General features: G+C 48.5%; 4 protein-coding genes across 7 annotated transcripts; 3 read left to right on the top strand and 1 right to left on the bottom strand.

Moving 5' to 3' along the window:
- The first annotated feature begins 4,831 nt into the window (after positions 1–4,831).
- Positions 4,832–42,386, top strand: MAPRE1 (microtubule associated protein RP/EB family member 1). 4 transcript variants are annotated; one of them, XM_081256973.1, is made up of 8 exons: positions 4,857–4,932; positions 9,563–9,686; positions 18,249–18,394; positions 20,098–20,305; positions 23,968–24,089; positions 28,593–28,745; positions 30,382–30,485; positions 42,368–42,386. In XM_081256973.1, exons 2-7 carry the CDS (start codon positions 9,566–9,568, stop codon positions 30,436–30,438), a joined length of 807 nt encoding a protein of 268 aa, XP_081113099.1. In that variant the 5' UTR covers positions 4,857–4,932; positions 9,563–9,565; the 3' UTR covers positions 30,439–30,485; positions 42,368–42,386. The 4 variants fall into 4 exon arrangements, with proteins under 4 accessions (XP_081113100.1, XP_081113099.1, XP_081113098.1 ...); XM_081256972.1 differs by lacking the exon at positions 42,368–42,386 and adding an exon at positions 36,811–37,408; XM_081256974.1 differs by lacking the exon at positions 42,368–42,386 and having other exon boundaries at positions 4,832–4,898; positions 30,382–32,244.
- Positions 42,387–44,193: 1,807 nt separating this feature from the next.
- On the top strand, positions 44,194–76,802 carry EFCAB8 (EF-hand calcium binding domain 8; the record flags this gene model as incomplete). The annotated part of the gene is given in 19 exon segments (XM_081255135.1): positions 44,194–44,274; positions 44,707–44,847; positions 44,851–44,890; positions 45,900–46,011; positions 51,055–51,262; positions 53,493–53,596; positions 56,043–56,178; positions 59,277–59,382; positions 59,620–59,703; positions 60,343–60,356; positions 64,325–64,566; positions 68,237–68,304; positions 68,608–68,759; positions 70,145–70,282; positions 71,665–71,778; positions 72,904–73,131; positions 73,897–73,967; positions 74,799–75,003; positions 75,869–76,802. Coding segments are annotated over 19 exon segments (2,817 nt in total). The 3' UTR covers positions 76,442–76,802.
- A 10,768-nt stretch (positions 76,803–87,570) lies between these two features.
- SUN5 (Sad1 and UNC84 domain containing 5) lies at positions 87,571–111,854 on the bottom strand (the record flags this gene model as incomplete). The annotated part of the gene is made up of 12 exons (XM_081255134.1): positions 87,571–87,702; positions 88,751–88,837; positions 89,359–89,526; positions 90,119–90,234; positions 91,122–91,200; positions 97,429–97,537; positions 98,129–98,163; positions 99,453–99,502; positions 103,633–103,694; positions 104,596–104,662; positions 105,659–105,727; positions 111,806–111,854. The coding sequence occupies 12 exons, from the start codon at positions 111,852–111,854 to the stop codon at positions 87,571–87,573; spliced, it is 1,023 nt and encodes a 340-aa protein (XP_081111260.1).
- On the top strand, positions 111,853–114,548 carry BPIFB2 (BPI fold containing family B member 2; the record flags this gene model as incomplete). The annotated part of the gene is made up of 3 exons (XM_081255133.1): positions 111,853–111,961; positions 114,214–114,307; positions 114,491–114,548. The coding sequence occupies 3 exons, from the start codon at positions 111,853–111,855 to the stop codon at positions 114,546–114,548; spliced, it is 261 nt and encodes an 86-aa protein (XP_081111259.1).
- Between the last annotated feature and the right edge of the window lie 714 nt (positions 114,549–115,262).

Genomic DNA, 115,262 nt, shown 5'->3' with positions numbered 1-115,262 from the left:
CCCTGGAAGGCTTGTTCAGTGGAGATTTCTGGGCCCCATCCCCAGAGTCTGATTCATTATGTCTGGAGTGGAGCCTGAGAATTCCATGCTTCTGGTCCAAGAACCAATCTCGGCTAGTGAATGGGTTTCTAAACCTTGGTTCCCCAAACAAATAACTGGAGTGCCTGAGTGCATTTAAAGCCTTGATGTCTGGAACAGCCATCTCCAGATTATTACAGCTCTTGTGTAGCTGGTCCAGATGACTCAAGAATCCCAGGGCTGATCCTCCAGTTCCTTGTCCCTCTGTAGGCTTTCCCTGCACCCTGTTCCACTGCTCCCAAGTTGTCATATCACAGTTCAGCCACAGTCAGTGAGGGGACTTGTGGGTAGTGGCCCATGGTCCGAGATTTTAACATAGCTGCCAGTGGCCCCAGCTCTTTGGGTTGAATGTGTATCTTGCTTAAGCTTAACATTGCAACTCCCTTCAGTAGTTCCATCTTAAAGTTTACCTGGGGCCACCCAGCCAGGTGTCCCAAGCCCAGAGCCCATGATGCCATCATCCTAATGTTTCACTATTTCTAACCATGGGTCAGGGCAAAGGAGCTGATTTCAGTAGCTCTCCAGAAGTTAATATCAGTCAGCTGGTGCGTGCAGAGGGAGAATTGTGTGTAAATGGGATGCACATAGTATCAATTGAGCCTCAGTTGGACTTGGCACCTCTGAACCTCAAGTTTCTTCACATAACATAAATTATAATCATGGCCACCTCCACGATAGAGTTGTGGGCCTTAATAAGGCCAAGTTCAGAAAGGGTCTGGTCCAGAGTTGGAGAATGAGAAACCAGCTATTTTTTTAGGCACTGCTGGGCTAGGACAGCCCAGGTGCAAGTTGCCATGGTGAGATGATTGTCAATTAGCAAGCCAAGCCAGGCTGGCGCTCTGCTCAGGTGTTCAGGCCCCAGGGGCCTTGGCTGCCCTGTTAAGCCATCTTGTATACAGTGCTGCACCAAATGCCAGGACAGGATGAAGCAAAATAAATAGCCTTGGCCTCAAAACCCCAAGAGAGGAGATGAACTGGCTCTTCAGGTGAGGGGCCCTTGGGTGTCCTGGCCTACCTGTGGGCAGGCAAGCGGGGAGGCCTTGTTGGGGCTGCCGGGGCAGTTCTCTGTGTTTTCTCAAGATGGGGGCCAGGTTTGGATATCAGTGATCTCAGGTCTGGGGCCAAATGGAGAATGTAATGAAAATTCTGATCTTGGGGAAGTAGTTGGTTTGCACCACAAGTAGGCCTTTTCTGAAAAAGTCTTCCAGTTGCCTTGGGCTGTATCTGGGGTCTGGCATGTTGTATCACTTGGGCAGGTGACCCTTGGGATTTCTCATCTCTAAAAGTGGGGATCATAAATCCTACCTACTTCCTAGGGCTGCTGTGAATGTCCAAGGCTGTGATCTGGGTAAGTTGCTTTGCCTGGTGCCTGGCACGTAGTAAGCACTCACATGTATTGAATGGCATTGTGATAACGAAACCCATTAATCAATGCAGTGTTAATGATGGTGCTGGTAGTGATGGTAACATCCAATATTAATGTACTAAAGTCTTAAAAAAGGAAGGACAGGTAGTATTCACCTAGGTGTTTCAAAGGAGCGGGGCTCAGATGCTAACTATAGCAACAGCAGCATCTGGCGTTGAAACTGTGTCCATCACCCCCCTCCCCTCCATCATGTTGGGGTCCCCGTGCTCCTTGTTAGGGAGAGTTGATGGGGTTGGCTTTGGCATCCGGCACCCCAGAGACCTGTGGAAGGGATCTTTCCTGGGGGTGCAGGGACTGACCTCTGGACAGTGGGGGATCAGCACTAGATAGGGAGGGTGCCCCACTCTACCTCAGTCCCTCTGGTTTTCCAGCCAAATGCTTCCTGAGTGATTCTCTGTTCCAGGCCTGTGTTTCATCCTTGATTCCTCTCTGCAGCCAGACTGGATGCCTCTCCTGGCTTCACCCCCTCCTTACTTGTGATCTTGGATGTGCTCCATAGCCACTCTGTGCCTCAGTTTATCCAGTGTAAAATGGAGATAATAACCTCATAAGGTTGACGTGTGGATCAAATGATTCAGTGTATGTGAAGCACATGCAGAGTGCTTGTGGGTAGTGAGTGCCAAGTAAACGGCAGCTGCTTTATTGTTTACTGTTAGAGAATCCTCCCAGCAACCCTGAAGTGAAGCAGTGATTACTGTGATCATAGGTAAGAGAACTGAGGCTCAGAAGTCTAACATACCCAAGGCCACACAGCCAGTGGCAAAGGAGGTGTAAGTTAGGATCTGTTCTGTGAATCCATTGGTCTCACCTGCATGTGTGTGTGTGTGTGTGTTTGGATCCTGAAATTACCTGCTGCCCTTTTCAGCCTATGGTACAATTTACCTTTCTTGCTTCCTTCCCTTCTTACTTTTTTCCAGCTTACCTTCCCTCCCTCCTTTCTGCCTTCTTTCCTTTCTTCCTTCTTTCTGTTTAACTTTATTATTGGAGTTGGGACTGCTTACTCTGAGTCTTTGCATGCGCTGTTCTCTGCCTGGAACAGCCTTCTCCACTTTGCCAGACTGGTCCTCCAGTTCTCACCTCTTCCAGGAAGACTCCTTTGCCTCCACTCTAGGCAGTATTAAGAGACATCCCCTAATCTGAGCCCTCCTTCCCTGTGGACAGATAGAAGAATCCATCTCAGCACAAAGCACTCTGTATTATCATTTCTTACTTTTGCAGTCCTCTCCTCCATGAGCTTGTGAGGTCCTCAAGGCAAATGAGACCTGGCACCATTTTTTAGTTCAATAATCTTGTCGTACATTTGGAAAACTCAGGTCTTGAAGTCATAGTTTTTTGGTTGTTTTGTTTTCAGAGAGGAGACTCACAATTTCTATCTCGGAAAATGAGATTACCTCATACTTTAAAACGGTAGCTTAAAGACGCATAGTAAAGCCTCCCAACTTTCACCTGCTGGATGGAAGTTCTTTTTTCTGTTTACCCTCTGGGCTTTCTCAGTCAAAGCTTAATCTGACCCAGACAACCTTGGCTAACCTCCTCAGGGAGGAGGGTGGAGCCTGAGGAGATCACATGGCCCTCGCTCTTTGGGGAGCTGTCTCCTGGGAGGGTAGATGAGTTTTATTTCAGAGGCCCTTGCTCAGAAACCTGTGATGTCCTGTGTCTCCAGAACCAGGTTCAAACTCTAGACTGGCACTTGAGGCTCTTCTTGACTTGGCTTTCATTCCCCACACCCATTCCTCCCCCACCCAAAATGGCTTTTAGGTACTGCTGACAACAATCAGTTGACAGTAACTGAACGTTGACATTAATCGAAAGGGACTTCGAAATCACTAACATTTATTGAACACATACTATGTGCTAGGAGTGGTCTAAGAACATTATACACATCATTTGATTCTAACTCCTAGCAGAGTCAGGATTTGAACCCAGGCCTGCTGGCTTTGCTACTTATGCAATTCATTGAAACTGTTGGAAACTTAATGTCCTTGTGTATAAGATGATAACATTATATTGCCCAAATCACTTATGAATATCTTTACTCAATTATCCAGACTTCGTATCAATTCACTACAGTGCTAATATTACTACTACTGCTGTAATCATGTGGTTACAGGGCTCTTTGCTGCATCCTCTTTTTTGTCTATTCCTACCCTTACTCTTGTGCTGGGTTAACTTCTCATATTTTAGGGCAACTATCAACTCTGGGAAGCCTTCCCATACTGCTCAGGTGAGGTCAGGTCTCATGCTGCACTCTTGGAGCGCTGCATACCAGAGAGACTACCCAGCAGTATACTGGTGGTTAAAATATTGAAGTGCCTCCAGGTCAGTTGATAAATAGCTCCTGCCTCAGCTCCCCAACCTATTCTTCCCTGAACATCTCTCCAGGCCTCAGGGGAGGGAGAGACCCAGCCCAGAAGAGGCCTCCAGGACCCTACCTCTTGCAATGCAGGTGCTATCACTCCTGCCACAGCCTCCTCCTGCCTAACACTAAGTCTGGTTTGTAATTAAATAGTGATGTGTAATTAGTTATGTGCTTTGCCTTCCCTGCTGGACTGGAAACTTTAAGAGCTCAGAGGCTATGTCTGGTTCTTGGTCATCACCAAAATCCTAGGGCCTGATTGATCAGGGAAAATAAATATTTGTTGAACACAAGAATAAATGATATTTGGACAAGGAAACCAGCTAGAAACCTGGATCAGTCTTTGTGATGCTGGGCAGTTGACCTCTCTGACCCTCAGTTTCCTCTTCTTTAAAATGGGTGTAATTCATTCTTTGAGCAAGTCTCTACTAAGAACCTATGTATCAGGCTCTGGGACACGGTGGGAACAGGACTGAGAAAAGCCTTGCTTCCGTGGAACTTATGGAAAGGCAGACAATAAAGGCATAAACAAACAAGATGACTATACTAAGAAAAAAACGGATGATGAGATTGTAGGGTCATTCTAGATAGAATAGTCACAGAATGTGTCTCTGAGGTGACTTTTAAGTCCTTCCTCAAAGCCCATATTGATTTATTTTTTATCCAATAACTCATTTTTGTAGAAGTTCATTGTAAAACCAATTTTTTTGGCTACTGGGGGTGTAGAATTTGTAACTGGATCCCGCCTTCTAGGCGGAGTCACACCGGCCCGAGGAGGGATCTCATTGGTTGCGGCAGACTACGCGGCTGCATTGCCCCGGCAGCCGGCGCCGCGCCCCTTGGGCACCCCAGCCGTCGATCAAGTGTCGGGCTCCGCCCCCAGTGCGCGGCTTAGTCCCTCTCTATAAAAGGAGCCGGCGGGCGATGACGAGCCTTTACGTCGGCGCGTAAAGGGGGGGGGGTGCGTGTGAGGTCATTGCGCGGGCGGGCGGGCGGGGTCAGGCGGTTTGAACGAGACGAAGACGGAACCGGAGCCGGGTACGGGCAGCGGACGCGGTCCAGCCGAGAGCCGGTGAGCCGGCTGGCGGGCATGGGGCGGCGGCCGGGGGCGGGCGGGCGGGCCTCGGGGCGGGTAGAGCGCCGGCGGGTCCTGCGAGCGGTGCTCGGGCCGCTTCCCTCAGCGGTGCGGTTCGGGCCGGGTGGGGGAAGGGCGGGGCCGTGACCCGGCGCGCGCGGGCCAGGCTGGGGGGCGCGCGCTCTCCGCTCTGCCGGGGGGCGGGGCCTCGGGCCGGAAGTGGGGGCTGCTTCTCGGCGGCTTGGGGGCTTATGGGCCGCGGCCGAGGCGTGGAACCCGGACGGCGGAGGCAGGAGGTTCCGGGGTGGCTGGGCCGGGTAGGGGGCGTGTGTGGTTGAAGTGGGTCCTGCTGGGAGCTCTGAGGACCCCCACTGTAGGAGACGGTGCTGCCTGATGATTAAGAGTTCGGGTTTTGGATTCATACCTGTATTGAATTCCCTGCTGTGCGATCTTGGGCAGGTGTTTTAATCTCTCTGGGCCTCAATTTTCTCATCCGTAAAACGGGGGACAAAGATACTACATGCAGAAAGCTCTCGTCGTGGTACATAGCAAAAAAGCAAAAAGCAGGCCAGCTCACTGGACTTCCTCCTTTCTTCATCGGTATTTGTTGAGCATCCCCTAGGTGCTAGGCACTGTGCTAAGCGCTGACTATACACCCAGGAGCGGGAGGGCAAAGACCTGCTTTCTAGGAGTCTACATTATGGTGGGAAGACAGGAAATGAGAAAATTAATACGTGGAAAAGATAATTTTATATGCTTACTGGGAAGATAATATAACAAGGTGACATGAACAGTGCTTTTTCAGTCCCTGCTTCACAGCTGACCTGGGGTGCTGCAGGGCAGAGCTTGGCCTCTCCTCCCTTTTGGGAATGAGACTCCTGAGGCCCACTGAAGGAAGGTACACCGGGCCTGCCATCCACCTCTGTAATGGTGTATCTCTAAGAGTAGTAATAATAGCTGTTTGCTAATTGGGCACTTGCTGTGTGCCAGGTGTTGTGTGGCATTATGTCATTTAATATTACACTGTCTCTAAGAGTTATTATCTTCAGTTTACAAATTAGGAGACTGAGGCTCTGAGAGATGATTTGCTTTATGGTGTCCAGCAAGTGGCTGAATCCACGTCTGTGACTCAAGTCCAAGGCCCTTAACCTCTGTATTATGCTGCCTCCCTGAGGACCAGATCTAGAGGGCATGATTCATCCAATGTGCCCTTTGCGGTGGTGTGTCAAAGTGTGTAGGGGTTTCTGGCACATAGGGAAGCTTAGAGCATGCTGTGCTTTCACTCAGATTCTCATTTAATCCTCACCACCACCTTGTGAAGATATTGTTCATCTTTTACAGGTAAGCTCTTTGTGATCCGGAAAGGTGAAGTATTTACTTAGGGTCACATTGCTTTTTTTCTGGTGGTACCTTGCTCCCCCTCTTTCCATAGGGCTCAGTATGGTGCCTTGAAAGTAATAGGTGCTCATCAGCCATCAGTGAATCAAAGTGGGTTTGGGGGCCTGTTAGGAGACCTGCTGAAGGAGAAGAGAGACCTGGAGAGGCAAGGGGGAGCTTTTTTCAGGGCACTTGAAACCCGGATCAAGGAGCCTTTTAAGAGGGTGAGGTTTGCGTGGTGGTCATGGGGTCTTCCATTGAGGCCAAGCAGTGGGATCCTTGTAGAGGAAAAGTGAGCTGTCACTAGCTGTAGCTGAGGCTCTGAGAATTGGGCTCTGTTTTGACTGCCTGGAAGAGCCAATTAAGTAGTTGAGTTAGTGGATGTTTACTGCACATCTACAGGGTGCCTAACCCCATGTATTTAGTGGCTGCGGAGTTTGCAGAGCACATGGGGCTAGGTATTAATGTACTGCTAATGAAAGAGTTTTGAATTATATGATGATGAAAGGCCATTAATGTTTTCTGAGCTGGGGTGTGGTCAGGAGACACACGTGGCTTAACCAGCTGCTTACACTTTATGGCAGCATGACACACACATTACCCGATGTATGTATGTATGAATGTCGCCAAAATAGATTACAAGTGCTCAGCCTGGGACCGTGGTGGTTTTTGTCTGGATGTGTCTCGCCTTGGTACCTGATAATAGCATTTTGCGCACAGTATGCATTTCATTTATTCATTCATTTGGGGATTTTAAACAGAGGAGACACTTGGTCTGATTTTTGATTCAGAAGATTCTCCCTGGCTGCTGTGTAAAAACAGTTTGAGTTAGAGACTAATTTGATGGCTGTTGTGGTGGATGGAGATGAGAGATGGTGGTGGCAAGTCTCAGGCACTGTTTTTGGCGCTGGAGATAGGAGGATGAGTGAGACAAGGTCCCTCCCCGCCCTGGCGCTTGTTTAATACCAAATAATTTTTTGTGCATTATCTAATTTAAACCTCACCTCACCCTTTTCAGATTGGTAGCATTAACTCACAAGATAACTGAGGTGTATTGAAGTTAAGTAACTTGCCCAAGGTTATACAACTGATGAGTGACAGCCTCACGTTCAAACCCAGGCTTCAAATACTCAGCTCTTGGTATGGAGCAAATTGCCTACTGGTCCAGATCTCATCCGGGAATGATTCAGAAATGAAGAGGTAATGACAGTTGCAGAGGTTTGAATGAAGTGCTGTGGGATTAATTTCCCAGTGGAGTCAGGAACTAAATTGTATTGGCTCCTTGTATAACATGGTTTTCTCATTTGAGTTTAAGTAATAGTGTTGATAGTTTGCTTTCTGAAAAGAGTTTACAGAGACACATTTTTCTTTCTCCTGCCAGGCTGAAAACAGGTAGCATTTACTGAGCCCGTCGTGTGCAAGTCAGTGTGCTGAGTGCTGCAGGGGATGGGGGAATGTGGGATGTGAGGGCACAGACCTGCCAAGTCATTTACCTCTAGACCGCAGTCACCTCTGTTCATAAAAAGGGGATTGGATGGGAGATCTTCATCTTCCGGCTCTCACATTCTGTAGCTGTGTGACTCGTGAGGCATGCAGGAGACACGTGGGAAGTCTAGCTAGTCGCTAGGTGAAGGAATGAAGTGCCACAAGAGAGCATGGCGACCCATGGTGGTTCCAAATTTGCTCTGAGTCTTTTTCCTCCTGTTGGTCATATTGATGTCACATGAAATGAGGAAAATTAAAAGTGTCAAGGTCATCTTGAAATTTAATATTTTATAGTCATGTGTCCTCATGGTAATTGCCCAGGGATTTCATTTAGATCTGGATACACCTCCCCTTGTCTCATATTGCTTGAGTCTTCCCTTGTGGGATCTTAGTTCCCCGACGAGGGATCGAACCCGTGCCCCTGGCAGTGGAAGCATGGCATCGTAACCACTGGTCTGCCAGGGAAGTCCCAGGGTGATTTTTTCAAACTTAAACGAGAGTGTGATTCTACCCCACTTAAATCCCCACAATGGATTCCTTAACAGTTAAAGAATAAAATCTAAACTCCTCACCACGGCCTGCAGAGTCCTAACAGGATCTGGCTTCTTCACTTCTTTTCCCACTTCTGTTCCTGCTATCCCTTCTGCTCACTGGGCTGTAGGCACCCTTCTTCCTCATCTTCGCGGGGCTGCCTCCTTCTGATTCTTAAGCTCAAACATCAACTCCGAGAGGCTTTCCCTGACCACATTCCCCTCCACCCTCATTACATAAATGGTCGCCTGAAATGACATTTGTTTGTGTATGTGGTCAGTGTCAGACTTCTACTAGAAAGTGAACTTCCTGTGGACAGGCAACTTGTCTTTCTTGCATATCTTTTTCCCTGTCCCTAGAACAGTGCTTGGTAAACATTTTCAGTTAATGTGTATCTGATTGTTGTTTTGAATTGGAAAGCCTGGCAGAAAGGTGAGGGGCAGATTTTCTAGGGGAGAGGAAAGAATGTGGGTGATGGGGCCGGGCAGACTTGGCTGCCAGTTCCTAGGGCTTCTGTGCTGCACCTTTTTCCTTATCTGTAAAATGAGGAGAATAAAGTGAGCCTTGCAGTGAGTTGTTGGGTTAAGTGACAAGTGTCTGCTAAGCTCCTGGTGCTTAGTAGGCCCTCAGATGCCCTGTCTTCAGGAGGCTCAGCAGAGAATTGGTACTAAGGTCTCTTCACTGTGAGGTCATTTGCCAACACCTTGTAGTACTTAGGTTATTGAAAAGGTTATTTACTTTTTTGATTATAAAAGTGGACATAGTCTTTAAAGAAAATTTGGAAAACTTTATAGTGGAAACTATAAAGAGAAATTAATACAAAGGCCCACCATCTGAAGAAAACTGGTGTAAACATATTGATATGTTAGTGGATAAACTTGGATTGACGTTTTCTAAGCAGAGAACATTTTTGCTTGTGCATCGGCCTCCCGTCATAAAACAATCATTCCTTTACTTAGTGTCTTTTGTAGCTTAAAATTTTATACCAATCACATTAAAATGGGGCCTGAATTTTAGGCTGGCTGATGTTGGGCAGTTCATTTCAGGTCATGTTTATTCATGGAAATCCAGGCTCGTGGCTGGAATCCTAGTGTCTCTGGTTTGGCCTGTTGGGGAAGAAGGTGAGGCTTATAAATTGAGTGTCCCCACAGGTCTGCTCTGGTGACTCCAGGAAATGCTTGCTCCTTCTTGCTGCCCAATAACACGAGTCCTTCTCTTTTCCTCACATGTGTAGAAGATGGCAGTGAATGTGTACTCAACGTCGGTCACCAGTGATAACCTCAGTCGACATGACATGCTGGCCTGGATCAATGAGTCTCTGCAGTTGAATCTGACAAAGATTGAACAGTTGTGCTCAGGTAAGAGAAATCAGTAGGCCCCTTTTCCAGGAAAGTCTGCGGGTCCTTCAGGGATGCACAGGCCCGTATCTGATTGCAAAAGGTACAGGTTCAGGTTCTGTGTTGGGGCTGCCCGGTTTCTTTCAGCTCTGCCCTGGTTCCACTTCCGAGAGGAACTGTGCTTAAAAAGAGCGTGCTCTGTTCTGGCCTGTGTGTCCCCCGTCTCCCGCTGTAGAGGCTCCATTCTGAGGCCTGCAGCTTAGTCCCAGCTTCTCCATCTGCACTGTTGTGCATCCAGTTTTGAAGTGACTTATTTAAGGACAGTAATTATAATTGTTCTAGTTCTATATTAGTTTATCAGTGGTGTTTCTTTTTTTTAAAATTAATTAATTAATTATTTATTATTTATTTTTGGTTGCATTGGGTCTGTGTTGCTGCATGTGGGCTTTTCTCTAGTTGTGGCGAGTGGGGGCTACTCTTCGTTGTGGTGCGCGGGCTTCTCATTGCAGTGGCTTCTCTTGGTGCGGAGCAGGGGGTCTAGGCGCGCAGGCTTCAGTAATTGTGGCACGTGGGCTCAGTAGTTGTGGCTCACGGGCTCTAGAGCACAGGTTCAGTAGTTGTGATGCATGGGCTTAGTTGCTCCACCGCATGTGGAATCTTCCCGGGCCAGGGCTCGAACCCATGTCCCCTGCATTGGCAGGCAGGTTCTTAACCACTGCGCCACCAGGGAATCCCTCAGTGGCGTTTCTTATTCCCAAGTAGCACAAGCCCAAACTCAGGCAAGTTTGCCGTTTCAGCCACAACTTTATTGACCTATTGTTTACTAAGAATCCGGCAGAGAGGTAATGATTTAAAACAAGAACAAAAACATGTTCTGTTTCTGTGTATACTAATTGTATAACCTTTAGAAAACTAGAGAGAAGAAAATAAAAAATGCCACTCGTTTCATTTTGAGAAAGCCACTGTTTGGGTGTTTTCTGTGCACATATATATTTGTATATATTCCAGCTTTTTTTCACTTAACATTAAATAGTGGATATTCTCTAGTGTCTTTCACTGTCTTGGAAATAATTACGTTTAATGGCTGTATACTATTTCTTTCTATAGATATGGTGGAGTTGTTTAATATCTTCCCAATTTTTGGACGTTTAGGTTATTTCCAACTTTTCTTTCTTTTTTTAAAAAATAAATCTATCTATTTATTTATTTATTTAGTTTTGGCTGAGTTGGGTCTTAGTGGTGGCACGCAGCATTTTTTTTTTATTAAGTTTTGTAAACTTTCAGATGATTGTAGAAGTGTACAGGCATACCTCGTTTTTTTGTTGTTTTTGTTTTGGTTTTTTCTTAAATTTATTTACATTTGTTTATTTAGCTGGGTCGGGTCTTAGTTGCAGCACGTGGGCTCTTTGTGGCACACAGGCTTCTTTAGTTGCGGTGCGGAATCAGTAGTTGCGGCGCGTGGGTTTAGTTGCCCTGCGGCAATGTGGCATCTTAGTTCCTTGACCAGGGATCGAACCCGTGTCCCCTGCATTGGAAGGTGGATTCTTTTTGGTTTTTTTTGGCTGTGTTGGGTCTTCATTGCTGCACGTGGGCTTTCACTAGTTGCGTTGAGCTGGTGCTACTCTTCGTTGCGGTGCGCGGGCTTCTCATTGTGGTGGCTTCTCTTGTTGCGGAGCACAGGCTCTAGGCGCACGGGCTTCAGTAGTTGTGGCATGCGGTCTCAGTAGTTGTGGCACACGGGCTTAGTTGCTCTGCAGCATGTGAGATCTTCCCGGACCAGGGGTCAAACTTGTGTCATTGGCAGGTGGATTCTTAACCACTACGCCACCAGAGAAGTCCCTGGAAGGTGGATTCTTAACCACTGGACCACCAGGGAAGTGCCCAGGGATCTTTAGTTGTGGCATGTGAACTCTTAGTTGTGGCATGTGGGATTTCGTTCCCTGACCAGGGCTCGAACCTGGGCCCCCTGCATTGGGAGCACGGAGTCTTAGCCACTGGACCAACAGGGAAATCCCTCCCCTGTGAGATTTAATCTCAGTTTTATAGATAGTCAGAGAGGCTAGATATAAAGTTGTACAGTGAGACAGGGTTGCCCAGGAGTCATGCTTATTAAACATCTGTTGCTTTGTTAGTCGTAGCCACTGGCTGTTAGTCTTAGATCTGTGCTGCTTTCCCCCTACTTTCTGTTAATTTCCTCAGTTTCACTGCCACATCCCCATTTGTTGGAGGCTTTTAAAAGCACTTGTTTGCCTCATGATTAATGGGGGAGATGAGGTCATCTTAGTTTTCATTGGAGCCAGCTTTTTCACCAGCAGTTTCTCCCTAAAAATTACCTCTTTCTATTATAAATATACTCCAGGATGTATTTCACTTAGTTAATTCAAAAATGAGATCTCATTTCACATGTAGATAAGTTGTATATGTGCTGATCTGGCTCCAGATTTGTCTCATTCAGACAGGGAGCTGTCATGAGTAGTCAGGACTGGGCATGAAGAGACTTCAGTCTGCACTGAGCCATGTGACTTTGGACGAGCCCCATAACTTTTTAAAGAAAATTATTTTATTCTTATTTATTTATTTTTATTTCTTGGCTGCTCCATGCAGCATGTGGGATCTTAGTTCCCCAACCAGGGATTGAACCCACACCCCCTGCATTGGAAGCACGGAGTCTTAACCACTGGACCACCAGGGAAGTCCCGAGTCCCATAATGTTCTGGTTCCGTAGTAGGATCTGGTTCACCTTTTGCGCTGTTGTGAGGCTCACCTGTAAAAATAGCTCTCAGATACTGATTCTGCACCAGACCCTTGAGGTGAACCTACATCTCTCAAGGGGCAGGACACAGTCTCGTTTTACACAGGAGGAGACTGCACGGGGCACAGCTTAGACGTTACAGAGCCTGATTTTGAACCCAGGATCTTTCTGACCACACAGCCTGTACTCTTTCTGCTGTATACATGCTCTGTCTTCTTAAAAGAAGCATTTGGGGCCTCCCTGGTGGCGCAGTGGTTGAGAGTCCGCCTGCCGATGCAGGGGATACGGGTTCGTGCCCCGGTCTGGGAGGATCCCATATGCCGCGGAGCGGCTGGGCCCGTGAGCCATGGCCGCTGGGCCTGCGCATCCGGAGCCTGTGCTCCGCAACGGGAGAGGCCACAACAGTGAGAGGCCCGCATACCGCAAAAAAAAAAAAAAAAAAGAAAAGAAGCATTTGGAGGAGAGTTGAACAAATGTAAATTACATATTATCAATTATAGTGATATTGTCTCATTAAAAATCTGTGAAGAGTTTCAACTTGGCCTGCTGCCTGCCATTTTTCTCATCCTAGATAAAGGGCTTTTCCCCAGTAGAACGTGCAGAATACTTCTTTTTTTTTTTCTTTAAAATTTTATTTATGTATTTATTTTTGGCTGCGTTGGGTCTTCGTTGCTGCGCGCAGCCTTTCTTGTTGCAGCGAGCGGGAACTACTCTTCATTGCGGTGAGTGGGCTTCTCATTGCAGTGGCTTCTCTTGTTGTGGAGCACGGGCTCTAGGTGTGCGGGCTTCAGTAGTTGTGGCACGTGGGCTCAGTAGTTGTGGCTCATGGGCTCTAGAGCACAGGCTCAGTAGTTGTGGTGCACGGGCTTAGTTGCTCTGTGGCATGCGGGTTCTTCCCAGACCAGGGCTCGAACCCGTGTCCCCTGCATTGGCAGGTGGATTCTTAACCACCAGGGAGGTCCCAGTGCAGAATACTTACGCACGTGATTTATAAACAAACTTCTGTTTACAGTTAGTTCACCTCTTGAGAGCTGTGTGGGACTTTTCTCAGAGTATGTGGAAGGTTGTGTTGTGTTTCACACTGACGCTTAGGAAATGGGGTCTCAGCTTCCAGTATGATGAGACCAAACAGGATGAGCCGCAGACACCGTGTCCCTGAAAAAGGTCTGCTGCCTGGGGACTGGAGTCAGAGAGAAAGTGAGGCTCCTCAGATTCTCGTGTTTACTGAGGCCCGAGGAGAATCCGAGTGACGTTTAACACTGGAGCCTGGTCCCTCCTGATGTTACCTCTGATGAGCAGGGGGTCATGCAGATCAGAATTCTCTATCAAGCCCAAGCTTTGAAAGGTAGGAATAGGTTTTTCCCTGAGAGGGCAAAGCTCTGAGGTCGTACACTATTCATGTGCTGGCTGCCTGTGAAATGGCTGAGTTTTATCAGCATTGTGGGCTCCCTGCCTCCAACAGTGAAGTGAGCCATTGCTTGGTTCTTGTAGTGAGATAAGGTGAGGATGACTTTCAGTGACAGAGTGGCCGCTTGTTTCAAGATTCATTACATTCCGTAGTCTCTCTGTTTTGGAGAGTTAGTCAAGTATTTTGAAAAGATAGTCGTCAAGGAAAAAACCCTGATCGCAGAGAAAGATTCTGATGGGATCGCTGTGTCAGAAGGGGGGTGCTGAAAAAAAAGGGAGTTCCCTGGTGGCCCAGTGGTTAGGATTCTAGGCTTTCACTGCCATGGCCTGGGTTCAATCCCTGGTTGGGGAGCTGAGATCCTGCAAGCCAGGTGGTGTGGCCCAAAAGAAGGGGTGGGGGTAGGGGTGCCATTTGCTTTCCATTCCTCTCTTCCTTCGATTCCAGTCCATGATCAGGCCCCTCTGCGCTTTTCCAAGGGCGCAGCATGGTGCTCTGAACATGTCAGGTGCCTCTCACTGAATGTTCTCGGATCCCCCTTCCTTGCCTTCTCCCCTCCATCCTGGCCTCCTTCACAGCTCTGTGCTGTACAGAGTAGGAGAGGTGTTTGGATGCTTCCAGGCAAAAGCTAGGTTTCCTTTTTTCTTAGCTCACTGTGGGGCCCTGCCAGCCTTCGAGTTGATATAACATAGCTTGTCAGTCTTGCTCTCAGAGCTGCTCTGAGAGTGAGACCAAGAGCCTGACCAGCCCTCACCCACTTTGTTTTCGCCTCAAGTTGGCTCCCTTTTCCAGACACTCCATTTTGGGCCATAATTCCACCATTCTTCTAGTGTCGCAGGCCTGAGAATCATCTTTTTAGGCTAACTCACAAAATTCTCTGTGTCTTCTGCAGGGTCTTTGGCTGTAACCCCTTCTCAGTTTGCAGGCTGCTGCCATAGTGGCCTCCTAACAGGGCCCTACGTTCCCTGCAGGCTCCCCTCCCCCACTCTTCTTTTATTGTATCAGATAGTCTGCAGCCTTTCAAAGAGATCATTTTTTATTGTCACTTCTCTGCTCAAGGAAGTATCTCTTTAAAGTATTTTGCCTAATTCTTCAAGTACCTCTTGGTGTTAATTAAAGCAAGAGACAAGAAACTTATTTTCTTCTGATTATAAGTAATTAGATCTTCTTCACAGAAACATTAAGAAGAAAACCATAATCTGCTGTATTGTCACAAGTGATATTGTTATCGTTTAGCTGTATTTTTTCCCCTAATTACGGTTTTATTTATTGAACTCTTACTATAGGCCAAGCACTTTCTAAAGTGCTTTACCTATATAACCTCGGTGCGGGGGGGTGGGGGGGAGGTAAGGACTGTCATCACCATTTTATAGATAGAGACACTGAGACAGAGAAGTTAAACAGCTTGCCCAAGGTTACTCATTTTAGCTGTCTGTACATTCAGTATTTTCTATAATTTTAAAACATAATTGACATACTTTTTGAATAACTGAAAGTCTCAAATGGTTTAAAATTCAAAAGGAACAAAAAGATAAACAACAAAAAGTCTCCCTGTGAAAAGTAAGCCCATCTACTAGCCACCCAGTTCCCCAACCCAGAAGTAACCAGTGTTGTCAGCTGGGTGGCCTCCAGAGAGAGTGTATACAAGCAGAAACATCCATCTGTCTGTATTTTGTGTGTGTGTTCTCTTTCCCCCCTTTTACACAAGTGGTAGTGTTTAATTGCACTGGACACTCTGGAGAGTGTTCCATATCCATGTAGCAGGTGCCACTTTCTTTTCTTTTATGGCTGTGTAGTACCATAATTTCCTTGGATCAGTCCCCTATTAATAGACATTTAGTATGTTTCCAGTCTATTGCTATTACAGACTGTTGCAGTAAGTAACAAATACAAGCACACAATGTTGTACGTCGGTTTTGTTTCTTGCTTTTACAATTAAAATAGGATTATGTTTCACTTGTTAAAATGTCTCGAGGCTGACTTTTTTTTTTTTTTTTTTTTGTGGTATGTGGGCCTCTCACTGTTGTGGCCTCTCCCGTTGCGGAGCACAGGCTCCGGACGCACAGGCTCAGTGGCCATGGCTCACGGGCCCAGCCGCTCCGTGGCATGTGGGATCCTCCCAGACCGGGGCACGAACCCGTGTCCCCTGCAATGGCAGGCGGACTCCCAACCACTGCGCCACCAGGGAAGCCCTGCTGTATTTTTTAAATTGGTATTACTTTATTAAATTCACTTTTTTTTTTTTTTTGCTGCACTGGTGGCTTGTGGGATCTTAGTTCCCTGACCAGGGATTGAACCCAGGCCCTCGGCAGTGGAAGTGCAGAGTCCTAACCACTGGACTGCCAGGCTATATTTTTTTAAAAAATCATTTCCTTAGGTTGGCTCCCCATGTGTTTATCAGCTGTTTACATTTTTTTTGTGTGAATTGTCCAGTTGATTTGTCTATTTTTAGTGGGGTCTCAGTGTTTTTCTTTGTTAACTCTGTTTCAGTCAGACTGTAGCAGCATGGTTAGCCTCTTTCTTCCCTGATTCAGGAAATGCTTCTTTATTCCAGGGTAGGGTGTTCTAATATGGTGTATAATGACATGGAAAAGAGCAATGGACAGGGAGTCAGGATACCTGGGGTCTGGTTCTAAGCTTGGTCTCTTGCTTCTGTAGTCTTTGGCCACAGTTTCTCGTCCTCAGTTTTTACATTTATAATGGCTATAAGGATTCTTCTATCACTAAAATAAAAACAACATTCTTCAAGCAGGTTTTTTTCTGAGAAGCAGATGACTGCTATTTTGAATGGAAAGTCCCACGAATGGCCTGAGAATTTAGTAAATGCACATTATTTTGCTGGTTCAGAAAGAATATCTTTCATGTGTAAAGCAGTGCTGTGGGTGTAGATGCTTAATAGATTATCTTCTGTGTGTGTGTGTTTTAAGTTGATTTGTATGCATCAGGATCCAAACCAGATCTGTACATTGCAATTGGTAAATTATGACTTTTAAATCTCCTTTATTTTATTTTTTTAAAATAAATTTATTTATTTTACTTATTCATTTTTGGCTGCGTAGAGTCTTCGTTGCTCTGAGCAGACTTCGCTAGTTGCGGCGAGCGGGGGCTACTCTTCGTTGCGGTGCGCGGGCTTCTCATTGCGGTGGCTTCTCTTGTTGCGGAGCATGGGCTCTAGGTGCACGGGTTTCAGTAGTTGTGGCACCTGGGCTTCAGTAATTGTGGCTCGTGGGCTCTAGAGCGCAGGCTCAGTAGTTGTGGCTCATGGGCTTAGTTGCTCTTGCAGCATGTGGGATCTTTCCGGACCAGGGATCGAACCCGTCCGTGTCCCCTGCATTGGCAGGCGGACTCCCAACCGCTGCGCCACCAGGGAAGCCCAGTGCTTCCATTTTAAGAAGCATAAATATTGCTAATTTATTGCCTGGTACATAATTCCCATAGTATATTTCTGTTAGATGAGTAAATAACCACCTCAAGAATCAGGCTTTCACTTTCTGGTGCTCCTTTCTACTAAGCATGTCACTCTGGTCAGTGAAATGCTTCTGCTTTCTTTGTATCTTTCCAAAAATAATGATAATGGCGCTGTTTATGCCAGATCTGGCAGGGAGCCAATTTGGCCTGATGTAAAATAAGTTGAATATGCGTATTAAGGCGGCCTCGTTCTGCAGAACACCTATTGCTTAGTCGCTGGATTTCTTGCCTCCTTTCCTGAAAGGACAGTAAGTGCACATGAAGCCTGCCCTGTATTAGGAGAGTGTATTTTGGTAGGCATTAGAGAAGTAACATTCCTGGAAATATTAAGTGCCAGGAAAACACTTTTGGGGGTGGTGATGGATAAAAATGGGCAAGTGGAGGAAGGAGTGAAATTGGGGAGCAAATGGGATGAAATATATGCAATAATTTCTTATAGTGGCCTTTAAAATTGAAAAAATTTAAATGGAGGAACACAAAAATGTCTTCTCTTCAACTTTGTTTATAAAATGATAGGTAAGTTTATTTAGAGATGTAAAAAGCTCAGGGAGGCAAACATCTTAGAAAAAACTTTTTTTTTAAACCTTTGTCAGAGGATGGATCTTTGAAATACAGGGGAAATCCCTCCTCCCGCTGACATTCATTTTTCTTTGTAGTTGTCATTTTATTGTCATGCTGGTTTTCTTATAAAGAATAGTTTTAAAATTTCATGGGAACATTCTTCTTTTTGTCATGGGGTTCCAGGTTGCAAGTGTGTTGTAGAACTTACCAGCTAAAACCACAGTCCTATTATCAATTTCAAAGTCAAGTGGTAATGAAGCTTTGGGGTTTTGTAGATCCACTTCACAACTTTTAAAATTTAGTGGGTTAAGCAGGTTTGGGTAAATTTTCACCCTGCTGCTTTAATAGCTACTGCATTTAATGACCTAGTGTGTATTTTCTTCTGTTACTCATTCAGGGGCTGCCTATTGTCAGTTTATGGACATGCTGTTCCCTGGCTCCATTGCCTTGAAGAAAGTGAAATTCCAAGCTAAGCTAGAACACGAGTACATCCAGAACTTCAAAATACTACAAGCAGGTTTTAAGAGGATGGGTGTTGACAAAGTAAGTAAACTTCATTCTTTCATTTAGGGTTTCTTAACTAGTGGTAATTACTAAGGATACAGATTGTGGGCCATGACTTTGGACATTTTGTTTTTCTTTTCCCAATTTATATGGTTATCTTGTCTCCAGCTAACAGAATTTACTGGGAGCAAAGTTTCCCTCTGCTCTCCTACCACCGGTTCCCTTACGGTCTTCTTTCTTCATCATGAAGTTGGTAACTGTCTGAAAGATCAATCTGTAAATCTGTACCCCTGATTTTTTTTTAAATTTTATTACTGTTTAAATCTCTATTAGTCTGAGGTCTAACTCGTTTAATCTCTGAATTTACTTCTGTAAAGCATACCATATGGTAGAATAAGTAGCTCTAATAGAGAAGATTCTAGAACTACTTGATTTTTATAGCAAAGTACAAAGAAGATGGCTGGCAGGTGCTGGAATGTTCCCTTTTGCCCCCAAGGTTATTTGAAGCTACCAGAAACACAGACCACCAAGCTTCATTAGGGTAAATAGCTTTGTTTTAGTAGATAACAGATTATTGCAAAATTAAGTAGTTTCCCCCCCCATTAGAAGGGCTTATCCTTTAAGCCATTTTGGAGTGGGGCATTTTTTTTTAGTAAAGCTTGTGATCGTCCCCTGATTATTTTGCTGCTGTATCTGGTTTTTATTTACTTTGAAATCAGTCTTATTTTTATTTTAGTTTTGTCTCTGTACAATATATAAAATACACATTTGTGTTGGAAGAATATCATTTAGTTATCAGGCATAGTTTAAACTAGGTGTAGCTTATTATACGCAGTAATTTTTCTTTTTCTTTTTATGGAATTTATTTTTTTGAATAAGGAAAAATTTTGAAGTATATAAGTTAGAATAGTGCAGTGATTTCCCATGTACCTCAGTGATTATCAACTCAGGGCCAGTTTTGTTTCATGTATACCTCTACCCCACCCCCTGTACTCGTGGATTGTGAGTTACGGACATAACATTTTTTTGTAAATGTTTCAGTATCACACAGAGAAATTTTTTAAAAATTATTTGCTCAGATGGGTGGATATAGTTCAGATTGTAACTGGAATCCTTGAAGAATTAAAAGATAGTTAAGCTCTGGCCAGCAGTCCCACCATTGGAAGTAATACCTGATAACACAGTCTTCTTGTACAATAAAAAACTTATAGGTCCTTTAAAGTATGTTTTAATAGGATTGGAATTACTTGAAAAACATACCATTTTGTAGACGTTTATCCCAGGACTGATTCCGTACGTTGACCTATTTTTAAGACAGAATTTTTTTTTAGCACAGTTCATCATGGATGCCTGTGGTTAGTTTGTGCTCTGGATTTCATACCTTGTGACAGGCACCGTGGCCGTGCAAGTTCCATGGGAGCTTTACTCTTTACAGTGGAATGACATATCTTAGGATGTGTTTGGATGTGTATATGTGACTTATTTATGATACTTGTTTCTTTTGCATTTCTGATTTCTTTTGATGGACTTGGAGGGACTGGCTGTTGTTAAGTTCTCTGTGGAAGGCAAATTGAATGAAACTTGCTCTACAAACTTCCAGGGGCTTACTTAGCACTTAGTTCTTGCCTCTAAATTATTTTTTTCTCCTTTGGCAGAGCTTTATACTGATTTGATGGACGTGTTTGATGCTTGCCAGAAGCTTCTTCTTGCTTTGGGCTAAATAGTCTTGTGTTTCTCTGCAGATAATTCCTGTGGACAAATTAGTAAAAGGAAAGTTTCAGGACAATTTTGAATTCGTTCAGTGGTTCAAGAAGTTTTTTGATGCAAACTATGATGGGAAAGACTATGACCCTGTAGCTGCCAGACAAGGTCAAGAAACTGCGGTGGCCCCCTCCCTTGTTGCTCCAGCTCTGAACAAACCGAAGAAACCTCTCAGCTCTAGCAGTGCAGGTAAAACAAACGAACAAACAAACCAAAAAACCCCCCAAAACCCACACACAAAAAATACCATTTCCAAATAGATTCATTCTTAGAGTATTCAGTCAGAAGGAATTGGGTAGCTGCAGGCTTAGGGAGCTTAAAGAGCATAAGCCCAGCCACATGGCCCAGGCATGGATTGTGGCATCAGGGCCCTGTGTGTGTTCTTAGATCTCTGGAGCCCTGTGTAATCACTTCACCTCTACCCTGCTGTTTCCTCCTCTGTAAAAGGGGAATTTCAGTACTTGCCCCTAGAGGGCTGTTCTTGAGGCCTGAATGAGTTACTGTATCGATTTGGCCAACACACTTTAGTTGGAATAGAAGTCCCTCAGGTTAGCTCACATAAAAGAGAGTTAGTTTGAACACAAGGGCATTTCATCTTAGAGCCCTCGGATGGGAAGTTGCAACCATACCTGAACTCCCGGGAACTGAAGGAGCTTTCTAGGTCTCTTGGGGACTGCTCTTGGCTCTGCGTCATTGTTCTGTCTGCAGACCAGCTTCCTGCACTTACTCACGGCTTCCCTGCCCTCCCTAGAGTGCTAAGTTCTCTGCTGCCAGCAGAATCTAGGAGTCCGGGGGAGGCTGTTTTTAGACACTTTCTTTAAAAGTCTTGTCCTGGTAGGTTTCCCCAAATTGTTTGCAGCAGTACACTCACAGAACATATACTTTGGGGCAGGGTGGATGTTCTGCAGGTGCTAACTCCTCCTCAGAAGGTGGCAAGAACGTTAGTTAAGGTCGCGTAGTACCTTGAGGGAGAGGCTGATCCATCTGGTAGGTAGCGAGGGACATTGAGTACTTTGTAATTTTGATAGCTTTATTGAGCTCTGATTCACTTACCATACAATTCACCCGCTTAAAGTATACAATTGAATGGTTTTTAGTACATTCATAGGTGTGTTCTACTATTGCCATAATCAGTTTTAGAACATTTTCATTACCCCCCAGAAGAAACCTCATGTGTGCTTAATAGCAGTCACTTCCCATTTTCCCCCAACCCTCCTCCCTCCCTGCCAATCCTAGGCAACTACTAATCCACTCTCTGTCTGTGGATTTACTTATTCTGAACATTTCTGAATGGGATTATAGAATACATAGTCTTTTGTGTCTGGCTTCTTTCATTTAGCATAATGTTTTCAAGGTTCATCCATATTATATCATATATCAGTACTCCATTCCTTTTTATAGCCAAATAACATTCTATTGTATGGTTGTAGCACATTTTATTTATTCATCAGTTGATGGTGATTTGAGTTCTTTTCATTTTTTAGCTTTTACGAACAATGCTGCTATGACCATTCATATACAAGTTTCTGTGTGGGCATATGTTTTCTCTTGGGGTATATATCCAAGAGTATATACTCTTTTTTCTTAAAAAAATTTTTTTTAACATCTTTATTGGAGTATAATTGCTTTACAATGGTGTGTTTCTGCTTTATAACAAAGTGAATCAGCTATAAATATAGATATATCCCCATATCTCCTCCCTCTTGCGTCTCCCTCCCACCCTTCCTATCCCACCCCTCTAGGTGGTCACAGAGCACCGAGCTGATCTCCCTGTGCTATGCAGTTGCATCCCACTAGCTATTTTACATTTGGTAGTGTATATAAGTCCATGCCACTCTCCCACTTCGTCCCAGCTTATCCTTCCCCCTCCCTGTGTCCTCAAGTCCATTCTCTACGTCTTTGTGTTTTTTCCTGTCCTGCCCCTAGGTTCTTCAGAACCATTTTTTTTTTCTTTAGATTCCATATATATGTGTTAGCATACAGTATTTGTTTTTCTCTTTCTGACTTACTTCACTCTGTAGGACAGACTCTAGGTCCATCCACCTCACTACAAATAACTCAATATCGTTTCTTTTTATGGCTGAGTAAGATTCCATTGTATATATGTGCCACATCTTCTTTATCCATTCATCTGTCAGTGGACACTTAGGTTGCTTCCATGTCCTGGCTATTGTAAATAGAGCTGCAGTGAACATTTTGGTACATGACTCTTTTTGAATTATGGTTTTCTCAGGGTATATGCCCAGTAGTGGGATTGCTGGGTCCTATGGTAGTTCTGTTTTTAGTTTTTTAAGGAACCTCCATACTGTTCTCCATAGTGGCTGTATCAGTTTACACTCCCAGCAACTGTGCAAGATTCCCTTTTCTCCACACCCTCTCCAGCATTTATTGTTTGTAGATATTCTGATGATGGCCATTCTGACTGGTGTGAGGTGATGTCTCATTGTAGTTTTGATTTGCATTTCTCTAATGATTAATGATGTTGAGCATTCTTTCATTTGTTTGTTGTCAATCTGTATATCTCTTTGGAGAAATGTCTATTTAGGTCTTCTGCCCATTTTTGGATTGGGTTGTTTTTTTGATACTGAGCTGCATGAGCTGCTTGTAAATTTTGGAGATTAATCCTTTGTCAGTTGCTTCATTTACAAATATTTTCTCCCATTCTGAGGGTTGTCTCCAAGAGTATATACTCTTGGAGCAGAATTCTTGGGTCATATGGTAACTCTGTGTTTAACCTTTGACAGAACTACCTGATGGTTTTCCAGAGTGACTGAATCATTCTGTTTTCCCATCAGCAGAGTGTATGAGGGTTCAGATTTCTCCAAATATTGAGTACTTTTATTCTTTAGCTTCTTAGAATGGGGAACTGCATAGATAACCCTGTGCATTTCATGTTTCAGATGCTGCTAACAGGCATGTGGAGACTTGCATTAAGTATTTAATCTTCAGGTTAAACATATGCTAGAGATCCTCCAGCAGAAATGCCTGTTACTGTGGGTGAAAGGCCTGATGGTTATTGAACAGTTTGGGATGTCAGGAGAATGAGATATTTCTAAGCCTGGCATAATGTACAAGCTTTACAAAATACTTGCTGAATGAATAAAATCATGAATGATAAATTTACCTTGAGGTAGCCCATTCTTGATTATTCTTAATTATTTTAACTTGTAGATAGATTGGCCCCTTGTAGCTTTTTCCTCATCTTTGTCTGCTTTGGCCATTCATACTGAGAGAAATCTTTAAGTACTGGTCAGTGTGCTGCTTTTTTCTCCTAACCCTTCTAAACACCTTTTAAAAGGGAAGCGGGATGGGGTTTTGAAGTCATTAGTGGTGAAAGCAGGCTCTACCCCCTCATCTTCCCAGTCCAAGGAGCCTGAGGTTCTGAGTTAGGAGGCACCTTACTTTCCAGATGGGGAATTGTGGGCACCCCACAACAGCTGGGACTGTGAGTTCCTGGCCTGAAGTTTTCCTTTGCTCCATAAAGCTGCCCTGTCTGTGGATGTGGTTGGAGCTGGGTTAAGGTAGATCATCTGTATGTACCAGGATGACTTTGCCTCTTTCAGATGATAGTCCTGTCCACCCCAGCGGAAAAAAGGCCACGCCAAAAGACTTATTCACAGCACGAAATATCGTGGCTAAAATTGGTACTTAAATGTGCTGCCAGGATGAAAAACCACTTTGGGCAAACATGGGGTGCAGTCTTGCATGCTGGGCTCTCTCTCTTGGGTCTCCTCACTGCATAGCTGTGGAGGGCAGTTGGTCACAGCCTCCTTTTGTTGTCTGGTGGGTTCTTTTTTGTCTTGAAATTTCTCCAATTAAAAAAAAAAACCCAACAACTCTGCTCCTCTCAGCTCCACAGAGGCCCATTGCAACACACAGAACTACTGCAACCCCTAAGGCTGGCCCGGGCGTGGTGCGGAAGAATCCTGGTGTGGGGAACGGGGATGACGAAGCAGCCGAATTGATGCAGCAGGTAGGCACCTCGTGTGTCCAAGACAGGAGCCGCCTTGGGGGAAAGGTGCTTGCTGCCCTGACCAGGGAGGCTTGTCCGTGTTCTTGTGGGAAGACCTGCCTTGTCTGCATACCAAAGCAGTCCTTGTGACACATGTGAGTGCTTTGGAGCTGGTGGGCACTGCGAGCCTGGAGGTGACGATGGAAGAGAGAGGGGCCAGGCATTTCTGAGCGCTGTTAGATCTGTTTCTGTTAGAAACCCATGTCTGTTTGGAAACCTGCCCATACGATGGAACCCTGTTGAAAGTCTTTGGAACGCTGTCAGGGTTCTGTGGGATTTGGAGAACGTCTCCTGAATTTTGGCTTTGACAAAAGATAGATTTCCCTTCTAAATGATAATTTAAAAAAAGATTCCGCAGTCTCTCTGCTGAAATCCTGGGCCACTAGAGTATCAAGTTGAGAGTGAAACTGGTATGCAAAGCCTATTGCTTTTCTGTTCTTAATAGGTCGATGATTTGAAACATCTTCAGGATTAAATATCCTGAAGGTACTTGGGAGAGGTCTCTAGATCAGAACAAATTTTAGACTTTTAGACATTTTCTCACTAATTCTTATAGTTGTTTTACTTGTTTGCTTTTGGGTGATTCTCTTGATTAATTCCAGATTTAAAATTAAGGATGCTCTGTGATTCCTGTGACTTTGGGATTGAACCCTTTTACTTTCCTTTTAAAAGCCAAGTCCTAAAGCCTGGAAGACATGGCCTCACTTTAATCCAGAACTTCTTGTGACCCAGATCATACTTCTAGGAAATCAGGACACAAAAGCCTGCTCAAAGATCACTTTTGGTTTTTTCATTCTTTGATTTGTGTGTGCCCCATGGTCATAGGTGCCTTGGGAGCGTGGAAGTGACTGGGTCACCACCCCCATTGTTGTGGCAGCCTCAAGCACCCTGTGGGCACTGTCACTGTGAGTGCGTAAGTCCTGGAGAATAAGGAGCCTTCCCTGTAACTGTTCGTGTCCAGGCACAGGTGTACACAGGGAGCAGTCTCAGTGAGAAACGGGGTAAAGAGGTGTTATTGCCGAGGCCTGGCAGCCAGCACTGGGTTGGCCTTGTGCTCTCCAGGAGAAGATGCAGTGGGTTCCATGGGACTGCTGTTCAGCTGGTGTCCGGTGTGAGGGAGCACTGGCTTTGGGTTGAGTAGATTTGGGGTGCATCCTGGCTCTGCCACTTAACTTCTACTTGGGGCAAGTCAGTTAACCTCTCCGAATTCACTGCCTCGTATGCAGTGGGGCTAATACTTTGGTCACGGTAGTTGAGCGGATTTCATGAGCTGTTGTTTTGCCAAGTACCTGGAAGGGTGTTTGGGATAAATGGGGTAAATAGCAGTGGATGAAAGACAGTTGTGATTGTTATGGTTCTTGTCTGTGGGCTTGATAGAGTGAAATAGGTTCTGAAGTATGTTTGAAAAGTTCATAGGAGTTAGATTTTTTTTGGTGAAATACGCAACTGTTAATAGCAAAAACAAAACTACCATTTTTAGAGTGTGAGCGCCAGTGCTCTACTAAGCATTTTCTTTCATTTTTGCAGCAGCCGTGTGAAGTGTTACAGAGGACAGTGCGGCTTGGAGAGGTTAAATAGCCTGAGTTGGGGTTTGGATGGACCTAGCTCACAGCCAGCTGGTCCAGCCCTGCCTCAGAACTGATTTGTTTGGCCTGAACAGGGTTTTGATTTTTATTATTATTTTTTTTTAATATGAAGGATTTTAGATTCTTTCCAGGTTGCCAAAGTCCTGAGCACACCCTGTTACTGACTCCCATGGCTCATTTACATGATGTCTCTAACCCTGAAAGTATTTGAAGTGGTGACCCTTGATAAAGGTGTGGAGGTCTGGGGGACACGACTGATGTGGGGAAAGTAGAGCCACATGGGCTTGGTGGACTAAGAGGAGAACAGTGTATTCTACATAAATTACCTTGTGGTGTTCATAGACTTTGAGAGATCTGCAATGATTCCACACTATTAAGTCATCCTGGAGAAATGTTCTTTTAGTTGATTTTAGTCCAAAGCAGTGCTGTTCAGTAGAAATAGAATGTAAACCAGAAATGTGAGGCACATATCGAACTTAAAGTTTTCTGGTAGCCACATTGAAAAGAGTAACAAGAAACAGGTTAGATTAATTCAAATAACACATTACCCAATATATCTAAAATATTAGCGTTCTGACATGTGATCATTACAAATAATTATCAGTGAGATGTTTTACATTTGAACATTGTACTAGGTCTTTGTAATCCAGTGTGTGTTTGATCTTTACAGCCTGTCTCAATTGCACTGGCCACATTTCAAGGGCTCAAAACACCACATGTGGCTTATAGCTACCGTATTGGCCAGTGCAGGCCCAAAGCGTTCTCCTTGGGCTTCTTAGGTTACAGCTATTACTTAACTATAAGAGAGTGTTCTAAGAGTGATGCTGATTACTAGCCACAGATTTTTAATAACCTTATAAATAAGCAGTTAGAGGAGTGCTAAATGAAAGCTGATGACTTAGTGTATGCGTGTTGTTTCTTGTGGATTCATAGTTATCGAGTGATGTCAAGGAGGGCTGCTGCTTTGGCCTTGTGGGTTCTGGTGCCCTTGTTGATTTGTAGGCCAGAGAAGGGTTCAGTGGGTTTGTGAGGGAGGCACTAGTGTAACGTGTGTGTACAGATGGACTCCAAGCCACCGTGCCTCGTGAAGCTGTTTTGACTTCTCATGTGACTAGAAGGCCTCTTCCCTGGCTCGTGGACCTTGGGCTGAAGATCCAAGGCAGCTTCCACTACTGGGGATAGTCTACTCTTGCCCTTTTGTCCCCTTCTTGTACTCACTCCACTTTGAGAGTGACTGATAGTTTAAGGAAAGGCAACAAATAGCAGTTAAAGCAGGGGTGGGGAGGGTGGGGGCAGGTGGATGATTTCATTTTGCTGGTGACTAGGTGGTGTTAGTACTTGATTGAAACTTTCAATTATTTTTATTTTTACTTATTAAAAAGTTTTTTTTTTTTTGATTATTTTTTGGCCGTGTGGAATGTGGGATCTTAGTTCCCCCACCAGGGATCGAACCCATGCCCCCTGCATTGGAAGCGCAGAGTCTTAACTACTGGACCGCCAGGGAAATCCTTTCAGCTATTTTTAAAAGTGATTTCTGTGGTTGCTAAAGGAACAGTGAGAGGGTGTCTAGAACCTTGATTCTAGTTTGGTCTTTTCAGGCCTTTGATGTTGAACATTGAAATTAAGTCTTTGACAGAATGGTCCTGGTGGTTCAAGTCACCTGCTCCTGGATCATCTCTGGATGCTTCTCAACTGCAGGTTACAAAGGGACAGGATTTGATCCCTTCGGTTGGGTCTGGCTTCTCCATCAGGGAAGCAGGATAAGCTGTGTGCTTGTTTTTGCAGCTAGAAGTTCAGAAGGTAGACTAGATTTCTCTGGTGCTTCTGGCTCTCAGAATTCCCTGCTACTTCCATGGGGCGCTAGCCTGTAAGGCCTGTGAGGATTTTATGCTGCATCCTATGCCATGTAATTTGCATTCAGTGAGAGTTAAATTGAATTCACTTCATAGATCTGAGTATACTGAGTATACGAAGACATACTGTGCTTAAAATACACAAAGGGCTGTGAGAGTTGTTACCACTTCTATTACTTGTGGCTGGATAGAGTCCTGGCGCAAGCACTGAGATTTATTTGTTCATTGCCCCTTTGTGGAAATTAGAGTCCCTCGGTGGGGCTCCTGGAGGATCCTGCAGTACAAGTGGTGTGAGCTGACAAGATGCTCAGGGGAGCTAGTGGTGGAATGTGGTGGGGTCTGCTCCCTGCCTCTGCTGTCTTCTCTCCCTTTTGAAACTCTCTTGGGAGAGAGAGTGATGCAGGGATCCTCTCATCAGAGGTTGCTTTTCTTTTGAGTCATGGATCACCCTCTAGCCCCAACATATTGGGGGGAGAAAGAACCGTTGAGTTTCCATGCCCAGGCCTGCCTCAGTGCTAGCTGTCTTTGGCTAGTATTAGTCACCTTTAGATAGTTTTCCCCTCCTGGCTCATCATTTTTACCCTGCTCCCTTGGACCAGACCCTCTCTTATTACCATTGACTTCAATTTGCAGAAAGACCTGAACTTGATTGACCAACTGCCCTGGTAAGGACTCAGTATATGATGGGCAGCCACTCTGCTGGGCCAGGTTGTGGATTCTGCTTCTGTATTTGTCTCAGGCTCCCATGGGTTTTTCTCTTTGATCTTGTCTTAGTCCCTGAGAAGTTCCTGCATGTTCCGTGATATAGCCTGTCCTTTCCTGGGAATTGTTATAGTCAGGGTGCCATGAACAAGCCCATGTTATTTATCTGGGGCTGAAGAAAATTGACATTAAACTAAAGTGGGGTTTTGTCCTTGTTAGAGAGTTTGATGAAAGCCCACATCTCCTTTTGGGTTAGAAGTTTATCTGATATGCTGTTGCTGCATGAATGCCAGGTGTCTAACCCTTTCTAATGTTTTGTGCAGGTCAACGTATTGAAACTTACCGTCGAAGACTTGGAGAAAGAGAGAGATTTCTACTTTGGAAAGCTAAGGAACATTGAATTGATTTGCCAGGAGAACGAGGGGGAAAACAACCCTGTATTGCAGAGGATTGTGGACATTCTCTATGCCACAGATGTACGTGTTGACATGAGGATATTTTCTTGCCATTTTGCCACCTAAGAGAAGATAGAAAAATTTTATCTGGTTGGTTTCGGCAAACTCAGTACTGATGCTTGCTGTGTTTCAGCATAACATTCATCAAAAGACTTCATCTTTGACCCTTAAAGTCAGCCAGAGAGGGCACCTCTGCGTAGCTTCAGCCTCTGCCTTGAGATCTGTGAGCCTTTGAGGCAGGCATAGGACACTCAGGTGGCTGGCTGCCCTGCTTCTGTAGTTTGTGACCACTGATAGGTCATGAGTGCCACAAGGTGCTCTTAACCCTGCTATCCCCACTCCACCCCTTTCAGCTTGGACCCCTCAGCCTGAGGTGCTGCCTTCTTTTTAATAGGGCCCTAGGTGTGCCCTGGAGAACCAGGCACATGGCCCCTGTTTGATGTCTGCTGCCCACAGCTGTCAGAGTGTACCTTTTTCCTCCCAACCTGGAGTGTATCTGGTTGCTATTTCCCCAAAGTGCCTTGTGGTCAAGTTTCTTGGGATCCATGTGTATTACACAGCCAAATCTGCTGATATTAATCATGCTGTGTTAGCTGAACAAGGAAAACTGATTTTCCCTAGATTTAGGTTTTGACATCTTGCTGTGTCCACTGTTTAATGGCTGCAATTATAATTCTTCTACATGCCTAGCAAGGTCTTTAGGATCAAACTACAGTATATGTCTATGTGTTTCGTAGTATGTGGCAGTATACAAATATAAGGCAGCATTAATGCTGTTACTAACAGTGTGCTCTAAACATATCCAGTGAATTTGGGGGGATTAAGACAGATGACTGAAAAGTTGATAATTGTTCAATAAATCCTTATTTCGGACTTGCTCTGTGCCAGATAATACAAACAAAGGGGTTGAAGATATAGGTGTCCTTGATCTAGTCTGAGTATTATTTTAGTAGAGTCATAGCTTAAGTAAATTTAGCCATAGATATTTAGTTGAAAAAAAGATGGGGGTTGAAGGGGAAGTCTAAATTCTTATGGTAGTGTGGCCATTAGCACATGCCAGATGCCCTGGAGTGAGTGTGAGGTGGGAGCCGTGGGTGTGATGTTTTCCCTTGCTTCTGATGTTGGCTCAGCCTTGCAGCTATTATGTGTGTTGTGGGTGTTTTGGGTAAACAGAACACCCACAACACCTGCAGTAGCATGTGTGCATGGTTCCTAAGTGCAGGCAAAAGAATGAATGAAGGAAAAGCTGGCTGTGTGGACAGTTTATTGAGAGGAGATGGTATGGCACCCTTATGGTGACTTCAGGGATTTTTGAGGGTAAACAACTTTATTGACATAATGAACGGCACATATTTAAGTACAGCTTGATGTGTGAGGTCATCACCATAATCAAGACAGTGTACACATCCATCACCTCTGAAAGATTGAGAGTAAATTTGTGCTCAGTTTTTGCCTTTTGTGGGATGTGATTCCACTGCCTAACTAATAAAATAGTGGTCACTTGGCCTTGTGCCATTAAATGCCAAGTGTGTGGTAAAGACAGGAAGAACCGTTGACTTTGAGAGGCTTTAAATATGAGGAAAGTGAACCCACAGTAGAAACTGATCTTTCATTCAGCGTTGAGTAATAGCTTTTCCCTCTCATTTTCCCATTTCAGGAAGGCTTCGTGATACCTGATGAAGGGGGCCCGCAGGAGGAACAAGAAGAGTATTAACAGCCTGGACCAGCTGAGCATCATCCGAATTCTTCACTCCAAATCATGTGCTTAACTGTAAAATATTCCCTTTTATTATTCTTAGAGGACTCACTGGTTTCTTTTCATAAGCAAAAAGTACCTCTTCTTAAAGTGCACTTTGCAGAAGTTTCACTCCTTTTCCAATAAGTTTGAGTTAGGAACTTTTACCTTGTAGCAGAGCAGTATTAACATCTAGTTGGTTCACCCAGGGAACAAAGAGGCTGACCATGGGGCTCACTGTGTGGATGCTGGTAGCACTGATGGCTGGAGAAGGGGGAGACCTCAGTAGAGAAGTGTAAAGACTGGTTTGAATTTTAAGCTAATGTGAAATCTTGACAGAGAACATTTTAATAAATAAATGCCTTAAGAGTATTTAAAAGATGCTTCCATATTTCAAAATGTAAAATGTAACATGACAGGAGCTTCTGTGTGTTTGACATTGCGTCTGGGAAGGAAGGCCAGAACCTGGAACCTTTGGGACCTGCTGTTCCCAGCCCTCACGGGGCTGCCTGATCCTCATAGGCCCAGACCTTGGCCCAAAAGGAAAGTTTGAAAAGTTGCTTTGTAAAGCCATTTAGTGTCCTTGACCAGTTGCATCCCAATAAGAAGCAAGAGGCATTGTTGCCTGGATGAGTAGAGGGTGTGTTTCAGCCCTGAGATGTGTTGAGTCGAAGAGCTTGATTTTCATAGAACATTTTTCTGGTGATTTTTCCAGTTATCCCTGATATTTCTATGTACTGTGTTTTGTTGTTGTTGTCGTTGTTTTTTTTAGAAGTGAGGTGTGTCCAGTTTTTAAATCTAACAACTACTTTTGGGGACTTGCCCGCATCTCTGGGATTTGAATGGGGGTTGTGTCCCATTTTACTGTCTTTTAAGTTTACATTTAACATGTTGCTCTTCTCTGCTCCCCTTGCCCACTGGGGACCCCTCTTTGGCTCCTTAAAGTTTGCTGCTTAGAGTGGAAGTTCAGCAGGCAGGTGATCATGCTGCAAGTTCTTTCTGGACCTCTGGCAAAGGGAGTGATCAGTGAAGGAAGGCCACTGCTACCTTGGGATCTGCAAGGCTGGGTGTTTTCGGTACCTGCTGTCCACAGCCCTCCACTGTTATCGGAATACTTTGCCAGTGCACTAATCTCTTTGGAGATAAAAATGTTAGCGTGTTACTAAATGTTAATTTTCTTTTGCAGAAAATACAGTACCATGTCTGAGTTAATTATTAATATTTAAAATATTTCATTCCTTAACTCCCTCATTTGCTTTGCCCACAGCCTATTCAGTTCCTTTGTTCGGCAGAATTCTGCAAAATGTGTTACCCACTACTGAGATTGTTCTGCCCCTGATGTATTTGTATTGATTTGTTTCTGGTGGTAGCTTGTCCTAAAATGTGTGTAGCAAGCAGGTATTTTATGATAAAATTGTTGTGTAGTGCATGCTCTGTGTGGAATTCAGAGGAAAACCCAGATTCAGTGATTAACAATGCCAAAAAATGCAAGTAACTAGCCATTGTTCAAATAACAGTGGTGCTATTTCTCTTTTGTGGCCTTTTAGACTTTTGTTGCCCTAAAATTCCATTTTATTGGGAACCCATTTTCCACCTGGTCTGTCTTGACAGGGTTTTTTGCTACTTTAAACAGTTTCTAAATAAAATTCTGTATTTCAAGAGTGTCATGTCTTCTGAAATTTGTCTTGCCCTGGGTATATTATTTTAGGTTCAAATGATAAGGTACCCATGCTTCTTTCTTAAATTAGGACTGATCTTTTGAAATCCTTCACTGTTTTTTTTTTTTTTTTTTTCCAAATGTGCTTATTTGTAAGGCTGTTTCTTTTTTCTCCATTCTTCACAGTACATTTCTCAGCCTCCTGCTGTTTCACACTCTCATTTTACTGTGAGAGGTCTTTCAGAAGTCCAGGGCTTGGCCTGGCTACCGTGAGACCTTTTCATTTTTCAGGCTGTTTCCTCCAGAGGTATACAGGACAGAGCTTGGTGGATACCATGGGGCAATACTTTTTTTTCCTGAAAGTATGTTTCAAAGGCAGTGAACACAGTCAATCTATAGCCTGAAATCATCACCATTTTTCTTCCCTTTTAAAATTCTGTGCTGTAAGAAACGAGTTCAGGAGGCGACGTGCTGCCATTTTCAGTATAAAAGAAAGTTAAATGGTCAGAAGGTAGTTTTCTATATGATCTTTAGGGTACCCACCACAATTATGGATGCTCGGTAAACCCAGCTTGATGATGATTTTGACTAGGGTTACACCCACGTTACTTCCTGTAGAAGTTAACGGTATGAAACCTTCCTTAAAATGTACCTTCAAGAAGGAATTGGATACCACAGGTGTTTGTAATTTACAAGAGGATACCTCTAGGAGTGCATGGAGTTTGCGGAGATAATTTTGGGTAATGTCAGCTGAGAGGTTACCTTGGGAAGAGTGAAGCTGTTAATAACTGTGTGTATCTCTGACCTAGTAAGTCCAGTGGCCTGACTCTTTAGGCTGAGGCACAGTCTTCTAATGTGACTAATTCAGGTTAGGTCACTGGTGCGGTGAACTTGAATAAGCTGCTTGGTTTGCTTGGCAAGTTCTGCATTGCATGCAGTATAGGTAAACACATGGCTGGATTTAGATTTAGGATTCACTCATGCTGGTGGTCCTCAAACTGATGGGCTTCAGAATCACCTGTAGAACTTGATTGACATTGATTTCTAAAGTCCAATCCCAGAAATTCTGAGTCAGGAGATTAGAAATCTGCATTTTACTGTATACCGCAGGTGACCTGGGCTTAATGTAGTCCTCAGACCTGTGCTTTTTGGCCTAACATTTATGCCTGCAAGTTCAAGTCTAATTCTGGCAGGGGGGATGTCAGATTGGAGTCCTTGTAGGTCCCTCCTAGCTTTATGACTTTTGAGCTAATTGATCCCTTTTCTTGTTCTGACCTGCTAAACAGGGATGATGATGTTGGCTGCAGTGCCTCCCTCACTGGGTGCTTGTTGAGATCAGAATGAGCTGAGAAACAAAAGGTGACCACAGCGTTAGGAAGCCCTGCATGGGTTCTTGATCCAGTCTGACATTGTTTATAGATTAGAAAAGCTTAGGGCACAATTTAGGAGGGTGATCCTTAAGAAAGACTGAGTATTTTGTAAAGTAAGTAACAAGTTCTTCTGATGTTTCTTTTTCAGCTTGTGGGGATTGATGAGTCCAGCTCCTTGTAGTTTTCAGACTATGATTTTCATCCTGTTTTTCTCCCAGGTGAAATCGTGTTCTAAACACACCTTTTTCCCCTTTTTCTTTTAAATGAAGATTCAGTGATTCAGTAATTGATTCATTGGTTTAAAAATAGGTATTTCTTCAGGGTTTACTCTCTAGAATATAATATGGTGTTGGAAAGGAAGCAGTTTTCTTTTGCTATAACCAAAATGAGTCTAGGGAAGTTTTTCCTTAAGGATTGTTTTATGAGATTTGGTATGAGGAACTCCTTTTGTGATGTTTACCATAGTTCACCATAGTCTACAAACACAACCTAGGCTTTAAGCCTGATCAGCCTAATCACATTAATCTGCTAGTATGTGGGTGACCCAAATCTGACTGCTGTCAACAGAGTGGAAGTAATTGCTTTGAACCAAGCTGAACCTGAGCCTTCGGTTAGTGTTCATGAATCACCAGTCATTTTGCTGGTCTGGCACTGTTGCTGTTGTTTTAAAATTAGGAGTATGTTGTACTTCTGAATTCATACATTCCAGTTATAAAATTTAAAAACCCGATGAGTTCATGTTTATTTCTAACACTTGCAGCTTTTTTCTCAGTTTTCACATGTGACAGTATAACAATATGCAGAGTCCTTGTCCGGAAAGAAAGCCCACAGAGGAATTCTGTGCTTTTACATTGAACTTGACTGTGCTTAGAACCATTATCCCAGATGCCTTCAGCCAGATTGTTATGCAGATATAATTTGTGAAGGTCTGTTTCCCTTTTGGCTCAATCTGAGTTGGAAAGCAGTGTTACCTTAGCCTGGAGCACAGAGCTTTCTGTTGAGGTTGTGGTCAGGCTGCCTCATTAATTTCATTATCTAGGTAAGCATGTCCAGCCCTAGAGTCAGAGTTCTAGGCCCCTTATTCCAGGACTATATATATATATATATATATATATATATATATACGTGTGTGTGTGTGTGTGTATGTATATATATGTGTGTGTGTGTATGTATATATATATATGTATACACACACACACACATTTTAAAAATTAAAGTAACATATTTCTTTTGTGTTGGATGCTCTGATGTTCTGAATTGTAAAATGAAAGTAGCCTTCACAGACATGTTTCTGCAGGTAGGGAGAGGCAAATCTCTGTCTTGTGATCATTTGAAAAGCAAAGCAAGTTAGCCATCAGAGCCTAGAACTTTGTGAATGGTATCAAGAGATAGATTTAGAATTACAGAGTGACCTGTTAGCAGTTTGCAGTTCTGTAAGATGTCTTTTTACCTTAAAAGTTACACATTTTTTTCCTCAACTTTTTCCTGGTTTATTTTGAATATTTTTCGCAGTTTGCAGGAATTGGTGAGGATAGGCTTGATGTAGGTATGAGGAAAAGAGAAAGAGCAGCTTATTCCATTTGCTGATGTCTTTAATTTTCACTTTTGGTGGGAGAATGAGATTTGGGAAGCTGTAGTGAGATTCAGTCCATCGGGGTAGGTCTTAACAAAGCTGGCTTTGTGGCTCTTACTAGTTTCCAGCAGGGACAAAGATGAGTTCCTAAGATTCAGCTTTCACGGATGATTCACAAATTGCAGTTTAGATTGTTAATGTTAAGCTGAGGTCAAGCATGCAAGTGGCTAGACTGAATATATAAAGGGAGTGTGTGGCTGGAGCCCTTCTTCAAAATGAATGAGGGAGAAGTGCCGTGATCAGGAGGCCAAGGATCAGGACCAGGGTCCTTCCCCAGGCCCTGCATCCTTGGTCTGCAGAGCATGGCTTTTCATTGGCTCAGTGAAGAGATGAGCGAGGATGTTTTCCCCAGGAACCTTTCTGAGCCAGGAAAAGTTACTTAGGTCTGTAAAAGCCAGTAGGATACCAGAGCCAGAAAGAGTGGGAGAGTGCCCAGTTCCAGCAGGTGTTGCCTCTGGAGGCCAGTTTTCAACAGTTGAGAAAGTTTTGGTTCAGAGAAGAGCACAATGTTTTTCAGCATCAACTACATACATTTTGCATGTGAAATTTTGAAAAACTTTGCACTGACAATGAAATGGTTTGTAAAGTGTACATCCTTTTGTATTTTAATAAAAGTTTTGACTCAGAGATTTTGACAGATGAAGTAAAAAGTGGCTCAACACATGTGTTCGGCTTTTTTTCCCACAGGCTGCAAGCTGCAGGGAGAGCTTTGCTAATACATCCATCCCTGAACCACCATTTAGTGCAAGAACTAAATATATTGCACCCAGGATCTGTCACCGTTTATCCTAGTCTAAGCTTGAGTGACCTTCAGATTTCTTTCCTGTCTTGCTTGCTTCACAGTTGTTTCATCACGTTCATATTTATATTTCTCCGATTGGGCCCATTTATATATTTTGGAGTAGTTCTAGTGATTTTAAGATCCAGCATACCTCAGGGTCATCTGGATTTTAGCATTCTAAAGGTTTCTAACCTGATACTGCCTTTTTTTTTTTTTGTATTTTTTATGTTTTTCTACAAAATAATGTGAGTTAAACGTGTAAATTATATATGACTGCTGTTTTTACTTTGAAATTTTAAACCCTACTAGGAAGAATGGAATAACCTGTTTTTTACAGGTAGCTGTAGGCTAATCGCAGCTTGCCCCTGTGTGTGCGCCTCCCTCCCTAGTAATTTTAAAGGCTGAGAGAAGAAACAATAATTCAACGTTGAATGAAATAAAAATTATTTTTAAAAATTTCCTAAGAATTTGTAACTCTCTGACTTAATTTTTTTTCTTTCTTTTTTGGGGAGGAGATGGGTAATTAGGTACTGAACCACCCCAAGAATCTGCTGTTTTTCTTCAGTCATGGTATTTTGAAATCTTTGGTATGTGAATCCGGAGTTCTCTTTGGCAGTGTGGTAGGAAGAGCATTGTTTTAAATGTCATGTGAGTTGAGTTAGTCTCAACTAAAGGTGTGATCTTGACATTAATCCTCAGGGTCCCCTCTAGTTCCAGTGGTCATTGGCTTCTGTCTTGTTTATTCGATTTTGAAAAGGAAAAAGCCTGTCTTCTTAGCTATCAAGTTGCACCTTAAAAATTTCAATAAATTTTATAAAGCTGAGAAGAATCATTGCAGCTTTACTGAAGAGTAATTCACACATATAAATTGTATGTTAGGTTACAATTTTTGACGTTTTAAATCCCGCAGTGGCAAAGCTGGCGAGGACAGAGTTGGCGCTGCTGCTGAGTGGAGTGGAGCTGCCTTCCCTGGAGCAGTGACTGTGTCTTGAAGCCTTCCGGCAGCATTCCATCTCCGCTTTTAGGGAGCAGGGTAGAATCTCCTTAGGATTGGCAAGCGATGCCTGACTGAACCAGTGTCAAGTAGGACTTTGAACTTTTTTCCAGAATTATTTTGTGCAGAGGTTTATCTACGAGATTTTTTTCTTCTTAAACACCTTCTCTCCTGCTTCTTGAGTTAATAAACTTGAATTATTGATGATCACGATTTTATTCGTTTTAGATGTGGGTTTTCTGAACTTTTCCTTACCTAAGAAGTAGAATGAATGCATCTTACTACTTCCCCTTTGTTCTCGTGTTTCTCCTTTGGGAAGGAAAGTTACATTTATTGTGATAGAATTTAGCATATTTTGGCCCATGTAAAAATGTTGATAAACGCAGGGACTGCTATAAGTAGAAATGATAACATTGGATTGGAAAATGAAAGCCCCAGACCAAAAGACAGTGGGGAATAGTCAAATCGGCCTTGACTCTGTTTTTTGTTGTTGTTGTTGTTTTTTAATAAACCCTTCTAGTTTATTAATACCTAGTTTAATAAAACTCTGATTTAAAAGACCTTCTGCATCTTTTATGACATTTCATTGAACCACTCTACTTTTCATGCTTTACAGTGTGACAAAGTCTTTTGTCTCCACTGTTGATGAAATGGGAGCAGAAATTTTTTCTCTATGTGGGTGTTCTCTTTGTGGTGAAGATATGGGGAGGGGTCTTGGCTTGGTGATCAGTTAACATTTTGGTAACATTTAGGTCATCATGAAATGTGATTCAGCTGGGTATCTTTAAGTCTGGAATCCATGTCCCTGGTTGAATTCTGCCCAAGAGATTTGCCTTTGGCCAGCTCATGCTGCTGAATTGTGCCAGGGGCAAGATTGAACAGTGCTGTATCAAGTCCAGGCCTGCCATGAAGTCTGGGTTTATAGGACTCCCATCTTACACACAGTGCTCTTGTAGTCTTCCTCTTTTCAAAGAGTTGGAGCTCATGCATCTTATGTTGAGAGGGCTGCTGTGCCTTCCACTGTCCTCCAACTGTGGGGGCTAGTTGGCCTTTTGGTTTTGGTGAATGCTGCTTTATCATTAAGCTCCTGGGCATTTTCCACAGTTTCCATGAGTTGTGGGCGCTCTGTGCTGTATTTGTCCTATGGGTCGTTCTCCACTCATACTTGTCCTGGCTTTGTGTGCTGTAGCTCTTCCTGTCACTGTCTGCTGTAAGTTCAACTTCATCCATAAAAAGAATGTCTCAGATTAGATGAAACATGGCTGTGTGGTTATGGTTTGTGGGATGGATTCTGCTGTTCCGTTTTGTGTTCTGCATATGGAATTCTATCTCATTTTCCTGGTTCTAAGTGTGGCCAGCTGACCCTGCAGTCAGGTTGAGGCCCTCGGAGTTCGACAGCAACTTCATAGAGGAGCTACTTTGGACTTGGGGACAGCTGTCAAGATGTCTCTGTCGAGAAGGAAGTTGAAAACCAATAAGCCTCTGTCAAACATAGCCAGCAGTGTTAACGGGAGAGCAAATTGGGTCGGGGTGAGTGAGGGTTTGGGATTAAAGTCATCTCCAAAAGATTGGACACCTGGGCCCTAAAATCCATTTGCCTGAGATTAAAGGCCGAACAGGAGAGCTGAGCCTGTCTGAGCTAGATTTCCAGGACAGCTTTAACTGCATTTGGCCTTAAGTCATCTGCCCCTGTAAATTCTAACAAACAAATTACTCAGCAAACCAGTTATTCTTCCATCCTCGGCCTACTTCCCTAGAGGCAGTTCTAAGCTCTCACCCCTGTTTCCAGGTTTGTACGGAACCCCACACCCTGGCCCCTTCCCCTCAGAGGAGGCTTCCTCTGATCTTACCTGCTCTCATTCCAGATAGATATTTAACTCTACAGCTGAATCTTCTCTTCCTTCCAGTATCAGAGGACTAGTACTTCTCTTTGCTTCTTAACGCTTGTGCTTTGCTCTTGGGTGTCTCTGTTGCCCTCAACCAATATTTTTTCCCCTTTGTGGCCTCAGTCCACAAACATACAGAGCTCCTCCCTTTCTCATAAAACTTGTAGTTTTAAAATAATTATTGTAGTTTTAAATAATTATTGTAGTTTTAAATAAATTATTGTAGTTTTAAATAAAATAATTATTGTAGTTTTAAAATAATTATTTATAAAATAATAAAAAGATTTAAATAGTTGTGAGAATAGTATAAAGAACTCCCCTTTGCCCAGACTGACTAATATGGTGAACATTTTGCCGCATTTGCTTTACCATCCTATGCGTTTGTTGAACCATCTGGGAATAAATTACAGATATTGTGTCCCTTTACCTTTAAATACCCAAGTGTGTATTTCCTAAGACCAAGGATGTTCTCTTGTATAACCACAGAACAGTTGTCAAAAGCAGGAAACAACATTAATTCAATATTATCTAAGAACGTAGTCATGTTTAAATTTTGCCGATGGTCCTAATAAAGGCCTTTAGACCTTTTCCCCACCCAGTCTAGGATCCAGTTCAGAATCACGCATTGCCTTTAGTTGTTAGCTCTCTCAGTCACCTTTAATGTGGAACAGTTCCTTAGTCTTTGTTCTTCATGACACAGATTTTAAGAGTAAAACCCAGTTACTTTGTAGAATGTCCTGCAGTTTGGGGTTGTCAGGTTACGTACGTTTGTGGAGGGTACCGCGGAAGTGGTGATCTTGAGACCAGCGCGGCAGGAGGCAGGGCCTTTGGCTCCCTCATCGGTGATGTTAACTTTAATCACGTGTTAACTAGGACTTTACAGCGAAACAAAGTATACTTGATTTCTGTATACATACCAGTGCTTTGCTGCTTAATATAATTTTGGTGATAATACGTGCCTTGTGTTAGTGCAGACTTTTTTGTATTCCTTTCTTCTTGGCCTACGTTTTTTGCCGCATTGGCCCCCAACTCCGCATAATCCATATGTACTCATAATTTTGTATGTACTGACAGTACAGTACCCCCTTAGACCCAGGCAAGAAGGGGCCCTGCCCCGGGCTGAGCTTTAGGGCATCCCACTCTGTCCCTCCTCTGGCCATGTCCCTCTCCACCAGATGAGGTAGGTTCAAGGGGCTAAGCGGATGGCCACTCAGGCCCCACCGGTGTGCTGACTGCTCCCCCTCCCCCCCTGCCCCCCCATCCCCTGCTCTAAGTACTGGAATTCCCCACCCAAATCACTTTGAAGCTGATTCCAGAGTCTTTGTAGGCCTGTTCCTCAGGGCGTCATTTTTGAGGGCAGCCTTGGCAAGGCTTGCAGTGACCATGGAGCAGTGGAGGCATGGGGGAGATGCAGCCTGGGTGTATGGGCTGGGGTGTCCGTCCACATGCCACCATCCACAAGCCCCCTCAGCAGCATGGAGAGGACATGGGGTTGGGCAGAGGGCTTGGAGGCCACACTGCCAAATTCTGTCAGTGAGCTGAGGAATTCAAGAGTTCTAAATTTGAACCTGGCCTTCCAGCTTGTTATGAAAGTGTATTTGTGAAGGTAGGAGAATAGAATGTATTTTATTTAGCAGTGTAATAATTTATAAACATTTAAAATAACTAGACTTGCTATGTGGACCAATATTTGTTCTTTTGCTCTTGGCCCCATAATTATTAAGGGTAGTCCCATTTACAGATGTGTGTATGTGTACACACGTACTTACATGTATAAGCACGTACCCGTTTGTCATTCTTTTATAAATATTGGCATCATTCTGTGCACTCTTCTTGTATCTCATGGAAATCCCTCCTGGTCGTCTGCCGAAGGTCAGATTCATCCTTTTGATTCCTTGGGTAACGTCCTGAGTGCAGGTGTACTGATTTACTCAGCCATTCCTCTACTGATAGTCATTCACTTTATTTTTTGCTGCTCTGAACGATGTTGCAGCAACCACTTTTTTTTTTTTTTTTGGTTGCACTGCATGGCTTGCAGGATCTTAGTTCCCCGACTAGGGATCGAGCCCGGGCCCCAGCAATAAAAGTGCCAAGTCCTAACCACTGGACCGCCAGGGAATTCCCAGCTACCACTCTTGTACAACGGTCTTTCACAGATGAATAAATTGCTACCCACCATTCACTCCCTTGAAATAAATCTTAAAGATTGGTATGAACCTTTTTTGAATTAAAAAAATAGAGAAATGCATGATTTTAGACTATAGAAATTCTCTGTAATCTCACCTGCAAGAAATAACTGACATTACATTTGGAGTTTACTTTTCCAGGCTCTCTTTCCATGCAGGTGGCAACATATACAGGTATATATTCTGAACAGAAATGGACTTATGAATACACCTCTGCAGCTTTCTCACTGGTGACCTTTCATCGCTGTGTTCAGTGGCCTTCATTTCTTATCATCTTGGCTCACTCTGGAGCATCCCAATCTTCCTGGTTGATTCATCCTGTCTTTTGTGTGTTTCTCCTCCTCTCTCTATCCCCTAAATGTAGCCACTCAAGTTTCAGTCCCCATATGTCTAGGTATTTGTTTTTTGTTTCTAATTGGACAGCCCAGCATCACATGCATTAAGCCACTTTCCCTCATTGCTCCCTTTTCTGGAAATGTTTCTGGCATTTCCCTCAGTTACCCTGGTTCCTGGCTTCCAAGTCTCCTTTCCTTCGGCTCTTCTCTCTCCTTTGGTTCTTATAGCTGAGCTGTCGCCAAGACACGGTTAGGTTAGGACACCATGGGCCAGTCTTCCTCCTCCTCTCTCCCTCCATCTTATGCTGATGAGTTCATAGTTGCCTTCATGAAAGTATTCATGCCATCCTAGAGTGCCCTCTTGATTCCTGCTGGTGACACTTGCTGATGAGGTGGATTGACGCTCCAGTAATCCTAACACAATGCTGTCTTCCATCCTCTGTGGAGGTGCCATTGACCCAGTGGAAATGTGCCCTTTGTATTCTCAGAGCAGAGCTCCACGGAATGGACCCCTCCTCCACACTCACACCTGACCCCGTGCTGCGTGAGGAGAAGTCCTGCCTCCAGGGGCACTGAGGGCGGGTGGGTGCACACAGTGGAGAGTCAGGGGCCCATCTTGCCCCACCTTTGGTGCATGTGTTTGACCCTTTGGAAATGTGCTTGCCCCGGACCTTATTTCCCTAATCTGTGAATTATGGTTGGACCCCCGCATGGCCTCCTAAGCCTTTTCTAATTCTGAAGAAAGGGTGACTCCCTTCAGGAAGCCTCTGGCATTAAGCCAGGGTTATAGTAACTTGAGAAGCCTCAGGTCCTCAGTAGGACAACTCTTACCCGTCAGAGGAAAGAAGGTTCACAGGTATAAGCTCTAGAAAAACTCCCTGTTGGAGGATCCCCTATGAGAAGAGGGGTGCTCATCAAATACGGGCTGGGGGTCCATGGGCACGGGGCAGCCATCCTCTCCCTTGACCTTGACTTTTTTTCCACCTTCCTGTGACTCAGCTAGGTCAGCCTCCCACATGGTCCTTACAAAGACTGGAGTTAAAGCAACTATGATTCCCTATTCTAGGTCAAGACCAATGTCTTCTGAGGACTTCAGAGAGAGCTCTCTATCTCAAAAGGTAAGAAAGCCATCAGAATTGATAACGGGAGGGGGTGTTCCAGAGCCACCAGACATCCGCTCATGGGCATCTAAGTCTGTCGGTTATCAGGTTATCAACCTCTGCACGGGGAGTTGCAAGCTTAGATATTTACAAAGTAGCAAGTCTACTGCAGTAGGCTGGTTTTCCCTTTTAAAGCATTGTGTGGGCCGAACGCAATAAAACTGAGGCCACCAATTTGCAGTCTCTATATGGACTGTACTTAATTTTGTCCAGCTAAGTTGTGATAAAATGGTGGGGTGGGCTGTACAAAGTATTATGAAGCCAGATGAGTATTTAGTGTCCATTATGTGCTTGGGGCTGGGGAAAATAGAATTAGTATAGATTAAACCAAGATAATTTTTAAATGCCCTGGCCTTCAAAGAGCTCACTATGAGATGGGGAGTAATAACAGGAGTTCTCATTGATTGTGTAATACAATTTGTTGGGGCTTCACATGTGTTCAGGTGTCATTTTACCTCACCACAACCCTTCAAGGTGGATACTGGGGGAGAGATTTTGCAGATACGGAAACTCGTGGCTCAGAGAAGTGATGTGATATGCCCACGATAAATTAGCTTGGGAGCAGGGAGCCAGGCAGAATTCTAGCCCAGAGAGCTCTGGGACTCTACAGCTGTGTGTTTCCCATCACACCTTGCTGTCACACATATGGACAGACATGCACAGGTATCAAGCATGCATGGGAGATAGGAGCAAAGAGTTTGGAAGCACAGAGGTGGCAATGATGACTCTCACCTGAAAGTTATTGAAAAGCTCCTTGGAGGAGGTGTCACTTGAGCCAGAGTTTGAAGCATGGGTAGGAGTTCATCTCGGGGGATGATGGTCTGTGTTGCATAGAGGGAAAGACGTGAGGAGAAGTGGAATGCTGTCTGTGTGTGGGGGGTGGTGGAGAGCAGCTGGCGTGCCTGGACCATGGTGTGTGCATTACAACTAGAAAGACAGGTCAGGGCTACATTGCAACGGGCTTTGAGTGCCACACTCAGGAGTTGGGGATGATGGGAGTACCCTGGAAAGTGTCAGCTGGGGTCGAGTCATGATCAGATTTGCCTTCCAGAAAGATAATTGGTGCGAATGTTTTGGGAGGTGGATTTGAAGGGAAGACCAAACTCTGGTCCCAGTTGAGGAAGGTCATTGTACTTGTCCCAGCAAAAGGCTAGGGTTTAGGGTGGGGCAGGGATGTGGGAGAGGAAGGTTTAGATATAGGGGACGGATCATAGTAAGAATCAATAGGAAGGACAGTAAGAGTGCAAGGGAGGCAGAGGGAAGAACCAAAGATGGTGGTGGGATTTCTAACCTCGGGGCCTGCGTGGCTGGTGAGAGCATTAACTAGCTCATCTGTTGGGCTCCATGAAGGCAGGTCTCCACTCTGTTCGATGGTGTGTCCACAGTGCCTGGCACTCAACGAATGTGCATAGACCCTGAGGGAATGAGGGAAAGATCACAGTTGGAGGAGCACTGCGTTGAGAGTGAGTAGTCCAAACTCCACCTTGTCTTTTGACTTTCTGAACCGAAGTCTTCTAGACTGCCCAAGGCCCAAAGCAGTGCATTTCAGTGGGCAACACCCAATGGTTATCACATAGTCCACACCTGGAGTCTTTGGGGGGAGGTGGCCTTTGATGACCTGAGTCTTCAGGAACCTGCAACACTGTGCTGAGGGTCAAAATGAGTCACGTGTAGGGGTGACAGAGGGGAAGCTTTGTTGAGGGCTGGGGGGATGGGGAAGGCTGGGTAGAGAATGCGGGAAGGTGAGCAGGAGGTGGCAGAAGCCGAGAGCCCCCGATGGAGGGGACTGCGTGAGCTTGGCTGTCGAGCACAGGTGATCTGACCTGATCCGGGGTGTCTGGGCTGGTCAGCACAAAATCACACTGGCTGGAGAAGATGGAGCTGGATTCCTTGGGGTCTTGACTTCTGAGCACTGAAGATTTGAAACTATATAGTTACTCAGCTGAAGCACCTTGTAGAGTCCTGTGATGTGTGAGGTGGGACCTTGGCTGTGTCTGCTAACCTCGCTGAGCCTCAGTAGTGGCACCTGTAAAAGGGGAACAGTAGTTAACTCCCCAGAGTCAGGAGAAGCAGTCTAGATCTTCCTTGGGCTTCCTAGGCCTAAAAGTGGTTAAACACTTACTTGGTTTGCATCAGTAAGTAACACACCACAACACTACCTACCCCAAAGGTGTGCTCTTTCAATAAGATGTGCTTAAACTGTTCAGCTCAGGAAATCACCCCTCTCAGTGCCTGGTTCTTGTAGTCAGCTGTGTTCCAGGTGTCCTCTGCAGGTGGGTCCCAGAAGAGCAAGGAGGTTCTCAGCTCCCCGACACCATCCGTCTCCCTTAGCCAGACATCCGACTTCCAACACGAGTCTCAGCTGTTCACTGAGCCACACCTGGCCTAGATGGAGAAAATGTTTCAAGATAAGGTCGACTCGACTGGAGGTGAGGCTACGTCATGGGCTCAGCCTCTGGCTTCTGCACAGGGAGGGACCCAGGACCTGGCATGGGTGAAGGGTGCAGACTTGACAAGCGTTTTTATATCCAGTATCTCCTTTAAAACTTTTCGTCGTCATACTGTGGGTATTGTAAGCCTACTAGAAACTATTTGGGACCGAGGAAACAAATACCCCTAATCCAAACACTTGGGTAACCTCTATCAGCATTTCAGTATGTTTTCTTCCAAACAGTTTCATATGTATGGTTCATTATCTATTGCTGTGTAGCAATATTCCCACAGAATTAGTGGCTTAAACCAACACATGTTTATTATCTCACCATTTCAGTGGGTCAGGAGTCTGGGCACAGCTTAGCTGGCTTCCCTGCTCAGGGTCTCACTAAGCTGCAGCCAAGGTGTCAGCTGGGGTTGCAGTATCATCTGGGGCTTGACTGGGAAGGGTCCACTTTTTTTTTTTTTTTTTTTTTTTTTGCTGCGTCGGGTCTTAGTTGCAGCAGGCAGGCCCTTCGTTGTGGTGCACGGGCTCCAGAGCGCATGGGCTCTGTAGTTTGCAGCACGTGGGCTCTCTAGCTGAGGCACAAGGGCTCAGTAGTTGCAGTGCATGGGCTTAGTTGCCCCTCGGCATGTGGGATCTTAGTTCCCCGACCAGGAATTGAACCCGCGTCCCCTGCATTGGGAGGCGGATTCTTAACCACTGGACCACCAGGGAAGTCCCGGAAGGGTCCACTTCTAAGTTCACCAGGTTGTTGACAGAATTCATCTCCTTGAAGCTGCAGGACTGAGGGCTCTTGTTTCTTCCTGGCTATTGAAGGGCTACTGTTTTCAGCTCCTAGAGCTGCCCAGTTCCTGGCCCTGTGGGACTCACCAACACGGCTGATTTCAAGACTCAAGTCAGGCAGGAAGATGGCAACTCCAGCACGACGTGTGCTACAATCTCATAATCATGCACACACAGTCCCGTATATCCTGTCACCTTTGCCGTATTCTGTTGGTCAGGAGCAAGTCACAGGTTCTGCCACACTCAAAGGGAAGGGATCACGGGAGGGCATAAACGCCAGGAGGTGGCCATCGTGGGGCCACCTTCAGCCTCTCTGCCCCAGATGGCTATGTGTGTTTTCACATGTCTGTAATTGTACTTTATGTAATTTCAGACCCTTCTTTTTCTCTTAATGTTAATTCCTTAAGGGTTTTTTCACACTTTCTGTGGTCTTCTGAATCATCACTAGCAGTGAATGCAAGTGCTCTACTGGTTGACTAAGCCATTTCCCTAAATGAAACATTTCGGTTTTATTGAGTTTAAATAACACTGTGAAGAACATCCTTTGTGCATCACACTTTTTTCTCTTTAGAGCTTGATTTATCCCCTTGGGAAGATACACATAAAGTTAAATTATTATTCCTACTGGAATACTTAAAGTCGTCTTTGTTTCTATCCACTAAACTCTGAGCACCAATGCTGGGGCCATGGCTACTTGCCCCATCAATTTGAGTTTTACAGCCACACCGTGTTTTGGCAGGAAAGGGTAACAAATGGTCAGTTTACAAAGAGCAAAGTGAGGTGGGGGAGGGACAATTTGTGTCTGACCTGAAGCTGAGATTGTCCCTCATCAGAGTTCTTCGGGTGTTGGTATTTGGCGGCCAGGAGGTGCCACCACTGTGTCTTAGAGGACCTGACAGCCCCAGCTTTAGCCACAGTTTTTATTCTGTTTGTCTTTTGTTTTGAACAGGTAATATAGGCACACAGTTCAAAATTCACAAGGTGCCATATCTCTCCCTCTTTTCGAAGCAGACCACCATGCAGTATTTTTACAATGCTGCATTACAAACATTTTCCAAAAAGAAAAATTCAAAAGGCACTTATCTCATGATACCTTTTCTTGGTATACAGAGAAAATGTCTCCCTGGGCCAGACTGTGCTGCTCCGTCCAGCATGCAGTCCCTGCAGGCGTTACGGCTTCCTGGTTCCTGTGACCTTCAGAAGCACAGAGTGCCTGTAGTTGCTTCCCCCTGCTTTTCATGTGCACTACTGTCTACACTGCTCTACTCCTTGCTTTTTTGTCCTCCAACTTTATTGAGGTATAATTGACAAATCAAATTGTAATGTATTTAAAGTGTGCAAAGTGATGATCTGATATCTGTATGCATCGTGAAGGATCTGCACAATTGTCTACTCCTTGCTTTTTTTAAAAATAATTTTTATCTAGTTTCCCTTCTTGAATATGTATTGACCTAATATGTCTTGAAATCTTTTCCTATCAGTGTAAAAAGAGCTTCCTCATTTTAAAAAACAAAACAAAACTGGCCGTGGTTTTAAATGGAGGAAAGGAAAATTCACTCTTAGTTGATGGAGGGTAAAGGAAAATAGGACCCTTTTTCTCTTTCAGAAGGCTTTAAAAGAGGTGAATTCTGAGCATGGGCTTGAAACCGTTTCTCGGGAACCCTGGCCATTTGTGCTTGCCTCGGAGGGAAGAGGGGAGATACATGGTTCTCTTCCCGTTCTGCAAGTTCCCTTTTTGGGCTGCAGTGGTTTTGCTGGTCTTGAAAGTGTCCACGTACCCCTGGCCCGCTGCCCGGGGGGGCCTGCCTGGGGGAGGCTGCAGGCTGCTCAGGGGCCGTGGGAGAACCACCGGGCTAGGGGGCCCTGCAGCTCGGCCTGCAGGCAGGGGGAGCTTACCTTCGGCTCAGGTGCTTCTGAGTGGATGTGGGTGGCACACAGGCTGAGTGCCACCCACCCTTTATGCCAACAGACATTTTACCAAGCTCTGCTAGGCCTTATGGTTTATATAGGCCTCTGCTGGATTTTATTCAGTTCTCCCAGAAGCCCTGCAGCAGGGGTCCTGACTGTCCACGGGAGGCACCTGGGACCTCTGCACAGACAGACGTCAACCACAGGCCCCGACAGAGTGGCCAGTCCTGTGGCACCAAAGCCTGTGCCTTCTCAGGCACCCCCACCGTGTGGAGCACCTCAGATGCTAAAGTAGATGAAAGAAGGCCCCTTCAGTGAGAGCAGGGCTGTGAGTCCAGTGCACAGCATCATCCTGTCCTCCATGATCTGTGTGCTGAGAAGGACAGGCATGCGCTCTGGACAAGCGTGGGGAACAGGTACTTATTTCCCCTGGAGGGCAGAGTGGAGGCTAGGAAACAACATTTTTCTTTTCTTTTTTTCAATTGAAGTATAGTTAATTTACAGTGTTGTGTTAGTTTCAGGTATACAGCAAAGTGATTCAGTTACACATACATACGTATTATTTTTCAGATTCCTTCCCATGTAAGTTATTATAAAACAACATTTTTCTTAAGTATTTTTAATATAGCATTTATTTTTTTAAATGCTGAATATAAAAAACAGAGATAAATAATCCATTATCCTACCTCTTGGCATTACAAAGAAAGGAAGAGAAAGGGGCAGGGAGCTGGGGGCACTTGGCACTGGAAGAGTACACGGGTAGAAAGTTCAGACAACACAGAGAGGTGTGGGTGCAGCGGGAGCCTCTCCCCCTTCCTCCACCCCTGACTCCTGCCCCACTGTGTTCAGAGGAGGTCATCCTTGACCTGCCTGGAAAGGTGAAGTGTGAGTTTCCCAGGAGATGGGGAACCGGGAGGGTCAAGGCAGGGCCTGGCATAAGAGAGGTGTTGCTGGGCTAGAGGGCAAGCGGGGCATCCTGGGGCCAGGCTGGGGGGCCAGGTGACCCTGGGGGTGCGGTGGGTGCCCTCGGGTCACAGGGCCCTGAACTCCGGCAGTGGGGCTGATGGGGAGGTGGCACATCTAGACCTGTCTGAGAAAGGTAAGTGTCATGGTGGCCAGGAGGTCGGGCTGGATGTGGAGCCTGGGGGGTTTGTTGAAAGAGCTCATCATGTGATGGCCGCACATTGGGGTCCTGGAGATTATAACAGAGAGGAGAAGGTCTTCTGGTTTCAAATCCCCGCTGCACCACTGTGTGTCCTTGGGCAAATCCCGCACCTCTTGTGCCTCTGTGTGCTCATCTGTAAGATGGGGAGAATGACAGTGCATCATTCTAGGACCACAGGACTCACCCCTCAGGTGTTCATCTTGGGTGACTGGGTGGAGGTGATGCCGTTAGCAGAGATGGTGAACACAGGAAATGGGAGCAAGTTTTGGGATAAAGATAAGAAATTGGATTTTAAACATGCTGAGTTGAAAGGGCCAGGGGGACACTTGGAAATATTCAGGGACATGGAGAGAAATTCTCTCCTGAGATGTAGAGATGGGTGAATAGATGAGGTCGTTCAAGGAGAGTGCCCAGCAGAAAAGAAAGGGACAGTGATGGGAAGAGCTGAGGCACATGACGAGCGACAGGACAGAGCAGGCGACGGAGCCTGGGGGAGACGCAGCAGCCCGGGGAGGCGAGAGTGGCTGGTGCTTGGCTGCCAGAAGGGAGGAGGCCCCGAGGACCAGGAACGGCATCCTCAGGTGGGGTTCGAGGTCACTGGGGCTCAGAGGAGTGAGCTGGCAGGAGTCAGGGAGCCGCCCAGAAAGTCCCTCCTGCCTGATCCTAGGGAATGTAGTGGCCCCCTGCCAGGGACATGATATTTTCACTTTTGTGCTTCGAGAGCTGTTAGTGAACCATTTGGTGTGAGGGGTGAGCGCTTCCTTTTAGCCGTGATGAGCAGGGGACCTGACTGGCTCCCACAGTGTACATTTCCTTTCCAGGACACCTTTGTGTCTATTCTCTTGTTATACTCAAATTTTTTTCAGTAAACTGTTCTTAAGAAGGATATTAAAATAATAGAGCAGTGAACAATATATACAAGTTCTTAAACACCAATGAAAGGGACTCTCCCTGTAGTGTTGTCAAGAGGAGTTTGTTCATTAAACCTGCACAAAGGCCCTTTGACTGCCAGCTCTTTCCCGAGGGGACAACTCTGTGCTCGGGGACTGTCCCCTGACATCCATCTGATACACAGAGGGACTGTTACATGTCACTCAAATGTGTAAGGCTCTTGGCTATCGCTTCAGATCAGCAGGATGGCTCCTTTAAGCAGGGCAGCTTTCGTTCAGGCTTTCATTTGTTCCTCAGTTTAGCAGTAAACGATAATTGTCGAGGTAGTGCCGTGCTGGGCGTTGTATGAGGAGCGTGGAATAGGGTGAGAGCGTGACCCCAGATTGCTGGGGATGGTCTGGGTGCCACCACTCACCAGCCGTGTGACCTTGGGCACATGACCCCATCTCTCTGTGCCACAGTTGGTGCCCCCCGCCACCATCAGGCGATCAGTAAGAATAAACACAGATGGTGGTGGTCCCCAGTCATTGTCATCACGTCCCAGTGCCAACAGAAACACTCAGGGAACAAACATTTGCTGCGCGCTGAGGACCCAGTCAGAGAGGGGACAGGCTCAGCCCTGCACTCCCCGAGCTCATGGCCAGGCTGGTAAGGAGGAAGGTTGGGGGGAAGTAGGAGCCAGGCATGGCGCTGGGCCGCCCGCTTCGAGAGTCCCTGGGAAAGGCTTCCCTGTGGAGGAACCAGACGGTGCAAAGGCCTTGAGGTGGCAGGATGAGAAACGGTGTGGGGACATGGTGGCTGGAGCAGAGAATGAAAGGGACTGTGGTGAGAGGTGAGGTCCGGGAGGAGCAGCCTTCAGGCCATGGCGAAAGTTCCAAATATTTGGAGGGGGTTCTAGAAGTTCTTTTTGAAGACTGTGATTCTTTTTTAAAAAATCTAGACAGGAGTAATGGATCCATTTGCAGACAGATGCCCCTGTAGCCACAAAACCCAGCAGGGGAAGAAATTTTCCCCCTGCCCCTCTGCCTCTCCCCTGCCCATCTTTCCCTCCAGCCCAAGTTTGTATTTTCATCGCCTCTAAAAGATGCGTTTCACTTCTTCCTTAATAGCTTTGAATTTATTTATGTCCCTTTGTTGCCATTGTTTACTTATGTTTTTCTTCTTTCTGTCTTTATTATTTATTTATTTTGGAGTTTTCATCAGTTTTCTTTGTCTCAATGCCTGGTCTGTCTGATTTGCTCAGAAATGGGATCTGATCTTTTTTAGTACCCTTCCCGTCACTGCCGTGGGACCAACATGGTGCTTTCATGCGGCAGGTGTGCAGCCAGTATTTTTGGGTGATCACATGTTGAACAGATGAGATGCAAAAGATGACCTGGCAATGTGATCCTCTGTGTGTTCCCCCTCAGCACCCAGACACCCAAGAACACTGTGGCTGGTGATAGGGCTGAGGGACTTTCGGTGAAGTGGACGGTGTTCTTCCTTCTCTCTTTGGAAGCCCTGGACGTGAAGACTTTCTTTGAGGGTGTGAAGAAGATTCTGAGCAATACGTCCAACGAGATGATAGAGGCGCTGTTTTTGAAGGTGGACGTGAACTGTGATGGCTCCATCACCTGGGTGAGGAGGGCACCCCCGCTGCTTCAGGTGGCTGGAGGGTGCGGTTCTTGGCTGGTCAGTGGGGCAAGTGGAGGGCTGAAGAGGGGGGTAGACTCTAGGGGGCTTGCTGGATTGAGGGAACACTTAGAGACTTTGAGGGGGCCCTCCCGAGACCCCTGTGAGCTGGGCTCACTGCAGCTTGTTCCCCTGCCGAGGTACAGGAGAGTATGTGACAAACGCTAGTGACCCCTGCCCGAGACTGGCTGATCACACAGCAGTGAGCAGCAAGGACCCCTGCCTGCCACATGGCTCTCCTGCACACCAGCCTCCCATTTGGCTAAGGGGATTCCAGCTGGTGCCACAACCATCTCTTAGCCTCTTATGGTCACTCAGTGGCTGTTAAATCAAAAAATGTCAGGGTTGGGCTTCCCTGGTGGCGCAGTGGTTGAGAGTCCGCCTGCCGATGCAGGGGACACAGGTTCTTGCCCCAGTCCGGGAGGAACCCATGTGCCACGGAGCAGCTGGGCCCGTGAGCCATGGCCGCTGAGCCTGCGCGTCCGGAGCCTGTGCTCCGCAACGGGAGAGGCCACAACAGTGAGAGGCCCGCGTACCGCAAAAAAAAAAAAAAAAAAAAAGTCAGGGTTTTAAAGCATATTAATAATAATGCTTTTTACCCCTGATTTTAAATGTTCTACAATGAGCATATACAGCATTTAAGAATGCAAAAGAACACAGTAAAGTACAAAGAAACAGTCTGATGTATTGATGTAGCAATGCTGACAACAGTAACTAGCATTTACACCAGACATTGTGCTAAGCAGTTTATATATTATTATACTTGAACCTCACAGGAATCCTATGGGGTAGGTGCTGGTAATGTACCTCCATTTGACAGACTGGGAAACTGAGGCAAGAGAGGAATAAATTGGCCCAGGGTTACAGAGCTAGTTAGCAGCTGGGCCAATCTTCAGACCCAGGGATTTTGCCTCAAGAGCCCATGTGTTAACAGCTCTGTCATACCTCCCCCTCAGCATAGATGTACATTCTGTTTCTTTTTTTTTTTTTTTGCAGTATGCGGGCCTCTCACTGTTGTGGCCTCTCCCATTGTGGAGCACAGGCTCTGGACGCGCAGGCTCAGCGGCCATGGCTCACAGGCCCAGCTGCTCCGCGGCATGTGGGATCTTCCCGGACCGGGGCACGAACCCGTGTCCCCTGCATTGGCAGGCGGACTCTCAACCACTGCGCCACCAGGGAAGCCCTACGTTCTGTTTCTTTATGTGTGTTTTTTGCTTTCATTTCTCTTAATACTCTATAATAAATATGTTTCCAGCACTCTGTCATCTACACAATGATCTTTCTTCATAACTCCCTGTTTTTTTAAAAAATTTATTTATTTATTTATTTATTTTTGGCTGCTTTGGGTCTTTGTTGCTGCGCGCGGGCTTTCTCTAGTTGTGGTGAGCGGGGGCTACCCTTCCTTGCAGTGCATGGGCCTCTCATTGCGGTGGCTTCTCTTGTTGGGGAGCACGGGGTCTAGGTGCACAGGCTTCAGTAGTTGTGGCATGTGGGCTCAGTAGTTGTGGCTCACGGGCTCTAGAGCACAGGCTCAGTAGTTGAAGCTCGCAGGCTCTAGAGCGCAGGCTCAGTGGTTGTGGCGCACAGGCTTAGTTGCTCCGTGGCATGTGGGATCTTCCCAGACCAGGGCTCGAACCCGTGTCCCCTGCATTGGCAGGCGGATTCTTAACCACTATGCCACCAGGGAAGTCCCCTGTCTCTTGTTATAGCTTCATATGGTGGCCCATTTCGGCCGTGGCCATATTTTCGTGAGGCTAGTCAGTAGAGTCTAGATTTGCCCTCGTGGCCTGGCTTATGGGTCCTCCCCAGCTATTGACTTCTTGATATATGAGCTGGGGCAACTCATCTATACTTATATGGGCCTTAGTCTTATTATCCATAAAGTGGGGTGAATAAAGAGACTCAGATGCAACTGCAAATGTGGAGTGATGTGAGGATTATCTAGGATTACAGAAACACATTAAGGAGGGAGGCGCTGCTGTGCTGTCTTCACCAATGCTCGCACAGAGGCCCTTTGCCGATCCAGATCCAAGAACAGCTCTGGTGCTTGGCTGCCTCCCTCGACCAGAGCCTTTGGGGCTCCCGGAGTCCCTTGGAAGGGGCTGGGAGAGACGGGCGAGGCACTGGAAGCCAGTTTGGCCGACGCCCTCCCTGCTGGCGTTTCTTCCCGAGGCAGCAGGAGTACCTGGACTACGTGATGCGTGAGTTCAAGGGGAAGGAGAAGATGATGAGGAGCCAGTGCCACCTGCGCTTCCACCTTCCTATGAGGATCATACCCCTGTAAGGAGCCTCTCCCTGGACTCCCTGGACTGAAGGGTGTGTCTGGACCAGGCTGGGGCCAGCCCTGCATCGCCCCTTCCTAAGTCCCCACGCCTGTCTGTGGGGCCACCGTGGGCCTGGCACCACGCCTGCAGCTCGGTATTCTTTAGCTCGTTTCAGCCTCACAACCCCATAGATGGGCTTGAGCAGCCCCTCATTGTGTCCCCATTTTTCAGACAAGGAAACTGAGGCTCAGGCCAAGTGACAGTGGTGGGGTCACTCTGTTGGACCCTCCCTATCCGCAGCATAGACGCTGCTCCCGCTTCCTGCTCTGGCTGGGGCTAAGCAGGTCTGTGGTTTCATCCACAGGGCACAGATGTCTCACATAGCGGGGATAGGGCTTTCCTTTGAGGTGACAGGAGTGAGAGCCATCACAGGAGACTGCTCCTCAAGCCCGCACCGGGCCTCGGGAGCAGCCCCTGCATCACTCCTGGTGCAAGTGGCTCCTGTCCCTGCCTTGATCTGTGCCTGACCCTGCGGGCTCTCTCCTCCATGTGGCTCCTTCTCTCTCTGTGCCCTGGCCCTGTTTGCCCCCACCCCTCCAAACTCCCTAAGAACGAGGAACATTCTAGTGGATCCAGCCCGTGGGCCCAGGCCTCCTGAGCTGGGCTGCTGCAGGCCCCTTGCTCTCCTCCCAGAGTCCGCCTTGGTTGGGGTACCAGATGCCCCGTGCAGGCGGCCGGGGCCCAGGAGCCGGGTCCTGTAGTAACAGGTGTGGTGGCCTCCATTTGTGGCCTGGTTATAACCAGAGGGGCTGTGGGTGAGTTTGTCTCCAGGGACCACACCCAGAGCAGGCCACGGAGAAGACCACAAACTAGAAGGGTGTCTCTGCCCTCAACCAACCTGAAGTTTAATAGAGAAGATGGTGTGATGAAAACCACAAAAGAGTAACTTTGAAAACAATTTGATCAAGATTTAATTGAGGAATAGCCAATAAATATGAGTGATGACACACTCTGCAACCATAAATTTCTACATGGAAACTTTGCTGGGTGTCGTCATACCTTTGCTGGTCTATTTCCTGGGATGTTTGATTCCCCAGGGTGATCCCCAGGGCCTGAAACAAGAAGCTTGTCCCTGTTTTCTCCTGTTTATTTGCTCAACCTACTAACCTGGAGGGCATGTCCAGCTTGGTGGAGAAAATAGCCAAATACTATTTCATCACCATCAGGAAAGGGTAACTTTGAAAACGCTCACCTGGACTGAGCCTGGGCCAAGCTCACCCAGCACGCCGTCTCCTTGATCCCGTGGAGGTGCTGTCACTGTGGAGATGAGGAAGCCGAGATTCAGGAGGGGACAGCTTCCTGGGGCACTCTTCAGAGCTCTCACCTCTTGAGTCTGTTCCCTACAGTCCCTTGGCCCTGACAGAGGAGGCAGAATTGGAAGGGACGGCTAGAGAGGTGACTGAGAAATTTGGTCAGGTTCTGAGCAGAGCCGTGGGCTGAGGGCAAGAGAGAGAGGAGAGCCGTGTCCAGATAACGAGTCCCCGTCTCTCGTGCAGAGTCTGTAACACAGTAGAATTTCCCAGTGGGTTATCCTTAAGTCATGGCTCAGCTCACGTCCATGGCAACGTGTGGAAAGGGCTCTGGCTGGAGTCGGAGTCGAGGTGCCTGGGTTCTAGTCCCAGCTCTGCTGGGAACCAGGACATAACTCCAGGCAAACGGTTAGCCCCTGGCTCCCAGTAAGGTGAGGCAACATCACCTGCCCTGCCGGGGCCCAGAGGTGTGGGCACATCAAGTGGGAGAGAGTGTGCTGTGCTGTGTCTGGCCCCTTAATAGCCAGTTGGCTTAGCCAGCTTGGGGACAGGAAAGAAGCCACTGGAAGGTGGCGTTGAAGTTCTCTGGGAAGGCCATTCAGTGGCTTCCTGCGAGGCCAGGCATGGCCCAGGAGCTATTAGCTATGCTCAGGGCATGATTTTGGAGATGAAGAGTTGGGTTCACTAGGCCCTGATTTCTCACTGTCCCTTTATCTACTTTTATCTCGTTCTTGGACCCTATTCCCCCCTCCATCTCTAAGCACTAGAGTAGTTGCTGGAAACACTGTTATTTTGCAGTTTTCCTCACAAGCCCCACTCCACTCGCCTCCTGTGGGCTGTTTTTCCTGTGAAAGAACATCTGTTCCCTGTCTCGTCTGGCCCATCCCATCATGAGGAAGCTGACTGGCTATTTCATGGGATAAACTTACTGCTCTGGGAGGCCCATGTCACCCCAGCATCCCATGTGGGTCTCCTTTCCTTCTGGCCACGGTTGTTAGTGGTGACAGTCCCTTTGAAGGAGGGGCAGAGCCCACGTGTCACAGAAACTCACCCGAGTTTCTCGTGGTGCCTGTGAGGGAAGCTTTGTCCTTCCTCCTCTGTGCTCTTTGCTCTGGTTTGGTTTGGGCTCCTCTCTCTTACCACCTTCTGCAGGAATCATGGGTGTGAGATTGTTAAAATGGAGTTCTTAGGCCAGCGGTTCAAGAAGATTGGGCATATCCTGACTGTCACCAAGGACGGGATCCTGCAGTTCTGGTCGGAGTCCTTCTCTCTGACCAGCTCCTTTAGGGTGAGTGGGGCCCACGTGGGTGGTTGGAAAGCCTCTGCCTTCATGCCCTAGACCCGAGTGGGCTCCTTTTCTGGACCCGTGGGCTAGACAGCCACACTTGCTCCTGGGAGTAGGTCCTGGCTTCCCCATGGGACCATGAGCCTCGCATTTCTCTTCTGAAAGCAAGATTCCACCTGGATGTCCATTGCACTTAGATGTCCAACAGACAACCTAAACCCACTTTGTTCAAATTGAATGTCACTGTAGCCCTCCCTGCCCACCAGGCTTCCTTCTCCTGTGCCTCCAGGTCAGTGAATGGCATCATCATCCACCAGGGTTCTCGTGCTGGAGATCAACCTCCTTTCCTTTCCCTGTCACCACCAATTCCTGCTGGTTCAAATCCTCTGCTTGGACCAGGGAGGAAGTCACAGTGACTGTGAACATAGGCTCCGGAGCCCAACTGCCAGACGTAGAGCTCTGACTGTACCACCCCCCAGCTCTGTGACCTTGGAAGTTACTGTATTGCTCTCTGTGCATCAGTTTCCTCATCTGTCAAGTGGGGTTAGTAATAGTATCCCCTACAGACAGGGTTATTGGGAGGATTTAATGACATAGTCCGTGCCTGGTGCTTGGAGCATGGCATGGCACGCAGCAGGCACCTGATAAACATAAGCTGACATCGTCATCGTCATGGTCGTTTGTGCCGTCAGCTCCTGGCCAAGCGCGGTAAATGATAAAATGCTCAGGAAAACCCCTGTGTACTTGCTGTTGCCAGGCCAGGCCAGAGTCCTCCAGCAGATGAGGAGGGCCCAGCTCTGCAGAGAAGGCTGAGTGAGCATGCTCTGTGCCTGCAGAGTGTTTCCTAATTGCATCAGGGGTCATCCTTTGGGGCAGGAGGATTCTGTATCATCCCCCTGACCCCAGTTGCCAAGGGAGAGAACCAAGGTATGTGGAGTTCTAGTGACTCTCTTGGGTGCACTTGGTAGCCTAGGATCAAGGGGGATTCTCACCTGTACGCCTGAGGCTGGCGTTTCTGGCACATTCCACCCTCTTTTTCTCTGTGTGCTTATCAGGGGGGCACATTATAGCCTGAGCTCCTGCTTGTGGCTACTACATGGTCACCTCAGCGCTCCTGAGGGCCAAAGCCTTGGAGGGCCGAAGAGGACACAGGGAGGCTCCCCCCGAAGGCCCACAGACCTGGGCATCCTTCCCTGAGGGGCTGCTTTGGCAAGTAGATGTTGGCAAGAGTGAGTCGCCAAGCACCATCCTCAAACACTGCATGGCCACGGTTGTGCAGCTGGAAGGCCCTGGAGTCTGGGCTTCACTTACCAGCTGTGCAACCTTGGGCAAGTCTCTGAGGCTCCCCAGGGCTCTCAGTTTCTGGTGTGAACGCAGGTCTGGGGGGGTGATGGGCATTACCATCACCTCCGTTGTGTGTGGGTTAGACCCCAGCCCTGGGCCAGAGAGGGGCCTTGGGGGCCCTGGTTCATTGTTTTCCCTGCCCCAGCCGTTAGCTCAGGCCCCTGCTCTTGGTGCTCTGAGTTCTGATGGGGCAGTTCGGAGCCCGCATGGTGCTACTCGGAGTAAAATACAGGTTCCACTGCTGGCCACACCTCACTCATGGCCCGTCCTCTCCAACCCAGACCTGTCGGGCTGGCCTCCTCTTCCCTGGGCGTGGCAGCTCATTTCTGCTGACTTGCCTTTGCTTGTGGTGTCCCCTGCCTGGAGTGCCGGCTCAATTTCTGTCTGTGTAAGGGTTGTGTGAGGCTGGCACCAGGGTGGGCGGCACCCATGCCGGCCCAGCTCCTCCCAATGCCGGCAGCACGTGGATGCTTTAGCTGTCACGGTTCCATTCGTTCCTCACAACCTGGCAGGATGGTTTCTCGTTAATAAGCCACTTTGACCAGGCAAGACCGGCAGGTGGTAAACAAGATTCGGACAAAACAAACAAAACAAATACCAATGTTACAATGTTATATGTCAATTACATCTCAATAAAAATCAGAGAAAAACGATTCAGGCAGAGAGGGGCAGGTCGTGGAAAAGTTGGTCTTCCTCTCCCAGACCCTAATTCCTCTCACTGGAGGCAACTGCTGTGACCACTTCGGGGGTGCTTTTCCATGGACAGCCTGTACATACACCGACCCCCTTCTCTTTAAATACACAAATGGTAGCACATTATAATGCTGCTGTTCACCTTGCTTTTTCACTTATAAGAGATCTTTTTTTTTTTTTTTTTTTTTTTTTTTTTTTTTTAATTTGCATTTCTTAATGTCTAGTGATGTTGAATCTCTTTTCCTATGCTTATTTGCCATTTGTATGTCTTTTTTGGTGAAAGGTCCAGATCTTTTACTCATTTTGAAAAATTGAGTTGTTTGCCTTGTTTCATTGAGTTTTGTTTTTGTTTTTTTTTCCTGTACGTGGGCCTCTCACTGTTGTGGCCTCTCCCGTTGCGGAGCACAGGCTCCGGATGCGCAGGCTCAGCTGTCATGGCTCACGGGCCCAGCCGCTGTGCGGCATGTGGGATCTTCCTGGACCGGGGCACGAACCCGTGTCCCCTGCATCATCGGCAGGCAGACTCTCAACCACTGCGCCACCAGGGAAGCCCTATAAGAGATCTTAACAACTATTCTGCATTGTATGTACACAGCTCCCTCGTTCTTAATGTCCGGGCAGTGATCGGTGGTGTGGGTTTGTAAGGCGTCATTTCCAGGCAGACTCTGGCCTGTTGCTGTTGTAGCTGGGCAGCAGTGCCCGTTCCTGCTTAAACTTCTCTGTGAGTACCTGCAAACACATCTGTAGATGCCTCTTGGAATGGATCCTGGGATCACAAACTATGCACATTTAAAACTTGATGAGCTTGTCAAACTCCCTAAAGGGTTGTGAGGATGAGTGTTCTTGAAGCCCATTTTACAGATATGGAAACTGAGACTCAGGTCAGGGAGTTTATCCAAGACCCCACCATTGGTAGTTGGTGGTAAGGCTGGGCTCCACACCAGGTCTGTGCCTGGCTCCAGGGCCTTGGGTGGCAGGAGAGGGTTTGCGGGGAGGCTGTGCTCCTGGCATGCTCTCCTGGGGAGCCTCCCCAGCCCAGGTCTCTTCTGCTGTCCCTCTGGCAGCTTTACCAGATCCATCCGCTCCACAACCAGCAGATGCGGGTCATCGACATGGTGTGTCTACACAACATGAACCTGGTTGCGATTGCGTCGACCGACCAGAAGATAGGTGAGTCCCCGAGGCTCCCCAGGCCGGCGCCTGGCCACTGGAAGCCATGCATTTGCGCTTGGAGAGGCCTGTCACCTAGCCAACTGTGAGCATGAATTAGAGTCCCCTGGGAGTATTGCTGGGTGGTGAGTAGTGAGGCTTCTCACTGTCAGAGGCTTCTCACTGTCACCAGAGACTCCTGAGGCCTGGGACATGGGTTTGGGTTCATGTGTGCCTCCCCTTCTGTCTCTTCCCCAGAGTTCTTTGATATCAGTAACCGTAAATGTGTCCGGGCCTTCACCTTCATTGATCTGGACAGCTGCTTCCTGACCTTGAACTACTGTTGAGTGTCCTGGAGACCGGTGCAGGGGCTTGGCAGCAGTGGGGCTGGGACCCCCAGAAAGCCTCTCTGGAAGCAGCACTGGAAAGATCCCCACCCTCTGTGCCTGTGTCCTCTTCCCCTCAAGCTGCTTCTCTCTTGGGTCCCCTTTCATGGTCACTCAGACCTCAGAGTTGTTGTCGGCCCCTCTTCCTTTCACCAAGTCAGCCATTAACCCGGCCTGTCCCGCTGTGTCTCTGGGAACATCATGGTCCATCAGTAGGGTGACTTGACAAAGAGCAGCTGAAGGACCAGGGATTCATTTATTCTGGTTAAAAAAAGTGCTGATTTCTCTTGGACCTGGTTCACCAACGGTCTGGATCTGGGCGGCTGGGCCCACGTTTGTCAGCTGTTGAGGTCAAGGCTGGAAAGTTGTGTGGGATCTGCCCTCGCTCCCAAGGTGGAGGAGGGCCTCGGAGACCGGGGAGGGGTGGAGGGTTGCACTGGACACACCCAGCCGGCTCTGTGGCCTCTTCTGTCTCCCTCTTTTCCCAGGTCTATCACAGGGCTGTGTTCTGCTATGGGGACACCAAAGGCAATGTCATCATCTTCACCTCCAATGATGTGACCAATGGACTGTTCAACCCCCTAATCCTCCCCAGGGCCTCCAGATGGGGTAGCGGAGATGTGGGGAGTGGGGGGAGATGGTCCTGCCATGGGAGCTCTTTCCCCTCCCTGCTTCCCGGCTTGAGAGCCCCTGGGAAGGTGGTGCACCCACATTCTCAGCTCAGAGCCACTTGTGGGAGATGGGGTGATGGCGTGACAGCGGGACACGGGACGGGGCTGGGGAGATGGGCAATCTCTCTGGAGGTGGGAAGTTGTGCACGTGAGGGCCGGGGCGGAGGTTGGGGGGCTTCAGGACCCTCCTCATCCCAGGAAGAAAGAACCTGTGGCAGCTATGTGACCTGCTCTGGGCCCTGGGGAAGTGGCGCTAGCTTCCTCCATGGCGTGAGGAGGGTTCTGCTCTCCTTGGCTGGGAGCTGCCTGTGGGTGGGTGGTGGGGTGGGGCGGAGAGGCTGCCCAGAGGTGGGCTTTGCAGCGCCTGGTCGAAGGCCCGACTCCGCACGAGCAGCATGAATCAGCACAGGGACAGTTGCGGAACCCTTGGGTGCTGAGCGCTTTGGGCAGTCACCTCCTGCAGTTCCCACCTGCTGCCAGGAGGGGCTGTTGTCGTCACAGCCTGTTAAGGGAGGAGGAGCAGGGGGTTTAGGGGGAGAAGCGCTTACACTGGCCCCACAGTGGCTAAGCGTGGCTGAGATCTGAGGCAGGCAGTCTGCTCCAGAGCCTGCACTTGAACCACTTGCTAGGCTGTATCCCAAACCGACTGAGTGCTGGAGGATGCTGTCTGGGGCTGCTCTGCCTAGGAGCACAAGATCCCGAGGCCTCGGGGCCTGGGGCTGTCTGGGACGTATCTGAACTGGACCCTGCCCGGGATCGAGCCTTCGACCCGCAGTGTCAGGCCTCCAGGCTGCTCCGCATCCATCTGGAGGGGGCCCCAGCCCTCAGGGACACTGACTCCTCGGACTCCAGAACGGCCACTTGGGCTTCTAGCCAGAATTTCTGAGCAGGGGCTCCTGGGGCCCCCAAGCCTCAGTGACACCTCCTGCCCAGCTTGTTGGGGCAGCATCCACCACTGGCCGGACAGAAGACGGATCCTGCCCCGGATGCAGCAGGGGGCTGGCACCTTGCTGTGTCCTGTCTCGTCAGCCTCTGCCCCTGGTGCCTGACCTGCCCTGACCCAACCCAGCATGGTCGCTCTGTGCCACCCTGGGAATTGGCACAGGAGGTGGTGGTCTTTGAGCCAAGTGGTGGACAGGAAATTGGAGGGGAGGCAGATGAGGTTAGAGTGTTGGATGGGAGTCCTTCCATGCCACATGCTGACTGAAGGCTGGGAACAAACAGGGAGGGGGGCCCAGCAGTGTGTTGACTTGGGAGGGGCTGGACAGACCAGCTCTGTATGACCTAGATCCAGTTGCTTAACCTCTCTGTGCCTCAGTTCCCTTATTCACATGGGGATGAGCACAGTCAGTTCATGAATTTGTTAGAAGGTGGAAGGAGAGAAAAGTGGGAGGGCAAGGCTGTGCTTACTGCGCTTGCTCCAGCCAGACACGCTTGCTTTACGACGCATGCATGCAACTTCTCCTTCTTGGAACTTGTATTTGCCAGACAAGGGGGACATGTATTCAGTAGCTTGAAGCATGATGGCAAACTCCCAAATGATTATTTTCAGAATGAATAAGAGCCCAGGATCTCAGTTCATTCTCCACTCCAGCAGAGTCGGAGCTCCCTAATGGAGACTCAACCAGTTGGGGAGAGTGAGGAGCCCCGAAATCTGGTTCCAGCTCTGCTAGGAGCTGGCAGGGGGACTCTGGGCAGCAGTGTTTATTGACCCTGGTCTGTTTTCTGGGTGCCGAGTTCACCCCACTGAACTTACCAGGACACAGGGAGGCTTGAGTGAACGTTTGGATGGGAAAGCCTATGGGGGTGCATGGGAGTTGCAAACCAACTCAAGGGGTCTTCTGAGGTCTTGCTTGTTCTACAGATGAGGAGAGCTGGTGACATGGGCCTTGATTTTCTCCCCTATCAGATCACTGGACCAACGTTTCCACACGGAAGCTCTTAAATGAGAAGTCCCCTATGTTATAGAAGTTACCGGCTGAGGGTAAGTGGGATCCTTCCTTGGCTGTAACCATGGTAATTAGCTGTACACAGGTAAAAAAACAAAAATGCAGCAGGTGGATCTGCCCTTCGGTCTCTGGCCTTGGGGCTTGGTCTCTGGGGATGGGGTGGAGGCAGCTGCTGGATCCCGTCCGCTCTTTCTGCAGAATCCAGACCATCCCAGGTGTGACTGGTCTCTCTCACTGCCTTCATTACTCAGGCACCAGCTCTCCTGGGTGGCTGCAGCGGCTTCTCGCCGTTTCCCCGCGTCCTTTCTCTATGCAGTGCCTTCTCCATTCAGCAGCCTCAGGAATCCTGAGCTAGAAATACAGTCATGTCACTCCTCTGCTCAAAATCCCCCAGTAGCTCTCTTGTCTTGCACAAAATCTCAAGTGCTCCCCACGACCATCAGGACACGAGCGGACCTGGCCCCTGGCTTGTTCCCAGTCTTGCTTTTTACCTTTCTCCTCCTTACTCTGACACAGAGACGCCAGCAACCTGGCTGTTCTCTGAACACGAAGCCCTTTCCCACCTCAGGGCCTTGACACACGCCGTTCCTTCAGGCTGCTGTGCTGTCCCCCCACATACTGTACGCCCCCCTCTACTTCCCTTGGGTCCCTAACCAGCCAGCCTAGAACAGCCCTGCTCCATCAGCCTCTGCCTTCATCCCTTCACTTGCAGTGCTTAGAGGATTCTGACACCCATTACAGCGTGTGTTTTTTTTCCCACATCTCCAAGCGTTTCTCTGACATGAGCTGGGTGTCCTACAATTCAACTCAATTCTGACACTGTCTACCCCAAGATAGCGTCAGATCCTGCAGTTTAAGGGTCCCACAAGACGGCCCTCCCCTTCAGATGCCAATCCCCAGTTCAGGTTGTTACCTGTGCTTCTGACCCACTGGCATTAATCAGAGGTTTCCACGACCCCCTCCTTAGGTTCGATTAATTTGCTAGAACAACTCAGAACTCAGAGAAACGTCTTACTTTACTAGATCACTGGTTTATTAGAAAAGAATATAACTTAGGAACAGCCAGATGGAAGAGATGAGGAGGGCACGGTATGTGGAAGAGGCACGGAGCTTCCATGCCCTGTCCGGTCTCCACTCTCCCTGCACCTCCACGTGTTCTCCAGCCCAGAAGCTCTCAGAGCCCCATCCTTTTGGGTTGTTATGGAGGCTTCATTACACAGGCATGATTGATTATGTCATTGGCCATTGTTGATCAAATCATCCTCCAGTCTTCACTATGACAGACACTTGGTGAAACAGCTCATGCAAAACCCAGCTCACCTCGCCTCGCCTCCATTCTTGTCTTGGAGAGGAAAATCTCCAGATTGGGAGGCCAAGCACTGGGCCAGAACACGGAGCCTGTCCAGCCAGGCCATGCCCTTGACCTGTGGGTTCCAGCCGTTATTTTTTTTTCACTGCACCATGCGACTTGCGGGATCTTAGTTCCCTGACCAGGGATTGAACCCGGGCCCTGGCAGTGGGAGCGCGGAGTCTTAACCACTGGACCACCAGGGAAGTCCCAGTCTCAGGGAAGTCCCAGTCCCGCCCAGGTTGCACCAGATAACATCCTCGCTCACTGCAGACCACTTCCCGACAAACACGAAGGCCAGCGGTGGGGCCGGGAAGCGCAGGCTCACCCATGGTGGGCGCCCAGTGGATGATAGCGACTGTGGACTAGGCGGACTTGGATCCATCCTTCCTCCCACCTTGGCATGGGGCCACAGACAATGGTATTAGTATGGGCCAGACCTTGCCTGTCCTCTAACTTATAGGCGAGAGTTCACCTGACAGCAGATTTCAGTGCTTTTAACCTGTTCCACTGATAAATGATGGCCACACACCCCTGATCACACGACCTGGGCTAGGACTGTGGGGCTGGAGCACTTTGTCAGAGCTGTGATAACTAGAGGGGCACTAGACTTGGGGATCTCCTGGCCCCTCCAGCCCCCAACACCTGCCACGCTCTGGCAGCTGGGCCTGGATGACCGTCCTTGGGTTGGGTCTCCCACCACCACCACTCTCTTCCCAGGCTCTCCACCCCAACTGGTGTCAACAGGTCAAGTTCATCCCCCAGCTGAACCTGGTGGCTTCCTGTTCAGCCATCGACAAGTCCTCTCTGGTGCTGACCATATTGCCGCCCAAAGTCCCAGAGAGCCTCAAGTAAGGAGCACCTGTCTCCAGGCAGAGGTGGTGGGGCTGGGAGGGGGTGAGTGGTGACACTGACTCCGGGACTTTGGCTTCACTTCAGCCACAGGTGGCCGTCCCTCCTGAGAGGTGACCTGCCTCCGGGACAGTGGCATCTCCTGTGGGCAGTAATACAGTGTCCTGTGGATCATGCTGGGTCCAAGGAAGCGCTGTGTGTCCTATGGGCCAACAGTGAAGTGTGGTGGTTAGAATATGGGCTCTGGAGTCTGTATTTTTTTAAATTGAGGTTGTCAGTTTTGAAAATTGACATATTAAGTTTATATTAAGACGTATAACATAACGATTCGATGTTTGTATATATTGTGAAATGATCACAAGTCTAGTTAACATCTATCACCACACACAGTTGCACGTTTTTTTCCCCTGTGATGAGGACTTTTATGGAATCTGGTTTTAATCATTCTGGCATTGCCACCAGCAGCAAAAATATGAGGCCTCTGTTATCCACCAATTTACACAGAACTCAGCACAGAAGCTGGCCCATAGTGTAAGGATACAGTCAGAAAAATGTTTTCTGAATGAAGGAATGAATGTGAGTTGCTTCACCTCTGTGAGCCTCAGTTTTCTTGTCTGTAAAAGGGGGTGATGATAGCCCTTCACTTACCTCAGGGCTTACATGAGTGAGTGTTGTACATGGCATGTGTTCACTAGTTGGCCACATTAATTCTTTGGAGATGGTTCTAATCTATTTCCTTCATTCTAGATTCCTCTACCCCAGGGGGCATCTTTTCCTCTTCTGTCTTTTTTATTTTTTAAAATCAAGTGTTGGGAATTCCCTGGTGGTCCAGTGGTTAGGACTCTGCACTTTCACTGCTGGGCTCGAGGGTTCAATCCCTGGTCAGGGAGCTAAGACCACGCATGATGAGCGATGCAGCCAAAAAAAAAAAAAAAAAAAAAAACTCAGCTGTTAGTCACACAGGTATATGTACATATGTAAAAAATTCAAGCACTATAAATAAAGCCAGAATCCTGTGGGCTTTCCTCCCTGTTCCCTTATCCAATTCCCAAGTCCTGGAACTAACTGCAGGTTGGAGGAGGGGAGTGTATGCCTGTGGCTGTGGGGAATCTTCTGTCTTGGGTTTTGTGCTTTGAGTGGGGCGGTGTGGTGGGATTTTGCTTGGAGCTGGTTTGCTGAGGTCCATCTCTCTGCTTTGGTGGGAGTATTACCTCATGTCTGTGTTATGTCTTTCATTCAGCTTCTTGTTTTATTGGGTCTCAAGGGCAAGAGGCTATGACAGGCTCCTTGGTCTGCCTGCCACCTTCCCACTCCAGCCACACGGGGCCCCCTTGTGGCTCACACATGTTCCTGCCCCCAAGCCTTTGCATTGTTCCTCTCTGCCTGTTTTTTTGTTTGTTTTGTTTTTTAAACATTTTTATTATGAAAGATTTTTAAACACACACAAAAGTAGAGAAATAGTATAATGCTTTAATATCACTAGTATTAGTCCAAGTTAATCTTTACCCAAGTGTCTCAAAAATATCTTTTTGTGATTATTTGAAATCAAATATAGACAAGGTTCTAGGATGGTAATGAGCTGAGGAATGGTGTGGTCTGGTGTGTGGGAGCATCCTTCTGGCCGCTCTGTTGCAAGTGGAATGTACGTATGTGGGCAGGAGGGGAGATGGGGACACCAGTGAGGATGCCATTGTAATAATCCAGACTACATGTGATGGTGGTCTGGAGTCTGCCTGGAGTGGAGACGGAGGGATTTGAGATATATTTTAGGGGTGGGTTGCAGAAATGTAGTTACACACATGAGCACACACCCCATTTCTTCTTGTCTGGATGCAGTACACACACTGGCCAGCAGGTGGCACCATTGACTGCTGGCTGGTTTCTTGTTCTGGTGATGCCCTCTTGGGGCGTAGCCTCTGCAGGTGGGGCCTGGCACTGCCAACCCAAATTCTGCCTCTCGAGTGGCCTTGTAGACTTCTTCCCTGCGTCCCCTCTGACCTTCCAGTCCCTTCTCTGCACAGCAGCCATCTGTGCAGAGACCTGGTCTCCTCCAGCCAGCCGTCCTGTCAAAGCCACCTGCTTATTTCCCTGCAGGACTTGCCATGATGTGCACATGTCCGTCTCCCTGTTCCTCTGTTCCTTTACTTGCTCAGGCTGTTTTCCTCTAGAAGAAAAGCTCCAGTGAAGGCAGGGGCATCCTGTCTGCGCCTCTGGTCATCCTGGAAGGGCATAGGAGCCAGGAAATCTTTGTTGAATAAATGGGTGAATCAGCCTGAAATGATTTCTAGTAATGTTTTGTGACTGTTCTTCCAAAATATTTCTCTGCACACATAAGCATGGAGAGAGACTTATCTGGTTTGACAATACAGGTATTTGATATGCTCTTCTTGAAGTTTTCTAATTTTCTTTTTTCTTTTGGCCGCACCGCGTGTCATGCGAGATCTTAGTTCCCTGACTAGGGTTTTTTGGTGAAGTTTTGACTTTTAGAGGAATCCTTCTGGCTGTGGAGTGGGGAGCATAGGGGAGTGGGAGCAAGGCAGGAGGTTAAGAGGCCCTCCTGGGAGGCTGATGCAGAAACGAAGGGGCCCTGGGCTGTGGTGGGACGTGAACAAAGAGGATTTGGGGCCCAGATGAATAATGGGAGCACAGGAGAGCGAGCCTCTAGGGTGATAACCAGGCTTAGTTTCCTGGGGAGTAGCAGAGGTGCAGTTCAGGGGCAAGTTCAGTGGAGAGCATGCTGCGTTAGAGGCCTTGGAGTTGAGTTTTGAAGGGAGAGTTTGAGTGGAAGGAGCTGGCGGGGCAAGGATGTGTGGATATGAGGGAATAGCACACGCAAGGCACAGAGCTCCCAGGGCTCTGGGGCCTGTGAGGGCTGCTGGGCCTGACCTTCCCAGAAGCCCTGCCTGGGTCCCCTGGCCCTCCTGAGCACCCCGACGGCCTCCTGGCTCCCCGACTCCCATCCCCTGGGCCTCTGGCCCTGCCACACGCTTCCTGTCCTGGAGCTCCGGTTCCTGAGCCTGCTGCCTCTCCCTGCCACGCCCACCCTGGGTCTGAACACTGACCCCCCCGCCTTGCCAGCCATGGGGCCTTGGGCAAGCTCCTTAATTCCCTTCTGTGTCCTCATCACGGCACAGGGCTGATGACAGTCTTCAGGGTTGTGTGAGGGGTGCAGGTGACTCACAAGACGGCACCCAGCACAGGGACCAGCACGTAGCTGGGACACTTTGTTCTCTTCCCCTAGCCTTTGGGGGACCCCCTTCCACCTTTTGGTCTGTGTCATGGGTGGGAGGACACCCGTCCCGGTATAGTGAAGGTGCAGACCGAGTTAAGTTTGCCTTTGGAGCGAGGCGAGCATGGTACAGCTGGAGGAGTTGCTCCTGCTTCGGGGCTGCTTTCACCTTCACGTGCAGGCGAGAGGTGGGCGTCTCCTCCAGGCACTGCTGGTTTGGGGCCGAGGGGGGGCTGCCGCTCTGTTGGCAGTGCTGGCCCTGCACTGGGGGCAGGGTGAGCCCAGGGCAGGGTTCTGGGGACCGCTCCTCTCCTTGGGTGGAGACGTGGTGACTTCTCCCTGGCCTCCCGGCGGCCCTGCCTCTAGCTCCTCCTCCACACCCCAGCCTCAGAGGCTCTCTGGAGGCCTCCGGTCCCAGCCTTCCCCCTGTGCTGTTGTAGGTTTTCAGTGCTGAATTTAAGAAAAGAGATTCTTTGCTTTGATTACTGCCCAGAAAAGAATGTCCTGGGTAAGTAACGTTTGTATCACGTGAGGCTGCTGGTCTGGCAGAACTAGGGTGAGGGCTGCTGGGGAGGTGGGGCCCATCAGAGCGGAGGCGGAGGCCCTGCAGCGTCTGCCGCCGGCCACTCTGGTCCCTGCTCCTGGGCACCTGGGGTGGAGTGGTGACATGGTGGCGGAGGGGGCGGGGCGGGAGGGGCAGAGGGATGGCTCATAGCAACGCCCCCCATCTGCCGAGCCTGGCTGGAGTCCTGGCGCAGGACGAGGTCCCAGCGCAGGCCCCCAGTGGCTGATACCCGGTTTTCAACTCCAGTGCCTGGTGGCCATGACCCCCTTATCCGCCTGTGGAACCCCTTCTTCTCGAAAAAGCCTGTGTGGCTGATGAAGGGGCATCAGACCTCGGTGACACACATTCTCGTGAACAGCAAGCACAGCAGCATCCTCCTCAGCATCTCCAAGGACAAGGTGTCCTCAGGGAGCTCGGCCCTGACGCCCGCCACTAGCTCCTGTTCCCCAGCAGAGATGCTGGCCCAGGGATAATGATCGAGTTCAGCCAGCCAGGGAGCTGGCTGGCAGTTGGCAGGAGCCTGAGGCCCAGGGCAATGGTGTGGCCTCCCTGTCCATGGTCCCACCCTGGCCTGAGGCCTAGAGGGAGGTACCCCAGGTGGCACCATGAGGGGGCCGTGGGTCTCTGACCACCCCCATAGGGACCTGAGCCCAGCTCTGACTAGCCCACCAGAGCTGGGCAGGGCCCTTCCCTTTACGGGGTCTCAGTCTCCTCATCCAGAGAATGGGTGTTGAGTGGTTTAGAGAAGAGCTGCTGGTAAAAGAGCAGAGGAATGTTTGGTGCATAGTAGGTGTACAACAGATGTGAGCTTTTCCCTCCCCACAGACCCGAACTTGCTTCTCTCAGCTCTCCCAGTGACCACTGCTTGGCTGCCCTGGCTGCAGGGCCTGACTAGACCTTTTTCAAATGCCCGGGGTTCCCCTGATCAGGCCCGTTATTCTGCTCCTCTGAGCTATGGGTTTAGGGTCTCTCCCCACCTGCTGGGGGATGCAGGCCAATGGTTCCAGGTGCCCTCCTTCAGGGGACAAGTTTGTGTCTTCTGGGACTCAGTAGATCAGGAGCTGGCAGGACCCTGGTTCACCAGGCCACGCTGCCCACCCATCCCCACACTCGCTACTGTCTGGAATTCTGGCAGCGCTGGGAGCTGGGCATCATCACCTCTGATGAAAGCTCTGAGGCTGGAGGGGTCGGGGACAGAAATAGACTTGCCCAAACCTTCATGGGCAGCGATGGGCAGAGCCACGGTGTGGACGGGAGTCTGTGGACTCCAAGCCCATGGCGTGTCCAGCTTGCTGCCGATGCCCCAAGTGAGGAGTGTCCGGGAGGGACGTCCACGGGGCCCCTCTGGGAACACTTCCTCAACCTGGGAGGAACTTGAGGGGGACAGGCAAGCCTTTTGGGCAACGATGTTGGCAGCTCTTTCTGTGCCCTGCCTGGCTTTACTCGAGGGAGGCTGGGGTGGGAGCTAGTGAGGGTCTGCAGGGGCAAGTGCTGCCTTGTGAGGTCTTCATCCTCAGCCGATGAGCAGCAGCTGCTCAAGCAGGGGGGAGGCCCTGGGGGAGGCTGGCGGGGGCGTGCCTTGGTTTCCTCATTTGAGCATAAGCACAGTGTCTCTGTCATAGGGTTGTGATCCATGGCAGTCACTTAGTGTGGTGGGTGTGTCTTGGAAGTGCTTTCACTGGGTGCCCTGGCCCCGCTCCCAGGAGAACCCCAAGGCCTCAGGTGCCAGCTGCATCCCCGAGAACCCACTCTTGGCCTCTTTGCCTGTTTCTCACCCCCGCAGAATATTCGCGTGTGGGACATGCAGGACTGTGAATGCCTCCAGTCCTTCCGCAGGAAGCATTTTGCCCTGGGACACTGCCCCATCACCAGCGCATACTTCCACAAGGATGACGACAGCCTCATCTGTAGCACCTATTCAGTGAGCGCTGCACGGGAGGGACGTGGGACCATGGCTGCACCCAGAGGAGAAGGGCTGCAGCCGCGGTCTGCAGTCCCATGGGACACCGAGGGGTGGTCACATCCTGTCCGTCCTGAGACTGCTTCGTGCCATGAGGACAAAGCTGCCAGACTCTGTGGCCTGGTCCTCAAAGCTCTCGTCTCCTGGGATTTCCTGGGGGACTGTTTCTAGGCCCTCAGTGGTCACCCTCTACTCTGCTGTCCTCCTGACCTGTGTATCTTCCAGACTCTCCTTCTCGAAGCCCACCTTGAGGCCCGGGCTGGCTTAGGAGACCCCCGCCCGCCCCTACTGCTCCAAGCTCCCTTGCCTCCCCTTGATCACGGCCCTTATAACTCTGTCCTGTCGTGGTTACACGCCTGTCCTTCCTGCCGAATCGTGAACCCCAGGAGGGCGGGGCCCACACCCGAGCAGCCCCTCTGAAGGAGAGAGCCTGGAGGGACCTGGCGTGAGCACCGTCTATGAGCCATGACTTAGCCGGTGCCCATGTGAGTTCTGTCCTGACTCTGGAGGACAGGACAGCCTGGGAGAAGCACAAGGGGCTGACCGTCCAGGGTGACAGGGGGACCTGTGACAAGATGGGAGCTGAGGGGACTGCAAGGACAATCAGCAGCCAGTAGAGGGGGAGGTTCTATCTAGAAAGGGCGGTGAGGGTGTCATCTGTGGCTGGGAGGAAGGGGAAGCCCCACTGAGACCTCCTTCCCTCTGTTGGCCAGGTGACACACACGTTGGCTGGCTCTCCCAGGTGGCAGGTTTTTCTTGAGAAGGGAGTTGGTGGGTTCCTTCGTCTCTGCTGAGTGTCAGACTGGCTGCCAGCATTTGTTGAATTAAATAGACCTTTGGAGTTCATTTCAAATCATCACACATTATCAGCCCTCTGCTCTTTGTCAGGAGCAGAGAATATATTAATTAGGCACTGTCCCATCCCTCAAGGAACTTACGGGGTAGTAGGAGAACACATAATTTTAGTAGAAAATGCTGTGTGTTATGATGGAGATGTGTACTAGGTGCTTCATCGAGCACAGAGAAAGGGTCCTTAGCCTAGCCTGAGGCAGAGGTAGTCAGGGAAGGCTTCCTGGACGAGGGGACACCAGATTGAGGCTTTATGCTTTTCAGAAATTGTAAAAGGGACCTTGGACTTGGATTTTGGTCTTGTGAGAACACGAGGCTTTGGGAGCCCTGATCTCAGGAAGTGGGGGCCATGGAGTAGGGGTGAGCTATCAGCAGGCCTGTGTGTAGTTGAGGATATCTTGATGTCTCAGTTTACTGGAAGTTTCTCCATGGGGCCAGTCACTGAGGGCGGGCCCCTTCTGACTGCCCAACTGTCTGCCCCTCCTCACCTGTAGATTGGCATCCTAAAAGGGTACTTGGAGACGCAGGGGCCTGGGAGAGCAGAGGAGAAGACCACGACTTACAGCACGCCCCTGTGCGCCATCCTCTACAGCAAGGTTTTCAAGCAGGTAAGTGGGCAGCAGCTCGTCTCTGAGGCCAGCAGGGGGTGTGGTGGGGCAGGGCAGTGGGAGGTGGGCGAGCAGCAGCCCTGCAGAGGGGTCACCCCGGGTAAGATGGGAGCTCCACCACGTGGTCAGCGGGTCACCAAATTCCTGTGACCCTGTGCACCCCTGGCTACCGCCCCAGGTCAGTTCTAGACAGGCAGCCTTCTTTATACAGTGTGAGATGGAACACAAGGTGTGAGCTGCTCTTTGAGGCTCCCCAGGTGGGTGTGGGTGCTGCTCCTGGGGGCCATTTCCAGGGAAGCCCTGGTTCAGCGTTGTCTATCGTGGGAGGGGAGGGAGGCCCAGGCTGTGGACAGCCCCCTGGTCCTGAGGAGAGATCTCTGCATTGGGCAGGGCAACTGGGAACGTCGATTCTGAAGTGTGGGGACAGAAAGGGCTCCTGGGCCCTCTGCCCACTGCCACTGGGACCCCTTTCCTGGCCCCGCTGAGTCTGCTGCAGCGTGACTTTGGCTACGCGAGGCCAGAGCTCACCTCTTTGGGTTTCCCTCTCATTCGGACCCCTGGCACCACCACTCCTCATACCTTAGGGCTCTTCAGTGCCTTCCAGCAGTTTCAAAGAAAATCCCCCTTCCCCAGCTTTTCTAGATGTTCTCATCAGGAAGGTTGGTCTGAAGTAGGCTCACCTGTTACTGTTTCATTGTAATAGTTGTAATGTCGCCTTAGGTGGAGTGACGAACCTTTACTCAACATTTACCTACTTAGGGGACAGTTAGTGTATTTCCTGTTGTTTTTTTCTATCCCCCATGATTAATGACTTTGCAGTAAATTTTTTTTCTGAATTAGAGATTATTTTCTCTGGATAGATTCTGATAAATGCCATTTCTGAGTTAAAGGGGATTTCACCAGACTGGTTCCTTCTGAAAAAACTGTGCCTGTTTGCACTGCCGTGGGCCTCAGGGCTGAGGAAAGCCTGTTTTCAAGAGTGGCTTATCCCGCAGCAGGAGGGCCCAGAACGCCTCGGTACACAGAGTGGCAGCTGAGCTACCCACAGTCACACCAGCTGGAGGCTGCCCTTGGGAGTGGGGGCCCTCTCTTCTCCAGGAGCCCTGGCTGTGTGCTCCCCCACAGGTGGTGAGCAGCTGCCTGAGCGGCGTGGTGAGCGTGTGGGAGGTCGTGACGGGCAAGAGGATGACGGAGTTCTCTGTGACCGGTGAGCAGCACGTGGAGCTGACCGCCATGTCCCTGGATGAGTCAGAGGCGTGCCTGCTCACGGGTCTGCGTGATGGCACCATGAAGATGTGGAACTGCAGCGTTGGTGAATGCCTGCTGACCTTCCCCGACCCGGACCAGATGGAGGTCAGTCTGGTCCATCAGCTGGGGCCTGGGGGCCCCTCACAGCTCCTGTGACCCTGGGACATGCTATTGTCCATGCCTCTCTGAAAGGCTGTGCACACAGACTGCCTGGCCTCCTGCCTGGCTGACCCTTTGTGTCCTTGTGCAAAAAATGAAGACAGGTAACAGGGCCTGTGCTTCATAGGTGTTCTACAAGCGTTAGCTACTCCTGCTCTTCTGCCGCGTTAGCACTTCTTACCCTACATCTTAGAGCTTTGGATGGCATTGCTAGCAGTGGGGTCACAGGATTCAGAGCCACCCGTACCCCTGTTTGGGAAATGACTGCCAGGGTTATAGGGATGGTCTGTGGGTGTGGCAAAGTGCAAAGCCAGCAGTCCCACTCTGGGACTTGAGCCCATTAGTAACCCCTGTGACACAGTCCTTTAACCAACCCAGAAGGAGCACTTGGCCGAGAAGCCGGGGGTTTAGAGGACTGGTCCAGATCCTGTCACTCAGTCGTTTGACCTTAGCCAAGTCACTTGCCTGTTTCCCTGCTATCCCCCATAAGATGGACATGGATACCTACCCAATGTGCCCCCTCCAAGTCCATCAAATGGATAATGGGGTGTGAGAGCACTCTGCAAAGAATACGGTGGTATCACCTCTAGGGGATTCTCATCATTATGGGGAGTTTTGATTTCTGGCTTGGTGTAATGAGGAAGACTTTTGGGGCCTGGAGCCACTTCCTCTGAGGTACCTTAGAGTTCTGTCTTCTTTCGTCTTCAACAGATTAGTGGGATTGTCCATATGAACAAAGTGTTCTACATGACTGGATGGAGTAAGAGAATCACTTATTTCACGTGAGCAGCCAGGGTGCACGTGGGAGGTGAGTGAGGGCAGCTAACTGTTCTCTCCTGACTTCAGGTGGGTTCCTCCATTCCTAGCTTTGCTGGTGGTTGGAACACCAAGCAGGAAATTAGTGCTGGGTGATGTCTATTGCTTCACCCGCTCATCTGTCCATTTATTCGTCACTCCATGCAGCCGATATGTTCTAGGCTTTGTACTAGGTGCTGGCGACGGGTATAAGCAAGAATATGGAGTCTTCATCCTCCTGGAGCTCCCAGGGGGAGGCAGGCACTAATCAAATAACTTCATTTGTGTTAGTCTGTTGAGTGCTATGAAAAAAAAAAAAAGTACAGATTTCTATGGGGAGGGGACAGAAATCTGATCTAGTCTCAGGGGCCGTCAGAAAAGGGTCAGCTGAGGATGTCATGGGTGGAGTGGGATCGGAAGAGTGAGCAGGAGGGGTCTCAGTGAAGCAGTGAGGGGCTAGGGACAGGAGGGACGTTCCAGGCAGAGGGAACAGCATGTGCAGGGTCCCTACCTCTTCAGAGGGCCTTTCTAGGGCCATGGTTTCCCCTTCTTTCAACCTGAATCCTTACTCAGGTGTCTGAATGGGGCAAATCTGTAAGATTAGTGTATATAAAGCCCCTAGGACCGGACCTTTATAGCAGGCACATAGTAGGTGCTTAGTAAATGCAGTCAGCAGGGCAGAGCTTCAGCCCTGATCTACACCTCCTCTGGAGTGTCCTCCTCTGGGTCAGCGCTCCAAATCCTAGAGGCCATGACGGTCTCCCAGGAGACCAGTAAGGCCGAGCTCTCAGCCCTTCTGCCTCTGGCCATGTGTGCAGGTTCCACAAGACGAAGCCGGTGCTCTTGTGCTACCACTGGCAGACCTTCCACACGGAGGATGTCCTAAGCATGGCCAGCTACCAGAACCAGTTCCTTGGGACCTCCTCCTACAATGGGGACATCCTCTTCTGGAACATCAGCATGTTCAGGCCCATCCTCCATTTCAACGCCTTTCAGAGCCCCTTGCCCTCACTGCCCAAGAGGGTAAGGTCAACAGCAACAAGCTGTCCTCTTCCTTCTCTCTCAGCTGTGGGCCAGAACCACGTAGGGCTTGGGGGTGGGTAGGGGACACCCTGGGAAGTGGAGGGAATGATGGTGACTTGTTCTGGAGGAGGTGGGGAGCTAGGGACGTAGGTGGTAGTTATTATAATTATCCTCATTTGACATATGAGGAAACTGAGGCACAGAGAGGTTAAGCATCTCGCCTAAGGTCACACAGCCAAGAAGTAATAGATCCAAATCCAGGCAGTCTGACTCCAGAGCCTGGTGGTGCTAGTCCTGTTCTCCCGAGATTACTGTCTCCTTGAAGGTGGCTCACTTCTGACCCATCGCTACTACAGCTTACTGCTCTGGTCTCACTGCGCTCTTGGTAGGACTTAGGAAGCCATACAGTCTCTGAATGACCATATCTTTGCAGATTAAAGCCGGAAGGGGCCTTTGGGGTCACCCCGTCCAGTAGTTTTCCAAACATGTTGTGGAGAGATGCTTGGAGGCTATTACAGCGGCTTCTCCAGAGCACTTCAGCTTTTTATCTATTTTACACTTTGGAGTTTCCCTTCAGATTAAAAAATACCTCAAAAATACTTGGAAAGCACTGTTCACTTTACAGATGGGGAGATGGAGTCCCTCATGGGCACCATCTCCTGCCCGTGGATGCTCAGGGCATGAATGGTGGCTCGGGGACAGGCTTCTAAGCTCTGGTTCGATGCCGTTAAGGGTACAGGGTTTCTGGGAAACAAACCCCCAGGGCTCCTGGAGGGCCCTGTGGTGTTGGCATTGCGTGGGGAGGCCTCCCTCCCCTCCGGGATGTGCTCGGCAGCGCCTCAGGGCAGTTCCCTCCCCGGCACAGGTGCGGGACGCGGATGACTGCGCCACAATTGAGAGCCACAGGCCCAGTAAGCCCTGCGCCCAGCAGCAGAAGTGGGCACACAAACTGCACACGCAGCCCCCGGGCCCCAGCTCCAGGGCCATGGCCAACGCCAACCTGCTGCGGAATCTAATGTCCACAACCCCAGTGATGAGACGCCCGAGAGACAAGGAGCCGGCGGGGCTGGCACCCCTGCAGGTGGCCGCCGCCAACCCCCCACCACCCGAGGAGGTGCCTTGGCCAGGGGTCCCTCCCCAGTTAGGCCCACCGCTGCCTCGAGCCTGGGCCCTGTCCCCTCCCGGAGCGCGGCCAGTACCGACCCAGCATCTGCTGGCTCGGGTGCGGGACCAGAGGGAACACCAGCCGGAGAACCTACGGCTGGGGCTCAAAGCTCTTCTCCACCCTCGGGCTCCTGTCGCCCAGGCAGCCTGTCCAACAAGCCGTCTCACCCCCGAGAACAGGCTCCAGGGGCCTGAGGCCCAGTTGCAGCAACCACTTCCCTCCCACTCTGAGCCCTGGCCTCTGCCCCGGATTAATCTTTGCAGGCTTGACTGACAGTTCTGTTTTGGGGGGAGTACGGAGGAAGAGCAGGGGAGCTACCCTCTCTCCTCACACAGGGTGCTTTGGCCTCTGACCCTCAGCAGCGAAAACAGTGATCTCTCGTGAGAGGCTTGAGAGACCAGTCAGATTGTCTCAGCAACCGAAGTCTGATTCCCATTCCGGGGAGCCGGGCTTGAATGAGAAACCCCACCTTCCCCAGGCACATGATGCTTGTGTGGCATAGGGCAGTCCACACCTAGACCCACACGACCTGCCGGACACAGTTCTGTGAGATGCACATATATCTGTCGCTCTGAGGCTCTCATACCATCCTCAAAAGTGTCAGGGTTGCACCACCGCATTCACATCGTCTAGAGCAAGGGGGATACACACCCCTTTATCCTCACCTCTAGCCAGACTCTCTCTTCCAGGACAAAGAAGGGGCCTTCTCAAAGGACAACTCCAGTCTCTGCCCTGAGAGCAGAAGCCGCCAGTTACTTAAAATGGAGACTCCCCAGCATCAGAGTGTCTTTACGTCTAGGATCCTTTAGACACCCAGCTTTCACAGTACCTTTCACAGGAGGGTGTATCTACTGAGTGGGGCTGGGGTGTTTGCTCTTTCATCTGCCTCTGTCTGTTCCCCAGAGACCTTCTCATGCTGACCTGGGAGGCCCATTTCGCTTTTCAGAAACCTCTCAGCGCCAGCAGCCTCAGTCGGTCAAGATCACCCCATGGCAGACCGTCAGTTTTCAGAGAGGCTGAAAGGAGAAAAGGGGAATTCCACAAGAAGCTATTGCTGCAGTCCAGCGCATCGGTGGAGAAGGTTGGCCATGCTCAGGCAGGGTCTGGGTTGTGAGCCAGGGGCTGGACAGTTGGGATGCGGCCGGGAAACGCAGCGCTTGGGAGCCTGGGGGCCCGGGGGCCCAGCCTGGTTCTCCCCAGGGCCCGGAGAGGCATGTTGGAGATGATGGTAGCACTCGGGATCTTGGCTGCAGGGCTGCTGTTTGCGGGGAGGTCTCCAGCGTGGGGGGCTGTCTAGGGAGGGGAGCAGTGTGCCCTCCTGGTTGGGGGGCTGGACTGGGAGGTAGGAGAGGTGGCATTTCCAGAACCCACTGTTAAAATGCCCTCCAGAGTTTTGCATGACACATGAGTGGGGACTGGGTCATCTCTGTTCTTCTCCCTTCCTCCTGTACCTTTCCCCTCTCTGACCCTGGATGCATCTCCTTGTGCTGTCACGCCGGGTGAGGTGACCTCTAAGGTCCCTTCCAGCTTTAATCTGCAAACATAGGGTAATTCAGAGACTATACGTGTTTCCTAAGCCCCTACCATGAGTCCAGTGAGAATACAATTCATAGTTGTAGGGTTCGGCAGGTCTGCCCCGTGGCCCAGCCCCAGGGGACCGGGGGCTCGAGAACAGGGGAGCCGTGTCCTGCAGGACTCTGGGTCCTCTAAGGTGGAGCAGAGAGCTCCCGTGGCTGGACCTTCTCCCTCCCAGGCTCTGCATGTGCTTTCCTCTCTTTTAAAAATACGCCTTTAAAACCGCCCCCCAAAACTTTTAAAAGTAGTAATGCTGATTGGTTAAAAAAAAAAGAATAGAAATATGTGTAAAGCAAAAAATAAAGGTCCCTATTTCTCACCGTGTACTCCATCTCCTCCCAATAGCAGTAGTCACAAGCACTGCTAACAGACTGGTTTAGCTTTGTCTTTTTTTTTTTCTTTTTTAAGGGCAATGATGTAAAGTTATAGCCATGTCCATTTGCTTTTTTTTTAAACAACTTTTTTTTGTGAATGCTAGAAGCTACTGCTTATCTTTGGTTTTTATTATTTTTATTATTATTATTATTATTATTATCTGGCTGTGTTGGGTCTTCGTTGCTGCACGTGGGCTTTCTCTAGTAGCGGCGAACGGGGGCTACTCTTTGTTGTGGTGTGTGCTTCTCATTGCGGTGGCTTCTCTTGTTGCAGAGCATGGGCTGTAGGTACATGGGCTTCAGTAGTTGTGGCACGTGGGCTCAGTAGTTGTGGCACGTGGGCTTTAGAGTGCAGGCTCAGTAGCTGTGGCACACGGGCTTTGTTGCTCCGCGGCATGTGGGATCTTCCTGGACCAAGGCTGGAACCCGTGTCCCCTGCATTGGCAGGCGGATTCTTAACCACTGTGCCACCCAGGAAGTCCTCCATTTGCTTTTTAAATTGAACTATATATTATAGATGTGTTTTCACATTAGTAATTTAGATTCAGCTTATTCCTTTGTTAAGTTTAAAAATTCTTTTAAATGATTGCATAGTGCCCCAAAGTTTGGATGTATCATAAACTATGAAGCCAGTCTTTCATTGATAGACAAGTAGGTTAGTCCCAGTTTCTAACTTTTATGAGCAGCACGGCATTGCACATCCTTGTACCTACATTTCTGTGAACCCGGGTGAGTGTATTGAAAAGATGGATTCCTGGAAGCAGCAGACTCCATCCCTTTCAATCTGTGAATCTAACCGAAGTGGCTGACTCAAAGCCTGACCTCCTGGGTTGGTAACCTAGTCCCGTCAGGGCACAGACAGTTGTTCGCTGAGCATTTACACATGCCAGGTGCTGGGGAGATAGCAGTGAATAGAGGAGACAAAAACCCGTGCCCTCATGGAGCTGATGTTCTAGTTGGGGTGAGACTGACAGTTAACCAGTGAGTGAAATAAATGGTGGGTCGCAGGGTGAGCAAGTTCAGTGCTTGGGCGGGTAAGAAAACTGGGCCGAGGGTACTGAGAACAGCATGGGTGGTGGAGAGGGTGCTGCCATTTTAACAGGGAGGTCAAGGAGTGCTTCATGGAGGAGGTGGCATTTGCTCAGAGCGTGAAGTCTGTGGTTATCTGGAGGGAGGGTTATCCAGGCAGAGGGAACAGCAGGCACAAAGACCCTCACGGGAGACCTTATTTGGAATGTTCAAGAAAGAGCACTTCTCTCCCCCCACCCTCTCTTTTTTTTATCCTAGGTTTCAGTTTATTTCAAATATTTGAGTACAATGACCAGCATATACTAAAAAATAGTCAGGTACACAAGGAAATAAGATATCATGAGCAAAATGTGACAAGGGCTTCAGATGTTGGTATTATCTGACACAGACTATAAAGCAGCTGTGCTGACTAAAAGAAATGACAGGTTCGACGGTATCTGAGAACAGCAGCTGAAAGCAGAAGGGGTCTGTACCCCACAATGGATGAGGACAAGGAGTCCACAGCCAAGACTGAAGGGAAATTCAACAGCTGTAGCTTCCTTCCAGAACTAGGTCACACTGGGGAGAAATATACAAGCCAGCAGTTCCCTTCCTAGGTATCTTTTAAAGATGGTAGTTTTTGAAGTTCTCTATTATTGCTGGTGCTAAACCTGGAAGAATTTTGCCGTTTGTCTTTCTTCACTATGGGCTGAGGGACTGGCACATTTATTTTACTAGATACTGCAGACCAGGCAGCAGCAAGGCTGTTTTTCCTGCTGGGAATCTCAGATTCTGTTATGTCTTATCCTTCTTTTGAACTTTTCCCACTTTTCCCTGCTTCTGGTGATTCTTTCTCCTCCTTGTTTTTATCTGGCCTGGCTGGTGCGGACCACCACCGCCTGCACCCAAAGCAGTGGTGCCCCCGCCTCCCCACCCCCCGCCGCTGCCCGGGGAGGAAGTCGTTTGCCCGCTCACTGTTCCCCTTTTCCAGGCTCCCAGAGGCTGCGGCAGCTGTGGCGGCAGCGGCGGAGGCAGCAGCAGCTCTCCCTCTGCCTTTAATCAAAAAGTGATGCATGTCCTTCATGAAAACTAAAGCCTTATGGAGAGTATAAAGGAAAAGAATGACTGACTCCTTCCTCAACCTCCAGAGGTCTAGTGACTCTTAAGACGTGTCTTCCTGTTCCTATACAAGTGCACATACATGTTGCAATATATACATGTGCCTATAGATATCTTTTTACCAAATGGTCTGTGTGTAATACGGATTTATATCATGAATCTTGAGTGAATTTTTTTTTTTTTGGCAGTACGCGGGCCTCTCACTGCTGTGGCCTCTCCCGCTGCGGAGCACAGGCTCCGGATGTGCAGGCTCGGCGGCCATGGCTCACGGGCCCAGCCGCTCCGCGGCATGTGGGATCTTTCTGGACCGGGGCACGAACCCGTGTCTCCTGCATCGGTAGGCGGACTCTCAACCACTGCGCCACCAGGGAAGCCCTTGAGTGAATTTTTAATTGGAGAGTTGCATGCAAAGGACTGAAAGTCTGTTGGTGAGATTTCAGGCACCACAGCTGGCAGAGGAGTGTGTGTGTGTGTGTGCGTGTGTGTGCGTGTGACCGGCAGTCGCCATCTCTGACGCTGACCCTCACGTCTGGCTTCTAAGTACTCTGCCTCCCACCCCCACTGCTCCTTAAGCAGCAAAGTCCGTTCCCTCTGGGGACCTGGTCAGCAGACGGAGTGAAACTTCTCAGGATGGTGCCCTGGAGAGAGTCCAGAGCTCGTGGGTCACCCTTGGTCCCAGCCTTTCCTCAGTGGGGTGAGGGTGGGCTAGGACAAGGATACCTGGGGTGGAGGGTCTTTCCTGTCAGGTCTTCCTTCCCACCATTTCTGCTTGGCCATCTCAGAAGGCTGTGCGGTATGGCAGTCTCCATCCTGGGAAGGAGGCAAGGATGTGGATCCAGACGCAGCTGTGCCCCGACAGTCTGTAGATGAACCCCAAGCTCTCCCTAGTAGTAAAGGACCGAAGAGGTGAAGAGTGGCGAATTGCTCTGAAAGGTATGAAACCTAGCCTGGGTGTAGCCTCTGCTTCCTCTAAAGGGCCTGCTGGGAGACATTTGGTCCCCTGTGGTTGAGAACTGTCTGAGACCCCTCGGCTGAGTGAGCCTGGAATGCCCAACTCCAGTCTGGCTGCTCTTTCCAAACTGGGCAGGGGACTGCGTCAGAGGTTTCCGGGGCTGGGTGCAAAGCGCAAAAGGAGTAGTGTTGGTTCTGCCTCCCAGCCACCCGGGTCCCGCTCTGTCCTGTGCTGTGCCCCTCTTCTGGAGTTACTCTGAGTGAGACAGGAGCCATTGCTGGGTTGGAGCAGGGAGCAGTGTGCTCGGATTGGAGCGGGGCCAGGGCTGGGGAGGAGGCTGCTATGAGCCACGATGGTGGAGCTGCGTGCAGAGGGTGAGGAGGATGTTCCAGAGGTGAAGGTGGTGCAGGTGCTGATGTGCACGAGTCGAAGTGCTGGGGAGGGAGGTGTCTCGCTCAGCTCCCCCGTTTTTGTCCCAAGGCCCTGTGCACTGCACATCCCACTGAATTTCCAGGGAGGTGGCTGTCTTCCCCTCATTTTTTTTTTGCGGTACGCAGGCCTCTCACTGTTGTGGCCTCTCCCATTGCAGAGCACAGGCTCCGGACGCGCAGGCTCAGCGGCCATGGCTCACGGGCCCAGCCGCTCCGCGGCATGTGGGATCTTCCTGGACCGGGGCACGGACCCATGTCCCCTGCATTGGCAGGTGGACTCTCAACCACTGTGCCACCAGGGAAGCGCCCTTCCCCCCATTTTACGGAAGAGAGTAGAGGCTCTCAGGTAGGGGAAGTAACTCGCCCCAGGTCATCCAGCACGGAAGCCAGAGGGGGATTCGCACCCAGGCCAGGTTGACCCTTGCATCCGCTCCCCTCTCTTGGGTGCCTCCCTGGTCCTGCCCTGCGCTGGCAGGGTGACCACGTGCCGGTGACTAAATCTCTTCCAGCCGCGTCTGGAAAACTAGGCAGCTCCTCCTGGTGATTCAAAAGATTCAAATAAGAGACAACGTTCCCCGTGGGTGGTACTCAATAGACAGTCGAGGGCTGCGGACCCCTCAGGGAGGAGGAGGAAGGGGCCGCCTCTAAAACCAGGTTAGAGAATTCGAAGAATCCTGGGCTCTCGTGTAACTCCACCCCCCACCCCGGCTTGCGTACCTCCTGGGACAGGGGGCTCAGTCCCTACAGAGTTGGACTGGTAGAATGTCCTTCCTTGCGTGGCATCCACATTTACCTCCTGCTCCGACCCAGCTCTGTCCAGGAGGGTGATGAGGGGAGGCAGTAGGGGTGCCAGACCATGTTCCCCCAGCTTCTCACAGGGGCCACAGGAGGGACCTAACGCACAGCCACAGGCCCCGTCATGACCAGCCCTTCCCTTCCTGTACACCACACCAGCAGCAACTCCAGAGCTAGACAGCCAGGCTCAGATTCCCGCTCTGCAGCTCTCAAGCTGTGTGACCACACGAGGCCTCGTCCCGCTCATTTCCTCCAGTTGCACCTCCCTCACGGAGCTGCCGGGAGAAGAGGACATGGAGAGGTACAGCAAGTTCCCATCTGCAGGCCCAGCAGGGTGAGCCCTCCATGAAGGGTGCTTATTATTGTCATTTTTATTTCTCAGCCCCCTTGCAACGCCCAGGGTCTCAAGCGTCCTAGGATGACGCCTGACATATCTGTGCTGCTTGGAAGGGCCATCCGGGAACTTCCCTCCTGTTGCAGGGGCACCTTCTGGAGGCGATGCCCTCACTTGGCCACACGGCTGGTTGGTGGCATTGATAGCAGACAAGCTGGCAGGTTAAGAAGGGAGGGGTCGCTGGGAGCTCTGCTATTCTGAGCTCTGGGGGGCTGGACAAGGCCTCCCCTTCCTCCTCTTTCCCACTCCAGACCCACTGCCAAAGCTGAGGGGCTCAAAGGACTCAGGGCTGAGTGCTGGGGACAGACTCCTCCTGGAGCCCAGCCCCAGGGAACTGCCCAGGACCAGTGTCTGAGAACAGAACAGAGCAGGAGGCTCTCTGCTAGTGCAAGGGGCAAGAGCAGGTGGTGTCCAGACACCCAGGGTAGAGGGGCTTCTAGGGGCCCCAGAGACTGGGCCAGCCTTCCAGGCCACCTAGAGATTCCCATAAGCCCTTGGGCCCCATAGTGGAGAAAAAGGGTAGATGGGGTGCTCAAGCTCAGGCTCCCTGACCTTGACCATTACACGTGGTGACCAGCAGCCTCGACCCCTCCTCTCCAGGGCTGAGTCATCCCCAAGAGCCCTGGGAGGGTAAAAGTGGCCTAAAAAGCCACTGTGACCACTGTCGGGCTTCCCACTGGCCTAGATGCATGAGGCCTCAGAGCTGGATCTGGTTTGGAGAAATAAAGACTGTGATACTTCCCTCACTTTGTGTGTGAGGGGTTCATACCCATCATCTCAGTTGACAAGGGCCTTCCACACCAGGATCTTGGGGTCCTCAGTTTGCCTCTGGCCTCTGAGATGAGGTGAGGACTAGCGTCTCTTGGGCGCACGTGGGGAAATTAAGCCTAGGAAGATGACTCCCTCCAGGCCACATGGTGAGGGAGCACAGGGTAGGGGTGGAGCCCAGGGCTTTGTCTCATCACTGGTCCAGGGGGCTCTGAGTCACGGAGAAGCCAGGCCCTGCCCGTTGGCCCCAGCGCTACCTGGCCTGGCGTCCAGGGATTAGTGGGATTAGTGAAAATCCTGGGGCTTGAGCTGGGGTTACAGGCAGCGACACTCCGGGCACCACGGTTGTACCTCTGGTTCTGTCACTGCAGGGCCGACTCCCACCCTGGCCGGCTGCCCACTCCTCTGCTCCGGTCCAGTGGGCGGGCCGGGTGGCGGGCGGGCAGCCAGCCTTGTGCGTTTTGGGACTGGCATGGGGTAGCGGAGAGAGAGGCCCAGGGGCAAACTTTGTTCTCCTGCAGGATGCTGCCCAGAGAGGAGCCCCTTCTGGCCGGAGCAGGCCCCTGCTGTGGACCTTGGGTGACACTGGGTCCCTCTGGGGGCCTGTCTCCTTGTCTGTACAGCAGGGCTGTTCAAGGACACTGTGGACTGCAATGCCCAACCCAGGGCTTATTGACCTTCAAGGGCAGGGGCTGTGAGGCATGTGGGGGATGCGTCTGGGGCAGGTGAAGGGGGAACCCGTGGTGAATAAGGCAGAGGGCTGAGCCGCATGCTGTAGGGGCTCCTGGTGAAGAACAGGACCCCCCGTGGATGGAGCACCCCCGCTGTGCCCTTCCCTGCAGTCTGTGTGATGGCTCGGTGTCCTGGGGTGGGCTGGGCAGTCAGGCTGCTCCCCAGGGCACAGCAGGGACAGACCCAGCAATCCTGCTGTACCTCACACTTCCACAGTTGGTCCACCTGAACCAACTGGAATCTGAAATGACGGTGAGAAGGGTTGGATGGGCGAGCAAGCATTTCGGGCCTGGAAAGGTCTGGGTTGACGTCATAGCTCCACCATGATGCGTTATGTGACTTTAAGAAGTCACTCCACCTCTCTGTGCCTCAGTCACATGTCTGCACTGTTTCCAAGCTACAGATGAAAGATGGACTGTTTAGTAAAGGTACTGTATTGTGGCCTCTGGTAGCAATTTAGCTAAAATTAAACTAGATCCCTACCTCACACCAAGCCCAAAAATAAATTCCAGATGCATTAAAGAGCTTTCACACATATAAATCTTGTGTGTATGCACTAAAGAGTATATATCTATATATCTATAGTGTGTAGGTATGTACATACATTACATGTAAATTATAAAATTAGTAGAAGAAAGTATATGAATATATTTTTGTAATCTTGGAACTGGGCAGGACCTTCCTGACAATGCATACAACTTAGAAGCTATAAAAGAAAAGACTGATTTAACTTTGGACATAAAATTTTCAAAAAAAATTAACAAAAGACACTTTAAACAAAGTTAAAAGACAAATGACTAGAAGGAAACGTAGGACAGCTGGAGGAGTGAGATTGGGAGAGGCATTTGGGGGAGGAAGTAGAGTATATCTGGGTTCACTTTTCACCAAACTTCAGTATGGTGTGTTAATAACATTCTTGTTGGGCTTCCCTGGTGGCGCAGTGGTTGAGAGTCCGCCTGCCGATGCAGGGGACACGGGTTCGTGCCCTGGTCCGGGAGGATCCCACATGCCGTGGAGCGGCTAGGTCCGTGAGCCACGGCCGCTGAGCCTGCGCGTCCGGAGCCTGTGCTCCGCAACGGGAGAGGCCATAGCAGTGAGAGGCCCACGTACCGCAAAAAGAAAAAACCCAAAAAAACCCCCAAAAAGCATTCTTGTTAATAGCAAGGACGGTTCTTATAAAAACTATGGAGATAATGCCAAGTTGGATATGAATGGCTCCCAGGTCCACTGGTTGCTGGGAGGGGGCAGGGAGTGGCAGGAGCATGAGGTGACCCCTTGAAACCACCCTGACCATGGAGACCATTAGAGGCAGGCCCTGGGGCCGGGTGCCGGAGGGTTCCCAGGGGCTGGTGAGGAGCCTGCCTGATGGCCAGAGGGGTGGGTTCTGCAGCAGGACAAGGGCCTGTCCGGGGTGCTCTCCCAGGAGACAGTGTATTTCTGATTTATCTGCCCTTCTAATGTCCAGCTGAACCCTTGCCAGCCTCTCCACCTGCCTCCCCCTGCCTGTATGGAGTCCCTCCCTTGCAGGTTCCATCCCTGTGCCCTTTGCGGCTTGAGCAGCCTGCCCCCTTCTAGCACAGCGTCACCCCGTCCCTGGGTACTGGACCTCCTATCACCCGCCTGGGGCCAGAGGTTGACAGTGATCATTTACCTTGGTGATCATTTACCCATCATTTACACAGCATCTACTGTGTGCCATGCTCTGTGCTGAGAGCTCCATGGGTGGAACCGTGGTAGATACTCACAGTAGATACTGGCTTTAGCACTTCCGTAAGCTCTTAAGTAAATACTAGAACAGGTGAGACTCAGCTATGACAAAGATTACGCACATAAAGAATGAGTGACTGATTGAGGGAACAGGAACAAAAAAATATTTGCATCTGCATTTCTAATCGTATACAGTGACGACATGGAACACGCTATCAGAATTTATAGAATTTTCTTACAATGTTTCTAAAGTTTCCCAGAGTTTCTCCTTTACAGGATTTCAGATATTTTATAATTTTTTTCAAGTTTTAAAATTGTGGTAAAATACATGTAACATAAAGCTTATCATCTTAACCTTTTCAAAGTGCACAGTTCAATGGTATTAAATACATTCATAATATTGTGCAACCATCACCACCATCCATCTTCATAGTTCTTTCCATTTTGTAAAACTTAAATTCTGTACCCATTAAACACTAACTCCCCATTCTCCCCTCCCCCAGCCACTGGCAACCTGTCTACTTTCTGTCTCTATGAATTTGACTAAGTATCTTATATAAGTAGAACCATACTGTATTTGTCTTTTTGTGACTGGCTTATTTTATTTAGCATAATGTCCTCAAGGTTCATCCAAGTCATGGCATATTGTGGAATCTCCTTCCTTTTTAAGACTGAATAATATTCCATTATACGTATAGACCACATTTTGTTTATCCATTCATCTGATGATGAACACTTGGGTTGCTTCCAGCTGTTGTGAATAATGCTACTATGAACACGGGTGTACAAGTATCTCTTTGAGACCCTGCTTTCAGTTCTTTGGGGTAAATATCCAGAAGCAGGATTGCTGGGTCATATGGTGATTCTATTTTTAATTTTTTTGTGAACTGCCTTACTGTTTTCCACAGTGGCTGTACACACCTTCCCACTAATAGTGCACAAGGGTTCCAGTTTCTCTACATCCTCATCCACACTTACTGTTTCTGTTTTTTTTTTTTTTTTGATGATAGCCATCCTAATGGGTGTGAAGTGGTATCTCATTGTAGTTTTGATGTGCATTTCCGTACTGATCAGTGATGCTGAAACACTCTTGTGATGGTCAAGTGTGGGATTTCTCATCTCCCACATCATCTGATACAACAGCCATAATTCTGTCCTCATTGTACAGTGGAGAGACTGAGAGGGCTGGATCTTGCCCAAGGTCACAGTCAGGTCAGGGGCAGAGCTTGACTTGAAGCCAGGAAGCTGAGTCATGTGTGGGCATCAGACTGCCTGGGGTTGAATCCTAGTGCTGCCATTTGCTGGCTGTGACTTCTGGCAAGTCATTTTTTTTTTTTTTTGCTTGGAGACTTCATTGTCCCCATCTGTGAAATGGGAACTCATGGGACTGCTGTGAGGGTGCCTGGGTACCCAGCATATGATTGATAATTGCTAACTGAGCTTCAGACATCAAACCCTAGCCCACGCTCACTTTTCGGGGCCAAAGGACACTCAGACTTGGGCAGGGGCGTGAAGAATAAACTTTAATCTCTCTCGGGGTGGGGCCTCTAGTTAGGCTGCTCTCTGGGTGGAGTCACAGAGCCGTGCACACGCACTCGGTATAGGCAGGTGAAGCGTGGGTTCCCCCAGTTGCTTGATATCTTCACCTTGACTGACCCAAAAGCCCTGGGAGGGTGGTTCTAGAAAAGAGTCACAGATGGGGGGCAGCTCGCCATAGGCCCCCACCCGACCTGTCCAGAGGAGTGTTTGGGAGAGGAAGGGAACCCTCCATTTCCTCAGGTGGGGAAACTGAGGCTCAGAGAGCAGAATGTCCCAAAGCCACACAGTAAGTTGCTACTCAGGGGCTGGGATGGAAGGGGATGAGGCCAGAGGACAGATAGACTGTGATGAGGAATGCATCCCAGCACAGCACATACGTGCTCCGGGACCCTGGGCAAACCACACCCTCTCTGGGCTTCAGTTCCCCGTCTGTAAGAGGGAGCGGTAATACCTGCTTCTCAGGGTTGCCGTAAGCATGGAATGATATCTTGGGGCCAGATGGCTTACTGGCACCTGGCACACAGTAGGTGCTTCCCCCTCCCCTTTTTGCACCCTCCCCAGAGGGGATGGAGCCCAGTGCAAAAGGGGGCCTTGGCCTGTGAGATCTCACTGGATGGTCTCAACCTCCCAGGGAATTACACCAGGGGAAACTGAGGCCCAGAGAGAAAGGGAATGGCCTGAGGTCACACAGAACTTTTGGTTGGGTCAGGATCTGGGTCAGGGTCAGCCTGATTCCCAAGCCTAGACATTCCACTGAGTCTCAGGGCCATTCCAGCAGCCACCCTCTGGTCCTGCTTCTGTCCCCAACTCCCTTCCCTCCAGGCCTCAGCTTTCCCACCTGTGGTTGGACCAGGTGCTGATCATGTGTCCCCCCAGTATGGAGACTCTAAGTTTGAGGCCAGCAACCCTGGCCTGACAGGCCACACCTGCTCAACACCTGCTGTCCCTGGGAGGAACCACAGCGGGAGGGATCCTGGGCAGGTCAGGGAAATGGAAGCGAATAGGTCTCAGGGTCCTACTCTAGGCCCTGGGCAGTAGCTCTATCACTCTGGGCCTCAGTTTCCTCATCTGTTAATGGGTTAGTGACAACTGTGCACCTCCTCGGGCTGCTGGGAGATGAAGTGGGTAAAGCCCTGCACACAGTGTGTGTTCATTAGGTGCTCAACATGGGCAGCTTTTCTCAGGTACCTGGAGCTGGAACATCTGAATGATGTTTTCTGGCTGAAACTGGAACGCCCCCAGGAACACCTCCTCCTTTGGGGAAACTTCCATGCCCTGGAGAATCAGAACCAAGAAGAAAGTGTCAGGCCCAGGTAGGACCTCTAGAGGGTGCTGCCTTCTCCCAGCTGAGACTTGCACACCTCCCAGGATGGGGAGCTCCCTACCTCTTTGGGCACTGTTCCATTGCAGCACAGAGTAATGAATAGGAAAGAGCATTGGACTGGGAGTCAGAAGGTTAGGGGTCCACTTCTAACTCTGCCATTGACTTGTAGGGTTTGATGTTTCCCTGCCCTTTCTCTGAATCTCCAGTTTTCTTATCCGTAAAATGGGGGCTTAATGGTCTCTGAAGACTAAATTGGCTCTGAAAAGCTTGGGTTGAAATAAAGTACTGTTTACCCCCTTTCCTTGAAGGCTGTGATCTGACCCCGACCCTGGCCATTCCCAGCCTTAAGGTCCAGCCCCTGCAGGCTTCGGGAATTGTGCAGACAGTTTGATTATCACAGTGCCTGGAATACTGCCATTATGAGCTGTCCCCTCCCTCAGTTAAGCATCGCTCCCGGCCAGGGCGTGCTCACGTAGATGACGAAGTCCTTGGGGGCAGTGTCCAGGCTGCCTGACAGTGAGATGGTCTTGGGGATGTGCTGCAGTGTCAGGTTGGACAGGTAGACCTTCTGGGCCAGTTGGATGGTCACCTGGCCTCTGTTACCCGAGAAGGCCCAGCAGTTGCCAGGTGTCACGTTGGGCTAGAAGTGGCAGATGCAATGAGGGTTTTGCTGGGTGGGTGGGTGGGTGAGAGCAGATTCCTCATCCCACCCTGGCTTGCCTAGACCTCCTCGGCTCTCCTGGATGAGCCAGATCCTTCCTGTCTACAAAGCGTGGCTCGAGTACCACCAACACCAGGAAGTTTCCCTGACTGTAGGCAGCAAGGATAAGCCTTCCCCTCAGCCCAGCGCAGCGAGGGCAGGGGCCTTCTCGGGGCCCTGAGGGTTCCCTGCCCCTCAAGCCTTGAGGGCTGGGGGAGGGGCCCTTTCCAGTGCCAAAGCAGGCTGTCCTTGCCCCTGTGCCTGTCCCCTACTCCTGCCTACCCCCCCCAGGGGTCCCTGCTGCCTGCACTCGCCTCTTGCCCTTGCTCCCTGACCTCTCCCCCGAGTCCCCCCTCGCCCCATCAGTTGCCCCCTTTCTCTGCCTCTGCACCCTACTCTCTTGTTCCTACCCCTACCCCTGCCCCAGGCCCCCACCCCCTGCACTCTCACTCCAACCTCTGCCTTCAGTTCCTGCCCCCAGGCCCCTGACCACACCCCTGCCACTATCCCCAAGTCCTGCCATTCCTCCTGCCTCAAGGATCACGTCCGGGGGCTGTGCATAGTTCCACAGCCGGATCCAGTTCCAGTAAGAGCGAGCCTTGTCGTGGTTGTATGGGGCTGACGTTTGCTCATAGTCGATGGAGGCCCCTGTATGGGAGGTGATGGTGCAGGGTCAGGGGGACGGGTGTTCCAGCTGAGCAGCCCTGGCTTCTGCCTGGTGGAGGGGAGACTCACTATATGCTGGGGGAGCACTTTGGAAGAGTCACTGGTGCTCTCTGGACTTTAGTGTTCTCCTCTGGGAAATGGGTATAATAATAGTAACAATAATAGTAGTAATGATAGCATCCATTTCATAGGGTTGTTGTGAGGTTACAAGGAATTAATACACCAAACTGTTTTTCCAGCAGCGCCTGGTGCCAAGTAAGGTGCTTGCTCACTTACGTCAGCCTAGTTACTATAACCTAGTTATTATTACTATGGCCATTATTTCACAGAGGAAGAAACTCCGGGCCTGAGAAGTTAGACTGATGCCTTCTGACCCTACACCTCCTTGGGCCTGGGGGTGCCTGCGTGAGCTGGTACTGTCTGCACAGGGCAGCCCACCCTGCCAGCCCACCTCCCCGCCTTCCACACAGCCCCTCACCAGGTCTCAACCCAGTGTCCTCCTTTCCACCCCTCTACTGCAGCCACTGGCTTTATTTTTCCAAGGCACGATTCCCAACTGTAATTGGGCCCGTGGTCAGTCTCCCCAGCCGGGCAGGGACAGCTCTGCTGACCCCTGGGTTTGGAGGATGATAGGTGGGGGAGGGGTGGGGAAGGGCCTCCCCTTCCCACCTCAGCTGCCATGGGAGAGAATGGAAAACGGTAACAAGGAGACCAGCTGGGGGGCAGAGGTTAGCTCTGAGGATAAACTTCCCAGCAGCAGAGTGTGCCCCAGACCAGAACTGAAATCTACCCTCTGAAGGGTTTCTAAGGAAACTGGAGGTGGGCCGATTGGTGGGGCGAGGGGGAGGTGGGTGGGGGGAGGCACTCACCTATCGACTTCAGGGCAAAGTCCGGCTTTTCAATGTAATCTCCTTGGATCATCTTCATTATTTTCTGGGCCATTTTTTGCTGAGAAGGCAGAAAACCCAAGCTGTGCACTGGTGCGTTCTTAGGGATCATGGTCCACAGGCGTGTTCACACCAGGTGATGTGTGCCTTCAGGACTCCCTCTTGTCCCTACCTGCTTGGCCCTGCATGATCCACACACAGGGCTGCCTGGTGCTATGCTGTGAGGAAGCCCAGGGCCAGCCCTATCCCACCCATGGGGTTACTTAGTATTTTGACACCCACTGTGATGGGATGTCACACACGCAGGACCAGGAGTCTCAGTGAAGTTAAGGGGAGGGGAGCTGGAGTCAGACCTTTCCTACTAAGGGCCCTTGGGCTATTTACCGCCCCCTGAGTCTCGATTTTCTTGTCTGTAAGACAGGCTGATACTCGCATCCACCTCCTACTTTTGCAAGGATTAGAGCTGAGACTCATAAAGCCGCTACTATATGCCAGGACTGTCTTCGGCTTCACATATGGTCACTCTTATGCCCCCACAGCAACCCTAGGAGGTATGTACTATTATCATCCCCATTTTAAGGAGGAGAACCCTGAGGCACAAAAGGGTAACTTGTCCAGGGTCACACAGCTATTAAGAGACAGACCCGGGAACTTTGGTTCCAGAGTTCAGGCTCTTAACCACTATGCTCTGTTGCCAGAGAAAGACCACAAAGCATTTAGCATAGTTGGTGCTCAATAATCACTTGCTATTATTTTGTTAGACTCTTCACAGCTGTGGCAGATTGTATTTACTAAAAATGGCTGCAAAAATGTCTCCCGTTCCCCGCTCTTCCTTTGACACCCTTCTCATGGAGATGCGGGACTTCAGTTCCCTCCCCATCGGTATGGATGGACCTGTGACTATGGCAGGAGTGATGCTGTACGACTTGTGGGCTCAGTCCTAAAAGGTGAACTGCCTGCTTTGGGGACTCTCACTCTTGAAAGCCAGTTGCCGTGTTGTGAGGAAGCCCGTGCCATACGAAGGGACCACCTATGGGTTCTTTAGTCAACAGCCCTGAGTTCCCAGCCGACAGTCAGCATCAACCTCCAGACAAGTGAATAAAGATTCCTCCAGATGATTCCAGACTCAGCTATTGGGTCACCCCTAGCCTTCAAGTCTTCCCAGCTGAGGCCCCAGACATCATGGAGCAGTGACAAACCATCCCGGCTGTGTCCTGTCTGAATTCCTGACCCACAGAATCTCTGAACATAATAAAATTGTAGTTTTGCACCACTACGTTTTAGGATGGATTGTCATGCAGCAGTGGCAACTAAGATAATAGCTAGAGTGTTACAGGGCAGTGATTATTACTCTATTTCATTGATGTGGAAACTGAGGCACAGAGAGGTAAGAGCTGAGCTCCAAAAGGTAAGAAAAGATATTGCTCATAAAAATATAAAAAAAATATTGCATCTATAAAATAAGAATAGGAAAATAAGAATATGAAAAGGAGCACCGAGAGAACAAAGAGAAAACCGTTACAAATTCAGAATACATTAGCAGAAATGAAAAACTCAGTAGAAGTTTTGGTAGATAAAGCTGACAATGTTTTCTCAACTGTAGAGCAGAAAGATAAAGAGAGGAAAATGGGGTGAAAAGAAAAAATTCCCAGAGTATTAGTTTAGGAGTTTGACATCCACATAATAAGGAGTTTGAAAACCTAGAATAGAGCAACCAGGGCCAGGGGGAAATCATCAGTTTAATCACATGATTAAAGAACATTTCTCTTTTTTTTAATTGAAGTATAGTTGATTTACATTGTTATGTTAGATTCTGCTGTACAGCAAAATGATTCAGTTATACACATCTATATATTTTTCAAATTCTTTTCTATTATAGGAAAAGATGTTGAATATAGTTCCCTGTCCTATACAGTAGGATCTTGTTGTTTATTTCATATATAGTAGTGTGTATATGTTAATCCCAAACTCTCCCTCTAATTTATCCCTCCCCTCTTTCCCCTTTGGAAACCGTAAGTTTGTTTTCTATGTCTGTGAGTCTGTTTCTGTTTTGTAAATAAGTCCATTTTTATCATATTTAAATTCCACATATAAGTGATATCATATGGTATTTGTCTTTCTTAAAGAACATTTCTTAGGACTAAAGAACACATGTTTCCAAATTAAAAGGGTTCCAAGTGTGGCCAGCCCATAGGCACATTATTATGACATTTCAGATATAAGGTAAGATGTAGTAAGTTACAGAGAACCAATGGTCCCACTAAAAACAACTAGAAAAAGCCAGATAGTTTACTAAATCATATTTTAAAACCATCACTGATCTATGAAAGAAACAGGAACAGAGGAACTAAAATTCTAGAGAGGGGACAACCACTCTAAAATGTGCTGACATTCTTAAAAAAATCCCTGGGGCATTTGATGATTCTGGGCATGGGTTGAGGATCTGAGTTTAGGTCAGACAGGGGCTGCTACTGGTAAAAGAGAAAGTAGCAAAGTTTTTAACAGTTACATACAGTGGGTGAGACAAAATTGGAGATTTGATGAGCCTTGACCATGACCAGTTTCCTCCATTAGATGCTAACTGAACCCCAAGACTATGTAAGAAGCTAAAGGGCTACTTTGAAAGCTTCTGAAAGGCAGAATAAAACTTCCTGGTCTCACAAGCCTTAGTAAACCAAGTCCCTCTGAGGAAGGGGACCCCAAAACAAAACAAGCAAGAGCCTTAGAACAGTGATTCTCCTTATTGTGTGCCAGAATCACTGAAGGACTTGTTGAAACATAGATAGTTGGTTCCCATCATCAAAGTATATGATTTGGTAGGTCTGGGTGGGGCCCATTAATTTGAAATTTCTAACATTTTTCCAGTTAATGTGGATGCTGCTGGAATAGGGGCCTCACTGTAAGAACTACTGCCCTAGAAGAAATGCTAAAGCAATACTGAGCAGCTACAGCTGTGCTTACCTGAGGGCACTAAACCAATTATGGGTACAATTAGAGGCTGAGAGTCCAAGCTTGACCCTGGCAGAGAAGGCTTCCAGTGGGGTCAGAGATTTTGTATCCAAAATTGGAAACTCAAAGCCCAGAAATAAATCCACACACCTACGGTCAATTAATCTTTGACAAAGAAGGTGAGAATATATTGATACAATGGAGAAAAGACAGTCTCTTCAGCAAGTGGTGTTGGGAAAGCTGGACAGCTACATGAAATCAATGAAGTCAGAACACACCATCTCACCACACAAAAATAAACTCAAAATGGCTAAAAGACTTAAATATAAGATATGACACCATAAAACTCTTAGAAGAGAACATAGGCAAAACATTCTCTGACAAAAATCGTACCAATCTTTTTTCTTAGATCGGTCTCCCAAGGCAATAAAAATAAAAGCAAAAATAAACAAATGGAACCTAATCAAACTTATGAGCTTCTGTACAGCAAAGGAAACCATACACAAAATGAAAAGACAACCTACAGACTGGGAGAAAATATCTGCAAATGATGTGACCAAGAAGGGCTCAATTTCCAAAATATACAAACAGCTCATACAACTCAATAATAAAAAACCAAACAGCCCAATCAAAAATGGGCAGAAGACCTAAATAGACATTTCTCCAAAGAAGACATACAGATGGCCAACAGGCACATGAAAAGATGCTCAACATTGCTAATTATTAGAGAAATGCAAATCAAAACAACAAGGGACTACCTCATACCAGTCAGAATGACCATCATTAAAAATTCTACAAATAACAAATGCTGGAGAGGGTGTAGAGAAAAGGGAACCCTCTTACACTGTTGGTGGGAATGTAAATTGGTGCAGCCACTATGGAAAACAGTATGGAGATTCCTCAAAAAGCTAAAAATAGAGTTGCCATATGATCCTACAATCCCAATCCTGGACATATATCCAAACAAAAGTATAATTCGAAAAGATACATGCACCCAATGTTCATTGAAGCACTATTTACAATAGCCAAGACATGGACACAACCTAAATGGCCATCAACAGATGAATAGATAAATAAGATGTGGTATATATACATATATAAAATGGAATACGACTCAGCCATAAAAAAGAATGAAATAGGGCTTCCCTGGTGGTGCAGTGGTTGAGAGTCCGCCTGCCATGCAGGGGACATGGGTTCGTGCCCCAGTCCGGGAAGATCCCACATACTGCAGAGCGGCTGGGCTCGTGAGCCATGGCCGCTGAGCCTGCGCGTCTGGAGCCTGTGCTCCACAACGGGAGAGGCCACAACAGTGAGAGGCCTGCATAACGCAAAAAAAAAAAAAAATGAATGAAATAATGCCATTTGTGGCAACATGGATGGACATAGAGATGATCATACTAAGTGAAGTATGTCAGAAAGAGAAGGACAAATACTATGATATCATTTATATGTGTAATCTAAAATATGACATGAATGAACTTATTTACAAAACAGAAACAGACTCACAGACATAGAGAACAGACTTGTGGTTGCCACGGGGGAGGGGAGGTGGGGGAGGGATGGACTGGGAGTTTGGGACTAGCAGATACAAACCATTATATATAGAATGGATAAACAACAAGGTCCTACTGTATAGCACAGGGAACTATAATCGATATCCTGTGATAAACCATAATGGAAAAGTATGAAAAAGAATGTATATATATGTATGACCAAATCACTTTGCTATATAGCAGAAATTAACACAACATTGAAAATCAACTATATTTCAATAATATAAATTTAAAAAAATTGGAAACTCAAGAGGCCTCAAACACATGGCAGTCTTTCCCATCAAGACATTTACCAAGACTTCCCTGGTGGTGCAGTGGTTAAGAATCTGTTTGCCAATGCAGGGGACATGGGTTCGATCCTTGGTCTGGAAGATCCCACGTGCCATGGAGCAACTAAGCCCATGCACCACAACTACTGGGCCTGCACTCTAGAACCCATGAGCCACAACTACTGAGCCCGCCCACCACAACTACTGAAGCCTGCAAGCCTAGAGCCCGAGCTTCGCAACAAGAGAAGCCACCACAATGAGAAGCTCACACACCGCAACAAAGACCCAGCACAGCAAAAAAAAAAAAAAAAGGACATTTACCAATTTTTGAAACTGCACGGGCAGGAGGCTAGAGGGCTCAACTGAAAACCTCTGACTAAATCCTATAAAAATTGCAATCCAGGTCTGAACCAGTTCAATGCATGTTTACATAGAAGCAATCAGTATACTTCATCTTCCTTACAAAGAAAAGGGGGAACTCCTCCTGTTTGAAATTATAATTATCTGGAGCATCTAGTTCTTTTGTAAACAATGTCCAGAAAACACTAAAAAATTACCAGACATGAAAAGGCAAGACCATAAGATTGATACTCCAAAGAAAAAACAGAAAATAGGAGGAGACCATAGATGATCCAGATATTAGATTTAGCAGACAAGGATTTAAAAATAATTGTGACCAGTATGTTAAATAAAATAAAGGAAAAGACGGACAGCATAGATGAAATGATGGAGAATTTCACCATAGAATTAAAATCTATGAAAAAGATTCAAATATATATTCTAGAAATAAACAATGCAGTATATGAAATTAAGAACTTAATGGAAAGGTTTGAGTAGATTGGACAGAACAGACTACAGGATTATTAGTTAACCTGAAGAAATATGAAGAGGAAGTATCAAAACTTAAGCACATAGAGAAAAAGAGTGAAAAGCAAGCAAACCAGGTAATAATATAGGAATTATGTGGAAAGCACTCTAAAGTTTAGCATAGATGTAATTGGAGTCCCAGGAGAGGAGATAGATAATGGGGTAGAAACAATATTTTAAGAAATAATAGCTAAGAATTTTCCTAAACTATTGAAAAAAAATCAACCCAGAGAGTCAATAATTTCAGCAATCCCCCAAGCAGATGAAATATAGAACACTGGAGGTAAAAAGAATATCCTACAAACTCTCAGGAATGAAAACAGATCACACTCAAAGGATGAATAATAAGAGTGACATTACACTTCTATAAAGCAACAGTATAAAATAGAACACAATAGTAGACGTCTTTCAAAATCCTCAGGGGAAAATTTCCTATCTAGGATTCTATTCCCAGCCAAACTATCAATCAAGTGCAACAGTAGGGTAAAGATGTTTTCAAACACGCAAGTTCTTAAAAAAATAATATACCTCATTTTGCTCTTTCCCAGGAAATTATTGTGGGATATGCTCCACCAAAACTTGGAATATGAGGAGTGGGGCATCAAACAAAGAGAGGTCAGGTGTTTGGGGGCAGAATGGCCAGTATCTCACCTCATCTGACATGGCTTCCATCTTCTGGAGCTTGGCAATGAGCTGATTCAAGTTACCTCGGAGGTCCTGGATTTCCCCAGCATGATGTTGCACCTCTTCTTGGCACATCCTTATGAGGAAGGAGTGAGAATATGGACTGACCAATTTGTGATGCTGCTGCTATTACCCTCAGCTTCTACGTTTGCCAGTCAGCCCACAGAGAACTAGCTTCATATTTTTCCACTCTCATGGGCCCATCCCTGAACCTACCCAGAAAGTTCTTATCTCTAAAATATTACTCATGCTCTTCCTTCTGCTTGGACTATCCAACTATCCTTAAACCCAGATCATTCCTTCTAAATATTTGAGTATTTTATCTGCATTTAAGGATGCTGCCACCAGGTGGTATCTTGTTGGTTAAAATTTCTTATTTGCTGAGCACTAACTATGGGCCAAGAACTATTCAAGACAGTTTACATCTTCTTTAATACCCATAATTACCTAGAACTGGGTGGATGTTATACCTCACTCATAAATGGGGAATCAAAGGCCCAGAGGTGTGAAGTGACTTGCATAAGTTCAACCAGTTAAGAAGTATGGAAACTGGGATTTAAACCCAGGTTTTCTGGCAGAGCCCATATTCTTAGCCAATACATCTCAGGTTCTGGCTATAGCTCTGGTTTTTAGGTGATAATAGGACTATTTAGCAGATTCTTCTTACCTCAAGCTCTTCAGTGGACTATTTATGCTGTCATCCTGGTGGGGTGTTGAGGAAAACAAGAGATCTTCTTCAGATGGCCTAATCTGGGCCCAATAGAGTTTCATCCATCCATCCTCCCACAACCATAAATCCATCCACTCATGCACTTTCCTATTTATTCTTCCACCCACCGACCCACCCATCCACCTGCCATCCATTCAAAATCCAATTTACCCTTCTTTTTATTCATCCATCCACATACACGTCCATCGACCCTTTTCCATCCATCTGCTCCTCCATTTATCCAATCTTTCTTATCCATCTACCCTCCTATCCATCTGCCTTACCTTATCCGTTGACCCTCTCATCAATCCATGCACGCATGCATCCCTCTACCCTCCCATCTATCTACCATCCCACTGAACTATCCATTCATCCATCCATCCATTTACTCACCCTGTCCCATCTGCCCTCCCATCCATCCACTCTCTCATCTGTACACTCTTCCATTCATCCATCCATTTTTCCCCCTATCCATTTCCCCCAACCCTACATCCATTACTTCCATCCCCCATCCATTCACATTCCCATCTGGCCATCTAGACATCCAGCATTGATCGTGTCCACCCTGTGCCTGGCATTGAGGTGGACATTGCTGGAATGAATCAGACCTGGCTCTGCCTTCAAGGACTCCCAATACAGTCGGGGAAATAGTTATGATTACAAAAAATTGCATTTATGTTTACAGAAAATTGTGGGAGAGGGGAATGTGACTACCTCTGCTTAGGTGTTCCTGGAGGAGGTGACATTTTAGCTGGATCTTGAAGCATATATATGATGAAGTTCATGAGGGGAGAAGAGGAGAGGGAAGGACAGGCCCATCAGATCCCCTTTTTCTCTAGGGCTCTTTTCTGTCCTTAGACAGGGAGCTCTGGCCATTGATTTCCTCCTCCTTCTTCTCCAGGAACCACAAAGCAAATGGTCTCATCTCAATTAAGCAGAAGAACAAACTGCCTTGAATAGAGAGAGAAATGTGTTCCCTGGCCTCACCATCCCACTGTAGGTGGGGGCCTTGATAAAGAAGAGATGGGTCACTTCTGGGAATGAGTGACAGGAGAGGCATCCTGGAGGATGAACTATGCATCTGGTCCTCAAAAGTCACATTTTGGCAGGAAAAATGGGTTCCAGGTGGGTGGCATGGCAAAGGCAGAGATTTGGAGCTGGAATGAGTCAGGAACTGAGTGGGGTCCAGATGTGGTAAGAGTGAAAGGAGCTTATGAAAGCGACATTGACTGGCTGGGGTGAGGCCAGTCAGTGGTGGGGCCTGAAGAGAACACACACTCACCTGCCAGACTTCCATTTTGGATGGCAAGTGCATAGAAAGCATCCAGAATCCTGTGGGGACAGGGGAATGAGAATGAGCCATTTAAGATGAAAGGTTAAGAGCCCTGGAGTGAAGCCATCTGGATTCAAATCCCAGCCTTGCCACTTACTAGCATTTGGGAGAAGTTACTTAATCTCTCTACACTTCAGTTTCCTCCTCTGTAAAATGGGAATAGCAGTAATATCCACTTCACGATTGAATGATATCATATATGCAAAGTGTCTCACATAAACCAAATAATCTGTCTCCTCTCCCTCTCCTGTCTCAATCTTACTGGGGATAATTGACAAAGAGAAGAAAAGGGGGTGTGGTCTCTCCTGCATTTTATGATATCTGTGCTGCCTGAAATCTCATTATTCAAGCCATTATTAAAAGCTTGTAAAACCCATTGGTTGTTCATGATAAAACACTCAACAAACCAGGAATAGAATGGAACTTTCTCAGTCTGAAAAAGGCCATTTATGAAAACCTACAGTTAACATGATACTTAATGGTGAAAGTCTGGAGGTCTGCTCTTGCCATGTTTCTTTCTTTCTTTTTCTTTCTTTTTTTCTTTCTTTCTTTCTTTCTTTCTTTCTTTCTTTCTTTCTTTTCTTTCTTTCCTTCTTTCATCTTCCTTCCTTCCTTCCTCCTTCCTTTCTTTCTTTCTGTCTTTCCTTCTTTCATCTTCCTTCCTTCCTTCCTTCCTTCCTTTCTTTCTCTTTCTTCTTTCTTTCTTTCTGTCTTTCTTTCCTCCTTTCTTTCTTTCATCTTCCTTCCTTCCTTCCTTCCTCCTTCCTTCCTTCCTTCCTTCCTTTCTTTCTTTCTCTCTTTCTTTCTCTTTCTTTTTTCTTTCTTTCTTTCTTTCCTTCTCTCTCTCCTCCCTTCTCTCTCTTTCTTCCTCCCTTCCTTCCTTCCTTCCTTCCTCCCTTTCTTTTGACAGCACCATGCAGCTTGTGGGATCTTAGTTCCCAGACCAGGGATTGAACCCGGACCCTGGCAGTGAAACCAATGAGTCCTAGCCACTGGACCACCAGGAAATTCCCTGCTCTTGCCATTTCTATTTAACATTATCCTGGAGATTATAGCCAGGTCAATTAGTCAAGAAAAAGAAATAAAAGGCAGATGACATGATGTTGCATATAGAGATCTTAAAGTATACAAAACTGGGTGTCTTGCCCAGTGTCAGCAGTAACACATGAATTTGGCAAGGTTGCAGGATACAAGGTCAGTACACAAAAATCAATTGTACAGTTGATCCTTGATAACAAGGGGTTGAACTGTGGAGTTCACTTACACACAGATTTTTTAAAATAAATATACCGTTGGCTCTCCATGTTGGGGGGTTTCACATCTGCAGATTCAACCAACTGCTGATCTAAATTTCCATCTGCAGTTGGTCAAATCTGGGGATGCAAAACCTGCAAGTAAGGAGGGCTGACTGTATTCATTGTACCACATGATTTTATATAAGGGATTTGAGCATCTGCAGACTTTGGTATATACAGGGGTTCCTGGAACCAGTCCCCCTGAGGATACTGTATTTCTAAACACTAGCAATGAACAATCTGAAAATGACATTAAGAAAACAATTCCATTTATAACAGAATGTCAAAGAATAAAATACTTAGGAATAAACTTAACAAAAGAAGTACAAAATTTGCACTCTGAAAACTACAAAACATCATTGAAAGAATTAAAGGAGGCATAGAGTTATTCACCAATAATGGAAAGACAGCCCAACGTTCATGGATAGGAAGACTTAACATTGTTCAGGTGATACTACTCCCCAGAGTCATGTGTGGATCAATGCAATCCCTATCAAAATCCCAATAGCCTCTTTGGTAGAAATGGAAAAGTTGATCCTAAAATTCATATTGTAATGTAAGGGACCCATAATAGCCAAAGCAATTTCTAGATTTCAAAACTTACTGTAAAGCAACCAATCCAGGGTAGTACTAGCAAACAGATAGACATATAGGTCAATAGCATAGACCTAAGAGTACAGAAATAAACCCTCATATTTATGGCCAATTGATTTTCAGTAAGGGTACCAGACAATTTAATGGGGAAAAGAATAGTCTTTTCAATAAGTGGTGCTGGAACAATTGTATATCTACTTCAAAAGAACAAGGTTGGACCCTTACCTCACACCATATACAAAAATTAACTAAAAAATGAACCATGGGGCTTCCCTGGTGGCGCAGTGGTTGAGAGTCCGCCTGCCGATGCAGGGGAAACGGGTTCGCGCCCCAGTCTGGGAGGATTCCACATGCCGCGGAGCGGCTGGGCCCGTGAGCCATGGCCGCTGAGCCTGCGCGTCCAGAGCCTGTGCTCCGCAATGGGAGAGGCCACAACAGTGAGAGGCCCGCGTACCGCAAAAAAAAAAAAAAAAAAAAAAAAGAACCATGGACCTAAATGTAAGGGCTAAAACAATAATAATTTTAGAAGAAAACATGGGAGTAAATCCTAATCACTTTGGGCTAGACAATGTTTTCTTAGATATGACACCAAAAGCACATATCACAAAAGAAAACACAGATAAATTGGACTTAATCAAAATTTACAATTGGCCTTAATCAAAGGACTTTATCAAGAAAGACAACTCACAGAATAAGAGAAAATATTTGCAAATCATATATCTGATAAGGGACTTGAATCCTGACTATATAAGGAATTTTTAGAACTCAAGAATAAAAAGTCAAACAATCCAGTTTAAAAATGGGCAAAGATCTGAATAGACCTTTCTCCATAGATGATATACAAATGGCCAATAAGCACCAGGAAAGATGCTTAACATCATTAGTCATTAGGGACATGAAGTAAGAACCATAATGAGATATCACTTTGTATGACCTAGGATGGCTGATAAAAGACAGACAATAATGATTGGAAGGGAGATCAGCAGTGCTTTGTGTCCACTTAGAGGGGTGGGATAGGGAGGTTGAGAGGGAGGTGCAAGAGGGAGGGGATATGGGGATGTATGTATATGTATTGCTGATTCACTTTGTTATAAAGCAGAAACTAACACACCATTGTAAAGCAATTATACTCCAATAAAGATGTTAAAAAAAATGATTGGAACCCTCACACATTGCTGGTGGGAATGTAAATGGTGCAGCCATTTGGAAGAGAACTTTGGCAATTCCTCAGATAGTTAGAGTAATCCAGCAATTCTACACCTAGGTATATACCCAATAAAATTGCAAACACGTGTCCATGCAAAAATATTACAGGAATGTTCATAGCAACTTTATTAATAACAGCCAAAAAGCAGAAACAACCCTAATGTCTATCAGTTGATGGATGGATAAACAAAATGTGGCTTACCCATACAATGGATTTTCAGCCATAAAAAGGAATGAAATGCTTACGTATGCTACAAAATGGATGAACTTTGAAAACACTGTAAGTGAAAGGGACCAAAAGACAACATATTGTATGATTCTATTTATATGAAATGTCCAGAATAGGCAAATCCATAGAGTCAGAAAATAGATTAGTGGTTGCCTAGGTCGAAGGGGAGGGGGCAAGGAGAATGACTGCCAGGGACTGGGAAGTCTCTTTCAGGGGCAGTGAAAATATTGGAATTTGTTAGTAGTGATGGGTGCACTACTTTGTGAATACACTAAAAACTGCTGTATTATACACTTAAAAATGGGGTGATTTATGGTATGTCAAGTACGCCTTAATAAAGCTATTTAAAAGAATCTTATCTGTTGGGTTATGTTGCCTAGAAATTTCTAATTTCCTAAGAAATTCTCCCCCGGCTCCAAAGCCCGTGGTGCCCTTAAGTGGAAGGAGGAGATTCCTTTGCTTGAAAAAAACAAAGCTGTGATGCGGAGGTGGTGGTGGTGTCTGGTAGGAAGCCATAGAGACCCAGAGAGAGAGAGAGAGAAATGATTATCATAACCTGGTCTGGAGAGAGCTTTACAGTTTTCAAAGTTTTTCTTAGCTTTCAAAAATTTTTCTTGGTCATTGTTTCATTTAATCTTCTGAGCAACACTGATTAGACACATGAGGACACTGAGGCTCCTAGAGGGGCAGTGCCTGACCCAGTGTCACCTAGTCAGTGCCAGAGCCCTCACTCTTTCCCTCCCCAGGATGGGCAAGAACCCAGGGATTCCTCCACCTGGGATGGGGCAGGACTCTGGACACACACCAAAAGCACAGAGCACCAGAACACCTGTCTTTTCCATGAGCTTGTGGAGGAACAGCTTGCATCTGGAAGACAGAGAAGCATTGGTCAAGGTGAGGTATGGCTCTGCACAGCCTAGTAAGTCTTAGCCTGGCTCTTGCCCCGTTCCCACCCCAAGAGACAGGTTCCTTTCTGGGCAATGACACTCTCTCTCTAATGCTGGCCATATTCTGTGGCTCCACAGCATCTCAGAGGAAAGAAAGCTCTTACCTCAGTATCTGGGGCCATCAGAGATCAACTCACAGTGGTCACCCATGTCCTTCTCCCTCCCTCTCTCCGTCTATGTACTGTTTGTCCCCTCCCTTCTTCTCTCCCAGGAAATGCACCCTTCAGGGTTTCGTTCAAATGTCCCCTCTGCCTACAACCTCCAGAGTCAACACTCCCAGCTTGGCACTGTTTTTGGTGTCTGCCTGCCCCACCTAACTGGGAGCTCATGAGTGATGGAGGCCAGGTTGGGCCCAGAGTAGGCATTAAAGAAGTGTCTAGAATATAAACTTTAAATGAATGAATGAAGTGGAAAACTCTTGCAGGAATTTAGAGGCATTTGCATGGGCAGGGAACAGAAAGGGAAAGAATGGGACAGGCATTGCAGGCAGGAAGAACAGCCTGTACAAAGGTATGGAGGTGGGAAGAGGAATAGTGGGACCAGGGAGTGAGAATCCTAGCTTTGCTGGCCCAATGGATCCACAGCAGAAAGCAGAATAAGAGGAGCTTGGAAAGAAAGGGTGGGACAAGATTTCAGAGGGCTACAGGCTGAGGTGCTGGAGCGATGGGGAGCCACACTGGGGTCTGGGGTGAGGTGATCCGATAAAAACCAGGTTTGAGATAGCTTATCTGAGGGGAGGTCCAAACCAGTGATGGGGCTACCATGGTCACCAGTGCACGGTTCCAGTCCCCATAACCCTCCCCTCACCTGCCCCTGCTCACCTGCGGGTATTGAACAGAACCTGGCGGGCCTGAGTCCTCAGGAAGCAAACCAGGCAGGTGATCCAGGCTGTGGAGAAGACAGGAAAGCAGTGAGTAGCTGCACCCTCATTTTTATCCTGCAACAACTCACAGGGGTGAGACCCTGTTGTTGGGAGACCCTCTCAATTTCCTATTCGAGCCCAGGACAGTCCTTTGCTCTACTTATGGGTAAGCACCAGCTTGGAGTGAGTACTGGAACTATAGTAAACCCACTAGCAACCGGCGGTTAATAAACACTTAAAAGTGACTCAGGCACATGAAAAGTCTGAGATGTCCTTGCTAATGTCCATTCCCAGACACTGAGAGCTTCTCAGTAGAAGAGTCCTTGTCTGGTTCATCCCTGGGTGCCTAGCATTGCCCCGCATGGGGGAGCTAGGCAAAAAGTAGGGGTTCAGGATGCATGAATAGGTGGAAGTATGCCTGGATAAATGGAAGAATGGGTAAGAGAACGGCTTGGAAGATAGATGAATAGGAAGATGAATGAGGATGGGAGAATGAGAGGGGGGTTAGGAGGATGGATGGGTTGATGACTGGATGGATATGAATATTAACAAATAAAGGTATAGGTGAATTGATGGATGACTCAGTGAATGGATTGGAGGGATGGATGAACTAATGGGATACATGGATATTCCAGAAGGTGGATATGTGAACAGATGGTTGGATAAATGACTGAGTGGATGAATAGTGGAAGTGTGGCTGGATGAACATAGAAGACTGATCTTTAGGGTGTGGTCAGAACCATGTCCTTGAAGTGAGGGTGATTTGCATCGAACCATTCCCATGACTTCAGGGACCAGCCTGGTGACAGAGTAGAAAAGGGCTGGAAGTTAGCTTCTCCTCCAAACAGCAAGTCTCTCTCTTAGTCCCTCTCTCCAACCGCCAAAGAGATCCTCGCTGGAATGACACCCCCGATACCTCTGAAGGGAAGACCTCCAGAGCTCAACCTGCAGCCTGACTTGAGGCTGGGCCCTCTTCCCAGGCCCATGGGGATGGCCAAGGCAGCTCTTCTGTGTATACGTACATATACATCCCAGCATGCACTGGGTCAGGCCTGAGACACAGACGCGGATAGGCAGCAGGAAGGCGTCACCTGCAGAGAGCACAGGGCTGTCATGTCACTGCCAGCCTCTGGGACATGGTGCCTGCAGACACTGGGGGAGCATCCCTGCCCCCTGCCCTGCCCCTCCCCTTGCTGGGTGACCCTGGGCTGTCCATTTGACATCTTTGAGCCTCAGCCCCTCACTGCCCACAATGACCCTGGGATCCCCTCTCCCTTCCCTTCTCACTCGTGTTTGAGAAAGGCTCCTCTGTCATCCTGCAGATGTTCCGGCCTCGTTGGGTGATCCTGGCAACAACAAGATTCACAATTGCATTTTACAACTTACAAGGAGTGTGGCATTCCCATTTTCCAGATGGAGAAACTGAATTGCAGAAAAGTTTGCTCAAGAACACAGGACTGCGAATCAGGGAGAGACCCAGGTCTGGCTGACCCCCGATGCAGGTCTCTTTAGAGGAAAGGACTCCGTTTGCTGTGGCAGTCTTCCAAAAGCCACTCTCTCCTCTTACTGGCAGAAGGCTGATTTTGATCCCTTGTCCCCTTCTTCCCCAAGTGATTTAGATGGTCCTGATTGGTCTCAGCCTGTTGTAGTCTCAGTCCCCTTGCTGTTGGCACAAGGATGGGGAAGTCTGCAGGGGTGAGGTGTGGGGGTGGATACAGGGGTCTGGGACTTGGGGAAGAAGTTTTCTCACTGCTAAGCTGAGACCTACAGGATGCAATACCCACTCTCCTTCTACCCTATATGGCCATGCTTCTGTGTGACCCCTGGGACAGTGGTAGCCATCTTGTGACCATGAGAGGAGGCCAAAAGGGAGAGCAAAAAGATGGCAGGAGGGACTTCCCTGGTGGCGCAGTGGTTAAGAATCCTCCTGCTAATGCAGGGGACACGGGTTCGAGCCCTGGTCTGGGAAGATCCCACATGCCACGGAGCAACTAAGCCCATGTGCCACAACTACTGAGCCTGCACTCTAGAGCCCATGAGCCACAATTACTGAAGCCCAGGAGCCACAACTACTGAGCCCACGGGCCGCAACTATTGAAGCCTGTGCACCTAGAGCTTGTGCTCCACAACAAGAGAAGCCACTGCAATGAGAAGCCCGCGCACCGCAACGAAGAGTAGCTCCCACTCGCAGCAACTAGAGAAGGCCCACACGAAGAAACGAAGACCCAACACAGCTATAAATAAATAAATAAACTTAAAAAAAAAAAGATGGCAGGAACCTGCGTCTTGGCTGGCACTGCAGAACCTCAAAATTAATGTTCTCTGGAGCCACTCATATCTTGGGACCTTTGAATATGTGAGATAAATTTTCTTTATTCTTTAAAAAATTTTTTAAATTGAAATATAGTTTTACAATATTTTATAAGTTACAGGTGTACAATACAGTGATTCACAATTTTTAAAGGTTATAGTCCATTTATAGTTATTATAAAATATTAGCTATATTCCCTGTGTTGTACGTTTTTCTTTCCTTTCTTTTTTTAAAATTTTTATTGGAGTGTAGTTGCTTTACAATGTTGTGTTAGTTTCTACTGTACAGCAAAGTGAATCAGCTATACGTATACATATTTTCTTTATTTCCTAAGGTAATGGTCTCCAAACATCATTTTTTATTATACTCCCAATGTTATTTATATATATATATATGTATAGCTATACATATATATATATATATATCTACAAGTGTGCTGATATATTATTTGCCCTTTCAAATGTACAAGCTTTATTTATACCTTCCTGAGGAATATAAATTAAAAGAGGATGAGCTAAAGGAAAATACATACTGAAGTTCTAATAATTTTTCCCGTTACCCCAGTGAACTGTTTTGTATACCCTCTAGGGGCATACACCTGTTCTGCGGGCCCAGAGGTGGGCATCATTTTGGGCTGGAATTTCCATCACCTGCAGCCAGAGTTCTCCTACAGATAAAGATGGCAGAGATATGTGTTTTCTCATTTACTATCTGTCTCCCTCACGTGAGCTCCATGAGAGCAGGGACCACACCCATCTGGTGCAACGCCGTGCTCCCAGCACTCTGCCCAGTGCCTGGCACACAGCAGGTGCTCAGTAAACACGTGCTGAAAAGATAACCGCTCCACCACTTCCTGGCCGGGAGACTTTAGGAAAGCCACAGTCCAATCTCTCTGACCTCAGGTGCTGCATCTGTAGGTGCAGCTGGTAATGCCCGCTGACTTCCAAGAAAAGGCTGAGGGGCAGCCTTTTGTAACTGTCAAGGGCTGGACAGAGGGAGGGGATGCTGTCCTCACCTCCTGGGTCTGACCTCCCTGGGGAAGTGGGCCACATTTTCGCGTGGGTCACGCGACTCCCCAGGGCTCCTTGAGGGCTGGGGCATCGATGTCCTTCTCTAGGATGGGGAATTGGTGGCAGGGCTCTCTGGGAGTCGGCGAGGAGGAAGTGGCTACTTCTGCTGCCACCTCCTAGCATTCCCTGGAAGGTGCCATGTGGAATCTTCCCTGGGTCAAGGGGAGCTGTTGGCATTGTGACCTCACAGAGCAGGTGGGGATGGTCAGCCCAGTCTCTAGCTTGGCCCTGGAACTTCCCCTTGGAGGAACCCATTCTGACCAACTTTCCACTTTAAAGATGGAGAAATTGAGGTCTCAAGAAAGGAAGGGCCATGCCAGGGACTCAGGGGCTGGACAGGGGAGAGACCTGGCATGCCAATATCCAGGCCATGCTTTTTCTTGCTCCCAGGCCCCTTTCTGCCCCAAGCTTCCCACATTCTTAGGCTGTACACGAATTTATTCTGTAATACCGAGCTTCTCCCTGGTGTTTTGTATTTTACATAATACAAAATGATGTTTATGTGTTGTTGTCTTAATAAAGTTCTACTTTTTACTGGTGAAAAAGAAAAGCATGCAGAAGGGGAATGTCTGGCTCCACGTGGTGTTTTGGTCAGTTCTGCCTGTGAAGAGCCTATTTGGATTGTGGAACTAAAAATGAATTCACTTCTGCCCCCTGGTGGCAGTTGCTCAAATTGCAGGCTATGTGCCTATGGTGAATAGAGTAACTGTCCTCCAAAGAGGCTCACATACTAAAACCTGAACATGTAAATATTTTCGGTTACGTAAGGGGAACGGAAGCTTGTGGATGAGATTAAGGTTGCTGATCAGCTAACCTTGACATGGGAGGATATCCCAGATTATCCAGGTGGGCCCAGGGTAATGATAGGGGTCCATATAAGTGTAAGAGGGAGGCAGAAGAGGAGACAGATGACAGCATAAGGAGCCGAACCTGCTGGTTCTGAAGACGGAGGAAGGAACCATGAGCCGGGGAATGGGGGCCAGGAAGTGGATTCTCTTCCAGAGCTTCTAGAAAGGAACAAAGCCCTGCCAATACCTTGATTTCAGCCCAGGGAGACCCATTTTGGACTTCTGACATCCAAAGCTGTTAAGGTAATACATTGGTGTTTTAAGTCACTAAGTTCTGGTAATTTGTTATAACAGCAATAGGGAACTAAGACAGTGCCCTGAAGAATATCTGGTGAAGGGGAAGCCCTGAAATGCTGCCACTGTCTTTGTTACAAGGGCGTTTCACTGGTGCATTCATTTATTCATCGAACAAGCATTTATCAGGCACCTGCTATTTGTTAAGCACAGGGGTGAGCAGAAGCAGCTCCTATTCTCGGGGTGGAGGGCAAAGTGGCTGCAGAATAGCCTGCACGTAGTGGGTGCTCATGGAACAGTGCTTACCATTGCTGGTTGGGAGGTGGGGCTGGTGAGAATCTCCCTCCTTTGCTTCTACTGGCTGTCACCCAAAGTCCCCTGGTGCTTGAACTGTGTAGGAAGAGGAAGTGTTCATGCCTAGAGCAAACACTGAGAGTGGCTTTGGTCAATATTTGTGCTGCTTTCTGCTGAGTCTGCTGTTTGCCTCGGCTACAGCGAAGACCAGGAGGGCTGGTCTTATACATCAGTGGATAAACTGAGGCCAGAAGAAGAATATTAGGGAGCATGCAGCTGGCTCCGCTCATTCCTTTTTGCCTAAAGAATGGGACAGGGAAGCATGGGCTAGGAGGCAGGGATGGTCCAGGGGAACTCTGGTCTCTAAGGGGAGGGCTGGATGGTTTCTGCACTTCCTGTCAGCTCTGTGGGCACTAGTGGGGACCCAGCGCGGGTGGGCCCGGACTCTGGGCCTGGTATATGGGCTGGTGTGGAATCAGTGGGAGCCATGGAGGGCTCTGGAGTGGGGGAAGGCCCTGGGGCCCCTTGTGTCTGTACCCCAGGTGAGCCATGCAGAGGAATGGGGGGCCTCCCTGCAGTTCTGCCATTACCTACTGTGCACACGTGTATGTGCACACACAAAGACATAGGCATACCCCGAATGTCAGGAACCAGTCCGCTATGCACACTTATACATACATGTACAGACCCACAGACACACTCAGTATACTAAGCCCACTTAAACATATTGTACACAGAACTCCCCACACCTGCACTCATGTAAACAGGCATGTGACACCATAAACTAAGATGGCAACACGTCCATTTCATGTGCACACCCACACACACACACTTTCCTCTGATGCCAGTAATTATGACCTAGTACACATGTGTATGCATGACTATGCACACACAACCACACACAAATATAAGGACGCATATACCCCTCAGACGCGCATGTATAGACAAACCCACTCAGGGGCACACACAGTTCCTTGGGCCCCGTATAGCCAAGGCGGAGGCTGGAGTTTGTAACGAGGAAAGAGCAGATGGGCTCAGTCCTCTGTGAGTGGGATGTGCATCTGGAGAGACGCTGAGTGTTAAGTAGCAGCACTGGGTCCTCCACACCATCTCGTCTGCCGCCCTTTGAGTTTGGGTTCCATGTCTGATGAGGGTGAAGTATGTGACCAGGAACAGGGCTCAGTCGGTTGGGGCTCAGGTAGCCTCCTGCGCCTCCTAGAAGAGCTGGGTTTCTGCGTGGAGGCACAGGTGGAGAGGTCAGTCATCCCCCTGGCTTTGGGCATCCCTTTCCTCCTGGGCCTGGCCCAGGGGCGATGAGGGGACCTCCCGGGGGCAGCCCTCCTTCTAGAGATCTGCTGATCTTTGAGGCCCCAAAGCTGCCCGGCCCCAGGGTCTTGCAGTGGTTGGCAGCGGGCTTGCTACATGGACGTGGCAGCCCCGCCCCGCATACGTGGGATCACACACTTTGGCAAAGGCCATGTTTGCAGGGAAAACACTTGCAACCACAAGCAAACCTGCCCCTCCCTGGATCCCCCACAGTGGGCCCTGTGTACCAGGGAGCCTCATAAAGCAGTTTCCACACCTGCCCTGGAACGCGGAGGGCTTGGCTGGGACTGAGAATCCACCTACCCCAGGAACTGCCTGAGATAGGAATGGAGATGGGGCGGGCACTCCTCCAGGGAGGAGCCTTGACTTTTCCATCTGTTCAGTGCGGATGCTACTTCCCAAAGCCTTCTGCAGAAGGGTCCATCCCTGGTCTTGCTGTGGGACACTGGGCAAGTGCCGCCTCACTGGGCCTTAGTTACCCATCTGAGCAGTGGCCCCCCGGTCCCGCCTGACTCCCTCTCCCCAAGTCCACCCAGCTGGGCTAGGTCGGGAGGGGCCGGGGGCCATGTGACAGGCCTACACTTAGGACATTCCTCACCTGGCACAGGATGATATGAGGATGGGGACCACCCTGGGTCCTCCTCTGGCTGGGTTCGGACAACTGGGCACCAGGCTGGGCTGGAGTCCTGGCATCAGATGACACAGCCCTGGGCCTTGGGGTGCTGGGCCTGGGCTCCCTCCTTGAGACAGGAAGCTGCCCTCAGTCTCCACATCTGGGAGTCTCTCCATCCTCCTTTGGCACAACTTGGGTCCTGCACCGGGTCCTAGTTTGCTGTGTGGCCCTAGGCAAGACCATGTCTTCTCTGGGCCTTGGGGGCCGTTTCCAGACCAGATGCCCGCCGTGGTTCCTGATGAAGCAGGCTGGGAAGGGGATTCTTGCCCGTGCAGAGATGCAAAAACTGATGTGTGGCAGGTCGTGAGCAGGGCTGGGGTCGCCACTCACGGCTTGTGACGTCCTGGCTGGGGTAGGTTTAAGCCGCCCAGGGTGGGACCGCTCTGGACAAGTTCCCTGATGCTTGTCCCCACCCCAGCGCACAGATCCTGGGGGGCAGGGGCCAGGGGCCAGGGCCGCCATGGCTCGGGCACGCAGCCTGGGCCTGCTGTTGGCGTTGCTGTCGCCCATGGTCGGTGCCTCCAGGCCACACACCATGGTCAGACTCAACAAGGAAGTGCTGAGCTATGGTAAGAGACGTGCCGCCAGGCTGTCCTGCGTGTCTCTGCATGAGCATGTGCTTGTGAGTCCACGTCTGTATGTGTGTGTACGATCCTAAGTGTACGCGTGCATCGATGAACTCAAAGCCCCACAGGGACCTGGATTTTCTCTCTTCTGCCGCTGTGTCCCTGGCCCCCAGACAGTGCTGCTCAACAAGTATTTATTAATGACTAAATAAATGAATGTGTGAGTGGGAGTTACAAGCCATGCCCGGTGTGCACATGTGCTCCCATGCCCAAGTGATGTGAGGATGGGTCGGTTGGAGGGGCTCCTTTTGCTTGTGTGCGTCTGGTATGAGTTTGAAAATCCATGGAGATGTGCCCACGTGTGCTGGGGAGGGTGCCTAGCCACTGGCCTGTGTACAAGGGCCACAATGCAGGCCTGAACGTGTATACCGCTGTGGCTGTGCACCCTGGGTGTATGTATGCCTGGGGGCCTGCATGCGCACTCGTGCTGGGGAGAGGCACATCTAGCGCTCCTGGGCCCACAGTGAGAACCAGCCCCTCTCTGGGCCCTTTTTGGGTGAGGCCTGTGTCCCATGTCTCTGTTCCTTCCTTCCAAGTCCTGTCCAGTCCTAGGGCAGAGGGCAAAATGAGGACATCTAGGCCCAGGAAGGGACAAAAGCTGTTCACCAGCTGTCCCCGGGGAGGCTTTTGGGATCCCACCAAGGCTGGGTCAGCGGTGAGAGATCAGAAGCTCTTTTCCCCAAGGCCAGACCAAACTCAGATAACAACGTGAGAAACTCAGGTCAGACAGTGGAGGGGACTTTCAGGGGTCCCGGGCCACGAAGCAGCGAGGCAGTGGCTCAAGGAAGCTGCAGGGTCCCTGTGGGGCACACACAGCCTTCTGGAACCTTGCATCTGGGCAGATGGGCAGACAGTGAAAGGGGTCAGTGATCCGTGTTAGTGTGGCACATGGATGACTGCAGGCAGGGACAGGAGGCCTACTGCCCTCCCCTGGCTCCCTCCCTCTGCTCTGCTGTGTGAGCCTCCTTTGTCCCCAGACAGCCCTCCCGGGTGCACCTGCCTGTTTGTTCTCAGCGGAAACAAATTGCCGAGAACACACTGCACACACCTCTTCCATGACCAGGCTGGTGGCTTTTTACTCCCGTCCCATCCCGCAAGCCCCAGAGTTCAAGCCCGCGTCAGGAGAGCACTGTGGATGGAGTCCAGAAGTCTGGATGTGAATCTCAGCTCAGCCGCAGACGGTCAGGCAGGAGAGGGACCTCAGGAGCATGGAGACCACCACCTTTATGCTCTAGGGTCTGCAGAAACTGAGGCCCAGAGGGGCACAGGGACTCCCCAGGTCCCACAGAGAGTCTGAGGGAAGTTCGGGCCTCTGGGATCTTCCTCTGATGCTCCCTTCCTGCACCACAACCTCTCATTTTAATTCTGCTCGTGTTTAATTGTTTAGTTAGCGCCTCTGTCAGCCCAGCAGTCCAGGTATGGGAGGAAGTCCAGGGCCTTGAGGGCCGGGTGCCTTGGCCCAGATCTGAGTTCTCCTGGGCAGGGTGCTCAGCGCTCGGAAAACTGGGCCGAATATTGTACTGACATCATAGAATTTTGAGGAAAACTAAAGCCCGCAGAACAGTGCCTGGCACAGAAGAGTGCTGTAGAAGTGCTAGCCATTATTACTACAAAAAACAGCCATGGGAGCTAACATTTACTGTGAACTGAGTCAGTCTTTACAAGGACCCCATGTGACAGGCACCATTCTAGTCATTGCAGATGAATAGGCGGGGGAAATGAGGCACAGGGCAGCCACACAGAGAGTGAGTAGCAGAGCTGGGATGTGCACCCAGAATCTGAGGGACTCCAGAGCCCTCAGCCTCCAGGTGAGGCGGTCCCCACCCCATCCCCGCAGGACTGGGAAATGCTCCTTCTGCCTGGAGGCTTGTGGAGGCTCCCGGGGAGGTGGGGTCTGCTCAGATCCTTGCAAAAGGGCACAGGGTGTGACTGTTTTCGAGGAAAGGGTAGACACGTAGGGTTTGGAGAGGCAGAAGTGAGAGGCGGAAAAGCACATCTGGAGGGGCCTGGTGGGGTCATGCACCCCAGGCGGGCACATGGGGAGCCAAGTGGCCCCCCCATGTGCCCGTGGACAAGGCCACCCCTTCCAATCTCTGAGTTCTCTCTGCCCAAGGTGTGGGGCGGATGGTGGGCAGTGTGGTCTCTCTCGGTGGCTCCTGAGGACAACCTGACCTCACCCTGCTCTGGCCCCTCAGTGGCTGAAGCCGGGAAAGCCCCTCTCCAGCGTGCCCTGCAGGTCACTGTCCCACATTTCCTGGACTGGAGTGGAGGGGTGTTCCAGCCCACCAGGTGAGTGTTTCTCACCAGGTTAGATCCCACCTGCCGGCTGAGTGGGTACAAGAGGATTTACGAGATGCAACCAGGCATGGGGGCCTGGTGCCTCTTAATTAGTAGATTTCTACACCCAGGGGCCAAGACTGTGGCTCCTGGGTCCCCAGGGCTGGCAAGACCCTTGGCTACTTCCTCCAAAAGCCAGACACTGAATCTGGACACAGATCTGAGCCTAGTTTACCCCTACAGCCCCTTGTAATGCAGAGAGGCTCAAAGGCAGAGGTAGGTGGGGGCACCTCAAACTCAGACACTTTTAGGGGCTGGACTAATTGTGGGAACGCAGACTCATTATCGCCAGGACTCTGGATTTCCAAGAGAATCCATATATACGTGTGTGTGTGTGTGTGTGTGTGTGTGTGTGTGTATATTATATATACATAAGAACTCAAATATGAATATATATGTTCTTATAAAAAACCATATATATTTTATGACTCTTGCTAGCAATAATTTTTTTTTTTTTTTTTTTTTTTTTTTGCGGTACGCGGGTCTCTCACTGTTGTGGCCTCTCCCATTGCGGAGCACAGGCTCTGCACACGCAGGCCCAGCGGCCATGGCTCACGGGCCCAGCCGCTCCGCAGCATGTGGGATCTTCCCGGACCGGGGCACGAACCCGTGTCCCCTGCATCGGCAGGCGGACTCTCAACCACTGTGCCACCAGGGAAGCACCGCTAGCAATAATTTTATTTCTTCATCATTGTGATCATCAGCAGCAGCAACAAACATGCAGTTTCTTCCTTCTTCATACGTAGCATTGTAAACTGGGTGCTACAATCTGCCTATGGTACAAAGTTTATAAATGCAGTACACTGATACAAAGTTGAAGCCATTAAAAAGAGCTTAATAACAACTTCTTGGAGATAATTAAATCTGATCCGGGGTGTTGATGGAATCTGTGAAGAGATTTAGAAAC

Source organism: Mesoplodon bidens, assembly GCF_964165515.1.
Source record: "Mesoplodon bidens genome assembly, chromosome: 15".
Lineage (NCBI taxonomy): Eukaryota > Metazoa > Chordata > Mammalia > Artiodactyla > Ziphiidae > Mesoplodon > Mesoplodon bidens.
The sequence above is the reverse complement of the archived record's forward strand: the minus strand, read 5'-3'. Positions and strand labels throughout refer to the sequence as shown.

What these genes read in the sequence shown, in the direction of transcription:
- MAPRE1 (XM_081256973.1), top strand. Translation starts at nt 9,566, where the DNA reads ATGGCAGTGAATGTGTACTCAACGTCGGTCACCAGTGATAACCTCAGT. An exon ending in TCTCAGCTCTAGCAGTGCAG is followed by an intron (nt 20,306 to 23,967) that starts GTAAAACAAACG and finishes TGCTCCTCTCAG; the next exon opens with CTCCACAGAGGCCCATTGCA. An exon ending in ACATTCTCTATGCCACAGAT is followed by an intron (nt 28,746 to 30,381) that starts GTACGTGTTGAC and finishes TTCCCATTTCAG; the next exon opens with GAAGGCTTCGTGATACCTGA.